Source organism: Ochotona princeps, chromosome 18, assembly GCF_030435755.1.
Source record: "Ochotona princeps isolate mOchPri1 chromosome 18, mOchPri1.hap1, whole genome shotgun sequence".
Classification (NCBI taxonomy): Eukaryota; Metazoa; Chordata; class Mammalia; order Lagomorpha; family Ochotonidae; genus Ochotona; species Ochotona princeps.
In genome coordinates, this window is record NC_080849.1 from 37,929,543 (window position 1) to 38,062,811 (window position 133,269).

At 38.3% G+C, this 133,269-nt stretch overlaps 1 protein-coding gene and 1 pseudogene across 1 annotated transcript; both read left to right on the forward strand.

Annotated features, from left to right (window-relative positions):
* The first annotated feature begins 20,360 nt into the window (after nucleotides 1–20,360).
* DSG1 (desmoglein 1) lies at nucleotides 20,361–112,380 on the forward strand. The gene is made up of 15 exons (XM_058676773.1): nucleotides 20,361–20,483; nucleotides 90,400–90,435; nucleotides 91,000–91,131; nucleotides 93,945–94,100; nucleotides 95,880–96,024; nucleotides 98,386–98,552; nucleotides 98,805–98,939; nucleotides 99,219–99,404; nucleotides 102,061–102,320; nucleotides 103,631–103,770; nucleotides 104,647–105,009; nucleotides 107,598–107,731; nucleotides 108,099–108,171; nucleotides 108,936–109,141; nucleotides 111,203–112,380. The coding sequence occupies exons 1-15, from the start codon at nucleotides 20,361–20,363 to the stop codon at nucleotides 112,292–112,294; spliced, it is 3,348 nt and encodes a 1,115-aa protein (XP_058532756.1). The 3' UTR covers nucleotides 112,295–112,380.
* An 11,917-nt stretch (nucleotides 112,381–124,297) lies between these two features.
* LOC118758091 (RNA transcription, translation and transport factor protein-like) lies at nucleotides 124,298–125,159 on the forward strand (annotated as a pseudogene).
* The last annotated feature ends 8,110 nt before the right edge of the window (nucleotides 125,160–133,269 follow it).

Below are 133,269 nucleotides of genomic sequence, written 5' to 3' on the forward strand. Positions count from 1 at the left end.
CTAATCTTTCTGTGGATTTTATGAGTGATACTTGTCAACTTGTATTCATCACATAATTTAGAAAACTTGATTTTTATAATTCACAGTATTAGTAGAAAAGACTGAATTTTGCCATGGTGATTGTATGATACTGATCAAATCCGATCAAATACATGAGGTGCATAAAACAAAATGTTTAGGTAAGATTATTTTTAAAGTTTCAATAGGTCATAAATTTATTTAACCTATTTAATTCCTTAAATCTGATATGAAAATGGAATGTAAGTAGAAATGTTTATTATCATTTTCACTAAAAATATGAGTTGCATAAATAAGCACATATGTTCATGCATTGATCAAAAGAGAGTGCATCAAAAGGCCTTGAATAAAACATTTTCATTCTTGGGATGGACACTGGCCTAGCAGGTAACACACTGCTTGGAGCATCTGCATCAGAGTGCCTTCATTTGAGCAACAGCTCTACTCTGCACCCCAGTTCCTACTGACATGTACCCTGAAAAGCAGCAGGTCATTGCTCAATTAGTTGGAATTCCTAATACCCAACTGAGAAACCTGAGAAACTCAGATCGAATTCCAGACTTCAGGCATCCTCTTGGCTCAGCCCCGGCTGATGCAGGCTTTTGGGGAGGGAACAGTAGAGAAGAAATTTTTGTCTACTACTGTGTCCATCTGTTCATTTCTCTCTTTTTTTCTGTCTCTCTCTCTTCCTCTCTGTGTGTGTCTACACATACACGTTCACATCAATACTCAGAAACTTGTCAATAAATCCAATTCCTGCCTTGGTCAGCATTTTCATGTAACTCCCTCACCAACTCAAAATTTCTACGGTGACAGATCTAGAAGGTAGTTTCCAGTCTGCTGAGCTTAGGCAAAGAACAGTTTCCAGGGTGGGTGGAGTGGACTCTGTGTGTGTGTGTGAGTTGTCACGCCCCTGTGATTAGGACGCTATGAGTCACTGTGTGTTTGGCATACTTTCAACTGAAACATACCTTTTCTTTTCTCTCATTGGTCTCTCATCGCTTATCATCATGGGAAAAGATAAAAGTTACAAACTATAGATTAAGGCATTACTTCTCAAAGGAAGCTCCTGCTTGGAAGCACTAACTTCCCAGTGCTTTACTTTGGTTGAAATATTGTCAACCTAAAAATATTGTCTGTGGTATAGCTGTCCAGATTTTTTGCATTGTTCCAGATTTTACTATTCTTAAACTTTACCTGGTGTGAATTCATTTTTGTCCTGGTTCAGCATGACTGTTAATTAGTGATTCACCTAGAATTTGAGGTGGCAAAAATTATTTCTTAATATTTTGAGGTTGTCTTCATTTTTAATCTCTCTAGTACCCTGAAAAATCCACAGCAATACTATATTTCCAATTCATCTCCTACTTAATGTTAAAATGCAAATATGTTTACTGAACCTATGATGGAGAATAAAGGGAAGAAATATTCAAATGTTTCCTTTAGGTTAAAAAGAGTCATCAAAAGAAATTCTAAGAGGCACTGATAATGTCTCCAACATTCATCTACTCAAATGAGAGTTTAAGTCAGCTTCTTGTGAATCACCCAGCAAAACTCTGAGTCCTCATTGCAAACTTAACTCTGGACTTTAGCACTAAACTGCCTTCAGTAAGACAATCATATTGAAGTTGTTCTCTCCCACCCACTGATGTCCTCACGTGAAACCAGAGCCACTCTGCTCTCACCACCTCCTCTGAAGAGCTCAGAGATCCGCCACTGATTTTTCAGGTTGATTTTTTGTGTTTACAAAGCAAGCAACACTTGCTTTTCTTCCAGGGCTGCAACCAGCTTCCTATTCGCTTGTCATCCATGGTCACCAGCACAATAAAACCTGCAAAGAGCTGACAATGCCAAGGCTGTTCTTGTCTCAGCCACAGATCACTTCTCTGACCTACAAGAAATACTTTGGCACATGTAAACCCACATTAGCTATACCGTTTAGGGCATTTTGGCCAAACATAAAAGGCTTGTGGGGGTCTGGCATGTTGGTATATCAGGCTAATCTTCCACTTGCAGCATTGGTATACTACATAGCAGATGGTTCGCATTTCAGCTACTCCACTTCTGATCCAGCACCCTGCTAATGTGCCTGGGGAAACAGTGAAGGATTGCCCAAATGCTATATCCATGTGGGGGACCTGGAGGAAGCACCTCTTTCCCAGCTTCAGATGCCCCAGCTCTGGTTGTTGCAGCCATTTGGGAAAAAAAAAAAAAAAACCAACAGATGGAAGATCTCTCCCTACATATAACTCTTTCAAGTAAAATAAGTAATTCCTCCAAAAAAAATTTGAAAGCACTTTACTAAATTGTTTCAAATTACAAAAACCTTTCCCCAAAGGAAAGTTTCAGACCATATGACATGAGGTGACCATTAAGTAAAGGACATAATGTAGGTGTCTGATGACTATTAAATTTTGTGGTGGATATATGCTATATTCCTGGCCCACAGCCAAGACACACTTTCTGAAGAGCGACACAGCCATCCTGCTGCCACAGTCATCTTGACATTGCTCCCAGGTGTCTTTCTGGTGGTGGCTTCCAGGTACCAACCATGTAAAATTCAACACACTGACACCCAAGCCCACAGCTCCTCCTTGTTGAGACTTGCCCAGCTAGCTTTCTGAGGTCAGGCAAACCTAGGCGAAAGTCTTGATGGCTAGCTCAAGCAATCAAGAATAACTTGATCACATTTTGCAACTTCTCAGCTGGATAATGGAGGGGGTTTAATCATTATAATTGAGGGATTCCAACATGTTTTCCTAGAGATTGGTATACACATCAAAAACATTTATGTGTTCTCTACCACTATTAACTTTGTCTTGAACGTATAAACCCTCACCCCCTCAGGAAGTCCCTCATTGTGAGGGTTTGTTTATTCTATCTGAGCCATTCTTAGGCAGAAACATAAACTTCTCCTTGGCCTCTTTGAGGAAACAAACTTTCTATGAGAATGTTTGATGTTATTAAAATGCAAAATACATAGGAACAGAAGCTAATGCTACTAAAGTTATCTCTACTAATGAGTATTTCACTATTTAAATAAATTTCTGGATCATTTGTCTGTGTGCTCTGGGTGATAGAAAGTAAGTATCCTATCAGGGACATAAATAATATATAAACTTTTAAGATTTAAAATAAAATTTAAAAATAAATTGCATAATTTAACAAATGTTTCCTTGTTCTTACTTGGAATTTATAAAGTCCCACTATGTTCATGGAAAAACTTTTTTAAGATCTATTTTATTGGACAGGCAGATTTACATAGAGAAGCAGAGGCAGAGAGAAAGATCTTCCATCCGTTGTTTCACTCTCCAAGTGACTGCAACGTGGATCTGAGTTGAGCTGAAGTGAGGAACCAGGAGCTTCTTCCTGGTCTCCCACACAGGTGCACATTCCTAAGGACTTGGGCCATCTTCAATTGCTTTCCCAGGCCACAAGCAGGAAGCTAGATGGGAAGTAGAGCAGCAAAGATGCCCATATGGGATCCCAGCACTTGCAAGGTGAGGATTCAAACACTGAGCCACCACGCCATGCCCATGTAAAAATAAAGTTACTCTTAAATTCTGTTTTTTCTCACTTCCTAGAATGCATGTATCCATTATACAATTTATCTATGAGAATATCTACCTATCTATATATATGCTTACCTATGTATCTATTTGCTGTGTATTTTGCATGAATGCTGCCTTATAGCAGAGAGAACATAATATCTGTTCTTTTGAGATTGGCTTATTTTGCTGACATAATGCTCTCTGGTCCATGCTTTTCAAATTACACATTTTCTGTATTCATTCATCCTCCTTTGCACATTTAGGTTGATTTCATTTTCTGGCTCTTCTGAACAGTACCATGACAAACAAGCAGAAACAGACACCTCCTTAACATACCAACCTCATACACTAGTGGAAGTGCTGAATCACAATAGCTTTACTTTGAGATTTTTGAAAAATCTCCATGCCGTCCTCTATAATAGCTATACTAATTTGCCTTACCACCAACAGTGTGAAAGGTTCCTTTTTTTCTAGGTCTTCACCAACCGTTGTCCACATTTGTGCTTTTTCTACCAAGTGTAAGGTGTTACCTCATTGTAGTATTAATTTGTGTTCCCCTGATCATCAGTGATGCTGAGCTTTTCTTACATGCTTGCTGACTGTTTCTATGCCTCATTTTTTAAAAACACCTGTTTGGATCCTTTGCAACTTTTAATAAAACTGATTATTTTTCTATGTATTTCAGTTCCTTCAAATTTTTCAACATTAACCCCTTATCAGATACAGGATGTGCAAATATATTCCTCTGCCCCCGAGATTGTTTTTTATTCTCTTAATTGCTTTCTTTTCTATCCAGAATCTTGTCCGTTTTAAGCAATCTCATTTACTAGTTTTTCCTTTTGTTGCCTATGTTACCCCGGTCGTAACCAAAAATTCTTCACTCAGGCTGATGTCACAAAGCCTTTTCTTTACAATTCCTGCTGGCAGATGTACAGGTGCAAGTCTTGCATGTTTAATCCATGTTGAGTTGTTTTGATAGACGCTGTGTGATGAAGGTTTTTAAACGCATCCTTCTGTGTGTAGACCTTCAGTTTTTCCAGTACAATTTATTGAAGAAGCAATTCCTTTTCTATCATGGGTTCTTGGCATCTTTATTGAAAATTATTTGACTATAAATAGGTAGGACTTACTGTGAGTTTCCTATTCTGTTTCATTGATCTAAGGGACATTCATTCTTTTTTTTTATTTTAAATTAATATTTAGCATTATGTGACAGTTTCATAGGCTTTGGGAATCCCCCTCCCCCCCTCCCCTCCCCCCTGGTGGATTCCTCCACCTTGATGCAGCATTACAGTTCAAATTCAATCAAGATTCTTTCCTTGCAAACATATATTAAGCATGGAGTCCAGCTACTTATTGTCCGGATGGGTTGAACAGTTTCTTGGGGAGACCATTTCTGGTCCGAAGTCAGAGCTGGTATAATATCATCACAGTCAATTAAGAGAGGGACATTCATTCTTTAACTTGCATCAAACGCAAAACATCAGAATCTGAAAATATGGTTTACAAAGAACTGGCATAATTTAGTTTTAAAAGCATAACACTGTCTTACTTTACTGGGAGTTAAAAAGAAGCATTAAATTATAGACATGTGCCTTGCTTAAAATTTGAATCAGAATACAATTCCTTAAAAACTTCTAAGTTAGGCACGGCGTGGTAACCTAGCAGCTAAAGTCTTCACCTTGCCTTGCATGTGCCAGAATCCCATATGAGCCCCAGTTCTAAACCCAATTGCCCCACTTCCCATCCAGCACCCTGCCTGTGGCCTGGGAAAGCAATCAAGAATGGCCCAAAGCCTTGGATCCTGCACCCGGAAGAATCTCCTGGCTCTGGATCAGCTCAGTTTTGGCCATTGCGGCCACTTGGGGAGTGAACCAGTGAACAGAAGATCTTTCTTTCGGTATCTCCTTCTCTATATATATTTGCCTTTCCAATTAAAAAAAAAACATAAAAATAAAATAAATCTTTAAAAAAGTTTCACTCTCCTAAAAATATTGAGTTTTGCAGATACCATGAGACAGAAGGAAAACTCTGTGTTCATTCACCTTTTATTTTTGTGTCCAACCATAAAATACAGTTTCTTTGAATGAAGCTAGGTTCTAAAAATATTATATGTAGAATTCAGTCGAGAGAGATGAAAAAGTTAATGGGCTAATTTTTACCTGTAATTTTCCTAAAGAAAAACATGACACATCAGGGAGTTATTGATAAACCTGCAGACAAGTTAATAGCTACATGTCTTAATAGAAAATTGGAGATTGTCGAGGCTTGAATAATTAAATGCCAAATACCGCAAGGAAAATGAGATGCAATTAATTTGTACTTATTTTCATTTTCTGTAAAAGAAATCAAAGATGAAAAGTCTGCAGGGAGGTAAAATAAATAGAATCCTATTGTTGCATCCTTTTGTTAAATTTCAAGTGAAAGTGGTATATGAAGATAGCAAACATAATTTTGTATAATTTGCAGATGGCAAACTATTAGTAAGCAACGATTCTGAATCCAGGAGTTAAATGTTTCACAACTATATGTCATGGAATTTTCTAAGTTGATCCCATGTGTAACCTAAGTTCTTACTTTTGAGTAAAATACTGCTTTACCGCACATTACGTTAAGCTACCAATCATAGAAAAGTAAATCATAAATCACCTAGCTTAATACTACAAGTGTCTGATTGGAGAGTACTTTTCCCATGTTTGCAATACTGAGTTAAGCAGTTTGATATTACATCATGACATATAATTGCAGAGGATCACAATAAGTTGGTTCACATTACTTAATACAAGAAACCTGAAATACACAAGAGAGAGAAATAACTTCCATAGTTCACATAGCTCATTAAAGAAAAAGTCAAAATTCCAACCTAGACCTTCTGTTTTATGTAGTTACAAATTTTGATAACATCACTTATATTGCTGATAACCTGCCTTTCTTGGAAACCCAGTAATACTCATTTGAGTAATGCAGGCACAGTTTGCTGTGTGGAATATTAAGCTGGGCTCAGATACATGGGCTCAGTTAACAGAAAGACATTTGCTGTAAACGTGGCGTGTTAGAAACATCAGTAGTGTTTTAGCCACTCTGACGGCCACTAAAGCTGAAATTAGGCTCAGCTGCATACCTGTTCTGTGCCTTAACCTTCCTTCTGTAAACCAAAAATGGGACAAAAGACCCTGTAATTTTGATTCCATCAATTCTTACATTTCCCTTTTCTGATATCCCAAAGGTTTCGGCTTGCTGACTTGTAAGACAGAAATTATGGACCTCAGACATTGCAAAATTTAATATTTTGTATATATTGATGTAAGATATTTTTTCAAATTGAATTATCAGCAAATAAAAAATTATGGGAACAAAAACATTCTTTAGTCATAAAAGTCATTTTTTGCAGTGTTAGAATAATTTGTCTTGAACAATATTTCCAAATGTAATCATATGTAAGACAAATGCAATGATCACTTAATTCATGCTTGGTTAACAACTATTTTCTTTCTCTTTTTGAAAATAAGATGATCTTTATTTCTCATATTTTATTGTTTTCCAAATATACATGCCTGAACTATTTAATTCTAGAATGCGATTACCATAATGTATAAACAGGAGCCATGCACAGTCCCATTTAGAATTGGTCATAGTTCTTAAATTGACACAAGTAGAACATGCAAAAATAATTATCAATCAAAAATAAGAAATGTAGAGCTAATATAGAGATAATGACTTGCATATTTATAGTATTATAACTAATTACAATTTATAGCCAAGTTTTGCTCATAAACTCCAATTTCTTTCTAGTCAACTGTCTCAATGAATTCTAGAAAGGTATTGTTATGCATGCATTTACTCGTTATGCATGTGGTTTTTGACATCCTGTTCTGCTGTGTACCAGTCAATGCTAGGGACTGGGAATAGTGAACAAGAGATCAGGGATCCCTGCCTTTAGAAACTGAGTCTTGCAAAGGAGGGCAGACAAGTACGGTATACTGAGAACATGGCAGGGAATAGGAGTGTGGCTTGACAACACACAACCGGAACAAAGGAACCCCACCACACGGTGCTGCGTAAGGAAGTCGGGATGTTGGGTGTGATCATCAAGGTACTTCTGGAGGATAAGGGTTGCCAAGTAAAGTGAATATTGGACTAGTTAACAAACCAGAGAATGTTTTGAAACACAAAAACAGCCGCATGAAGGTCTGCAGGAGGAAGAGCCGGGTGCTTAGAGGACACTTAAAGTCTTGAACATCACCCCTAATACTTCCTCCTTTTGTCACACACCTTTTGCTCTGTGTGATGCAGACCCATTTCCTGAATCATTCTTCTTTCTGCAAGTAAAGCAGAACTGTCTTGAAAATTCAGTGCTACATTGTTCAATGCTACACCATTTCATAGAGTAGAGCACGTGATGCTTTTCACACACTGCGGATGAGAGCAGGAGCCTGTACAAAAGCTGAGGAATGGATTCTATAACATCTTTTTCTGTTTGTGTGTTTGTAAAAGACAAAAGGCTTATACTTCTTCATTAATTGTGCTACCTGCAAGCTCAGTGAGCCCAGCAAGTCACTTCAGCACTGCAGCCTCTTTCCCATCCCATCTTTATATTGAAGCATGAGTGTGAAACTGAAATCACACTCAAGCTTCAATATAAAGATACAAGGATAAGGGCATAACTGTGTAAGAAAAACACCTGATATGAAGCATAGTACGCAATACCAGCTATCCTTTATTAAATAACTATGTGTAGACCAGGCTGCATATTAATATCCTTGACACTCCTTTGACAGATACTAATTTATTTCATATGTCAGAAAACTAAGTACTAAAAAGACTAAACAACATACTGAAAACCCCACATATAAGGGGCAGAGCTGGGATTTGAACTCAGTTCTAACTCATACCAAGACCACAAATGCTCTTTGCGCAATGATCCTATTTCCCCTTCCTTTTCGTTCCTTACATGTCAATCACAGAGCATTAAAGGTTATAATTTAACATCATGAAGCAAAACATACTTTTATCAGAAAAACCCAAATACATATTTATGAATGTATCATGACAACATTTCATGAGTAACACATTTTTGCAATATAATTAATTCAAGTAATAATCTGTCCCACCCTGATATTATGTTTGTCCCATTCCTGATACCATCTCTGTCTTGCAAAGATATGCAGTCTTGCTTGTGCTTGCTCAAGTAAAACAGAGCCAGTTACTCCTTACCACTCACTCCTCCTGCAGCACAAAGCCATTCAGCGGCCTGTGGTGAGTAATGGAGTGACTAAAGCCAACTTCGAAAGGCAGTAGGGCCCTTTTAATAGAGCTACCATAAAAAGGAAGGCACTCAAGCCAGTTCCAGCAACTGTAAATGTTTTACTAGGTGAACCACACCCCACCTGGCCCAGCAATTTCCCATTTGTCCCTTCCCATTCCTGCCCATCCCATGTCTCCACCCTTCTGCCGCCTGCCCTTCCCAGACACCTCCCTCTTTTTATGATGATTGTACCCTTCCAGCTAACTCCTCACACACCACACCCAATCTACTGTGCTAGCTTCTGGCTCCAGTTGATGCTCCTGTCCCAGTGCTCAAAACTTCGCCATGTTTCTTAATAGAGTTTTTCATTAATGTGCCCTGCTTGACTCCCCTACAGGCAAATCCCACTTGGACTCCTTCGCCTGTTGTCTTGCATTTCCCTTTGCAATTTATGAATCCTTTTCAAGTCATTTCAACTGACAACCAAGTTGGTGACCTGTAAACTAAGCTGAATAAACTTGAATGGTGACCTGTAAACTAAGCTGAATAAACTTCTTGAAAGATCTTTCTAAAAGGCAAGTTGCCTTCAGGATGATTACTCTACAATGGACTGCCAGACTCTCAGTTACTCAGGTGAACTTCCTAAGTCAGCAGGGAACGCCTTGTGGAAATACTGCATGATGTCTATCCAAGTGAAGACAGTTGCCAATTAGTGATTAACAATTAGGATGTGCTTATTTCTTTATAGTAGTTGGAATAATGATTATAATAGCCTCTATTAATTGTTCTAGAATCTTCTGTGTGGCAGATGCCTTTCAGGCAGTAACTCTGAATCCGCATGAAAGTCCTCTGTAGGAATGTGATATGGAATGTGGGTGTCTTAGTCACTATGGGTCTTAGTGACTGGGCTAAATGCCCACCCTGGTTTATTATCATATGAAGTTAAGTACCAGAGAATGATCACAAATCCAATCTCCTTGTGGAAAATTATCCCATGCCTCCTGATGCCTCCAACACCTGATTTTCTATCTGTTCCTAGAACTTTCATGCTTATATTACAAAGGCTGGAAACTTAGTAGATGTTTGGGGGTTCTTCATTATAAATAATTTCTAACTATAAGTCCAGATTCTACCTCTGTCACACTTTCCATTCCTCTTTTCTTTCCTCTAGTGCCAACACCCAGGCTGAACCTTCTTTACCTTCCACCTAAACCATCACGCTTTCTGACCTGTCACACTCTTTCACCTTTCTTCAACTCCAGTCTTCACATTGTTTTATTTCATCTGCTTTAAAAATACTTCAGGTTTCCTCTGTCAGTTGAGGAAGGGAAACTTCCCACTGCAGCTTTCAAAAAAGCCTTTATGAAATAAGCCATTACGGAAGTCAACATGGGGAGTGCTCAGACAACTGAAATTGATCTATGATCCTGGTGGACCTATGATCCAGGTGGACCTATGATCCAGGTGGACCTGTGATCCAGCTATCCACTCCTGGGAAAACATCCAAAGGAAGTAAAGTCTGCATTTGATAAAGTGACCTGCAGTTCTCTATTTATAACAGCAAAAACCACAATGGCAAAGATATGGAAACAACCCAGAAATCCATGGAAATAGGAATAGAGAAAGTACATCGATCGATTCTGTTGAATATTGCACAGCAATTAAAAAGGATAAAATCCTGTCATTTGCATCAAGATGCTCCCAACTAGAGAGCATTATGCTCAGTGAAATAAGCCAGTCCCCAAGCTACAAATATCACATATTCTCTCTGATATAAGATAGCATTCATGCAAAAATCCAAAAAAATACATAAGTGAACAATTATATACATATATTCTCATAGATGAGCTATATAACACTAGTACACTGGCATGGGAAGATATTTCACAATAGGCATGTACATCCCCTCATAAAAGGATGACTCCAAGTGAAACAATTAAATATGCCTTAACAATATGATTCTAGATTTTCTATCTTTGTCTACACCTACAATTTCGTGGTGTGCTTAAACAGTAGAATGTTAAATTTTTAACTGTTCCTAAAGGATTATACTACTCTAATAGTATGGGGGATGGGAAGGGAGAAAAAGAGGGCAAGGAGAAAATTTCTATACCTACAAAAATGTATCATGGAGAATAATAAAAACAACTTAAAACATGAGACCTAATGTATAAGTCATCATTTTGAGTGGCCATGAAGAGGTCTGAGAACAGTCACGAGCAACAAAACCATATTCAAGATTGGGGTTAAAATACTCAGAAGGGCCTTGAGGAGGTACTGGGCAGGATACTAAGGCAGAGCTTTTTGAAGAGGATGAGAAGTGTGGACGGTCAGAAATATTGTAGACACTTCAAGAAGTACAAGAATAGATTCACTCAGCAGATTCTCATACTGCAGTTGAGGACTGATAAGAACAGCAAATAGGGCAACAGTGACAGAAGTGAAAGCTGGCTTGGAATCTGAGTGAACTAGGATATAATTTAGCATAAAGAGGATGTAGTTAAAACAATCTTTCATCCAGAAAAACAGAAATTCTGGTTTGGACATAACTGAAATCCAATTTATTCTTTGAAAAAATAAACTGATTTTATTTATTTTTAATTGATTTTTAATTTTTATAATATAGTTAATCTTGAGATGACAATCTTTTGGTGGTGCTTATATGACTTGGTTTTCTATGAAAATAGATTAGACATAATTTTTTTGCCATAGTCATCCAAAGATTACCTCATTTTTATAAGTGCATTTTGTTTCAATATATTAAGTTTTGGATTCTGTAGAAAAAGAAATGCAGCTATCCTTTCAACAGTAAAAACTTCCTTGGCATATTTATAACCCCTTTGTATAGTTTATTTCTATGCGCTCCTTTGACTGTAATAGCCAAATCCTCTTCCCCCTCACTTTAAACCTATTAATGATGTTAATATAAGCAGAGATTTGAATTTCACCCCAGAGTCCTACAGTTAATATTCTATGCATTTAAATAGAAAATATCCAATAATATCTGTACATTGGTTTAACTTAATTTAGTGACTACAAGTATTTCAAGATAATTATTCAATGACAGTAGAGGAACTCTTTTCATAAGTAATAAATCCTAAAATAAATACTTTTGCAAGCGAGTCCAACAGTGCTTAAAATTTCCATTGTTTTGTACCTTATCCTTGTGCACGTACATAGTCCAAATAGTTGAGGAAATGCGTCAAGGATGTTTAGAAATATGTTTAGAAATATGATGATGTACATGATACATTACCATGATTATTCCCTTGCAGAGCAAGGCACTATGAAGTGAACAGTCTGACCATGTAATTATAACAACGATTTAGTTGGAGATAGTTGCTTGGGTCATTTTAATGAAAGGCCAGTATGTCACCAGCTTTGTTTTTGGTTCCTTGGCACATCTGAAAGCATTCTTTAATAAGTGAACAATCTGATGCTTACCGATGTGATGGGGAGAGAGTGACAAGGAGTATTGATGAAGAAGAAGGAAGGGATTAAGTTAACACTTGTTAACTAGTGAAGAAATAACTATGTTTACATTATTAAATATTATACTGCATAGTATTTTGAATCCGGCTGAGTCATAAAATGAGAGAAACTCACATTGTTTTAATGTATTCGTCTCTATAATGAATCTACCACGTAACGCAAAAGTCAGGAAACTCAGGAGTTACTTTGCAGTTTCAATTCAAATACATGGGGTGTGTTGATTTCCTATACTTCAGGATTCTCATACAAGAAGCAAAAAATAATTTAGAATAAAAATGAAAGCTATGACTTAAAGTTTTTCCAAAACATTGGCTAGAAATCAAGATAGAGACATGCTGCTCTCTGATTGAAGACAGAAGCAGAGGAAGATTAACATTTATACATGTTCTCCTTGAAGCTTGCCACATCTAGGACAATGAAGAAAAAGCAAGACCACACTGTCATATCAAACATTCGCAAAAGAACTGCACAGGCCAAGACATGGTGTGTTGACCTTTATGTTAAAGGATCAGTAATCTAAGGTTCCTGTTCTAAAGAAAAGTGGCCAAGAGTCCCAAATGGTGTCTGAATTTTTCTCATCTTCATGTCTCATTTAATTTTTTTTTTCTGAAGAGAGTGTTTGTTTCTTCTTGATAAAGTATGTTTCATGCTGACTGTAAAATTAGCAATCAAGTTGAGAAAATTGAAAAGGAGTGAAATTGGTTAATCTTGACCAATTTGAAAATTAGCATATAATTGAAAAGAAAATAATATTTTTAAATGTATCATATTGTGTTTTTAACTTATTTTTACAGGCAAAAAGGAAAAAAAAGTGTGTATTTCATCTACACAGTATTTAGAGCACCATGGCACTTCCAAGCCTACTCTGTCCTCCCTTCATTCCCACATTTACTCCAACGATGTAGTTTCAGTTTTCTTTATAATCACAGGTTTAGCCTTCCAAAAATACTTTAACAAGCAATAAATATAAGAACCGCTGTTCCTCAAGAATATGGACAAGGATGGCAAACAATGATCAAATATCAAAATGTCAGCTTCACTGACTCATTTCCCAAAAGCACGCAGTGACTCAAACTGAGCCAATTAGAAGGCAGAAACTGGGGACTCAGTCCTCGTCCCCAGGGAGGTGGCAAGGACACAACTAAAGGAACCATCTACCTGCGGCCACTTAGGGTGTGCATTCACAAAAACTGGAATTGGGAATAGAGCGAGAATTAAAAGAACCCAGGCATTCAGATGTAGAATATAAGTGTTCCCATAAACAGCGTAATAGCTGCACCAAATATCTGCCCGTCTTAACTTTTTAATAACATTGAACAAAATGCTCCTGGCTTTTTTGGTTTTATTGATTTTTGGTTTGTTTGTTTGGTTGTACAATTTCTTCTAGAGAGTTCATATATTCTTTTGGAGATTCATCACAGATCCTGTCTCACAAGATATCCTTACTCATTTTATCAAGCAGGCCCAAGAAAGATGCATTTTAGCACACGCCCTAGCATTCAAATTTTGGAAAGTGTTGCTGTTTGAGGACCATGTACCATGCTTAAAAACTAATTTAGCTAGCCTTGAAAATGCATATGATTGGCCATTAAAGAGTTGAGACTAATGGGTATAGCACTCATAGAAAATCCTAAATCTCAACACAATGAAATATGGAGAAAGCTATAGAGAAAACTTGGGTTGTTTGTGTTAGGTTCTGGATGAATCTAGGCTCTCCTGTCCTCTCTTCATAGGCCTTGACCTGCACTCCAGCCAATTCTTAACACTCCAAGACAGCAATACTTTCCCATCTGCAATGGTGAGCTTAACTTTCAGCTGGGGTTCTGACCATAACTTCCGCTTTTGACCCAGTGTCCAAGCAAAAGACATGTGCCCCAGTCTGCTTAGACTAGGCAACTTGGCCTTGTACGTATTTGCTAGCTTCTTTCTCAGGCTAGGTATTCAAGAATCCAAACTGAACCCAAGCCAGTGCCTGGCAAATCCTTGATGCAATCTCACTGAAACTGGCAGCCAGCATCTCTACACGCTCTTTCCATCACTGCCTGCTGACAACCATATGATAGAGCTTAACAGTCTAATAAACCGATTTAACTCTCAGTCTCCACATTTACAAACACGATTCTGGCAAAAGTTACTTCAACCTTCTGAAATTCAGGTTGGTCATCTCTAAAATGTTTTTTAAGTGTTAACAATAATTACAAACAAAACAAAGACTAAATATGATCATATATTAAAGGAAAGTCTATGCCCAGTAGTAAATGCTCAATTAATACGAATTCTTCCTCTAATAGACAGCATGCTTTGAAACACTGTACTTCCTTAATGAGTAACTTCCTGTACTGTCCTCCAATTCAATCTCCTTTCTTCAAGCTATTTGACTAAAATACTAAAATCTTAGCCTTTAGATTTGTGTGTTCTCATCTGTTTCATTTAATGGCATATATCTAACGTGATCAAATTTCAGCAGAAAATAGAGAATGTGGATAACATTGCTGGGGAAGATACAAAATCAACATAGAACTGGCCTTCTGAAGCCTGACTTTCATGCCCTGGGTGTTCATCATTCACCAGTTGGAAAGTATTGCTTTGATGGATCTGTTCTGCCAATAATGTTTCTTTCAGCACGTACAGCTTTCTTTTCCTTTATTCCATTCATTTCAAATCAAAATTACTGGAGTTTTTGGAGAAGGGGTTCATTAGACACATCAGTTCTCCTCCAGTCTCTTCACTAGATGCACCACAGTGTTCTTTGCAAAGTGTTGTTGCAAAAAAGGAAAATGATCAATGATAGGAAAATGCCAGCAAGTAAATGGCAAGTGTGGAAATTCTCTCCCCAACAAGCACCCAATTCAACATTTCGACCATTTCCTTCTTCCAGAAATCCACAAACCAGCTGAGGAGTTACTGCATGCCAGGCAAGTGTATAAACAGCTGCATTGAAACTAGCAGTAAGATTAAAGGAAGGCTCTAGAGCACTGTAATCATTTTACCAGGTACACTGCCACAAGCCAGGATAAAATCTCCAACTTCTAGCTCTCCCTGGGGAGGATGTTCAAAGTTAGGATTTCAGAGGAGCTACCCAAGACATCATCATCTAACTTGTTTATCTCAGAGTATTGATCGGACCAGCACACATTACATACCCAAGGGCAGCTCAGCACAGGGACAGCAGTGAGAACTAGCATGCACACATGCCATTTTCCCTTCTCCAGCTCAGCACAGAAGATTCAGACAAAAATAAGCCAGCCATGAGGTCAGTATGCTTGGGTCCCTGCCTTGCATGCAGAAGCCCAGTTGGAATTCTAGGTTCCTGGCTTCATCTTGACCCAGATTTGACCATTGAAGCCATCTCAAGAGCAAACAAGTGTGTAACATTTCTCTGTATCTTCCTATGTTTCTTCAGTGCTGCTTTTCAAATAAATAAATCTTCTTCAAAAATCTTCTGATTTCTCTGGCCTTCAAATTGTTTAAAACAGAAGGAAGGAAGGAAGGAAGGAAGGAAGGAAGGAAGGAAGGAAGGAAGGAAGGAAAGGAAAGGAAAGGAAAGGGAAAGAAAGAAAGAAAGAAAGAAAGAAAGAAAGAAAGAAAGAAAGAAAGAAAGAAAGAAAGAAAAGAAAAGAAAAGAAAAGAAAAGAAAAGAAAAGAAAAGAAAAGAAAAGAAAAGAAAAGAAAAGAAAAGAAAAGAAAGAAAAAGGAAGAAATCCCAACTTTTCACTGCAAGGTAAATAATAAAACTATACACCAAACACATCAGCTTTTCTGATAGTGAAGCCAGAGGACACCACAAGAAAGGAAATTACAAGGCGTGGTTGTGTGATATTGTGAGTTAAACTGCTGCTTGCAATGCTAGGTTCCAGTAGCAGCTATGCCTCTTCCAATCCAGTCCCTGCTAAAGCATCTGGAAAGGCAAGAGGAGATGGTCCAAGTTCTTTGGCAGCTGCACTGTTGTCGGAGACCCAGAAGAGGCTCCTGGTTCCTAGCTTTCACTGGGCCCAGCCACAGCAGTTGTGGCCAAGCGGAATGTGAATCAGCACGTGCATGCACACACACACACACACACACACACACACATAGTCCTCTGACGTGCCATTTTCTTGTGTGTGGTGTTTGCAAGTTTTGTAAGGGGTGTGGGAAGACTATGCAAGCATAACTTAAAGTGAAAGATACACTTTTTATAATTATTTTGTTTTTAAAACCTGTGAAATGATCTCAGATTCATATTTTAGTATGGGAGGCAGATTACACAGCCACCAAAAAAAAGTGCTGTGTACAATTTGGGCCAATGATAGAACCGTGTATTTTATTTTATTTTATTTTACAATAAAGACTTCATCTGAACCAGCAGATAGATTTCTCTTTTCCTCTCTCTCTCCCTCCCTCTCTCTCTCTCTCTCTCTCTCTCTCTCTCTCTCTCTCTCTCTCTTTCTCTCTCCCCCTTGTAATTCTGCTTTTCAAATAAATAAAGAAATCTTCAAGAAATTAAAAAAACTTTTCAGGCATATATCCTTGATGAACATAAAAAAAAAAACTTCCACAAAATACCAGCCAATTAGAGCAGGATTTCAGCAGTAAAGACACCCCCGTTCCATATCAGCGTACTTGGGCTTGAGTCTAGAATCTGACTCATTTTTGTGTTTTTATTGTCATTATTATTCTCCATGGTTTAGGGATTTCCCCCTCCACTTTCCCACCTCCACCATTTCCCCAATATGGTTAAAAGAGCAACAATCACAAGTCCCACATTTTGTTTAAGTGTATCATAGAATTGTGCACATTGTCAATGGTGGAAAATAATGTCATATTTGTTAAGGTATATGTAACAGTTTCACTGGGAGTCTTGCTGTTAATTCAGGAGTCGCGATGCATACTACAATATATCTTCACTTCCAAGTATGCTAGCCTCCATCATGCAGCTAATCTAGGAGAATATATGGATATACATTTTTCATCTATGTATCTGTTTTGTATTTTGCATAAATGTTGCCTCATATGAAATAACACATATATAGTATTTATCCTTCGAAGTATGGCTTAATTAACTAAGCTTAATGCTCTCCAGTTGTCAATGGTAGAATTTCTTTGTTCTTTTTCAATGGGCATCTAGGTTGTTTCCATTTGTTTGCTATTGTGGTTTGTGCTGCTGTAAATGGAGGGTTGCAAGTCACTTTCTCATACACAGCTTTCAGTTTGTTTGGATGCATTCCTAAACATGGATAGCTGAGTAACATGGTAGATTCATTTTTAGTTGCCTGAGCATTATAGTGGCTACACGAGCTTGCATCCCCACCAGCAGTGGAGTAGGGCACCTTTACCCCACATCCACATTAAAAGATATTTTTAGTAGATTTCCAAATACAGGCGAATTTCATTGGAGTTAAGTGTAACCTAAATGTGGTTTTTGTTTATATTGCCCTAATAGCTTAGGAGCCTGAGCATTTTTTTTTCATGTGTCTATTAGTCACTTGAATTTGTCCTTTTGAAATGTCTGTTTATTTCCTTCACCCATTTCTTCACAGGGTTGTTTGTTTTGCTGCCATTGGGTTTCTGAAGTTCTTTGCAAATCCTGGATATTAGTCCCTTATCTATTGTGTAGTATGCAAAGGTTTTCTCCCATTCTATTAGCTTTCTCTGCCTTGACCATTTCCTTTGCTGTGCAAAAGCTTCTTAATGTGATGTGGTCCCATTGGTTTGTTTTGACTTCAAATTCCTTTGCTTTTGGTGACCTAAGACTTTTTACTAATACCTATATCTTATTGAGTGCTCCCAATGTTTTTCTCTAATAGTTCGAAGATTTCTAAGTACAGATTTAGGTCCTTGATCTGTTTAGAGCTGACTTTTACATAAGGTAAGAGGTGAAAGTTTCTCATTTCTTCAGGCTGCTATCCAATTGTCCCAACAACATTTGTTGAAAAGATCAAATTATTTTCCTAGAATTTTTTTCAGTTCTGTTTTTGAAGATTATTTGTCTATATATGCGTGGGCTCTCTTCTGTGGTTTCTATTCTGTTCCATTGATCTTCTCTGTTTCTCTGTTTGATTTTCACTGCCGTGTAGTATGCCTTAAGGTCTTGAATTATGATTCCTCTAGCTTTATTTTTATTCTTCTGGATAGCGTTAACTATTCGTGGTCCCCTGTTATGCCAGATGAATTTCTGCATCACCTTTTCTATTTCTGAGACTTTGAACTCTTGATTTCAGTTTCTCATCAATGTACATCCTGAGAGGCAATGCCGTTAGCTCAAGTAGTTGGGTTCCTTTCAGTAATGTGGGAAACCTGGATTAAGTTCCCAACTTCCAACTTCAGTCTAGCACAATGCTGGCTGTTGCAGGCATTTGGAGAGGAAACCAATGGATTAGGGCTCTTGCATTCTCACTCTTCTCCTCTCTGCCTCACAAATAAATGTTTTAGAAGTACTAACAAGCTACTTCAACAGCACATGTAAAGGATCATACACCACAATCAAAGATAACTTATTCCAAGAATGCAAGGGGATTCAACATACACAACTTTATAATATCATATCAACAAAATGAAGAATAACCATAGCATACAACCGTCTCTATAGATGAAGCAATAGCATTTACCAGTATGTATCACCCTTTCATATTAAGACTGTCACCAAATTAGAAAGAATGTACTCAACTAGAGTCATCAGCCAGAAGATAAAGGAAAGATATGTGATATGAGCACAGGTGCCTATCACCCTGTTCAGGATGTCCTTCTATGAAGACATTCAGTTATTTTCCACTTTCAATCAAATTAGCCAAATAGTTTATATGCCATACATTTTCCATTGTACATATGTAATTCAATGATTTACTGAGTTAATTTATAGACTGTTCAAGCATTACCTCCATCCAGTTGAATAATATTTCCCATCACCTACAAAATTCCATTCATAATAACTTGTCATCAAGTGCTGCTCCAAATCCCAGCCTCAGGCAACTGCTGATCTTCTTTCTATCTTTGTAAATATTCCTTCCTTGGCAATTTCACATAAATAGTATTATACAATTCTTTAGGTCTAGCTTCTTTCATTTGGAATAACATTTCTTGTTGCCAAACAACACCCCAAAGTGGTTGGAGGCATAGAGCACAAGCAAGCAAGAGCAAGCACGAAGCAAGGAGCTGGGCAGCCATTGCTTAATTCTGGTGCTCTCCAAGGAGTTGGGGTGAAGATTTCTATAGACAAAAAAAACTAGGACTGAGGGGTGTGTGTGTGTGTGTGTGTGTGTGAAAGAGAATGAGTGTGTGTGTGAGAGAGAGACTGTGTGTGAGAGTGTGTGTGTGTGTGAGAAAGAGAATGAGTGTGTGTGTGTGAGAGAGAGAGAGAGAGAGAGACTGTGAGAGAGAGAGAGAGTGAGTGTGTGTGTGGTTCCTGATTGTTCAGCTATGACTTGATCTTTCAGGAATTCATGATGGTTTGGTGATCATCCCATCTCCAGGGTTACAAGAATGTAGTTACATTTTCTCCAGGACTTTCCTCAGATGATGCCCTCCAGAAAATACTGGCCATTAAGGTTCCTATCTATTGGAGAAGCAAATAATTTCTGGAATCTTGTGATTAGAAGCCTGTAAGACCAGCTGGGTCACTCCCTTAAGTCAGTGAACTTCTTTGATAAGAGGCAGGCCAGGACACCTGGTGCTCAGGGAAACAGGAGGCTGGGTTTTGTTCTTACATTATGGAGTCCAGCTTCACTATGTTAACAAAGTGCTTCAGAATTTTGTTCCTTTCGTTGCTGAATAATCTGTATTTGTATGAAAATACCACTTTTGTGTATTCAGCATTGAAGATAAACTGAATTGCTTCCAGATTTTTGGCTGTTGGAAGGTGATTGCCTGAAGAAGTGTGTATTTGTCAACTCTAGATGTTCCATGTGGTCCTTTCCAATATTTTTGCCCTACTACTCTTCACCATTTTGAGCCATTGACTCCATTATTTTCCTTCAAACATGAATGTAATATCTGAGTTGAAGTATTTTATTTATGTGTTTTTCTGCTGAGACTCATAACAGAGCACTTCTGTCCACTGGGTCACTCCCCGGATGCCCATAATGGCTGTGGGCTGGACTGGGGCTACAGGTGCTAAGAGCCAAGGCCTCGTTCAGATCGTCCATGAGGGTGGAAGAAACCCAGTTATTGTCACCATTACTTGCAATTTAACAGAGCCTGCAGGAGTAAGAAACCAGACCAGAGATTCGAAACTAGGCACCCTATTACAGCTAAATTCCTGCTTTCACTGCCGAATCAAATATTCAATCCCAGTCGGTTTCCATAAGGTGGTTTTATCTGGCATATGAGATTTTTTCTCACGTTTTATAATTTTTTAATGGCAAAATGAGAATTTTGGTCATATATCCTGATACAGCAGCTCTGATCTAGACCTTTCCCTTTGTTCTCCTTTGTTCTTGCTGTTTGCTTCTGCTGTTTGGCTGCTTGTTTGTTGTGGTAACTAACATACCTGCGTGTAATCTGAGGAATTTACAGCTCCTGTGCTATGTAGCTCTACAGGACTCTTCTTAGCTCTTGCATTAGCTTTATTCTTCACCAGCCTTATCTGCTGGTGGATCTGTGCTTGATTGGAGAAACAGATTCAGTTTGGACAGTTTTTGAGTCATCCTGGCTTTCTCCTTTTGTGGGTCCCTCTGTGATCACCCCCGGACATCAATGCAAGTTCCCAGACAGCCACAGTTGTATGAAATGTTCAGCAAATCCCTCAATTGCTGTCTTCCTTTTAAATACATTACAAGTCTGTTCTATTACTTGCCCCAACCAGGACTGCAACCTCAGGCTGAAGAGCTGTAGGCTTTCCCATTCACTGTTGTGGCAGCTGTTGACATCACCATTCCATAGAGAGCCAGCCTCTCCCAGCAGGGAGTGTGCTGGTTTTCCTGGCTAGCCATCTCTGGTCAACCTATCACATCCTCTAAGCAAGAAGTGAAGCAAGAGGCTAGCCCTATACAAGAACATCAGACTCCTACTATTATACGCCAAGTTCTGCTGTTGTTCCTGGATATGTCACTCACTTTGCTATTTAGATTATTTTCAGAACTCTTAAATAATATTTGCTCAGACTCATAGCTGTCTCGGGGAAAGATACATCTTATTGACCTCTTTAATCTTGTGTAGTTAGAGATTCTGCCTCTTTTTTTTAATTTCTTAAATATTTGTTTAAGAAATTTATTTGAGAGATTCACAGAGAAAGAGAAGGAGATACAGAGAGAGATCTTCCATTCTCTGACTCACTCCCCAAATGGTCACAACTGTCAGGATTGTGCCAAGCCACAGCCAGAAGCCAAGACCTTCTTCCAGGTCTTCCATATTGGGACGGGGCCACATTCTTGGGCCATTTTCCTCTGCTTTCTAAAATGTATTAGCAGGGAGATGAATTGGAATTCGAGTTGCGTAGACTCAAGCTGATGCCAGTATAGGATGGTCTGTATCACTTTAACTTGATACACCACAAAGCCAGCGCCTGATTTTTTTTATACTGATCAATTCAACTCTCAACAACACTCCATTGCAAAAACATATAGCCAAATCTTTCAGGACACTCAGCAAGATAAGGATTCTTTACTTAGAAAAATCCAAGTTCCATGGGTAATTGGAAATTTTAAACAGCATTATTTTTCTCTACCAAAAATAGACCTAAGTGTATTTCTATTAGTAAAACGGTTTTAAATAATAAAATATCAAAATGACATACAACATTCAGATGCACAGTAGAATTTAACAGAATTCTTTATTGTCTTCCTGCAGAAATACTCTCTAGTTTTCAGAATATTTCCTCTGTCTATCTTCCTGACCCCTGAATTCTGTGGACCCCAGAGTTAAAGACTTGATTTTCTTCTAATCATTTGATTCGCTTGGGGGTCTCATTAAGTCTCTGAGGTTTATATCATTTTTAAGTTACTAAGGCCAAGATGCGTGGCTTCCTACTTGACATGTCTACTTGATGTCTCATGGGTGCTTGAAATTTAACCCATCTGAAACAAAACTCTTCCGTTTGGGACCACATCCCAAACTTGCTCCCCCTGAGTCTTTCCATTCGCTAAAGTTTCCTGACCACATACTCTGTCCCATTCATTTGATGTATTATCAGTAAGCACATCCTCTGCTACTCATAATTAAAAATATATACACAGTATAACTTGATCACCTATTCTTCCTGTTATTGTTTGAGAATGATCCAAAATTTTAGTCTTCTTTATGACTTAGGCTCTTGCAGAAAGCATAAATGATTTCCCTGCTTCTAAATGGCCAAATATCACTGTTTTTAAGATTTATTTATTTTTTATTGGAAAGGGGGATATACAGAGAGGAGGAGAGACAGAGAGGAAGATCTTCTGTCGGATGGTTCACTTCCCAAGTGGCCGCAATGGCTGGAGCTGAGCCAATCCGAAGCTCTTCCGGGTCTCCCAGGCAGGTTCAAGGTCCCAAAGCTTTGGGCAGTCCTCGACTGCTTCCTCAGGTCACAAGCAGGGAGCTGGATGGGAAGCAGGGCTGCCAGGATTAGAACTTGGGAACATACGGGATTCTGGAGTGCAAGGCGAGGACTTTAACCACTATGCTATTGAGCCAGGCCCCAAATATCACTTTAAAAAGTAAATTAAGGGGCCTGTCATGACTGCTTAAAATCCTCGCCTTGCATGTGCCAGGATCCCATATGGGCACCCATTTGTATCCCAGGGGCTCTGCTTCCCATCCAGCTCCCTACTTGTGGCCTGGGAAAGCAGTGGAGGATGGCCCAAAGTGTTGGAACCCTACACCTGTGTGGGAGACCTGGAAGAAGCTCCTGGTTCCTGGCTATTGATCAGCTCAGCTCCAGCCCTTGCAGCCGCTTTGGGGGGTGAGTCAGCAGATGGAAAGTTTCCTCTCTGTCTCTGCTCCTTTCTGTACATCTGCCTTTCCAATAAAAATAAATGAATCTTTAAAAAAGAATAAGCAAATTAAGTCTGCTCATTACTCAACTTCATTGTTTCTTGTAGAACAAAATGTGAGTTTTGCAACACACACTGGTCTGGCCTCCCCCACTTCCAGTTACCCTGCCATTCTGTCTCTTATGCATCTTTCTAACGTCAGAGCCTTTGGTTGTGATTTATCCATAAACAAGCGAGGCAGAAAGTACACCTAGCAATTTATCTCGCATTGCACTGGCAAGAACAGAGTTTTATCTCATTACTAGCTGCAAAGGACTCTGGGAAATGGTATCTCGGCCAGGGGAGGCACCTGAACTCTATTACTACAGAAGAAAGGGGCGGTGGAATCAACCTCTGTCACAATCACTGGTTCTAGTCACCCAATAACTTAGATTCAATGCTCTTTCCATTGACAACACATGCCTGTTTCTTTGCAAAGACAGACAACACAAAGTCTGATTCAAACGTTTCATGAAACTCACAAATTAGATTCACTGGTTGAAGTATTTTTTTTTTTCATCAAATCCAACATGTGATGTCTTTTTACCTGTGCCTACCAAAGAAATGATGCCAGAACAGGACAGGACATATGCAATATCAACTGGAATTTAGGAAAGGACAGTGTGAGAAACACAGTGGAGAGAATAACCTAGAGCATTTGCCGTTGTGCTAGATAGGAATTCTTCCTCTACCTGCTTTGGAAACAGGGTACATCCCTGGGTGGCCATTCTGCCAGTCCGTGATTTTGCTTTATGAGTGGAGCTCCTTTTTCCATAGTACTTGCTTTCTGGGAGATTGTTTTTTTCTTTTATACTTCATGCAATTATTACGTGAATTTTGAGGACTAATCATTCTTTGAAGAATACTTTGAACTCAACAATTTTGCTTTTGCAGGCTATCTTGATATCAACCTTGATAATATGATCATTTAAAACATAGTGATCTCACACTTATTTTCTTTATAAAATGTTTGTTTCTTTGAATGTCAGAAAGAGATGGAGAGATGGTTCAATCACTCTGCTCAGCCTGGCCCCATAAAGCCCCGTAAGTCAGAGCAGACCAGGCTGAAATCAGAAGCCAGAAGCTCCTTCTGGATCTCCCATGTGAGTAAAGGATCTGGGTCATCCTCCACTGATATTCCAAGCAAGGAAATGGATCTAGGTGGAGTAGCTGGGACTTCAACCCAGCGGCATCCATAGGTGATGCTGGCACCGTAGGCAGCAGCTTTACTGGCTATGCCACAGCACCTGCCCAGGTTGTTATTTAAACAATTTCACATTCTAATAACTCTATTCAAATGTGTGTGTGTGTGTATGTGTGCAATTTTTACCTTAAGCTTATCTGATTTCTGACTTGCCATGATATTCTTCTGGAAATTTCCAGGCAATAGGAAATCTGTCTTGAAAATGATCACATGATGCTATATTGGTGCCAAATATTTTCAACGCATGAAGGGAGGTACCCATATTTCCAGTGTATTGCATCTTGTCTTCGTGTATGTTAATGTGATCCTCAAGCCAATTTTACATATTCTCAGTGTCTGTAATGTCTATATTTAATTCCAGTAACATTATGGCAAAGTGTAAACTAAAATAACAAAAAGATTCCCCAAATACTACCACCTTATTCAAATAAAAGTTATCTTTTTTCCATGAATAACATGGTTCCTAAATGAGCAGTTCGCATTTCTAGAGGCAGCAGCAATGGTTCCAGTAATGGAGTTCCTGCCACACATATGGGAGACCTGGATCAGGTTTCAGATACCTAGCTTTGGTCCCCTCCATTGCAGGAATTTAGATAGATAGAGAGATAGATAGATAGATAGATAGATAGATAGATAGATAGATAGATAGAGCTAGAGATGATATTTTAAAATAAATTATGCCATAGCACATTAACATTTCAGCATACTTTTCTCATCTCAAGCAGTTGCTTCTCCATAGCCACCATGCTAGCAATGTTCTCAACATCATTTTTTCCTTCTGGAAACAAATTTTCTTCAACATTTTTATATTGAATAAAATTTTATATCATAATAAGCATCCATCTTTAAACATTGAGGAGAGAAAAAAACTTTGGGGAGGAAGTATATTTCCATTTCTGACAGACGTCCCCTTTAAACAATGCTGAAAATATGAGGGAACTTGGAAAAGTTCATGTAACAGTTCAACTAAAAGATATTTGAGGCTGATGCCATGGTGTAGCATTCTAAATTTCCACCTGCAGTGCCAGCATCCGACATGGTGCTGGTTGGAGTCCTGGCTGTTCCACTTCAAATCCAGCTCCCTGAATATGGCCTGGGAAGCAGCAGCAGATGAGGTTTGAAAGTTATTGGTTGTCTTAGTAATTTGTCACATACATCAATGTTTCTGGCTAGCTGTTATTTTAAGTTTGGATATCATGGATGATAACATTATCACTTTAAGAATTACTGTTGTAAAAACATATTTTTGTCATTGTAAAATTATTGGCAAGTCTACTGTCCCTTATTTTGTATTTACTTTTTACATTTTTGGTTGCACAACACCATAAGTATGATGCCCAGACATGAATGCCTAGCTTAGAATAATAGCAGAATAATCACCCTGGTAGCTCTTATTTGCACTAAATAGGATTAACAATGTTCTGTTTCAACAAGTCTTCTTTTCAGTAGTAAACGATGGTCTTTTCTGTGCGGTGAATCATTGCTAACCAAAGGCATGCCAGGAGACGCTACAGTGAATAGATGGGGATAATACCGCCTCTGTGTTACTTCTCTGGGAAGAAAAAGGCAACTTCTGTTCATGAGCTAAGTAAGTTGCTCATTAAGTGCTACATTTAACTGTCAAATACATAAAGGTGTCTTTAAAATACACTTAGTAGTTCATTTTCTCCTCACATACATGGTCATGACCTGGTGGATCCAATCGGATAGAACATCAGATTGCACTGAGACACAGACACATTGAGTAAGGCCGTTCTACAAATCCAGGGAACAGACAGTTATCTCTCCTGGTGGATAAGACTAGCTGAGAAGTCTTTATCAGCCTCAGCTTGTTCATCCACATCTTGACTTCAGCTTCCTGCCAGTGCAGACCCTGGGCTGGGTTCCTGCCTCTGAAAACAAAAACCTACAGTGGATTCCTAGCTCGTGCTTTCCTCACTCTGGCTGCCAACCACAGCTGTCATGTGGGAAGGGGGCCAGTGAAGGGGAGCTTTTTCTCCTTATCTCTTTGTGTCTCTAAAATGAACAACTTTTACAATTTGGGGCGGTAACACACTCTATGAAAAACTAAATCTACTAATTCCTGTAGAGAGTAAGTTTACAAAGTTTCCCCTATGTTATCTAATCTTTTTTTTCCATCTCCACATAGCAGAATTGGCACAAAGATCAATAAGGGAACAAATGATCTCTGAGCTGATAAATATATGTCACAATATCAGGGGAAAAACGTCATGCAATTTATGCTTTGAAAGATCCTTTGTATTCTCCCTCAGAAGCCATTTCCTTTCACTTTACACATTTTAAGTAAATCCCATTAACTCACTTTCAGATCCTATGACAAACAGCCACAGGAAGAGGGGGCTAACACTGTACAAATGGAAAAATAATCCTTAACAATCTGTAATATTAATCCTGAATTATTGGCAAAAGGAGAAATGATATTACAGAGAGAAAAACTACAATTTCAAGATTTCCATGCTTTAATTTTTTTATGTTTATTGGATAACTGGTCTCACTAAAACTTGCTCTTTTCATTTACTGTATGTCTACATGTCAAACAATTCCCTGTTTCAAATAATCAAATTGTCAAAAACACACGAATGAAAACAAAATAAAATTTGCCGAAACCATATTCATGCAATAAATTCAAGCACCATAACCTAGAATGTTAGCCTGTAGACTTACAGCTGTATAAATAAATTATCCCCTTATGGAACAAAAGTGTGCGTATAGTAAAACTGGTTAACAATGGCTCTTACAGCCATTGTATTGACATCAATCATAGTCATTCTGTTTCATTGTTGTTTCCACAAGGTGCCGTGAGCCAATGAAATTCTCATCTCCACTAGACAAAAAAAAAAAAAAATTACAACAGAGAACAAAGGTCCTCAGGGAACTACCTGCTCCCCACCCACCTTCCCAAGTTACAACAGCAGTGCAAGGAGTCATGAGAAAAGGCCCGCCTGGCTTACAGCTGTGGTGTTCCCACTTCAGCGTGTGTTGCAATCATCTGGTGAGTTAATTACAACACAGCCTGCAAGCCTCACCTGCACAGCTGCCGATTCCCATGCTGGGAGACTGCACCGGAGCTGAGACACCCCACGCTTAGCACAGTGTCTCAAGATGAGCAGCAGAGCTCTCCAGAACCTGGGACAGTGCTCCCTACTCGCAGGCTCCCCAGCATGATCTGAGACCAAAAGCCTCCAGCCAGCCAGCCAGCCCCAACTTCCCCTGTCACCACCCATGTCAAATGAGCGGCTAAGTAGTTCTTCATTTTATCTCATAAGAGTTTCAAATATACAAAACAAAGATTATGAAATGTAGCCCCATACTCCACTTCCACATGTTCATATCATTGTATTTGTCACAACGGATGAATTGTGTCTTTTTCCTTCAAACGTGTTATTTTGTTTTTTGTTTTTTTGTTTTTTTGGTCTAAACTGTTGTCCTTCACACCCTTCCCAGCATCTGGTTTATCATTTCTGATTCTGTCTCTGAGTAATTCAAGAGAGAAGCCCATGAAACTTAACAACATTCTGGCAAAGAAAGAAAACATACCTCCTGGGGGCAAGACAATCGCCTACAAATTTTGGGGGAGCGGCTGAGAATTTATATCAAAGAAGTCTAATAAAAATCCAGCATGAGTGCAATGTCTGCTGCTTATGGACACTAACTCAAGCCACCTCAAATAAACAGTGAAAGTGCAATTATTACTATTATCTAAATCCCTTAGGCCTACCTGCCCATCAGCTGGTTACACCTTGCCTCCGTCCATCCAGGCTGTCAGGGAGGACAGCCCCAGATGAAGGGCACAAAGTCCACTCTATGGAAACTGTCATCACAAATTTCTCCCTTTCATTCACACAATCCCCTGAAATATATCCATGAAGCGAAGTAACATGACATGGTGATGCTATTTTAGATTGCACTGATTGAGATGTGCATTTTGAGGGCTTATCTGAAAGTGGCATGATAGTGTTTCTGCTTTCAATTGGAATATGAACCCGAGACTGAAATGACAAGACAGTGCCTCTATCGCTGCAGTAATTTTCACACTGATATATATATGTATATATATCAGTCTGGATATGACCAAGACCACCACATGATGAGTAGATTTGAGGGGATGAGTCAGGCAGAATTCAAGGATAGGACGACTGGCAGACGGATGCAGGTAATAAGTGTAATGTAGCCTACATAGTCGAGATAGAGGTGGTGGAAATAAAGACAAAGTTTTATGTAAGGAAAACACTGAAGCTTGAAGAGTGCAAAATATAAATAAATAAGACTAAAATAATTAGAAGTTCCATGCATGCTTAGCTGGGAGAAACATGAGGTCATTGAAGTTCTAATGGAGTCTGAAATGCCTGTCAGAAGCCATCCTCCCTGAAGGGGCAGGACGTGGGAGGAGGGAGGCAGTGTTTTGTGCTTTGTTTTTCCTTTTGAGCGTAGCTGAGTCTGTGTTATGGCCGAATGTGTTAGGGATGACAGCATCACATCAGTAGAAACATGGAAACACAAGAATAGCAGTGAGATAAGCAGAGGATAGGGAATGTCTGTGAATCTTTGGCACAGAAGTGAGAGTTGACACCAAGCTTGGGCGAGGAGGAGAGCAGGAGGGCAGGGGCTGAGTCAAAGTGCTCCTCTTAGAAGTGTGACAAAACTGAATTTGGTTTCCATCACTGTCAAATTCCAAATGGATTTACAAGGAATAAATTGTTTTCAATCAAAGAGATACAATAGTATTTCCAAATACAGGCTTCAAAATTTCAAGGCAATTTTACTGGCAATACAGTACAAACATGAGTGAATGCTGAAACCTCTACCTGCTTACTGCAGGATCACTGGTCACTATGTTGTCCCCGCTGCTTCCCTGTGTCCACGGGTCTCTAGGTACCCTGTGCTCTTGGAATATCCTCTCCTGTTTTATAGAATCTGCCATCTCCGCTTCACTCTGGCTAATGATACTTTTAGAATTTTAATAAGTGCTTTGATAGAGTTCTTGAAAGTATTGAATATCAATAGCATGTGATGTTGGAATTAATAAAGGCCATGTATATTTGGATAATTTAAATTCTGGGGAGTATGTTAATTACTACAGGAAAATATTTGAAAAAGAAGCAGATCCTTTTACTTTGTTCTGTATTCCAGACATTTTCATGATTTGATCTATCTGTACTTAAATTTTCTGATTCACCTAACAAATATTGCTACAAATTATCCCTCGATAATGGATAAACTTCAGAAAGCAGTGTTTGGAAATTACCTGGTGTACAGACTAGGCCCTCCTTAACCATGGTTCCAGAATTCATAAGTAAATGAATGAGTCACTGATTATACAGGCACAGATCGAGCTATTTGTAAAAGCAAAGAACAAGTTAACATCAAGCTAGAATTGCAAGGGTTACTTTTTTACTTTTTTGTTAGCTATGATTTAGTGCAGCTAGAAGCAGTTCTAACATCCAGTAGAGGTTTCAGCATTCACTCGTGTTTGTACTGTATTGCCAGTAAAAATATTTCAGGTCTCACACATGAGTGATAGGTGCCCAAACACTTGGGCCATCTTCCAATGCTTTTCCCAGACCATTACCAGAGAGCTAGATTGGAAGTGGAGCAGCTGAGACTCAACCCAGTGTCCATAGGAGATGTCGATATGACAGGCAGTGGCTTAACGCACTACAGAACAACATGAGCTCCAATTCTCTTCCTTTTCCTCAAAACCCCCATTTCTCAAAGCACCTATGTTAGAAGTAGTAGGAATTGAATTTTAAAAAATAATTGATGCTTAAATGTGAATGACAAAAAATGCCGTTAGGTATGTGTAAAGGGCACTATCTGTGATATCAGACAGTCCCAAGTTTTAACTCTGACTTTTTCTTTCATTTACCAACCAGAAAGTTTCTTTGGACCTGTTTCTTCATCTCATAATGGAGAAAAATAACACCTTGTAGGTTCCTTGTGAACATTAAATGTGCTAACATTTACACAAAGCATAGTGCCTGAACATGGTGAATTACAAACACATGTTAACCATCTTTCTACCTGAGTTCATAAAAATATTTCAGCATGCTGAAGAAATTTGCACATTAATCCAAAATTGGGTCTCTTTAATGTGACATCCCTGCTGGGTTACTCCAATTGTTCTACTTCTGTCTCAACCAGAGGTTCCACAGCTATATTTGGAGGAATGGATATTAATATGATGCATACGAGCATGAAACTATTCATAATCCAACCCAACTCATGTTTTGGCACAGCTCATTAAGCGACTCATTAAAACACTGGCATTGCTTATCACAGAGCTAGTTCAAGCCCTGGCTACACTACTTTTGATCAGTCTCCCTTATAACACCTGGGAAGACAGTGTGTGATGTCCCAACTGCTTGGGCCCCTGCCACCTAGGTGGGAGACTCACATGGAGTCCCTGGCTCCTGGCTATAGCTGGTCTAGCACTAGCTACTGCAGCCATAGGGAGTGAACCAGTTGAAAGATGATCTCCCTTTATTCTATATCTTCCTTTATATCTTGTCTCGGCCTTATCAAATAAATACTTCCAAAAAGAAGACAGAAAATGGAGGCAAGTTCTTGTTCTAGCCATTAATCTGCCAATTGGAACCTTTCTTCCCACATCGAAGTACCTGGGGTCAAGCTCCCATGCTGCTCCCAAGTTCAGCTTCCTACAAGTGTGTGTCCTGGGAGCTAGACATGATAGCTCAAGTTACGGGCTCGCTACAGCCCACGTAGGAAACCTGTGCTACGTTTCTAGCTCCAAGATTCTGCCAAGGGCTGCAGTGGATATCTGATGAGTGAACCACAGATGGGAGAATTCTCCCCCTCCACCTCTTTCCATCTCTGTCTCTCTTATTTCTCAGTATTCTAATATTTAGCAAAAGAAGGTAAATATCCTTAGGTATAACTGGCAACTAATTGAAAACACCTTCCCTAGCCAGTCTAGCTCAGACACCACAAAGCCTTAACACAGATAAAGAAGATGCTATGGACTATAGTGACCTATAAAGGTGGCATTCAACACAAATATGTCACAGAAGGATGGAGCCAAATGACTAGCTTGTTTCTGTGGGTCTTTTGGATGCCACTCTCCTTTGAAGATTTGGGAGACATACATTGGGGCACAGAATCCTTGTCAAATCAAAATTCCCAGAAAACTATGTTAAAACCTGCCTATGAAGAGATTTCTTTCTTAGCTCTCTTGTTGTCTAAACAAATGTCATTGAAGAAAAATAAATAAATAAGGACTCAAGTATATGTATTGGGTTTTTACAACATAAGAAAGGTTTATTTATGTTACATATGTGCAAACATGCATGTCTAGATCTGCAAACCAAGCTTTAACAAGCAATATTTTCACATTTTTTCCCAAAGCAATTTATGGCATATTTTCAACTTTACTCCACTCATTCATAGCCTTACACCACTACACACAAAGTCACTTCAAATCTGCCTTTTAATAGGATGTCTAATGAATAGCTGTTGGTACAAGCAAGAGCACTCATGATTTTAGCTCATACTTAAGTATAGTTTCTAGGTAAGAAAATTCAAAAGAAGTCCCACTTATTATCTCATAGAATTTGTTTTTCACAGTTCTCTTGGTAGGTGATTTTTAGGCCAAACAAAAGTCTCTGTTCAAATATGGCAATGTCTCTTTAAAAGTGTCTACCACACAGCCAGCAAACCAGCTTAGCAACTTTCCTGGGTGGATTCTCATATGAATAATTAGCCCTGAGCAATGAAACCACCCAGCAAAACCAACTCTCAAAATCTTTGATCTGGTTCAAGCTTCAGGGATTGAAAAGGAAACATTTATTTCACCTGCATCAGAATCTTAACAATGAAAATGAATTTCTTCTTTTGTATAAATGACCCAGAGGTGAGCACCTAGTGGTGGTCTCCTGTTCCCACACTCCCGTGAGATGGCTGCTGTCCCACTGCCTAACAGGTGTGAACGCTTGTCTGGTTTCCCAAACCCCACCTTTAGAAGCTGAAATTATGTGACTCACATTTATTTTGATAACATCAAAGTTTTGCTGACAACGTGGGATTTTTGCCTGCCTGAATGAACAATTGTACTTCTCAAGTCGTCAGATGAATTACAGGTCTTAGTTAAAAGCTTAGGCACGAAAGTTTAACTCACTGTTTCAGTCCCTTGTAGCCCTTCTGCAATGTGGCCATTAGGAGATCTCAAAATTAAATGTGGTGCGGAGACCTAAAAGTCACAGTCCAACAACTTGACCAAAAGAACCCTAGTCTGTTGAACCATTTACTCAGTGTTTGTAACAGCAGCTTAGGTAACAAACACACAGGTGCATGAATTTATTAATACTGTGCAGTACACATGACTCTACCAAACTGGGTGTGCCAAACTTCTGTGTCATTGGTGAATCTGTCGAAGATTCAATGGTTTCATTCACATTAGAAGAGTAATCATTTGGGGGAGTAGTTTCAGTGGATATATTTCATTGTCCCTAGCAGATAGTAAGTTCCTTGAGACATGAAGAGTGCCACTGTATGTCTTGTATTCATTATAATGCCTAATGAGATAACTGACATATTGGCAATTAATCCTAACTGGATGAATGTACTTGAGCAGGTGACCACATGAAAGTAACCAACACTAGAGCTTCATAGAAACCCAGGTTCTTAGTCACTCATTGTTGTGCTGGGCATTTTTTAATCATTTAACATACTGAGTCTTGATGTTTTAATGTGTAAAAACAATAGGGTGGATAAAGAATCTTCCTGAAGTTACATTTATTCATCCAACAATGTTTCTATCATTGTGAAATACATAGTTTCTGAAAAGGATGGGAATAAACAAATAGTAGATACGGTCATTTCTAATAGCGATACCTCACACCCTGAGTCTATGTGTATTTTTAATTTCTCATTTTTCCCATTTACAAATCAGTAGATTTTCTTAAAAATTGGACTCATCAGCTGTGGAGTATTTCAAAAACACAGATTTTAACATGAGTCAGGTAAATACTAAGGATGGGTGAAGCTCTGAAAATTCTAATGTCTTCCCAACGTCCCTGTTGAAATGCTGGTGCCTTGGGGGAAATTAACCACAGCTTACATACATACAATTTATACTTTGGTTGTCTCTAAGTGTGAGATTGTGTAAGCCACTCATTGTGAAACCATCTGAAGATTTCTTACTGTCTCTCTTCAACCAATATAAGCAATGGACTCATTACACTAAGGTGAATTCCTTTAACAAATTCAAAGTATCAGAACTCATTGATTCAAAGAACCATTCTCCAGTGAAATCTAGCAAATTGGAAATTAGAATTTTGGGGCTGTAATTTAGGGAGGTATGGGCACTAGAGACAGATCATTGTGTTTGCCTAGACAAGTCACAAACTAAGACTTCCTTATTTAAACATATGAACACACAGCATGGTCATGAATGGCAGATGAGATCATTTATTATCTTTAGCAATCTATACTTGCTGCAGCAAGACAGGATACAGGAAACCCCACACACAAAGCCTAATTTCGCACCAGATGCAGTGCTGTAGGTACCCAACCTCGGGGCAGTATAAGTTGAGGTCACACTGCCCCTTCTGTGGTGCAGTCCAGCAAGCTTTCTCCCCCCACATCCAGCAGATTTGCCATGTGAAGGAAGTTTTCATAGAACAGGAATGTCCTCTAGGAATGCTCCTAAAAGAAATGCCCATTGCATTTTCAATTCAACTGTGCCTCACATGATCAGTGCTTTAAGTTAGTCATTTATCAAGAAAGCCTCTTTTCTTCTACTTCCAACAATTTTTCCTGACCTCTGAGAAGTGTGACATATTTAAGAAACCTTAAAAAGCAAACAAAACAACACATAGAGTCTGAAAAAAAATGTGAGTTTGAAGTCTCTCCAATCTTCCCCACCTTTAGATTGGATAAGTCTCTACAATATGGGCATCATATCTAACGTGTAGCAGTTTTATTTAGCTCAAAGAAGAAACAATTAAGAAAAAAGAAATGCCCCCATAGGGTTTTTAAAATCTGCACAAAACTTAGAAACGTGTAGATTTTTTTTTTCACACTGCACAGTCAAGTACGGGACAGGTCTAATCACAGGTGCACTGAAGTCTGTGCACTGACTCCTGGCATGTACCGGTCAGAAAGGAATTGGAAACAGGGTGGTAACATCATATGACCTCTGTGCAAAAGTCATTCCAATTAAGAAAAGCAAGACCACACCATGCTTTGTGGGCTTACACAAGTTTTTGGCTACTCTCACTGAAGCAACTCAGAGAACAGGGAGCAATTAACCCTGATACTGATGAACCAGGAACTACGTTCCTGAGGGCCAACACCCTGGGCCCTTTGCCTAGAAGTGGAGTTTGAAGAGGCCACCTTAGCTGTTCCTAAAACAAACGTTAACTATCAAGTGGAACAGTTTGGGTAATAGTCCCTCTACCAATAGAGTCCTTAGGAACAATTAGGGAGTCTCTCTAAAAAACACTTAAATTCTCACACAAATCTCTCATCTCTTCATGGTGTGTATTTTAATTGTGAAAGAAACTGCTGAATCTCAGCTTGTACTTTGTCAAATGATGAAGAGTCTTCACTTGCAAAAAGCAGTACACTCCCCTTATTAATCTACTTGGCCAGATCAAGCACAGTATTTTCTGCAGCCTTCTGAGCCCCTAAGAGAGTGTTCCAACTACAAACACCAAAAGTAAATGTTTGCAGTGAAATGAACTGTGGGCTAATCAGGAATGCCTTCAGTCAATGTCAAAATAAGAGTTCATCAATAGCAGGTTGCTAAGAAAGTTACGTTAATAAGGTCAAAAATAGCTTCCATCTTGTCTTTTTCTTTTAGCTTTCAGACTTTTAATTATTATAATTTTAATAAGTATATTTAAAAATTGGAGAGGAGTGACATTAGTACATGTTAAGGCACTGGTAGGAGCACCTGTACTCCATGTCACAGTGTCTGGCGTTGAGCTACCGCATTGCACACTCATGCTAATGCACAGTGTGGAAGGCAGCAGGCATAGTTCAAGAGGTAGCGCCCTTGCCACCCACGACTCAGATCAAATTCCAGTTTCTTGTTTCCAGCTTGATCCAGTTGAAGCTGCTGCAGCAGGCATCTGGGGAGTGACCTCATTCTGTCTCTGCCTTTCAAACAAAAAAAGATAAATCTAAACTTTTTGATGAATAATAATCGTGCAAATTTTTTGGGTACAATGTGGCATTTCGGCACACACATGAGTGTGTACTGATCAAATGAGAGTAATTAAGGTTCCTATCTGTGTCATTGCTTTATGCTTGAAGGCTTGGATATCCTATCTCCTATTTGCTCAATTATTCTGAAGTGTAGGCACCCCACTGTGCTGTGTAACACCAGGGACTTATTCTTTTCCTAATTGTGTGTCAATGCCCTTTATCCAACCTTCCTCTCCTCACTCACTCCATCCCAGACTCTACAAAACACTCCAGATATAAATTGACTAGTTCTACCTTCCATATTTGAGAAAGAGCATATGGAACTTTTAAAAATTATGTATTTACAAATTTATTTCAAAGGCAGACTTGCAGAGAGGGAGCGAGAGAGAAAATCTTCCATCCACTAGTTCACTCCCCAAATGATTGCATCAGCTAAGGCCAGGCGGGTCTGAAGCCAGGAGGCAAGAGCTTTACCCAGGTTTCCCACATGGATGCAGAGGCCCAACGACTCCTTTTCCACTGCCTTCCCAAGCACATTAACAGGGAATGGAACAGGAAGTAGAGGAGTTGACAACGGAATCAACACTAATTGAGGTGGTGGTGCTCTGGAAAAGCAGTGTGATTCGCTGTGCCGTAGCTCTGGTCCCGATTTCTAGAGGTCACTATTCTGCTTTTATCTTGTAGCTTTCAATTTAAACTAGTTTCTTACCATTTTGCCACATTCGCTTGAAATGTAGACATCAAATACATACATGTGCACATTACTTTTTCTTGAAAATGCGTATGTTGCTATCTTACAGTGGGAGAGTCATGATTCATACTATTGTGACGAAAGAAGGCTATATTGTCATTTTCATCAAATTATGAGAGGAAAACATAGGAGGAACACTGTAAAACATCGATACAGGCAGAGACTGTGGATAGGATTTCAGAAGCACAGGTAATAAAAAACAAAACAGCCACTTGGACTACATCAGGCTAAGGAGGTTTTCCACAGTCAAGAAAACAACTAACAAAGTGAAAAGTCAACTAATAGAGTGATAGATAATGTCTTGGAAACTATGTATCTGATGAAATATCAATACCCAGAAACCAAGAGTCTCTTCCAGGACTGCCAGGTGGGTGCAGAGCACCAAGACTTTGGGCCTCCTTGACTGCTTTCCCAGGTCACAAGCAGGGAGCTGGATGGGAAGTGGAGCAGTCAGGACATGAACCGGCACATGCAAGGTGAGGATTTAGCCACTAAGTTACTGCACCAGACCCATAAATGCAATTTTTAAATTTACTTTTCTTTCAGGAAATTTATTATTGATATAAAAAAATCACTTTATTTTTATGTTGAATTTGTATTCTGTACATGTACTAGGTTTGTGTATCAAATACTTTGCAGTTTTCAATACTTTGTAGAATTCAAGTGTAGGTTGTAAAGTCATCAGGTTCTCAACATTTATTTAATGGCAGACTTCTAATTGCTGATTCAGTGTTATCACTGTTATCTATCAGTTAAAATTTTTATGTCTGGGCCTAGGGCAACAGCTAAGTGGCTATATCCTTGCCTTGCATGAGCTAGGATTCCGTATGGGTACCAGTTCTTACCCTGGTCACCTACTTCCTGTCCAGCTTCCTGCTTGTGGCCTGGGAAAGCAGTTAAAGATTGCCCAAAGTCTTTAGACCCTGCACCCACATGGGAGACCCAGAAGAGTCTCCTGGCTCATGGCTTCAGATCAATTCAGCTCCGTTGGGGCCACTTGGGGGGCACATCAGCAGGTAAAATACCTTTCTATCTCTCTATGAATCTGCCTTTCCAATAAAAATAAATCTCTAAAAATTTTCCATGTCTTCATGATTTAAGATTGGTACTATGCACGTGTCTAGACATGTTTTCCATTTCCTCACGGTTTTCATGATAGTTGCCTGTGATTCTTTGTGTTACTCTGATGTCAGTTTTAATGCCTGCTCAGCTCCTTCACCCTTTTCTTCACTGAGTTGCTTTGCTATCATTGAGTTTCTGAAGCTCTTTTAAATCCTGAATATTTGTCTCTATCTGATTTATAGTGTGCAAAGATTTTTCTCCCATTCTGTTGGTTGCTTCTTCACTTTGCTGGTGGCTTCCTTTGTTGTACAGAAGCTTCCTAGTTTGATGTAATCCCATTTATTTATTTTGGCTTGAACTGCTTGAGTTTTTGGTGATCTTTCTAAAAAATCTTCACCAATGCCTATATTTTATGGAGTGTTTCCTAAATTTTCCTATAATAGTTTAACAGTTTCTGTGTGTAGTTTTAAGTCTTTTAATCATTTAGAGTTGATTTTTGTATAAAATCACAGGTAGGATCTTATTTTTTACTTCTGCAGGCTGCCATTCAATTGTCCCAACAACATTTGTTGAAGAGACAAAAATTTTTCTCCTGGATTATTTTCAGTTTTTTTGTTGAAGATTAGTTGGCTGTACATGCATAGGCTAAATTCTGGAATTTCTATTCTGTTTCTTTGATCTACTCTGTTTCTCTATTTGATTACCACTACCCTGAAGTATGTCTTAAGGTCTTCAGTTGTGATTCCTCCAGGTTTAGTTTTATTCTTCAGGATAGCTTTGGCTATTCATGGTCTCTTGTTTCCAGATGAATTTCCTATCATCTTTTCTATTTTTGAGAAGCATGCTGTTGGGAATTTTAATTGGTATTGCATGGAATCTGTATATTACTTTCAGTAATATGGATATTTTTATTGTGTTGAGTCTACTGACCCAGGAACAAGGTAAATTTCTCCATCTTTTAATGTTTTCTTTTATTTCTTTCTTTAATGTTTTGTAATTTTCCTCATAGAGATCCACATCTTTGGTTGGTTAATCATTCTTACAAGTTCCTCCTCAGCCATGGAGTTTTGTATATACTGGAGCCATAGACTTTTGATTTTGTACCTTACTACCTTGCAAACTCTTTTATGAGTTCCACTAATCTCTTTATTATAGGGACTTTTGCTTTTCCTGTGTGTAGAATCCTGTCATTTCCAAAAAGGGATCATTAGATTTCTTCATTTTCAATTTGAATTCCTTGATTTATTTTCTTGCCTAATAGCTCCAGCAAGAACTTCCAATACTATGTTAAAGTTAAGAAATGAAGAAGACTTACGAAGATGTGAGGCTTTGGGATTTCTTCTCTTTAGGAGAATAATAGGAAGCTATTTCTCAGAGACATCAGATGTTTATAGTTTCTGTGGCTGATTTTCTTTTTTTGTTTCATTCAGGTTTGGTGTTGCGCTTTTTTGGTCTTGGTGAATATTTAGCTTATCTTAAGTAAGGGGGGTAGGGTTTGTATTTTATTTGTTTTTAGATACAGCAAACAGAATTCCCATATGCTGGTACAGTCCCCAAATGTCAACAATAGCCAGGTCTAGACTGGGACTGAAACTGGGAGCCGAGAACTCAATCCAGAACTCCCACGCAGGTTACAGGATTCAATTACTGCATCCATAATCATTGCCTCTCATCAATGAGCAGAAAGCAGCAATCAGGAGACAGCCAGATACCGAACTCAGGTCCTCTAATGTGGAACATGAGTGTTTTAATCACCAGGCTAGATGCCTAACTCTCATACGTTTCACTAATGCAGCTACCGAATTTTTGTCTTGGAAGTTTAAACCCTATCATTTCTTTCAAAATTCTTTCCATTTCCAAAAAATAATTTCTCCTTAAGTATTAAAAGCTACTTTCTTTATTTGTACTTAAAAATATATATATTTTGTTCATTTAAAAGGCAGTGTCACAGAGAGAAAGGAAGAGACAAAGAAAGTAAGAGCTCCAATTGCTAGCTTGCTTCCCAGCTACAACCACAGCAATGAGGGCTAGGCCACACAAAGCAAAATCTCGGAACTTTGTGCAGAACTCTCACACAGGTGTGGGAACCCAACCATTTGGACCACATTAGCACATTAGCAGCCAGTACTCAATATAGCATGCCAGTATCATAGGCAGCCGTTGAGTGTTCCGCACCACACAAGCAGCCTCTACTCTTATTTAACACTTTGAGTTTGACTTCACTTGGTACTTTCAAAGATGTATTATTTTCTACCAATTTTGGAATCAAAACTTTCACTCCGAAATGAAACCTATCACTGTTATCAGCAAATGTCTTACCATCAAACGTTTTCCACTTCTGTCTTCACTGTGGGATATCTTGAAGACTACCTCCCTGGTCCTGTTCACTTATTATCTAAAGGCAAGTTGGAGCCATTAATCAAGCAGCCACACAGTTGTAAAATAGACTTGGGAAATGACACATGATTTAAATGTTCAGAGGACTGGATGAGTACAGAGGAACTGAGTGAGCGGAAGTCAGATGATCTACTAAAAACAGGTCTAATTAAAGTAGAGAAAACAGAAAGTAGAGATAATATGGACAAGCCCCAGGAAATAGCAATGACTGCGAGGTGGTGAGTTTGGCTGATAGCAATGGCCAATCAGCAGCTGCTGTATTTTGGCTAATGCTTCCAGCAAACAGGAAGTAAAGATGCTCTGACCACAGCAGCCAGAGGCAAAACCAGCACCAATGAAGAGAGGGGTGCTTATTAAACTCGGAGCTTAGCTGAGAGGATTTTCACCATGACTCATACAGAAATAAGCCTTACTTAGTAGCTCCAGAAACGAATTATGAGCCAAAGTGTTATGCAAAAAAAAAAATCTATTGTATAGGCTAGCTCATATATAAAGTACACATCTTTGCAGTCCTAATAATACATAAGCTTTGAAGTTCATTAAGATTTTAAATATTTTTTGGAACTATTATTTGGCCATGCATGCCTTAAAGAGGAGTGAAAAAGACAATTAAGTGATTTGGAGATATTCTATGAAATTAATCCTCCTCTCCAAGAAAATTTACGAACTTTGGAATAGGAAAAGACACAAACCGCATTCACAATGTAACTCATCATTGCTCTCTTGGCTGAGAGAGAAAGCTGCATTCTAAATTAATAGTTAATTTGACTGTCTCTAAGACAAGTAAACTCAGGAACACTTCTAGTTTTTCCTTTTATTTTCTCATGATAGAAAAAGATTCTAAAGAAGCAAGCATGAGTACCCAGTTCTGAAGTGCCCAGGTACTGGTAAAACTAGGACCACAAGTCAGAGCTAATCACCTTCCCTTAAGTACCAGAACCTCCTCCCTTGTGAAGTGTTAATGGCATGGGTCCAGCTCTTGGCAGACATCTGTCTACATCACACACAAAATAAATTTAAATTGGTAGTGTCAGCAGAGAAAATGGGGTTTCATGGGTGTGGAGACAAACCAACCCTTTAGGTAAGAAATGACCTCAGATACAAGACACAGTTTCTTCAGGAGGAGCTCTGGGAAACCACACACTTCAAATTCCTTTCTCACTGTTTCCTGCCCTGTAAAGTGCTGGCACAACAAATGATGTCCTCAGACCTCCAGTGCATTCATGTCTGTGAGTCAGTAGTGGTGAAGCACTTTTCTAAACTGATTCCCACTTATGTTCCACCCCAGGAAAAGCACTTATTTATTCTCAGAATGATTATGTGACAGTGTGTTAGTGTCAACTATTGTGATGGTTTCCTGACTGTTAGGCAGATATGTAGCACTCTTCACTGCCTAAGAAAACATGCATAATCAAAATGTTAAATAATTGGGTTAGTACTTTGTAAGGTTCTCCATATGTCCTAGCAGTATGTCCAATGTGTTGCATACAAGCAGCTAGTTCTAAAAAATGTCAACCACAATCTCCAAAATGGGTAACTTCCATTAACTGGGTCTAATGGCTTTATTTCTCTTTCAAATCACATCACCTGAGTTATAAATACCTGAGTTATAGTAATAATAATAATAAACACCAGTGGACTGTTTGTATAATATCCCATTTAAGTTTTCTCTGGGACATTATCAACAGTAGAATAGGTATTTAAAAAACCTTTAGAAGGGAAAACTCTTAAATATGTAAGATTTTTTAAGAGAAATTAATGGATTAGCTGGCAGCTGTTTGTTTTATAAGATACCCACATTTTTTATCAGATGCGTGGATTTGATTCATAACCACAACTCCAGATTCCAGTGGGGGCTGCAGATGAGGGCTGAAATGATTGGGTGCCTGTCACTGACCCAATAGACTTGACTTGGCTTACTGGCACGTAGTTTCATCGTGAGCCTTACCAAGACACATGATAATCAAGCTCTTTTCAATCGAACATAAGGAAAAGATCCTAAAAGGTACATGTGAAAAAAATCAGCTGACTTATAAAGGAATGCCAATTAAGCAAACAGCTGACCTCTCACAGGAAATTCTACAGGCAAGAAGAGAATAGAGTGACATATTCCAGATTCTAAAAGCAAAAAAATTGTTGGCCCAGGATAACATATCCAGCAAAGCTTTCCTTTGTCTTTGAAGATGAAATAAAATTCTTCCACAGTAAAGAGAAGTTAAAAGAATATGCCTCTTCCAAATGTGCCCTCAAAGAATGCTTAAAGATGTTCTCCTGACAGAGAAAAGGAATAGCACCCACCAAAACACAAAGGCAAATGTGAAGAACATCCCAGTAAAGTAACAACAGAAGACTAAATCAATAAACAACTCATTGCTAAAATGACAGAACCAAATTAATACCTATATATATTAACCCTGCATGTAAATGGCTCAAACTCATCAATCAAATGTCATAGATTAGTAGAAAAAAAAAAAAACCACCCACCGAAGACACATCTCACCAACAAAGATCACCAGAAACTATATCTCATGGATTTTGATGCTTTTGTTTTTACTTTATTTCTTCAAAGCACTTTTTTTTCTCATATTAAATTCTTCACTGACTCATAGATCATACAATAGCATCATTTTCTTCAAGAAGGTTTTTGATTTTCTTTTTCATTTCTTCAGCAACACACTAGTCATCAGTAGCAGGTTATTTAACTTCATGGCATTGTTAATTTCTTTTTTCTTCTTGTTGATTTTGTATTGTGGCTTTTCATTTAAGGGGATGTGCAATAACTGTGTAATGGAGACTGTCATATCCAAATGTGAGGATACAATGCAGTATGCATCTCTACTTCCAGACAAAGATGGACTCCCAATGAAACTGTTAACTATTTCTTGACAATAGGATGTTGGACTCTCTGCCATTATCCATGCCCACAAAGATGGACATATGACTGTTTATGAAGAACTATACTTTAGTAATAATATAGGGGAACTCAGTGCAGGCGAGGAGACTTGGGGAGGGGGTAAGGGAAATTCTAGGACCTATGGAACTGTATCATAAAATAATAATAATGAATGAAAAATTAAAAATTTGAAAATGATAAAACCTAGACTATGCTTAAAATTTTTTTTCAGAGGTCAACATTGTGGCATTTCAGGATAAAGCTACCACTTGTGATGCTGGCATCCCTCATGGGAGACGGTTCAATTCCTGGCCGCTCCACTGTATTCAATTCCCTGCTGATAGCCTAAGTGAAGCAACAGATCACTCAACTACTCTCTGTGGTCTACTGATTCAAATTCCACCTGTCCATCTGATTTTTAAAAAGATTTCATTTATGTATTTGTTTGAAAGGTAGAATGACTGAGAGATAAAGGAAGAGAGAAAGAAAGAGAGATCTTCCATCCCCTGGCTCTCTTCCCCAGATGGCCAGGGCTACGGCAAGACAAAGCCAGGAGCCAGGTGCTTCATCTGGGTCTGCCATGTGAGTGACAGTTGCTCAAACACTTGCTTCATCCTTCACTGCTTTTCCTAGGTCATTGGCAGGGAGCTGGACCAGAAGTAGAGCAATTAGGACATGAAACAGTCCCCATACCAGTTGTTAGCATTTCAGGCAGTAGTTTTACCTGCTGTGCCAAAACTCCAGCTCTGCGCATTTGATGTCTACCTTTCAAGATACAGTTATAACTGTGACTTTTCTATCTTTGCACTTTTACATTAAAAATTGATTTAAAAAATTTTTGCAATACTTTACTTTTTAAATATATTTGTGTTCAGCATGGCGCAATGGTTCGGTGGCTAAATCATTGCCTTACAAGTGCCAGGATCCAATATGGGTACCCGTTCATATCCTGGCTGCTCCAGTTGCCTCCCAGCTCCCTGCCTGTGCCCTGGGAAAGCAATCAAGGATGGGTCAAAGTCTTGGGACCCTGTACCTGTGTGGGAGACCCAGAAGAGGCTCCTGGTTTCCAATCAACTCTGCTCCAGCCTTTGTGACCACTTGGGGAGCAAACCAGCAGGTGGAAGATCTCTCTATCCCTCCTTCTCTCTGTAAATCTGTCTTTCCAATAAAAATAAATAAATCATAAAAACACCCACAATTTTACTTGTCTTATTTATGTGTGTGTGAGAGAAAGAGAATTAGTTACTAGAGATGAAATGCAAAGATGTACTGTCTCCGACCCAAATGCCACCAAATGGCCAGATTTTTAACGGCAATAATGATCATTAGAATATGATTAATCATATGTTTTGAGTACTGAAAGAAATTAATTTCTAACTTAAGATTTGATACCTATTTGTACAATAAGTTGGGAAAGTAAAATAAAAATACATTACTATCAGTCAAGCAAAATGAATCCTTTCTCAGATGTTGCTATGGTGAACGAATCAAGAAACAGTAATCGGGGGTGGGGGGTGGCTGGGAAGCAAGAGTTTAAAAATTGACAGAATCCTAGAAAATACCAAAGGCCCAAATGAAAGGGAATAAAACAACTGATCTGATAAGACAACACACATACTGCCCAGGAACTGAGCAATAGGCCATTCCAGGAGGGAAGCTGAAGAAAATAGAGCAAGCAAATCCGCAATTCAAAAAGAAGCCCAAGTGAATAATTCCATAAACTCTCCGAGTTCTTATGAAGTGTTCCCCAGCACTGACTTGTTGCTTAAGAATCTAAGCAACAGAATAACTGTTCACTGATTCCAGGAGAAACTGAAACTTTCACATCATTTGCTTTATGAGTAGTTCCTATGTGTTTCAGTTGTCAACAACGTAAACAATAATTTTTTGTCCTATCAAAAAGCATGAAAGAGATGAGAAATATTTAAGTGAAATACGATTTTTTTCTCCATCTGTTCCCAAAGAGGAAATTTAATAGATTATGTCTCAAACTTCAAACTGAAGGAAAGACAAAATATTTATAAGATGGAAGAAATCCACAGGGAACAGATGTGATCAATGAATTACCTGCAGTGAGAAACAGAGTTGTTAGGCATGAGATTCTAGTCTTTCTCATATATCTTCTCTTGTGATTTGGCAAACTGATTTTTAATGTATTTGAGCTAGCAATTGGGACAGAAATATTTAAATTTGGTCTAGTTATTTAGTTGCCAAAAAAGATTTATGAAATCTCTCGAACTGTCACTCAAATTCCAGAGTAGTTTGTAAAACAAAACAGGGAACTCCCAAATATTTCTACCAATGCAAAAGTTGACACTTAGGCATGCTTGGAGCATGTTTAAAAACCCACAAGCCCCACATTCTTGACAATGGTAAGACTATATTTCCTCTCTCCGCATTCCAGCTGTGCGCCCCCCCCTTCTCCCAGCCCCTTGTCAAATTCGTTGTGTAGAGACTCAGGAGTTGTAACACCCAAACTCACCCCACCCACCACCTTTAATGGGTTTCTGAGACAAGATCTGAAATTGCCAAGGCATCTGTGGATTTTCTGGGCTTTTAAAGACTCAAGTATCAGATTTCAGGGTTGAGTCCTCAGATGATTTGGAATGACCAATACAAGGAAGAATGTACATGTCCAAAGCCAAAGGGCAAGATGATCATCTTCCTTATCACACTGTGCTCACTGGGGTAAAGAGAGCGGTCTGTGGTTCATTTTACATTCAAATTTACCTCTGTATTTAACAAGTATTTTCACAAGAATTATTAAAATCTCATAATTGAAAGGACTGAACAAATCTTTATTTGTAATACCTATCCACAAAGCTGAAACTTTAAAAGAATGAATAAGATAGAAATAGAAGATAGTTTGAAGCAATCGGTGCCTGGCTTTGGGTCTGTTTTCTTTCTGCTGCATCTGGGTTGCTATTTACAAAGCCAACTGCACCTCATTAACATTTCTCACTTGGGAAAACATACCCACATTCCTCTTTTATCAGAGTCTGGTGCCTAGAGTTCAACTTAATGTTTAACTAAAGTAACTCACACTTCTGTTACTTATTTGACATGCTTTACTTTCCCTGAGAAACTCATTGGCACACTGAGTGACACTTACCAACCATAGGTAGATTTTTAGATTTCTACACATAGATAATTTTTGTCATTTTCCACTGAAGTTATTTATAAATGTTAAAACAACTGCCTGCATTCCGTGTCACAATTGTAAAGTAAGGGTGTAAGCAATCTATCAATATCAATTTTTAAAAAGAGGCTTTAAATAGCAATATATGGTAAGTCCTAAATTTAAAAGCTTAAATTATACTTCTCATTCTCAACACCTTGATTTCAAATTAAAAGGGCTCAACCCCAATAAAGGTGATCATTTCTGCCTCTTCTGCTGACTGCTGGGGCTTTAACTACCTAACAGCTTTATTACAGCAGCCTTCAAGGACTTTTGTGGTTTACGGTTTATGTCTCTGTCTCCAATGACACAAGGACACAGGCCAGCCTGAGCAAAAACAGAACTTTGTGGGAGGCTCTGAGGCACTGTTTGCTATTCTGTGACCTCCCCCCATTCAGAAACAACAATAACAAAAAAAAAACAAAATAAACAACAACAACAATAAGGCAACAAGAGGAGAATATATAAGTCTTCGGTTGTACCACTTAATGGCTTTGAGAGACGCAAATCACAAGAAAACTGTGTTCAGGTCCTGCTAGATCCCACGACCGATACGTCAGAAAACTCTGCCTCCTTTGCCAAAACCCTCCCTTCCCCAGAAGCGTGAGGTCTTCCAGGGTATCTATCACTGCAAAATAATTCTGAATATTTTTCTTCTTTAAAAAATTACTTACACACACACACACACACACACGTAGGGTAGGGGTGGAGAATAGTTTGCCCCTGCATGTTCACTCAGCACCTGGGACTCGGTCAGGGCAAAACCTGGAGCCAGGAGCTGCTTCTGGGTCTCACATCTCCACACAAGGGCCCAAGGGCTTAGGTCATCTTCTGCTGTTTTTTCAGGGGGCAACTACACTAGCATGCAACTGTTTTGGAAGGAGTCAACCAGCGCCTGTGTAGGATGCGGGCACTGCAGGCAGTGGCTTAACCACTGCACCAACTACAAGTTTACATATTTTTCTGCATGAGATTTAGACCAATAAAATTATTATTAACTCTATATTCTTTAATGCCTGTGTTCTTGTGTTTAATGCATGCTTTTAAAATAACATGATGGCCTAAATTATGGAGTGCAAGGAAGTAAAATGGCCTATCTTCGAAAAGGTATTGTTTCCCTACATATGTCAGTGTTCTCCATTCCCTATTGATTGTTATCTAAGTGCAGGAGTAAATTATTACATGTAGGTAAAGGTTCCTAAGTATCAAATTTGGATTGAGTACTCAAAGCATTTAAGGGTAATGTGAGGAGCAATGTGTGCAGACACTAATTTCTAATAAAAGACTGTATAATAATTGAAACAAAAAAGTGGCATAGTTCAGCAAAAAGAATGTACCTTTATATGTTTAGCAAATATTGATCTCCCCCTAGTATTTTTACATATGATTGCACATACACATCACAACAACTCCATGAAAAATAGCTCCCAAACAAAAAAAATCACAAAGGAACAAACTTGCCTCAGAGACAGGCGGTTTCTATTCAACACCACAACAGCAGCCAGTACTTCACTGTTCACCAGTGCACAGAGCTCTGACGCATTCAGGAAGTGAGCAGAATTTGCCCAAAAAGGCAAATGGTCAATAAAAAGGTTAAAATCCTCAACATCACTAAGATCAAAGAAAATTCATGTTATGGAGTCAGTGCTGCAGAACAGAAGACTAAACCACTGCTTATGACAACAGCAACAAACACTGGAGTGCTCATTTGAGCTTCAGCTGCTCCACTTCGGGTCCTGCTTTCTTCTAATGTTCCTGGGAAGGCAGAAGAGGAACAGCCAAGTATTTGGCCCCTGTCACCCACACAGAAGGCTGGGTGCAGTTCCTGGCATCTGGCATCAACTAGCCCAGCTGTGACCACTACGGCAGTTTAGGGATTGAACCAGAGAATGGCATACTCTCTCTCTCACATTCTCTCTCCTATTCTTTCGAACATACAAATTAGTTAATATTTTGAAAATTTCACATCCTGTATCTTAATAATTTTTACCTTAATAGAAGAGCATAGTTCATTTCAAATGCTTTTCATAATAGATTTTTTCAATGTCAACAATTTTGTTCAACTTTTTGTTATGATTAAGAAATCGTAATCTGAGACTTTTTAATTTTTTACTTTATTATTTTATGATACAGTTACATAGGCTCTGGGATTTCTCTTCTCCCTCCCCCCAATTTAATGTCACTTAATGTCACTTATGATATTTTTAAATATTTAAAATTTTATTTAGTTTTTTAAAATTCATAAAGTAATAAAATGTTAACCCTTCACCCCCCAAGTATAAATGTTTTCCTCACTATCACAGGCAAAAACCACCATAAACTGAAGTACCTGAAGGTGGCAGCATCCTAAGCAGATCTGTCCTCAACTGGAGCAGCAGCAAATTGATTTGTTTATGTCCTGATTATGTTTGCCAATAAAAGTGGCTAACACAATGGTGAAACAAAATTCACCATAATGATATGATTCTAAAAGTATAGTTTTACCTATGAACTTACATTAACTGCCTCTGATACTCATTTGATTTCTGTTGATTCTCTGGCTGACCATATTAATTTTCTTATTCAGCAGCATTATGTAAGTGAGAAAGTGGCAGCTTTCCAATTTCCAACTTGAGTTACTTTTTAGAAGCAAATAATGTAGTCTGGTACAAGGCTTCAATTGGCTAATCCTCAGCCTATAAGCGCCTATAAGCACCAGTATCACACATGGGCACCAGTTCATGTCCCAACTGTTCAAATTCCCATCCAGCTCCTTGCTTGTGGCCTGGGAAAGCAGTAGAGAATGACGCAAAACCTTGGGACCTTGCACCAATGTGGGTGTTTCAGGCTTCAGATCAGCTCCAGCCATTGTGGCCACTTGGAAAGTGAACCAGCAGAAGGAAGATTTTCTCTCTGCTTCTCTTTCTCTTTGAAAATCTATCATTTTTTTAAAAAATTAATTGTAGTGCTAATTATTTTTATTTATTTCTTGAAATAGTAGAAAAACAACAATAATGAATATCAAGACTGCACTTTCTGAAACTAAAACTGGCCCCATAAATCAGGAAAAAAATCCTAATTAAATGCAAGTTTTTAAAGTATCTAATAAATTTTCACACTTATTGTCAAAAAAAGAAAGTTTTGCTATCTGCTAATAAATATTGTTACTGATGCACCTTTGAAACTATAATGCACTATTTATATTAGGTATGACTGTTACAATTTTTATACTATTTGTTTTATTTTTGTTTGAAAGAAAGGCAGAGCTATAGGGAAGAAAGACAGAAGTCCTCCATCTGGTTCACTCCCCAAAGTCTGCACTGTATGGAGCCAAGGCAATCTGAAGCCAGGAGGAAAGAGCCTCATTCTGGTCTAGCATGCAGGACGAGGGCCCAAAGACTTGAGCCATGTTCTGCTCTTCTAGGCCCCTAGTAGGGAGCTGGAGCACAAGTATAGCCAGGCAGGATATGAGGCAGTGCCCATATGGGATTCCACCACCGCAGGTCCAGCCTACTATGCCACAAGGCCTGCCTCTGTGACTATTATTGCTTTTAAAGGCAAGCTTTCTATTATTCACTTCTGTGATTAGGGACTGTTATGCAGAGACATAGTTTACAGCTTGAACAAGTGCCATTGTTGATTGAATATCCCATCAGAGATGAACATCACCTTAGAGAAACAGTAAAATTGACTCATAAGGTCACTGATCACTGTAATATTGTGCACAGATCTTCTCATGCCTCCTCAATTTGCCTTTAAGTTGTTCCATTCATACAATTTCTGGAGAGGGATCCACCTTTGTTTTAACTGACAATTGTATTTGAAAGGTGTAGAGACAAAGAAATCTTCTACCTGCTAGTTTGCTCTCCAAATGCTTGTAACAGCCCTATCTGAGTCCCTAGCTGAAGCTAGGAGCCTGGAACTCAATCCAGGTTTCACGGGTAAGTGCAAGGCCCCTGATGTTTGAACCATTACTTGCTGTTGCTGTGCTGCGTCAGAACCCCAAGGTATCTGAGGTGGGAATGTGGGCATCCCAAGCAGCAGCCTGGCACCTGTGCCAAATGCCTGTCCTGAATTTTCTTCTTTCTTCACTTCTTTCTTCCCTCTGTAATGGTTGACTTGGAGAATATGGTGAAAAATAAGACTTTTCTTGAGATATGATCCATCAGTTGAGGGAAAAAGCCAGGAGTGGGACTTGGAGTCACAGAAAGCAAGAGAACTGACTCTGGGTGGGGGATCAAAAATTGGAGTCAAGTCTTATACAGGTGCACCAAGTACAGGAAAAATAAAACCTAGGAGCTAGGAGAGGCTAGACTGGTGCAATGGCTCAGTGAATAAATCCTCGCCTTGCAAATGCCAGGATCCCATATTGGCACCAGTTCATGTCCCAGCTGCTCCAAGTCTCATCCAGCTCCCCGCTTACGACCCGAGAAAGCAGTAGAGGATGACCTAAAGCCTTGGGACCCTGCACCCATATAGGTGACCTGGAAGAAGCTCCTGGCTCCTATCTTCACATCAACCCAGCTTTGGCCATTGTGGTGGTCCTCTGGGGAGTGAACCAGTAGATGAAAGATCTTTCCTTTATCTCTCCTTCTCTTTGTAAATCTGATCTGACTTTCCAATACAAATAACTTAATCTTTAAAAAAATAAGACATGGGGATAGAAAAAGTTCTGTGTAGTTTATTTATAGATTAAAAACACAATTTCTGGCATACTGACCAAAGAAGCCTAACCTGTTTTATACTTGGGACTGGTAAATCAAAGATTTGCTCTATATTCCTCAGCTAGTGGGACTCACAGACAAGGTACGAAAACCAGGAAAGCACATCATACACTCAAATAAGGAAATGTAGAGAGAAAAATTGAGCTTCTCCATTCAATGTTTTGCTAAATATGGCTTAAAGGAGAAGAGACTTAAGAAAAATAAAGCAGGGTTGGGGCTGTAGCATAAGTGAAAAAGCCACAAAGGTCAGGAAAACATTCTTTTTGATTGAAGCAATGAGGAGTAAAAAAAGTTGACAAATACCACAGGAAGTAGCAGTAAGATTTTGTTTGGATAGGAAGAAAGTTGACTGAGATCATCTGCATGACAAAGGTTTGACGTCAGCGATGTGTTCTTGTCTTTGGTTTGCTTTGTGAATACAGATGGCCCCTGACTTACACTATTTCAGGGTATTATTTCCTTTATTTTCCTTTTCTCATTAATAATTGTTTTTTATTTTGTTGGAAAGAGTTATAGGTTAAGAAGGAGAAACAAAAAGAGATTTTTCATTCTCTAGCCCACCAAATGGCTGCAACAGCCAGGGCTGGGCCAGGCCAATGCCAGGAGCCCAAAACCTCTTCTGGGTCTCCCACATAGGTGGCAGGACTCCAGGCAGTTAGGCCATCCTTCACTGCTTTCTTAGGCACATTAGCAGGGAGCTGAATGAGAAGCAGAGCAGCCATAAATGAGGAAAATAAAGGAAGCTAAAACACAATAAACAATGCCAGGATTCATATAAATAATGAGATATGACTGAGAGAAGATCAGTGAATGTCGAGTGAGAAGTAGGAACTTTGCCACGAATTAAGTGAAAACCCCAATGCTAGCCAGTAGAGTGATCGCCACATCAAGCATGAAGAAGCAAAAGCATGATTTGATTATTGTTGAGTGCAGAGATGATACCAACCACATTTTAAACGCTTCCTAATCTCTGGGGTGTGATGATAAGTAAACGAAGCATTAAGTTCGTTTCTGGTGTTCAACTGGAGCAATGCAAAACAAAAAATGAAGTTCACAGGCAGGAACCTGTGTTCTTACTTAGTGTTGTCCACTTGGGACATTTGAGGTAGCAATTTGATAGACATTTGGCTTAGCACATGGTATTTGCGATGCATACACTTGCTTCCTGGTTCCTCCTTCAAAACAAGGACATGTGTGTAGTTGCTTGCCAGCGTGAACAGTGAAGTAAGACAGGGCAGAGTCACCCTGGCACACCTCTCTCCTTGACCCATGGGTAAAACCAGCAACTTACATGAAAGGTTGACTTCCAAAGCTCCCACAAAATGCAGGCTCAAATTCAGCTCGCTTCTGAGGACTTTCGGTACAATGGGATCAGGCGACAAGCATTTAATATGAACTCTTAGCATCTCCAACTGGCAGATAATAATCTATATTTGATTTTCCCAGACGATGGGTTGTTTTAAAAATACATAGGATCAGAGCAATTCCATTTACGTAAAGGCATCTGAGTCCAGCAGGAGATAGGATGGCTAACCTTTGGAGCTGCTCTTCAGGTTATCTTGCAATCAAAGATTTGGAGAAAGGACTACTCGTTGCCCTTTAAACTCTAGAAATATCTCCTTGGAATAAGCCTTTCAGACAGCAGAGAAACTGCAGATACCTCTGGACACAGGAAAGCCACATCTAGGGTTTAAAGACAGCACTTTGCAGGCCTGCTTCCCTAGAGCAGTTTTCTGTTTTGTGTTTTGTTTTATAAATATTTATTTTTATTGGAAAGGCAGATACAAAGAGAGAAAGAAAGAGAGAGAGGAAGAGAGAGAGAAGCAGAGAAAGAGAGAGATCTTCCATCCACTGGTTTACTCCCCAAATGGCCACAATGGCAGCAGCTGAGCAGATCCAAATCCAGGAACCAGGAGCTTTTTCCGGGTCTCCCACGTGGACAGAGGATCCCAGGGTTTGGGGCCATCTTTCACTGCTTTCCCAGGCCACAAGCAGGGAGCACCAGTTTGTGTCCTTTGAGCAATTCCAAAGGCCTTCTGTAAGTTATTTCTAAAAGAAAATTTGGGATCTGAGAAAGGCTTCCCAGATGTGCACCAGTTGGTATCACAGCTGCACCATTTCCGATGCAGCTTTTAGCTAAAATGCCTGGGAAAGCACTTAAAATGGCCCAACTGCTTGGGTCCCTGCAACCACATGCAAGACCCAGATGTGGTTCCAGCCTTTTGGCTCCAGCCTGGCCCAGACCGGACCATTGCAGCTCTCTCTAGAGTGAACCAGAACATGGAATGTAATTCTGTCATTCAAACTAAATAGAATGTTATGAATAAAACATAAATAAAACAAGATTTCTAAGAAGGCATGTCTGGACTCATGTAGAAGTTTAATTACTTTTCAATTGACATATGCTATACATAGGGGAACGTACACTTGTAAGTCTATGTATCACTGGTTCTTACCTGCTTACTATGCCTGTGTAACCAGCTTTTTATTGTAATCTAGAGCAATATCATTACCAAAAAGTTGTCTACACCAACTCTTCAAATGTGATCACTTTCGAAACAATCCTGACTCAGTTGTCTTTGGAGGCTTTATTTATTTGACTATTTTATCTTATTTAATTTAAATAAATGAAATAAGGTTACAGGTTTTTCGTTCTGCCTGGCTTCTTCCACCCAATATTGCTATGTAATAGCTCACATACATACGTATTTTGAGGATTTTATGGGTTGGTGTACATTATTACATTGTCTGAATATGGTTTAATGTGCTAGCCACATAGATGGACATTTGAGTAGTTTCTAGTTTGCAGATATTATGAATAGTACTACTGTAGACATTCTTACATGTATCTTTCAGTACAGAAATTCATTTAATTATGATATCATATATCAAGGAAGTGAAACTGCTGGCCCCTAGGAGATGTATAATTTCCTGTGTTTTAGTGAACAATCTCTACTATGGTTTGAATGTGTCACCCCGCAAAAAAAACATGTTTAGAAAGCTTAATTCCCAACACAACAGTGTTAAGCAGTAGGATACAGAGGAAGCGACTGCACTTTGCAGAAAAGGGTTTAAAAGCTATTATCATGGGAGGGGGAACTGACTTTGCCTTCCCCTCCCGTGTTAGGGTGACATCTCTCAAAAGCCATGGACAGTGTGGCACCTTGATCTTGAACATACTGGCCTAGAGAAATATAAGAAATAAATCTCAGGTCCAGCATCATAGAGTAGTAGGTTAAGCCTACTGCATTGCCAGCACCCCATATGGGTGCCAGCTGTTCCTATTACAGTCTAGCTTGCTGCTAATGATTCTGCAGAAGCAGCAGAAGATGGCCCAAGTGCTTGTGCCCCTGCAACCATGTGGGAGACCTGGAAGAAGCTCCAGGCTGCTGGCTTCAGATGGAAAAATAAAAAGAAATATCTGTTTCTTGCAAATCACTTCATATCTCATATTGTTGTATTTGTAATGGCAATACCAAATATTCTTTAAGATATTATTGACCTACTGTGCGTTTTTATCTACATTTCTCACAATCCATCACATTTCCCATCCTTTTATTTGAGACCTTTCTTGTCTAGTGAGCTTTAAAATTATATTTCAGCAATACTGAGGAGTTTGGGGCCAGAAATTGATAATTTTTGTTGCAAATTATATATTTGTATCTCACATACACTATAACATGTGATTTGGGTAATTAAAACCACGTCGATTATTTAAAAAAACTACCCAGCAAGTCAACTTTACTCATTAACAATTTACTCATTTCTTATCCAAGAGAGTGCTAATGAGAACTCATTTTGGGGCCTATAATATAAATATTAGCAGCACAATCCCTGTCCTTCTTGAAATTAATACACAAATTGAGATTTTGAGACAAAAGACTACCATTTGGGTTAATAATAGCTTCTTCAAGATCTATTTGGCATGAGAAAAATAAATTGAAAAATACTTTATCTTTAGGAAAGCATTTTAATCAGCAAACAGATTCATGGAACACTCCCAGCAACAAAACAGAATAAAAGAAAAAGGTATTTGAACCTTCAGAATACATTAAAGGCAATAGCTTAAAACCATCTAATAAGATAGGAAGATTACAACAACACTTTAAAAATTGAAAAACTGGGCATGGCGGCGTGGCCTAGCAGCTAAGGTCCTCACCTTGATCGCCCCGGGATCTCATGTGGGCGCCGGTTCTAATCCCGGCAGCTCCACTTCCCATCCAGCTCCCTGCTTGTGGCCTGGGAAAACAGTTGAGGACGGCCCAAGGACTTGGGACCCTGCACCTGCATGGGAGACCTGGAGGAGGTTCCTGGTTCCTGGCTTCGGATTGGCGCGCACCGGCCGCTGCGGCTCACTTGGGGAGTGAATCATCGGACGGAAGATCTTTCTCTCTGTCTCTCCTCCTCTCTGTATATCTGACTGTAATAAAGTGAATAAATCTTTAAAAAAAATTGAAAAACTATATTCAATAAAAACATTATTTACAGAATGGTACATATAAAACTGCTACAAGTGTGTCAAAACATACAGATGTAAGACAAGATATAAAAATTGACCAATTCAAGCGCAAGAAGTACTATAGGAAACAGCCAGAACAGGCCATGGAAAGTTTCCCACTGGCATACATTTGGCATGAGTCAGGGGCAGACCAGGCTGAATCAGTTCATGTCATCCACTGGCAAATCCGAGCACCAAGTGTGTGTCGAGCCAGGTTTGGTCGCGACAAAAGCAGTGCACACTACTGAAAGCCAGGGTGAGGTTGCCTGTGCCAGATGTGACCACAGCGCCCAACAGCACACATGAGAACCAGGAAGGGAGGGGGTGGAGCCGGCAGGGGGAATAAGGGGGGATTCCCTTGCTGGGCAGCTACTCCCATTGGAGAGCATGAGCTGGGATGGGGTCAGGCAAGACTAAGCAAGGCTACAACACCTGTGGGCCTCATGTGGACTACATCAGGGATAAGCCAGGCTGGGCTGATTGTTTCTACTGGTGCAAACAAAATTAGAGTGGGTGAGAGTTGTTTGGGCTTAGCCACAGCATCAGCTGGCAGAAGCTGGCACTGAGGGCTAATTCTGTTGAGTCAAACCACAAAACCACCTGGAGAGTGCATAATCCGGGAGTGGGAGTGGCCTGGGAGGGAAATAGTGTGCTCCTCCCTCTTGGGTTACCACTTCCACAGGGTATGAAAACTAGGACAGGGGCTGGGGTGGCTACACAGAGAGGCACCCAACAACAACCATGAGGGCTGGATAGTTGAGCTGGTTAGATGGAACAGGTTTTAATACCCATTGACATGCATGAGAGCCGAAGGGGATGTGGGCCAGACTGGACTAGCCTGTTGCACATGCTGGCAAACCAGGGTAGGGGTCGCACCTGGTAGGGGTTAATTGTGGGTCGCCCCAACTAGGCTGCAGCTCCCACTGATTTATGTGAGGGCCAAGTGTGTGCTGAGCAGAACCAGACTGGACTGCAACACCCATTGGTTCCAGTGGAAGTCGGGGCTGAAAACAGAACCAACCCAGCTAATTGCAACCAACAACTGATCAGGGCGATGGACTGTGCCGGGCCCTGTACTCGTTAGTACATACAAGAATCTGGTCTGGGAACACCTTAGACAAAGTTTCTTTGAGGATATCCCCAATCGAATTGCTGGACTCAGAATCCTAACCATGAAAAGACAGAGGACAGAACAAGTCAATCAACCACCTCAGCTATATATTGGCAGTGAAAAACTGGGCAAATGGAGACTCTATGATGGACTATGTCAATCAGTGGATTCTTCAACGACCTTATTGTGTTTGGAGTGGTGAGAATGGCAGCAATTCAGAACTGTGGAACTATCAAAACCAGTTGAGCAAGAATATCGCAGCATGCCCCACATCTGAGACCTGGGGTGGGTGGGAGACTGGGTGGGGCTTCTCCCTTAATATCCCCCTTTACCTCAGATACATGAAGGAAACAATACGGAACTAATAGTCTTACCCACTTTCCTGTAGCCCTTGAGCCTTTTTACCCTAATTAACTATGTAAAGATTGTCAAAAATATAATAAAAATGGAAAAAATTAAAAAAACTGACCAATTCTACTAAAGCAACATTTTATCAAGAATAGCATTTAATGCTTTGCTTTTTTCTAGTAAAAACCATTAACTTGATCTTAATAGAAAATTAAAGAGAAAGTTATCTAAATTATAGAACAGTACAGATTATAACTACATTGAGCTAACACCTCTATTATATTGAAAAGAATAGTAGCCTCTATTCAAAACTTTAAAAAGTTATCATTTCATTACCTGAACATGGTGTTTTTTGTCCACCAAAGACTATTTTATAATAGTATAAAATCATTCTGGAAGCCTAATACTGCTTTGTATAAAGTTGAGATCTACAAATTTCAGAATAAATTTGAGCTAGTAAAGCCTTTCCCAAGAAAATGAAATCTCATGAGGCTATTCCAATATAGGCTCACAAAATCTTTTCACAGTCAAGGAAAAGATGGTTACAAGAAAAACAGCTTTGAGGATTATGCAGTAATCCAATCTACTTTTCAGCATTTACCTTTGCTGCTATTAACTGGCATGATACGCTAAGAATTTAAGGATGATAAGTGGAAGCACTTGCATCTAATTGCACCTGTGAATTAAGTTGAACTGCTTGGCCAGGGCCTTTTTCCCCCAAAGCTATTGTACTTACACGAACAGCCTAATGGGTAGGATTTGACCTCTTGTTCACAATTTTGAAAACCAATGGCTCATGCATATGTTACACAGTACTTACAACTTACGTCGAAAAAAAATCTTATGTTGGTCCCAACTTTTAAGCAGGCGTTTTCAAAAAGAAAACTAGTATATAGCCTAATGTTTCCAGAGACCCCTTATCACTAAAGATAAAAAGAAAGTTGTAATTCCAAACCTAAGTATTTTTAATTCTTCAAAGAAAACTACCTCATGTGGTTCTTTACTTAGCACAAGTCCTGAGTAAAACGTGAAAGAAGTCTGTATTTAGAAAAACGGACCCATCAATTCCAGATATTGAGTAGATTAAATGTACTAGAATTATATCTATACATGTTTTCTCAAAGCCAAGTTGTTAAGGTAATTTATCATCTTAATATTGTTCTCATGGGGCCCAGGGTGGTACCCTAGCAGCTAAAGTCCTCATCTTGCATGCACCAGGATCCTATTTGGGCACCAGTTCCTATCCCGGCTGCTGTTTCCCTTCCAGTTCCCTGCCTGTGTCCTGGAAATGCAGTCGAGGACAGCCCAAAGCCTTGCAACCCTGCACCCAAGTGGGAGAAGCTCCTGGTTCCTGACTTTGGATCAGCTCAGCTCCAGCTGTTGTGGTCACTTGGGAAGTGAACCAGCCAGTGGATAGATGATCTTCCTCTCTGTCTCTTCTCGGTATATCTGACTTTCCAATGAAAATAAATAAATCTTTTTAAAAATACCTTGCTCATTCTCTTAAGATGAATAAGAAAGTTAATAAAATGGGCGGTCAATTCTATTTCCTCCTGACATGCTCATGTTCTCAGAACTTGTAAACATTTCATTGGCCTGATGGAGGCTTCTTCTCCTGGCCTGCTTATTTATCTATGCCTAGAGTTCTATAACTTAAGCAATTTCAATTAGGACAGATTAAAAAAGCACCAGCCTATTCATGGGAACCCACTGATTCAGAATGAATCGCTCCTAATTGTTTTGCGTGCACATGGGTGTTCACTCTGGCTCCTTCCCAGGCTTCCAGCAAGTACAGAAAACTCTGTCCACACCCAACTAACAGTAGAGTCAGAGAATAATTCCTTGGATGAGCAGCGTCCCTGAATAAGCAATTTTGTTTGGCATGTGTACACTTTTAAGTGAAGACCTGTTTGTACATTAAGCCAATAAAGCAGTTTTCACATTGAAGAATATGAGATCTTGTTGCCTTTTTTTTTCTAAACACAATATTCTGAAACTTGTATGTATTATCAAGTTTTTAAAATCTGAAGTGACGTTGTTTATTTCATGAATGACACAATTTTCTTCAAAAGTGGATTATAATTTTTTTCTCAGTCCGCTGGTACATCTTTCATTTCTTACGTTCCATGGGGGGATTTTTTCCTTCTCATGTCACCATCTTATATGTTGTTCTGAGCATACATGTTTGAATTAGCTCTTTTTCCTTACCCAGACTAAATATGAGTGCCTGTATGTCAAATAAATAAATAAATAAAATTAAATAACTCACAAGAATTCTGTGCACAGTACTTCTTTCATAGTATTAAGCCCTTTGGAAAATGGAAATGTAGGATTATTATTATCTGATTTTACCTTATAGACACTCTCTGACCCCATAGAAGCCTGGTTAAATCTTCCATTATTGCTTTAGGACAAGAGAATCCATTAGGTGCTCATAAACAGAAAACACACACACGCGCGCGCGCGCACGCCCAAGAGGTGAGTTGATACCTTAAAGAAAGCTGGAGAGATTTTCACTGGATGTGAGGATACACTGGTGGTCTGTAAGAACCTCCTTCCCTTTGCAGACTTCCAAGGAGAGCACCCTGCTGCTTTCTAAGGCGAAGCCTCACACTACCTGCACACTAGGCAGAGTTCTACAGCAGTGGCAGAAACCCAGGCAACGACAGACGGAGTAGACTTATCTCCCTCACATTGTGAGAGAAGAAAGTTTTAGTAGAATTTTTGTCTTTATTTTTCTTTATATGAGACAAAAGGACAGAGAAAGACAGAGCACCCATCTGATGCTTCATTCTTCAAATGTCAACAGTGCCTACACAGAGCTAGGAAAGGATGCAACCGGAAACCAGGAATTCAATCCAAAGCAGCCAGAGAGTGACAGCGACCCATCTCCTGGGGCTCCCAGGGTTTTTATTATCAGCAGGAAGTTAGAATTAGGGACATAGCTGGACCTCTAACAGCATCTTAACCAATATGCCAATACATAACCAATATTGCATGCAGGATTCTAGCAGGAAGATTTTTAGATGACTGCCAGTGGGAGTGAAAAAAGAAAAATTAAGTCAGTCACACTAGTGGTATTAAGAACAAAATAAAAATTTGAAGACATTTCTGTTTTTAACAGCATCACTAATAATTTATTTTTAATCCAGAAAATGGATGACTCTTTCTTAGTTGCAGTATCATATCAACTTAGTTACAATTTAGTTACAGTTACATATCAATAAAAATGACTGTCATGTGTACTTTTCAGTGTTGGAAAGAGGCACACAGACCTGCAACATGAGTGTCCTGGTGGTTTTTACCAGCTACCTTATGCTTTGGAAACATTAAAAAATTATTTGGTCATTTGTTTTACGAGAATTCCTCCTATCTCAAAAATTTTAGCCCGATGAGAAAACTATGTCTCTTAAACCTTTCTTGGAGAGTAACAAGATTTCAATAAAACTGGGTAAGTGTCTGTCTTCTTTTTTCTATTTATTTATTTATTTTTACAGACAACAGGCAGCTCCAGCTTGCATATTGTCAAATCTCAGGCACCACATCCTGTTTATGAATGAATCTCAGGAGACAGTAGATCTTTCCATTTCATGTAGTTGTTGATCCCTTTTTGATTAAAAATTAAAGGATATAGGGTCCGGTGCAGTGATTCAAAATGGCTAAATCCTCACCTCACAAGTCCTGGGATCCCATATGGGTGCCAGTTCATGTCCCAGCGGCCCCACTTCCCATCCAGCTCCCTGCTTATGGAATAAGAAAGCAATAGAGGATGATCCAAAGCCTTGGGACACTGCACCTGGGAGGGAGACCTGGAAAAAGCTCTTGGCTCCTGGCTCCTGGCTTTGGATCTGCTCAGTTCTGGCCCAGGTCCTGGCTTCAGAATAGCTGAAGTCTGGCCATTGTGGCCATTTGGGGAGCAAATCAGTGGATGAAGATCTTTCTCTCTGTATCTATAAATCTGATCTGCCTTTCCAATTTACAAAAAAAAGGACATAGTAGTATTATGTTCTAAAGATCCTCAGTTCAACACCAAATAAATGGTGATACGAATCTCACTTGCAATATATAGTAAGCTGGGTTCCAAAGTTACCATGTTTCTTTTATTATTATTATTTCTTCCTTTGTGTGTGTGTGTGTGTGTGTGTGTGTGTGTGCTCGTGCGCTGTTATCATCTATTCAGGAAATAATCTCCTAGCATTTTCTAAGCATCTTCCATGTATTCAAGTGTTGGTTTCTTTTTTTCCTGAACATTGTTACAATGTGAAAGGCTCTATGACAGATGAGTAGGCTCTCTTCCTTTTCTTCTAGGAGCTTACACTTGAGAGAGAGAGAGAGAGAGAGAGAGAGAGGAGCTCACACCTGTGTGTAAGAACATGATACGTAGGTGGGAACATACAACGATCAACTGCGATTCTACACAGAATGAGACAGTGGCAGAAGATTTGTAGAAGTGCTGCATCTGGTTGGGATAACTCATCCCAAAGGTTCATGAAATGAGCTGTGTCAGCACTGTGAAGTGGACACAGGATGGTGGAAAATGAGGCCGACACCAATGAACTCTCAGGCAGCAGCATAAGCAAAGGCAGGGGACTGGCCAGTAACTTGCCTGGGGGAACTGAGTGACCTTGATAGGTGAGTTAATACACTCTTGTTTGCCGTTATATATGGGAATTAAATGTCTCCAAGGGATAACCTTAAGAACCACATCATGTTAGCATACTGTAAAAGACACATTGTTCTGAATGCCTTGGATCTCATTCAGAAAGTTCCCTTTTATTCAAATTTACTTTTATACCTCAAAGTATTCAATTTACTTTAGTACTAGGAAGTTAATGTTTTAGACCTAGTTTGAGTCCAGTTTATGTGTTTAAATCCTTGGATTGTTTTTAAAGGAACTTATCCAAAAAATATGGAATGAATTTCCAGGATTGCTTTGGGGGCAGGGGTGAGCTGAAAGACAGCTACCTAAACCTCGAAGGATGATTGTAATATCACTTGAGAATGTCCTGATTTATTCAGCATTTATGATACAATATTGAGTTCCAAACACTGTACAAGAACTCACTGAGTTTCAAGCTGAACTTCACTGAGTTTTTTGGTGATAGTGATAGTGGTGGTAATGGTAGTTTTTTTTTTGGTTTGTTTTTCAGGTCAACCCTAAAAAGAAAGTGGAATAAAATCATGCCAGGGGAAATCCCAAGCATTCTGGGAGTTTGTAGAAAGAGTGCTTTCTGCTTATCTAGAGAGGAGATGAAGGACTCCAGAACTCTTAACCACGCATAGAACAGAAAAGATAAATTTACAACGGCAGGAAAGAATGTCACTCAGGGTGACTGAAAGGTGTAAATGAAAAGACTGGTGATGCCACTGAGGCACAGAAAGAATGTTTAGAATTAAAGAGGCTGAGTTCAAGATGCAGGGGGCCATCCCTCATCTGTTCCGGTTTTATCATGTCCTGGACTAACTCTTCTTGAACACGGTGACAGGTCCCTGTGTGTGAGACCAACACCAATCTCCATATGGAGCTGAAAGCCATACAATTGTGTCTCCAGCAACAACCATCAGTCTAACCTCCCCCACTGCTGATCTCCCTGGGTCTCAAACTGACAAAATCTGAGTCTTTACTTTTCAAGATGCTGCTGGACTTCACTCTACCCGGTTAAGCCTGAGTCAGTTGACAGATTTCCATCTAAATATGTCTTCTATGTACAGCATTCTGGTCCCTCTAAATCAACAGGTGTCTTCTATGCTGTTGGGATGCTTTCATATAACTTCCATTAAATGAGCACTTACAACAGTGGGCTAATGCATAGCTAGAAACAACCCTTGCTAAGTATATGGCATTTTAGCTGCATTAGCTCATTTAATTTGCATAACTTACACATGAGGTACATTCTATTTCTACCTCATTTTACAAAGATGCAAACAGAATTAGTTACCTGCCCAAGGCCAGACAGCTAATAAGTACAAAGAATTCAACTCCCAACCAATCTCCTATAATAAAATTCTGAAAACTAAAAACTGAATTTTATTCATGTTTCTATTTCTATAGCCATTTGCTATATTATTATGTATATTCATATTTTTAGATATCAGAGACCAACTTTTAATAAGGGCCTGGGCTAATATGTTCAATTTTCACTACAATGTGATCAGAAAACTTTTTTTCTCATATCTTTATCTTTAATCTCCCTTAAGATAGTCAAAATGCAGCCTTTCAGATTCAGTCTTCAGTGGACACAAAGACAGCAGACTACAATTAAGCTCTCTTCATCACATCTTTACCATCAACAAATAAGCATACTTTTGTTTCTCCCATCTTAAAAAATTAAGCAACACCCCCTCAAAAAAAAAAAAAAAAAAAACAGTGCCCAAATCCACTTACTTTGTTGTCTTTTCTAGCCAAATTCCTGGCACAAGTTGTCCATACTCACTGTAACTATTTCATCTCCTCGCTTTCTCTCTTAAATACATTTCAATGAGTCTTTCATTCTATTGCTCAGAAAGTACGTATCCCATTACCGTTGGAATACTGTTTGATTTCTGACATTCTTATGAAAACTAAAAACAAATTTGTCCTAGAAGACACAAGAAATCTCAGTTCTTTTTTCAGTGACATGTGTGGCCTCTGGTAGCCAAATGACTTAAATGGCTCATTATTTGATTCACTGGCATGGTATCTCTCTGACCTCTCCTTGGACCCTTACTTGCTATTGTCCATTGGTTTCATATACCATTCCACATTCTTCTTTCTTTATCATTTTTTTATTACAAAGTCAGATATATAGAGAGGAGTAGAGACAGAGAGGAAGATCTTCTGCCTGCTGATTTACTCCCAAAATGGCAGCAATGACCAAAGCCTAGCCGATCTGAAGCCAGGAGCCAGGAGCTTCCTCTGGATCATTCACATGGGTGCAGGGTCCCAAGGCTTTGGGCCATCCTCAATTGCTTTCCCAGGCCACTAGCCGGGAGCTGGAAGGGAAGCAGGGCCACCCAGGCATGAACCGGCACCCATATGGGATCTCAACGCATGCAAGATGAGGACTTCAGCAGCTGGACTACTGCACCAGGCCCACCATTCCATATTCTTAGGCTGTCTAGTCCAAAAATCGCAAGTGACTCAATTTTTTATTCATCAATTACACCCAGCAACAGTTAAATTACTTTGGGACACTCAAGATGTTTATTTTATTATGTGAAGGCAATTATATTTCCAATGCTCCAAAAGGAACTGAACGTGACAAAAATTTAGCCTTGAGTTTAGCATGATTTTTACTTTGATATCATCTATCGAAGACTTGGAGTGTTCTTAGCATTCATTTCTTCCTTCTTAAAAAGGATTATTAAACGTTTTAAAGAACTAGCCTCATTAGGAATTTCTATATCTCTCTAGAATGTTCTTTTCAGATGTGAGATTTTCTTCTAGGTCCCTCATGCATTTAACGTTCTAATAGGCCCAGCCAATACAAACTACACATAGAAGCACTTAGTTGAGTTGGGAAAAGGGAGCTTTGCTTTTCATGAAATTGACATTTCTTGCAATTTGGCAGTCCTTACATTTTAGAAGGACTCCCAGAATAAGATGATGCAGTTTATATTCATTCATTCCATGTGCTCTATGGCACAGAGAGTAGAGCTCCTGCTTCCTGAAGACACCAGCATTCCATAACAGAAGGCTGGTTCAAGTCCCAGATACTCCACTTTCTATTCAGCTTCCTGCTAACACATCTGGCAAAGCAATGGAACATGATCTGAGTACCTGAGAGCCTGCCACCAGGTGACGGACTGGGGTTTAGTTTTGGGCTCCTGGCTTCAGACTGTTCCCGGTGCAATTACTGCAGATGCTTAGTGAGTGAAACAGAAAATAAAAGATTCTTTCTCTTACTCTTCACCCCTCTCTTTCCCCAATCCTTATTCTCTGTCATTCCTTGAAATAAATAAATCTTTAAAAACATTCATTCTAATTAAGAAATGCAAAATCATATGTCTGTGGAAAGAGGCAATGGAAGAATTGACTTTATTTTCCTTTAACATTCTTGAAATATTTTTGTGTATAATAAAGTGAAATCATTTTGAAAAGGTGCACTGATGACACATGATCATGAAGGGAAGCAGAGACTTCATGCTAACATCAGCAATGGGCGTGGTTCAGCTTAGAGGCACAGCCCTGGTTCTGGGAGAGCGGAGCTCACTTGAGGATTGTACCAATTGTGTCAAAAGAGTTTCCTGGCCCGCCCAGGCCTTGGATTTAGGTGACAGTAAAACCTTCAGTTTGGGAAGATTGTATAATGCATTAGTGATTTAACTTCTTTAATTAAAGATGGTATCATCTACAGACATTACAGTCTACATGCTGGCATCCTGTTCTCCCAGGGAAGGATGGAACTACATATGGCATCTGGCAAAATCCACTCATAAGCAGTTGCTCATGAACCTCCCCCAAGAAATTGACAGAAATGCCTGACATCTAAGAGGGTGGTCTGTTTAGTGATCACGGTGTGTTAGCAGTCTGTGTTTGATCAGTTACAATTAAAAGTGTCGATCCTACTTCCCCACCCACTTCCACAGTCCATCCATCATGGCTTTTCTGCACATGGCCGATCTGAGTGGATAAGGGTGTCCTTTGGCAAGTCTTTTTGCTTCCTCAATTCCTTGGGAACACACAGTCTGATGAAAGCACACACCCAGTTACAGAAGCCAAACTGTGGGCTTACTAATGTAGCAGCAGCATTTTATTCTTACATTCTGCACCCCAGAACAAACTGCAAATATCAATATCACTTTGTTCGTTGTTGTACAATTTCGCTGCTATGAGCACCATCTAATACACTATTTTGAGTCATAGCGAGTCTAATGTGTCCAAATCCTATCAATCAATACCCGTCTTTTTCAGTCTCTTACACCCAACCTTTCCCATTCATCCTTTCTCTGTTTTCCATGTAGAACTCTCAACAATGCTCTCATGCTCTGCAAGTTTCAGCACATGTTAGCATTTGCTTTCCCTTCTCTCAACCTGCACACCATCCTTTCCAGGGTCAGGCATGGTAATCTCAGTGAAGCCTGCCTCGTCCCCAGTACCCAGCCCAGAGACTGAGCACAGGTTAGTGCTTGTTCTGGGACTTTGTGCTCCACCCTGCTCTACCTCTCCACCCACCACCTCTGCTCCTCACCCAGTCTGCTCCTTAAGGCAGCCTGCTCTCCTAAGCTGGTTATACCATTATCGTCACTCCCCATCCCTGGAGCAAGTTTTACTGCTTGTTGTTCACTAGAGAGAGGGAAACAACTAGGACAGCACATTAGTAATTTTTAGGGAGCACCTGGGGAGCAACTGGATATTCTAGAATACTCAACGCAAATTTTACACACACACACACTTTATACTGTCACAGAAATTTTTTATACTCTGACCTAGTGCATACACAACTACATTGAAGAAAATATAAGACAATACAACACATAAGAGGAAAAAGTGAATGTGTCAATATATCTGGAATAAAACAACTTCTAAGAATTCAATCACACATTAAAAAATAATGAAAATTAAGACTTAGTGTGTGCTTTTTATTATTTTCATATGGTAATATGGTGATAATAGCTAGCATCTATTCATCACTTGCTGTGTGCCTGGCACATTGGTTAAGTCATATAATTCCTCTAACAACGTGATATAAGTGCTGATATTAACCTTATTTTACTACTATAAAAGAAATGGAAGCACAGAGAAGTTAAATAACTTTCCCAGGGGGCAAGTGTTGCAATGCATCAGATTTAGCTGCCACTTGGGATGCCAGTATACTATACTGGTTTAATTCTGGGATTTCAATTCAGCTTCCTGTTAATGCAACTGGGAAAGTTAGAGATAATGAAGAAAATGCTTGGACGTGCTACCCATGTGGGAGACTGATGGAGTTCCCAAAACCTCTTTTTGGGCTTGCCCACTCCAGCAGCTATGGGTATTTGGGGAGTGAAGTATGTGGGAAATGAACCAGCAAATAGATCGATCTCTTTCTCTCTCTCTCTCTCTCTTTTCTTCTCCCTTCCCCCCTGCCTCTTTATCTCTCCATTGCTGATAGAGTGAAAATAAATTATTTTGTTTTAAGAAATGAATGGTAGTGAAATTTGTATGAAGCAATCGCAAATATTTCAAATAACATCAATGCAAATTATTTATCTTATTATAAACTCATTTTTAATATCACAAACTGAAGACTTCTAAGAATTAGTTTATCTTACTGATGTTTCTATATCCTTGAAGTATTTGATGTGCTTTGTCTTCAAAACTATATTCTATGTGAGTAACCTCGGCCAGCACAGAGAAATAACACGTACAGTGCGAAGTTACTGAGGTAGGCACACCTGCTCAGGAAAAAAACAAGCCAAACGAGTTCTGGCTGAGATCACACATTTACTAGACCTATTAATTTAACAAAATAATAGTAATATTAATATAATGAAACTGTGGCAGCTACTGGGATAATAAGATAGCTGTGGGTGCAAGACAAAGGATAAATCCTGCCTGAGTTTCACAGGTTTTGTTTCAATCCATCCAGTTCCATGTGAGGGAACACCCACAAGTCATGGCAGTATCTGGGAGGTATTCTTTCCTTTTTAAAAAAGATTTATTTATTTTATTTTTATTGCAAAGTCAGATATACAGAGAGTTGGAAAGACAGAGAAGAAGATCCTCTGTCTGATGACTCACCCACCAAGTGACTGCAAAGGCCAGAGTTGAGCCGATCCGAAGCCAGGAGCCATGAGCCTCCTCTGGGACTCCCATGTGGATGCAGGGTTCCAAAGTCTTGGGCCGTCCTTGACTGCTTTCCCAGGCTGCAAGCAGCGAGCTGGATGGGAAGTAGAGCAGCCGGGATTAGAACTGGCACCCATAATGGATCCTGTGCACACCAGGCGAGGACCATAGCCTCCAGGCTACCATGCCAGGCCCAGGAGGTATTCCTAAAAGAATAAATATATAGTTAGGCAGCAAGAGAAAATCCACTCAGCTTCTAACAGAGTCTCTAATTCCAGTTTAAAATTGTGAGTTTACTATTTAAATCAAATGTTCATCCCAACTTAAAGAATCTGGCAACCACACATCACAACCTGGTCCCGACACTGCTGACCAACTCCAGCTTGTGTCACCCTCATAGTTTTTCCACTGCCCACCATTCAGGAAAGTTAGTACCTGGTTTCCATTCCCAGCAAATTCCATTCTGATGTGTTAATAGCCCCTAGAAAGCAATAAATTCTTACTAGGTTAAAAAGATGAAAGGGATCGTCACATTCTACTCATTTGTACATTATTGTCAAGATTTGGCTGGTTCTAGACAGGGTTCAGAACAATAAAGTAACTTGTCTTTAAGTGCTCAGGTCCTTGTGCCCAAATCGGCGACCTGGATGAATTGCCTGACTCCTAGCTTCATCCTGGCCCAGCCCTGGCCAGGGAAGCCATTTAGGGAGTGATTCAGTAGATGGAAGATCTCTGTCTCTCTCTATATATATATATCTCTGTCTCTCTCTTTTTCTCTCTCTGCCTGTCATTGTGTATAAATCTGCTTTTCAAATAAAACAAAATACATTTTAGGCCAGGTACACTAGCCTAGTGGCTAGAGTTCTCACCTTGCACACACTGGGATGCCACATGGGTGCCGGTTCTAATGCCGGCAGCCCCACTTCCCATCCAGCTCCCTGCTTGTGGCCTGGGAAAGCAGTCAAGGACAGCCAAAGGCCTTGGGACCCTGCACCTGCGTAGAGACCCAGAAGAGGCTCTGGGTTCCTAGCTTCAGATCAGCTCAGCTCCAGCCACTGTGGCCCCTTGGGGAGTGAATCAGCAGACAAAAGATCTCTCTGTCTCTCCTCCTCTCTGTATATCTGACTTTGCAATTAAAAATAAAAAAAATAGGATACATTATTTAAAAAATGAAAAATTCTTAAAAGGTGATTTATTTAAAAGGAGATTGTAACCAGGACCTTCCCCCTGCTGAATGTGAAAATCCTTACATATTGATTCCCCCTGCATATTTGAATATAATCTAAACACATCCTCTCATGTATTTCAGCTCATCTCTAGATTATTTGCATTACCTAATACTATGTAAAATATCTAATATTTTATACCTTATATTTAATACTAGATATTTAATACTATGTAAAACATTGTTGTATTTAGGGGATGATGACAATGGCAAATAAGTCTGTGGAAGTTTAGTGTGCAGCTGCAGGGATTTTTTTAAATGCACTTTTGATCTGGATTTGGTTGCACCACAGGTGCAGAACTCAAGGATACAGAGGTTCTATCATACTGGTTTTTTTTATTCATGGGAAAACACATCTGCAGTCTTGACAGTTTTATGTACTTATTTATTTGAAAGGTACAGTGAGACATGGACAGAGAAAGAGCTCTCAACTACTGCCTCATTCCCAAAGGACAGTAACAGCTGAGTCTGGGTCAGGCTGAAGTCAAACAAGAACTCAATCCAAGTCTCCCACTTTGGTAGCAGGAACCCAACAACATGAACCATGCATGACCTGTTGTCTCAAAGGTCTGCATTTGTAGGAAGCTGGAATCAGGAATGAAATTAGAACTCAAACTCTGACACTCTGAAATGGGATGCAAGCATTTACACTATCAAACCCACTAGACTACATGCCCAGCTCTGGGTACTTCTTATGGTACTTTTAAACTTCAGAATTAGGAAAGTCTTCAACTATTCCAATTAACTTTGAAAATCTTATGGTCTTCTATCTCTTTTACAGTTAAATGTATGTAGCCTATCAGAAATTTTTTGTTCTTATATAACAATTTCTTTTACATAAATATATATAGCCTATCAGAAATTTTTGTTCTTACAATTTCTTTTACAGTAATTATATCACGTGCTTACTTTGAATATAAAACAAGAAACTTCCATGGGAACTTTCCCAAATTCAAAGCTCTTGATAATAAAGGCAATCAGAAAAGGTGAATCTTCAGCATATTGTTAGGGGTTTGCAGCAAGTACATATATGCACAACAACATGCACTATTGCAACAACAATGAGCACACACACACACACACACACACACAAATAAACTGAGTATATCCCCTGGAAACAAGTAATATGTCAAAAAAGCAACAATAGTACATTGTTAAGAAAATGATTGGCCTGGAAGACCTAGCATTTGAGAATGTTGTGTTGGATACTGGTCTTGTATATAAAATGGATATCATAGGTTATGACTCTCATTTCCAACTTATGCTGAGGAAAAAAAAACTTATTATAGGGCATCCTAAGATGTACTGCATATGAGTAATACAAATCAACTGTTGAACAAACACCAGGGAAGTAGCATTTGCCCTTCAGAAAAAGTAATTCAGATGTGGGCTGATGTGAGCAAATGAGTGCTGATAGCACTGCCACCTGCTAGGGTGTGTCTGGTAAGGAAATGATGGAGGGAAAAGAATGACAACCCACATAACATACCATCTCCATGAGGCCCTTTACAACCTACTCTATAGCTGAAGAGAGAAACTCACAAGTCTACTACAAGAATAGAAGGAGGCAGAGCTAGTTACAGCAAAGCTAATCCCAAGAACAATCACTTGCTGAAATGTTCAACTACGGTTAATGCTCATTGTGGTCTTTTGCAATCTGCTTCCTCTCAGATGGATTCCTTTCTCCCTGTGTCCTACCCCAGCTGCAGAAATCTGCATCCAATGTAGAACCATCCCAAATCATCTGACATCATTTAAAGCAAATTAGTGTTGTATTTTTGCTTCTCCTACAGAATTTTGTACAATTTTTTTTATTACAGAAGTTATCACTTAACAGTTTAATTCACTTTATATGCATGTGTTACTCTAAGAAACAGTATTATTTAGCCCATATAAATCTCACTTATATTCATATCCTCAGATTCTGGCACACCGTGTACCCAATAAATAAGACCTGATGCACGCAGCTTCAGAGGCAGTAAGTACAACAATATCCACCTCCATGACAGCCTTCACTGATAACACCTAAGTCCTCACCTGCAACCTTTCCTGCTGACGTGCAGACTAGCGCAACCTCCTCCCAACTGCATTTCCAAAGCAATGCTCCTGTCTTTCTGTTCAGGGTTGAGACTTGACTTGAATGAGACTGAGATTTTTCCAAGAACAGAAGCGCTCCTTGGGTAGCTCTGATTATATAAAGATCATGGGACTGTGTCCTGGGATTTGGAGAACTATATCACAGGACTCAAATGGCTGCCGCTGGCTTTGAGGCCTTACCTAATCGGTTCTCTGTCTTGACTCTCATCACTTCCCCTATCATGATTCATCTCAGTTGATCTACCTGATGTTCTACAGATACCTATGATTTCCATACTCCTCACTTTATTCTTGTAAATACTTTCTTGCCTATTAAGCGTATCATTATCTTCATTGTTTTAAATGAAAAGGCATTGTTGATATTGAGTGATTTGTCAAAAATCACTCAGAAAAAAAGAGCAGAATTTCATCTCAGGTTTGATCCCAAACATTTTCTTCTTTTCGTGCATGCCAAGTAATTTTCTCCAATGAGTTCAGATTATTCCCCATTGCTGACACTGTCAGAAGCTTCCAATAACAGCTTATATGAGAGAATGCTCTCAGAATCATTGTCCCTCTAACACAATTATCTACCAGTCATGATGTATGCTGGAACAGACATAGAATCTTACTAACAAGTTTCTATGTCGGTTCTTTTCTTTTTTTAAAGATTTATTTTTATTACAAAGTCAGATATACAGAGAGGAGGAGAGACAGAGAGGAAGATCTTCCATCCGATGATTCACTCCCCAAGTGAGCCGCAACGGGCCGGTGCACGCCGATCCGAAGCCGGGAACCAGGAACCTCTTTCGGGTCTCCCACGCAGGTGCAGTGTCCCAATACATTAGGCCGTCCTCAACTGCTTTCCCAGGCCACAGGCAGGGAGCTGGATGGGAAGTGGAGCTGTCAGGATTAGAACCGGCGCCCATATGGGATCCCGGGGCGTTCAAGGTGAGGACTTAAGCCGCTAGGCCACGCCGCCGGGCCTTCTATGTCGGTTCTTACACTTAAGGTATTTCCAACTCACTTTGGGCATTCAATGCAATATGGTTTCCATAGCTCTCAGTCTCAAGAAATGTGGATTTATGCATGTAAGATAAGATCCAATAATATAGATTTTAAGCACATTTTGAGAAATAATTTTCTATATATTCTATTATAGAAGTTATTTATTAACATTTATTTTAATGCTTCTAAATAGAAATAAATAATTTGATGATAAATGCATTAATATCCATAGTTATTCTTTAATGTTATTTATCTCAAGTTGGATTAGTTTGTTACTACACTTACAATCAGTTTGAGTTAGTAGTGTTGCTATAATATTGACCTAGACTACTAATACAAATGAGCATTACTCTTATTCTCAATACATATCTCTGACTGCATGCATATTTCCTTGGGTGTGCTTCTCACTGACTCTAACTCCACAATTCTGTGACTCACAATATACCAGTCTGACTACTTGCATGTGCAGTTCCAGAGGTTAGTCATTTGTGCTTCATATTAGCTATCTGATTCTATCACAGAATTTTGATGATGCTTGCAGTAGTTGGAGTTGAAAAGCCCTCCCAGGATCAGAAGCATGTTTTTAAAAACCTATTTCAAATTGTCTTGCAAGTCTTGTCCAAATGGCCAAAACATACTCACTGCTTACTGCCTACAACTGCAGTTTAATTATTGACATCCCCAGTGATAGAGAGGAAATGCAAGATCCAGTGACGACCCAATTGAGAAGCAGAGAGACACATTCCCCCAATTCTCAGGGAACGTGTATATAGGGTCTAAAGCATAACCCGTGCCACCATCAATATCAGTTTCCATGGCTACATCCTCATGCTTTAAGAAAGGATTCCAATCCTAAGCATGCAACTTCTAACATGGAAATGTTAGGACCACAATCTACTATGCCCTAGGAAATCCTAGTCCTTTGTTCCTAATACATGTTTCTGTCGACATTATTGAGACCCTAACACGCTTTGCCTGCATTTTTTTTTCCGTTTTAGTCACTTAAATTTATTTCTCACTTCATTTCCTTTCTAGTACATACTTCACAGCCTAGATGTTGGATAGTCCTAACTGCCCACCATCATGTGTATTTCTGAAATTTACCAAAAAAAATCACCTATTACTCAAATGTGTTGACTTCAAAGCTAAAGAAAATAATAGACCTTTTCTCCTTGAAATTCCATTTTCATTTCATTTAGACATTTATATACATATGTCCTAAAATATTTATTGACCGGTATCATGTGTCCAGGAGTATACTTTGGATCAAAACCAGCAATGCTCCTACTGCCATGGACATAACTATCTAGTTGTGAATGCAGAGTAATAATCACACAAACACAGGTAAATGTGCAACTTGTCAGTTGCAAAGGAGAACACATATAGGGTCTTGGGAGCTCTCAGTGGATAAAATGAGGCATAAGATCAGCCTGAAGGCAGGCAAGTGCTAAACAACTCTGGATCTTATAAGACTAAGGATGTCTGTAATTCCATGATACTTTCATTGGCTCTGGGATTTCCCGTCCCCTCTCAAATCCCCTTTCCCTACTGACTTCGCTTATATTATTACAATAATATATTCCTTCAAAAACAGTCTTAAGTACACCATTCTGCTATGTAAGTTTATCCTTGCATTGTAGGCATGGACAATGGCAGAGAGCCCAGCATCCTATTGTCAAGATACAGTCAAAAAAAAAAAAAAAAAAGATACACTCAACTGTTTCTTTGGGACTCCATCTTTGATCTCTCTAGTTAGGACTATTTGGTTGCCAATGGTAGAATTTCATTCTTTTTAATGGTTGTGTAGAATTCCATGGAATAGATGTACCACTATTTCTTTATCCACTCCTTTTTGACAGACATCTGGATTGTTTCCATATCTCTGTTATTGTAGATTGTGTTGCTGTAAGTAAAATACTACAGATCTCTTTCTCATATGCAGATTTCATTTTCTTTAGATATATTCCCAGAAGGGGATAGCTGAGTCATATGGCAGGTCCATTTTCAGTTCTCTTAGCACTCTCCATACTGACTTCCATTGTGGTTGTACTAACCTTCACTCCCACTAGGAGTAAGGGAAGATACCTTTCTCCCCATATCCACAACAGCAGGTGTTGTTAGTAGAGGTCTGAGTCTAAGCCAATCTCACTGGGGATTCATGGAAAATCAATGTGATATGTTCAAGCTTGTTCTCCAAGAGAATTTTTCTTCCACTAGTATAGTAAACAGATTAGTGACAGGCATATATTTTTACTTCCTCTGTGAAATTGCAACCACAATTCTGCAGAGGTACAAAAAAAATCTCTTGGCTAATATGGTCAAGATGCAGCAAAGGGAATGAACTTGAGAGATTACTTTGGAGGTAAAATTAAGAGGTTTTGAAGATGGATTAGAAATGGCAGAGTAAGGGTAAAGAATATTGACAATATCTCTTGGGCTTCGGTCTTCCACAACTGGCTAAATTGTGATGGCTTTTCTTATGAAGTACCAGTGAATAAAAGAACATAAATTCTCAGCATATTGAGTTTGGATTGTTTCTGAAGTTTCCAAAAGAAACATGAAGCAGACTTTTAGATGCCTAGTCTGGCAACTCAGGGGAAAGGTTGAAGCAGACACTGCTACCTGTAAGCTGTTATCACAAGAGATCACTCACGATGGGTTATCACAGAGGGGCTTGTAAATAAACCTCCAAAGGAGAGAATGTGCCAGGAATGACACAGAAAAGCAACAGTCAGAGAGTGGATAAAACAAAACAAAACTAAACAAACAAACAAAAAAAAACCAGGAGACTATTTCACTCTTACTGTCTCCCCCTATTTTTGGTTGCTTCTGAAAACTTTGATCTTGAAGCCCTCTCATTTTTGGATTAACTTACACTGGACTGAACCAGTGTTACCTCCACTGTGAAACAGCTTTTTGGTTTTCTATGTTGATTCTTCTTCTATCCACATATCAACACCCAAAGTTTCCTTTCAGATACTTTCATGTCTTCCTCTCCAAGCTCCCCTTAAGTGACTTCTTCTTTGAAGTTACTTTATTTTTTCATTGTCATTATTATTTTCCATGATATAATTTTGTAGATATAGGGATTGCTCCCTCCCCCTTCCCTTCCTCCCTCCAAATTTTCCCTACCGTCATATTATTGCAGTAGCATAGTCCTTTAGTAACAGTTAGATATTTGACATTCTGCTATTTAAAAAGATCATGGTATTTAAGGTAAAGGCAGAGGTAGAAAATCTAGTATCATACTGTCAAGGTATACTTAACTGATTCATTGAGAGTCTTCCCTTTATTCAGGAGTAGAGATATGTCCTGCAATTTATCTTCACTTTCAGGTATGCTAGTCTCCATTACACAGTTCATATTGACATCTTTAAACTGATACATTTCATGTATGCATTTCCAGTGCTTAGCTCTCTGCCCTCAGTTGAACCTTTAAGATGGTCTCACCTTATTTACTGTGCCTACACTGTATAATTTCAACATTAGGAAGTTAGTTATAAAAACTAGAATATACACATTTTTATATAAAATAAAGATATTTAAATGTTAACTTATAAAATGGATTAGAAGCAGGCCAGTATTGTAGGTAGTTGTCACTTGTGACACTTGAGCTCCATACTCAAAGGACTGAGTTGACTCCTGTGTACATGCCGATATAATCTGGGAACCTAGCACAACATGGCCAAGTATTTGGACTCCCATCATCTTGTGGGAGCCCAAGATAGACTTCCTGACTCCTCATTTGGCCTGGCACAGATCTGGCTCTGTATTTCCATGGGAGACCTGGAAGAAGCTCCAGGCTCCCAGCTTTGGACTGGTCCATTTCTGACCGTTGAGGCCATTTGGGGAATGATCCAGAAGATGGAAGATCTCTATCTCTCCCTCTGTCTCTGGAGTACTGTCTTTCACGTAAGATAAAATAAATTAAAACTCAAGTAAAATAAAATAAAATCCAAGTAAAATAAAGTTAAATAGATATAAAAAACTGAAGAGATTACAAAATTAAATAAGTAAAGATTTTAATTTATTATAAACAAATTTTGTGAAGAATTTCAAAAACTTTATGAACAAATATAAAAATATGTATACACAGACAAACTTCTATTTTTATACAAAACTGTTCATGATTTGCACATTATTCTATACCCTGGTCATCTCACTGCAACTTTGAAATTTCTCAGTTTCAAACTTTAGAGATCTGCATCTTTATTTAAAGTTAAAAAGTGATTGTATGTAATTGGTCTGCTGTGTTCTGATGACATTTGTGTTGCGTTCAATTTTACACACTTGTGACAATGCAGTGAATGTCCTTGTATATATTTTTTAATCACTTGTATTAATGAACCTGAGGTTAAACTCAGAACAAAAATTGTGGCATCAAAATGTATGAATTTTTATATTTTTATATTTTTTTATGGTTGTGCATGACAGATTGTCATGCAAAAATATTATACTAACTTATTCTCCCATTTTTGTTTAGTCAAATAAGTTCCTGTTTCGCCATTTCCTGTAAGTACTACTAATGCTAATTAGTAATTAATGATTACTAATTGATTTTGTAATCATATACCAATCTGACAGGTGAAATGCTTTTACTTGTTTTACTGGTGTTATTATCTATATTATATATATATGTGAAAAATATGAAAAAACTGGAAAGATTTGAAAACTTTACAGTAAAATAAACGTATCTTTTAATGTCATTTTTCTTGCTTTTTCCTAAGATTTATGTATGTATGTATGTACGTATGTTGAAAATCACTGATGGAAAAACAGAGAGCTTTTCCATCCATTAGTTCACTCCCCAGAGGACCACAATGGCTGGCTTTGGACCAGTCCTAGCCAGGAGCGAAGAACGCCAGATACGGTTCTCAAAAATGGGTGTCAGGCGACCAAGCTCTTAGCTGTCCTCTTCTGCTTTTCCCAGGCCATTAGCAGGAAGCTGTACCAAGAGCAGAGTATGCAGGACACTCACCCTTGCTCATAGGAAATATCTGCATCACTGGCAGCAGCTTAACCTGATACACCACAACACCCGTCCTTGAACGTGGTTTTTCTACAAAATTTTGAAATTCTCTCATTATCATAGATGAGTGACAGGTACTTGCAACTTATTTTCAATCTACTCACCTAAAACACAATTTGTGTGCAAATAGAAAATATTCTGAATAAATCTCAACCATCACTGTAACCTAGAGGCATGCTTGGCGTTATCACTTTAAAACTCCAATGTCATAAATGCATGGTCTTTAACAGCACGAGATTTCAGCTCCAGCAAAACTTGTCTAAATTTTCCAAACACCTTGTGCATGCTTTTGTTTGGCAAACTGGGATGAGGCTTGGGAAAACCTATTGCCTTTCTCATGCCAGCTAGTCTGGAGTCACTTGTAGGTTAGGGCCATGTTACACCCATCTTTGTAACCCCAGTTTCTATTAAAGAAGGCACATATTAGGCCAAAGGAAAAACTTCTAAATATGAGCTGATGACAATTCATTATGAGACAGGATGAATGGAACTGAAATGTGCAATTCAAACGCTGCATGTGGCAATAACTAGTGTATATCAGTGTGCTAACAGGACAGTATTCTAGTAAGGAGTACCAATATTTTTGTTACAGTATACTTGCAGCTATATTATAACTTCCTTATGGAAATAATAGTCTTACCCACTTTCCTATAACCCTTGTACCTTTTTACCCTAACTATGTAAAGACTGTCAAAAATATAATTAAAAAGTTAAAAGAAAACCAAAAAAAGCAAAAACAAAAACAAAAAATAAAAATTAAAAAAGGATCATGCTCAAAAGTATTGTGAATACTCTGGTGCCCCATAGAGTAATGAACTTGTAGTGATGTTCAGTTGAAATGTTACTGTTATCTTCTAAAGAAACATTATGAATGCTAAGGCATACATTTGAAAATGTAAAGAAAATTCTTCTCTCATGGATTACCAAAAGCAGCTGGGTGATTGGTTTGTCTTTGCGTTTTAAAGAAATATCACTATTTGATTTTAATGCACAAGAAATTAAAGTTTAATCTGCTTTCCCAGTCTTATTTTTTCATAAAAATACTGAAATATTTAGATAGAATCTGAAGTTCTCAAAATCACTTGCTAGTTACCCCTACTCATAATATTGGACTTACTCATAATCATAAAAATCATAGAAAGCTTTTTCACAGAAAGTTTATAAAAATACAGTGTCCTAGAACTGTCTTGGTAGAATTACTAGAGAAAATTAAACTAGGGTCTTATTTACATTTGATTTTTTTTAGGTTGATTTTTTTTTTATTAATTATTTTGCACTATGTGACAGTTTCATAGGCTCTGATAATTTCCCCACCCCTTCCCACTCCCCTCCCCCTTGGTGGATTCCTCCACCTTGATGCACTATTACAGTTCAAATTCAATCAAGATTCTTTCCTTGCAAACGTACACCAAGCATAGAGTCCAGCTACTTATTGTCCAGATGGGTTAAACAGTTTCTTGGGGAGACCATTTCTGGTCCGAAGTTAGAGCTGGTAGAATATCATCCCAGTCAATTAAGAGTCCCAATATAACATCAACAGCAATTTGCAACATTATGGAATTGACATGGTTTTGAGTAACCAGTATGTTAAAAAAAAGAAAAAGAAAGGAAGAAGAGTGAGGCTGTGGATGACTGCGCTCAACACACCCAAATCTTTCCGAACATGGAAACCAAAATCAATATTTTATCCTAAAGATATATTTCCCCTCAGTGATTAATGAATTTTAGTGATATTTTCAATCAACCTAATTTGTGTTTATAATTTTGTAAATTTAATCTTGTGAATTCACCTCAAGTCAACTCATTTAGTAATGAGTCACATTTTGTATTACAATCTGTGATCTATTTGTCAAGTGTGTGTGTTGGCCAACTTTTCCTGCTAGAAGCCTGCAAAGTAGTTATTTAAGCTCTTCAGATCATAGCCTCTCAACGCCACTGGAGTACAGTGAAAGTAGTCACACAAGTGAACACAGCTCTGTCCCAATTATAAACAAGAGCAGGCAATGTTCACAGTTTGGCTCATGTTCACAATTTCCAATATCTGATCCATTATTTTGGTTTTTATTATGAAAATTATCAAACAAGCAGAAAAAAACACAGAAAATTTTAAATACGCTAGAGTTGATATCTAATAGTTAACATTTTACCATGTTTACTTTGTCTTATTGTTGTATCATCAGAAAGAGAATTCTCATCATGGCAGGGTTTTATCGCTCTGTAAAGTATCACATTATCTGTAAAAATGAAGACATGATACTACAAAGCCTAATCAAATTTATAACAATTTCCAAATAGCTCCTATTGAGATTTCCCCAAAATATTCAAAATTACTTCTAAAGCTGTTTTGGCTCAAACCAGACTAAAAATTACAATTAAGCATTGCTTTTGAGAGGTGGAAATTGCACTACCAAGGGTCAAGCCTCACTTGGGACATCTACATCCCATTTTTGAATGCCTGGTTGAATCCCAGATACTCTGCCTTTGTTATGGGGGATTCCTGATAACACACATTGGAGGTAGCCACCGTGGCTCAAAAGCACCTGCATTCCCACCCCCTAGTAGCAGACCACATGGAGTTCCTGGCTCCTGGTTTCGGCCTGGTCAAGTCCCTACTGAGGTGGATATTTAGGGAGTGAGCCTGCAAAGATCCATCTGACTGTCCATCTCTCTCTCTGTCACTCTGTCTTTCAAATAAGTAAAAATTTTAAAGTTGCATTTGATTATTATATATTAAACGTCTTTTAATGTAACACAACAGCCCTCGCATCCTAGACATTTCTCCATGTGATGTTGACTCATCAAGAAATATTCTGATTTTAAATCTGTAAATAAGCCTGTGATTCAATCACTGTTAAAAAAATTAATATAGAAGTGATTGCAGAATGATCTGTGCATGTTATCTTTAACTTGTTTGCTTCAGTTTATCATTTCTTAGAATTATTTTTATGTTTCACTTATTTACAGTAATTTATAGGGCTTATTGGAGTAACTTAAGATTCATACTATAACATAAAAAACATGCTTTGAAGGATTTCTCTGAAATGTATGAGTCCATGATATTGGTGTAAGCTAAAGAATATGAACTGAATGGCTACTATAATTAGGATTAAGAAATTCTAGGTCACTAAAAATCTATCACTTCAGTTCAAAAATGTTGATTATTCTGTTTTTTTTTTTCAGGACTCAAACTGAGAACAAACATAGAAATGCAGACTTTAAGATTATATTGTGAACTCTGTGATCAGGAAAGAAAAATTATCTCCCAAGAATTTTGAACATATGAGAAATTTGGTCAGCTCACTAGGGAAATTCCAGACAGGAAAATCATCCCAAATTCCATAAAATTCTCATGAAATGAGTACTATTGATATGCATAAGAAAATACACATGCTAACTAATGTTCAGAGTAGAAATTGGGTGCATTGACACCACTGAAGAAGCAACTGACACATCATGGTCATGCAGAACTGTGCACAAAGTTACATTACTGACAAAGCACCTAGAAAAATACGGAGGAAAACTTGAATATTAAAATGAGACAGGCTTTATGTTGCCTTTGTTTTAAAATATCTTGACTCACTGGCATTAGGAAAAACAATCAAGTACTCAGGAAGAGAGACTATTAGATCAACAGATAATAGGATTGAATTGAAAGAAAGGGAATTGAAAGTGATAACTGGAAACTGAAGCAGAGGAAGATTTCCCCAAGATAAGAAAAGACATAGGTTATACTTAATTAAGAGGAATTGAGTTTATAAACATAGTAGTAGGTTAGGCTTGGATTAAGAATATAATAAAAGCAATCATTTTTAACTCCTCTGCACTGTCAATGTGTGTTAGTAAGCTTCAATTAACCTCAACTAAATAAAAGTAATTGGGGAGGGGATAAGGAAAATTCCAGGGCCTATGGAGCTGTATCATAAAATGATAATAATTAAAAAGTATTTTTTTAAAGTAAAAATTCCACTCTCAGTCATAATGAAAATGCTCAACACTCACACATGGTAAGCAGCCACCACACTGGACAGAGAGAAACAGAACATGCCTACATTGCAGAATTTCCATTAAGTATCTTCTTTCCTTCCTCCCTACATTCCTTCCTTCCTTCCTCTTTCCTTCTTTTCTAGCTTCATCGACTTAAAAAGCAGTTTTACCAGAAAAGAAGGAGAAACAGAAATGTTTCACTCCCCTAATGGGTACAACAGCTGGAACTGGGCAGATCCAAGCCAGCAGCCAGAAGCTGGTTCCAGGTCTCACATGTGGGTGCAGGATCTCAGGCACTTGAGTTGTCTCTTGCTGCTGTCACAGGCATATTAATAAGGAGTTGGATCAGAAGGAAGCAACCGGGCTTGAACTGGTGTAAGAGGTGCCAGCACTGCAAGTCTGGGGTTTTACCCATTAGATAATAGTGCCAGCCACTGAACACCACTGTTCTAAGGACATTAATATGAGTAAAAAAGAGAAAAATACAAAGAGAGAAGCAGAAGATGAGGGACAGGGATTTATGATCTTCCTATCCCATAGTGCTTAAGGTCACCAGCCGCCAGGAGGCTGTCAAGAGAGCAGTGCTCGGCAACACTGGGGTTCGGTCACACCCCCTCTCCATAAAAGGCGCTATTTCGTGGATCCTCTGGTTTAGTGAGATTGTTAGAACACGGTATGAGTTAGGGTGGATCTAGGGTTGGGTTGAGGCACACCCAAGCATTGTGCCCAAAATTCAAGGTGGACAGTATATTCACTTACTACCAGAATGCTTCAAAAGTAGGCCTTTTCATCTTTGCTGCCCATTGTGGTCACACCATCCTCATACTAACAGGTTTCCCAGACTAAGTCATTCTGCTTTACTTGACTAGTGAAAAATTTGGCCTGCCCATCTACTTTGCTCAAGTCTATTCACCTCAGCCAATTTCTACCATGAGAATTCCTATTTAATGCAAGTTAGTGAAGTAGCTGTCTTCTACCCTTTATGTTGCATGGTGAAGAGGATGAAATTAAGAGCCATGGTCAAGTGAACTCTGCTACACAGAGGTAGCAAATATTATGGCATTTTGCAGACTCTGACCCTCAGAGATATTCTTCCACTGGGGGATATGCTTAGCATCCTTTAGACCAATAGTGAACTCTTATCACTTAGGTCTCTTGCTCTAGACTGTCATTTCAAATTCTGAAGGCATGCAACAGCCATAGGCTTCCTGCCATTCATGGACAGGTGAAGAGAGCATGTTGAAACAGTTCCTTGTGAGGGTCACTGTTTCCACAAACCTCAAGACCGTGTTCATGTTCCCATTTGCATGTGTGGGCAGCCATTTCTTCAGCGTCTTCCCATGTACTAATTGGCTCACTCTACGAATTCGTGGCTCTTGTTTGGCAACCTTCATTGCCTTTTAACCCACCTCACCTGAAGAGCAGCTTTTCTGTGTCTACATTAGTATTTCAGGCACGGAACCTTATTTTTTAAATTATCAACAGGATTTAAATGGTAGTTTTCATTGTTTACTTTTAATCTAGCTTGGAGATATTTTCAATTTTGTTTTACTGCATTTGAAATCTTAACAAGAGAGACATAATAGAAGAGAAAATATTCATTTAGAAAGAAAATTAAGGTTCCATGGATTAGGCTGCTCACCTAAAGATAAGTGACTTAGGCAAAAGACCTAATAATTGTAAGTATCCCAGTTTCACCTTTTTTGAATTAATGTCAAAATGCAGCTTTTTACTCTCCACACTAGCAAACGTTTAGTCTCTTAACAGCTTAACAATAACCAAATCATTCCCAATATCTACTGAAAACAAATTTATAATTTTCTCCTAAGACTTGAGGGTTTAGTTATGAACATTTCCGTAATATTTGCAACCTGTGTGTCTGCGCTTTTAACGTGAGGGAAAGCCACAGAATCTAGAAATAATGTAACAGAAGCTTTCACCCCTTTGTTAACCCTCCCAAATTGTGTTCCTTTTAAGTGCCTGCCACTGAATCCCTCCCTGCCACATGCAGTGTTGCCTTTCAGCTGGAAGAAGGGTGTGTCCCTGCGCTTTTACCTGGGAGCAATGATGATCTTGTCAAGCCTTTCAGTGAGACCAGCCCAAGTTTTTAGGGTGGGGATTCGGACTGGTTATACGTACCTTCACTCCTTCTCCCAGAGGAAGGCAGAAACACCTCAAAGCCTGCATGTAAGAACATCTACTGAGAAATTATTTTAATCAGACGCTGAGCAGGGAAAAGAAAAGGAACAGAGAAGAACAAACAAAACTCCCTTGGTCTTGGATGTAAGAGAACCCGGCAGCAATGAACTGGCGCTCCCTCCTAACAGCTGCAGTGCTGTTGATCTTTCTGGTGAGTGGATTCCCCTAAAAATCCTTCACAGTCATTCTCAGTGTAAACAAGGCAATGCTTTGTAGAGTGCTGTTTAGTAATATTTCAGATCTAAGCCTATTAAAAGTTTGTTAACGACAAGATGATCCATGAGCTAGATTTTTAAAAGCGGTTCTTTCTTTAATTGAATACTCTAAGTCATATAGTGTTTCGGTGTCAACTCATCATCTCACATCTCTGACATTGAAGTCATTGCTAAGTCATTCTGGGGAAACCCTGGATTCAGGAAATCCATATCACTGCTCAGTAATACCTTGTTGTTTAAATTTGCTTTCAAAAGGAAATATTACAGATAATGTCCTGATTTTTAGCCTAAACGTTTTCCCAATTGCTTTGGTGTCACTGTTGGTAGACTCATCATAGTTTTGAAATATAACATCAGGATCCATATAAGTAAAAATATTAGTAGTTTGTGATTGGACTCCTGAGTCAATGAATGTCATGGGTTCCGTATGTGGCTAGGATCCATCGTCTGATCAGAAGTCCATACTGCAAAACAATGATTTCTGCCTAAAATGATATTTTTAATTACAAAGAAAAAAGAGAAAATGGGGATATAGGAGATTTTTAAATGACATAGTAAGTGAAAGAATGGCTATAATTAATGAGTGCGTATAATTATCACTGTACTTGTCCTTACTACGGGAAAGTCAGTAATAATGGTGACATAAAAGTTGATGGCAGGAGAATGTAATAAAATGCTTTCTCATTCCCTTCCCTCTATATGGCATTGGTGTTCTCTTTTAAAGAATGCAGCATCAGGATCTGTCCATTTCTGTCAATTTCACTTTTGGCAAATATTTTAAAATCAAAGTCTCTCTCACAGGTTAATGCAGTTCAGACGAGCAGGTAGCAGGTAAATCAACCTCCGCCTTGGCAGAATGTAATGTTATGACTCGTATTTGTTTCTACTTGCTTAATTTTTGAACTGGAATGTTGAGCTTGTGTAATAGCAAGTCAGATCTTAATTTGAGGTATGCTGGTTAGTTTGAATTCAACAAAGAAAGGTCATAACCAATGAATTTAGTCACTGGTGAACATTCATAAGTTTTACATTTAGTTCCAAGTATGCTTCAAACATTAGTGCTTTTTCATGTATTTTTTACGGAATTTGTGTAGTCAGTTGAGATCTTGATTTCTGATAAAGCAAGGATCAATGACCTGGTGTATTATTTGAATGTAAGATAGTTTGAATATTATCAAATAATCACTTTTATTTGCGTTTTTACACATTTAAACCATTAGGGCATCTTATAGGCCCAGTTGATTAAAATTGTGTCAGATGTCTGTGCACTGTCATTGAGTCTCTGAGACATGCTTTCCTTCTTGATTTATGTGATTACTTCTAATTAACTATACCCTATAAAGTTCTATGAAATAGTAACTTAATTAGTCATTCTTCCATAAAATGTATCATTTTATCAAAATCATATTACTTCACTGAACTTCCTCTTTTTAAAAAGAAGTTCCTGGATAGTTTCTACTTTATTTTTTGAAACAGATTTTTGTTTGCCAGGGGATTTTGGGGGAAGAACTAGTTACCCATATTTTACTTTAGGATCACTAACAGGTTTCTCACACATTATAAAAATTATTTCCTCAAAGGACTTATATGATCATGAATTTAAGTGCCTCATTTTCAATTGACTTACTCTTTCTAAAATGCACTTTGTATGGTTTGAGAAGATTGTAATTTGTTTTTTAGTACCAATTTTACCAGATAATTGTGGTAATTGTGCATTGGAGTTATCTAATCTGGCTTTGGCCTTAAATTTTTATTTCCTAAACACAGCAAACACTATATACAACTGTTCTAATTTCCTTTCTCTTAGTCCACTGTGACTGTTTACCATTATCAAAAATTATATAAAACATTATATTCTCTGCTTTAAATTGATCAGTAAAAACCCAGGAAGTATATTTGGGCAAATATGAAGACACCTAAGACATTTAAACCAGTAGTATTTTTAATAAGAATCCATTTGAAAGTGAGCAGTTGTGTATAATCATATTGTGATCTGTTCCACATATGTAGAAATTTTATACCTTACTCAAATAAGTTAGCTAGATCAGGGAGAAGTAAGTGGAGATGTAGTTCTTTAAAGTGATCAATAGTCAGTAAGTTTAGACAATAGTTTATACCAGCTATGTGTCTGCAAGCCAAATACACTTTAGGGACTCTGCACTTTTGTTTTTTGCTCCCATGAAACCGGTGTATGAAATGGACTTAGAATGTATTTTCTATAGGACGGAGAAACTATATTATCTCTGTAACATACGTTAGAAATTCATGTGGATGAGGTTAAAATGGTGAGCAGTGTAGCAGGGACAATGCGGGGACAGGGAGTGGGGGAATGGGAAACACAATTTCTATAGTTCCAATGACTTATACAAATTACTTGCAACTTTTCCAGATACAATTAGTCCATTAATCAATTCCATTATGTTTCCTTGTGCATATAATATAATGATATGGATTACAGATTTTTAGTATTTCAGTAAAATGTTTTTAAATAAATGGAGGCAGTATTCCTGTTCAGCTATTCAGGGTAAGCATAATAGTTTTCACTAACATGGTGCTTATAAAAGCTTTGTTGGCTCATTGCAGATTTGGGGTCAAATCTTCTCTCACCCTTTAGAAACAGAGAGCACAATTTATTATCACTCTGTCACTTGAGTTGACACAAAATGCAAACATTTTTCCCACCCTATTGTGTGTAATAAGAAAAACTACAATATTGGTAAATGCGATCTTGATGAATCTGAGGGCTTAGCACTATGGCGTAACATTTGCCCAATTAATAAGTCTTAGAAATTTAGAAAAATGACATTCTTGTCTATACCCAGAGCTGTTAATTTCTGATCACTCTTTCCACTCAACATTTGTGGCAGACACTGTTGCTAAGGACCCCTGTGTCCTCACAGGCCTTTCTTCAGGTGTGATCAGGAAGCCTGTTCTGCTTGATAATGCAGTTCCATTTATTGCACTCCCTCAACTGAGGAAACACCCTGGCAGAGCGCTGGGTCATGCCACCCTCACTGGTTATGCTTGGCATGTGCTTGTTTAGTGGAGTTAGGCAGGTCAGATTGTTTTAAAGTCATTGGCTGCTGATCCAGGCTCTTAATTGGCTCACTAGAGTCAAGTCCAGTTGCCCAATGAGAAATTGTATTTTCAGAAATTAACAACTGCCTATTGCTAATGAAACTCCTTGATTGTAAGTTATCTGAAGGCAAGTTCTATGTCTGACTCACTTCTGTATTCCTCATAGCTCTTTGTACCAGTCCAAGGTTACTCAATAGATTAATCATGCAAAACAGAAAAGCCAGAAGAGAATTTTCAGAAAATTTGTACTTCTTTCTTTTCTCCTATACACTCCAAATTATCACCAAGATATTTAATATGCAAGTAGTCATATTGAGTCTATTTCACATTTCAGCTAATTTTCATATTACTTTTAGAGTTTTGGCCTGTTAAATTCTTAATTCAGCTTGGATCCACATAATATACATTCAATATATACCAAGGGAAACAACCCCAAACTGACACCCTTTGTTAAGGCAGAACAGAAAAGAAATGATTTTTCAGAGAAGCAATTTACTATATCTTAGCTGAAGTCCAGAGCATTCTATAATATGCATATCAATTAATACATTAGAACTTAATACCCAAGAAAAACTTTTAAACAACTGTGGAAGTCACATCATGATTGTTAAATGAATGAGGTTTTCATTATTAAAATTATTTGCTACCCTCAAATTGTTATATATTAACAAGTGTAAGCATGGCTTTCATCTTTAAAAAAAGCACTAAAACCAGATGTAGGTTAGCAAATTATTAAAATCGGCATGTAATTTCATATCCTGATGCCTTAATAAAAATGATATATGGGATCCTAAAACAAAGACGAAAGGAAGACTTACTGAGGATGCACTGTAGGTGAGTTAGTCACTGCTTTGGAATTGGAAAAGGCTTTAGTCTCACACGCAGAGGAACAAACTCAAGCACAGACTGGCTGAGTAACTTGCTCAGATGCCCATGTCCATTGGACTAAGAGCTCAGACATACCAGACGTACTCACCTTGATAACCTGTGTTCACCTCTGTGAATCTCACAGCTCCCATAGCATGGACCCCATTCATTCATATACTCAAAGTATTCCTCTAATAGTTGGAAAACAACCTCACTCTTCTCTAGGGACAAGGCTTGGTCATTCAGGACAAAGTCCTTCAACTTCCTTTTCCTAATTGGTTGATTTTTATCTCTAACTTTCTCTTGTCTTTATCTTCTGTCTTCTAAGTCCTTTTCGTTTTTTGTCCTTCCCTTCTGTTCTCTCCATTACAACATCTCTCTTAAGCATCTGGTTTCTTTTTTTCTAAATGATTTATTTATTCACTTGAAGGTCAGAGTTGGAGAGATAAAGAGATATTCTATCCAGGGGTTCATGAGCAGAAGGCCCCAGTGGCTAGGGTCATTCCAGGCCAATGCCAGGAAACAGGAGTTTCATCCAGGTCTACCATGCAGTTGGTAGAGGCCAAACACTTGACACATTAGCATGGATCTGGGTTGGAAGTAGAGCAGCCAGGACATCAAACAGCAGCTGATAGGACGGTGTTTGCACAGGAGGTAGCTCTTACCACCACGCCACAACCCCAGCATCTGATTTATGAACCTGTTTTAGATAAAAATCTCTGCCTCTGTTCTTTCTCACATATCAAGAATCTTCCCTTCCCAGAAGATGTCTCTGAGTAGTACAGCTGGTTCTATCCTGTCTTTTTTTGATGTGGCCAACTTATGTCCTACCTCCCTCCATCGTAATTGCTAATAGCATTCTGTCATAGAAGTACTTGTTTGATTTACTTAAAACAGTTCTATTACAAGTGACTGAAAATCCAGGGCTTCCTCATGGTTCACTGTGCTCAAATTTATTAGTACCGGGCCCAGCATGGTGGCCTAGCAGCTAAAGTCCTCGCCTTGAACTCGGCCCGGGATCCCATATGGGCGCCGGTTCTAATCCCGGCAGCTCCACTTCCCATCCAGCTCCCTGCTTGTGGCCTGGGAAAGCAGTCGAGGATGGCCCAAGGCTTTGGGACCCTGCATCCATGTGGGAGACCCGAAAGAGGTTCCTGGTTCCTGGCTTCGGATTGGTGCAGCACCGGCCCGTTGCGGCTCACTTGAATCATTGGACGGAAGATCTTCCTCTCTTTCTCCTCCTCTCTGTATATCTGACTTTGTAATAAAAAGAAATAAATCTTTTAAAAAATTTATTAGTACCATCTGACGCTCTTGTATTTCCATCTATCTCAATTTCTCCTTCCTTTGACATCCACTAAAATGAGTTATATTTTCTTCTTCTTCTTTTTTTTTCGGCTAGTTGTCTGCTGCTTTCTTGATTTCTTATTCATTGTCCTTGTTCCCAGTTATATAAACGTAGGAATTCCCCTGGTTTCATCCTTAGCCACTGGCTATACCCTCTATTTTAGCAACCTCAGCTTCTCCCATGACTTGGACTAATCTGTCTGAACAAATCTCACATCCCAAATCTATGTATCCAGGCTATTCAGAATGCCTGTTGCATATTTCAAATTGCTAAGCGCTTTTACCAAGGCATTTTTTTCTCTGGCATTTGAAACATAATGTGTTCTAACATGCTAAAATCTACTTCTGCCGTACTGCTAATCCCACATTTTAAACTGCTATCGCCAGAGATTTCTTCCTCTCTTGACTCTCCCATCCTGCCCGTTCCAAGTCCCTGCACTATCTCTCAATCTTTCCCACTGCCTCTTCTCTAGCTCCTCCGATTAGCACCTCCTCCTTGTAACCTTATTTAGCCCGGAAGATTCTCAGTTGCTCATGGTCTGTGATTGCTGTGTCTTCTCACTACTTCTTCCAAAGATTGTCGGAGAGATCCTTTAAACCCAAAATTTTATAAGATATTTCTCATTCTCAAAATGCCTCAATATTTTCCTAGTGCATATGGAAATTTGATTTGAGAACTAGTAAAGTGTCTGCCAATCACGTAATCAACTCCTGTTCTCCAGGAGACTTAGACAATACATTCAAAATGTTCTCATTTACCCAATCCCCTTACTGTTCCATTAGTTTGCCTTTGACGATCTAAGAGCAACTTTGTTTCAGGGTTTACTCCAGACTCCTAACAAAGAAAAATAAGCTTAGATCAACCCACCACATTTTTAAGCAGACTTGGCAGTTTTGTAATTACTCATCCAAATTGAGAGTCTGACACTATGCTGAAACCTACCTGAGCTACTGCCTAAGTTGCCTCTCATGGGAAAAAGAATGACCCAGCTTCATAAAGCTAGAGTGGCTTCTTAGTCATCAGCATCATTATCCAAAACAAACAGCAGGTACTGGCAGTCCACTGGGCTAAGGGAAGTGCAGCAGGAGATAACAGATGCATACACAAGGCTGGAGCTGTGAAGGAATAACTTCCAAGCACACAAATAAGGTTTCCCCACATTCCCCAGCCCAATGCCACAAGTAAAAGGGAAAAGTACTCATATCTGCACAGGAGGCAAGTGTGCCTTCCCAGACACACCGTGTCATGCTGCATCGGAGATGGATTCCATAAGCAACATTTCACTTCTATTTCCTAAACATTTGAACCATTTCAATTCTTTTTTCTTGCTTTACTGTTGTTTTTAATATAACATTACTAACCTCAAGGATAATAGGAGCTTAGATTAAAACCAGAGAAAATACCAAAGTTCAATTCACTGCAGCACATTTTAATTATTGATTTTTTTGGCAGACTCTCCTATACTTTCTCATAGAACTCACAGCGCAAGCACAAGTTTAGGCTTTATAATTGCATTAGATTGAACTCAATCATATAGGAATAGCCAAGCTTCAATTTCCTCCCTCCACTCTAGTGAAATGGAGTTAATAATATTAGTGGTCAGATGTATCTATTGTGATGAATAAATGTATAGATTTTTCTCAACATGTTGCTTAGTATCATTTAGTGAATTTTCACAGCAATAACCATGATTAATTTTATATCTTGAATAAATGATTTTTAATACATTTCCTTTTGATGCATTCCTGGCTTCAGATCTGCTCAGCTCTGGTCATTTTGGCCATTTCGGGGAGTGAACCAGTGGATGAAAGATCTTTCTCTCTCTTTCCTTTTCTCTGTAAATCTGCCTTTCAAATAAAAATAAATACATAAATATGTTTAAAAAGAAACATACAGAAGATGAGTAAAATGAAATAGGAAAAATCATCAGATCTCAGAAGCAATTCAGATCTATCTGATCTCTTCAGAAAATAGCGATTGACAAGATGATTGGTTTTTTTGAATTGAAAAATACGAATTTTTAATAATTCTATTTAAAATTAACTTGCACCATTTTATTTTTACAGGTTGTAGTGGAAGTTAATTGTGAATTTCGAATACAGGTAATACATAACAAATCCATTTCTTCCTGTTCTAAAAATAAATAAAATAATTTGGGAGGAATCACATATTTGTGTAAAGTTAGTGTAATGTTAAAATTAATAGGTTAATAAAATTTCAGCTTTCCTGATAAAACATCATTTCTTTCTGACACTTCCCATGGTATATTGATTATGAATGAAAGTAAACAGATGGGGCTGGCACTTTGGCATAACTGGTGAAGCCAATGCCTGCTGCACCAGCAACCCATTAAAGCCACCAGTTCAAGACCCAGCTGTTCTGCTTCTGATTCAGCTCCCTGCTAGTGTGCCAAGGAAAGCAGCAGAAGATGGCCCCCTTCACCCACCTAGGAGATTCTGAACTTCCTAGCTCCTGGCTGCTGATCTACCCAGTTTCAGCCACTGTGGTCACCTGGGGAGTAAATGAGTGGTTAGAGGGCCTCTGTGTCTCTTCCTCTCTTTCTCTCTCTCTCCTTCTCTGTAACTCTACCTTTTAAATATATAAATTTTAAAAGATATAAAATCCTCAAGAAAAAGTAAATAGACACTTTGTCCTGCCTACTCAAGGTGAGGGATTACAACACTCAAAATGGCACTGTCAAGTGGCATTCAATCAGAAGGCAGAAGCGAGAGTGGATCAAGTTTGCAGCAGCCTGTCGAGAAGGCGAGGACAACTCAAAGAGAAACCCAATTGCGAAAGTGAGTATGCCAAGGCAGAACATAAAGTAAGAACTACATTTCCTCAACTGTGTTAACTAAAATACAGAGTACAAAAAAAAATGCTGGGTATGAGCAAACTGACACATCAAGATTTGGTTAATTTTTATATATAAATCTAATCTATACTTTTGACAAACAGTGGTTTTTGCACTTATTACTATTGGGTGGAGGGTTAAGCTTGTGATTCCAAAGTAAATTAAAAGTATGTCATTGTAAAAATGTAAAAGAAAAACTGAAAAAAAGAAGGAACAGGGAGAAGGAAGAAGGTATGCTGGGATGGGAAGCATCATTATGCTCTTAAAACTGTATTTGGACATTGTTGTGGTTTAGAAAGTTAAGCTGCTTCCTGAGACGTCAGCAACCATTATGAGCATCATTTTGTGTCTTGGCTACTCCATTTTTTATCCAGATCTCTGCTAATGGCCAGGGAAAGCAAGCAGAAAAGAAACTCTTAAGTAGCACATGACCATATATCACCAGTTTTTATGATATCAAATAGGACATGATGCTTATACAGTAACCTAGACTATGAAAACTGCAGCTCCTAAAAAGTTAAACTAAAACATTTAAAGCCAATGTTTTGTGCACCAGTTAAAATGCTACTTGGAGCATCCACACCCTTTTTTTGAAGCACCTGGATTCAAACCCCAGTTTCAATTGCAATTGCAGGTTCTTGTTTATGCACATCCAGGGAGTTAGCAATGGATAGCTGAAGTACTTAAGTTGGTGCCCAAGCACTTGGGTACCTGCCACCCACATGGGACAGCCAAATCGAGTTTTAGGTTTCTATCTTCAGTGTGGCCATGTTCTAGTTGTTGCAGGCATTTGGGGAGTGAACCGGTACACCAGAGGTCACTCAGCATCTTTTTGCCTTTCAAATACAAATAAATTAATAAATGCAATTTTTATTTTTTTTTAATTTATTTTATTTTTATTACAAAGTCTGATATACTGAGAGGAGGAGAGATAGAGAGGAAGTGGAGCTGCCAGGATCAGAACCAGCGGCCATATGGGACCAAGGCGAGGACCTCAGCCACCAGGCCGCGCTGCCGAGCCCATAAATGCAATTTTTAAAAAGTAGCAGGAACTGATCTTCCTCTCTGTCTCTCCTCCTCTCTGTATATCCGGCTTTTCAGTAATAATAAAATCTTGAAAAAAAAAAAAGTAGCAGGAACTGAGCCCTTTGGCATTCATGCATCTCCTTGGTGGGATCAATGCACACCATCATGTGGTTCTTAGAACTCTGCCTGAAATGAAGAGTCCAGTGATTTAAATAACGACCTTGACATTCAGAAGATTCAGAGGATCTCCTTAACTCACTGTTCCTTCTGCCTGAAAGCTGTTAAAATCGAATCCTTGCTTTGTACTTGTTCATGAAATTCACACAGTATCTCTTTTGTGTTCCTTTTCCGTTATCTTTCTTTTTGCAGACACATACACTCAGCAACATACCTCCACACAGAGATTTATTTACACAAGTACACACAGAGACAACCACAAATCCACTTAGACACACATGGATTTGCTTGCAGTATGTTACTTCAAAGAGATGGCCGCGGTTGCTATAAGTCATTTATTTGCAGGGTCTCCTTCCATTTTCTGCTAATACATCCTGCCCATTTTTAATTAATAGCTTCTACAGTAAGAGCATTTTTGTTATCTGTACAAATTCATGTACACTTTCTGATAAAAATTTATTTGGAAATTCTTGAATCTAAATATCAAAGTTGTAGTATATCAACATTAGTAAATTCCACATGAAGACAAGGTACTTTTTACTCTGGACCCAATGTTAGCACAGAATTTGTGAATCGTAAAAAATGAAATTATAGGGCCCAGCACCGTGGCTTAGCGGCTAAAGTCCTAGCCTTCAACTCCCCCGGGATCCCATATGGGCGCCGGTTCTAATCCCGGCAGCTCCACTTCCCATCCAGCTCCCTGCTTGTGGCCTGGGAAAGCAGTCGAGGACGGCCCAAAGCTTTGGGACCCTGCACCCGCGTGGGAGACCCGGAAGAGGTTCCAGGTTCCCAGCTTCTGATCGGCACAGCACCGGCCCGTTGCGGCTCACTTGGAGAGTGAATCATTGGACGGAAGATCTTCCTCTCTGTCTCTCCTCCTCTGTGTATATCTGGCTGTAATAAAATGAATAAATCTTTAAAAACATGAAATTATAAATGGTGAATGAATGGATGATGACTGCACATACTTAAATTTCTGAGGGTGATATTTTTCCTTTGGTGGAAACAGAAATTTATGCTTGATACATCATTTATTACCATTGAAAACACTACAATGTCATACAATTACTATAATTGGGCCCGGCACGGTAGCCTAGGGGTTAAAGTCCTAGCCTTGCAAGCGCCTAGAACCCATATGGGCGCCAGTTCTAGTCCTGGCAGCCCTGCTTCCCATCCAGCTCCCTGCTTGTAGCCTGGGAAAGCAGTCAAGGACTCTGCACCTGCATGGGAGACCCAGAAGAGTGGTTCCAGGCTCCTGGCTTTGATAGGCACAGCTCTGACCGTTGCGGTCACTTAGGGAGTGAATCAGCAGATGGAAGATCTTCCTATCTGTCTCCTCCTCTCTGTATATCTAACTTTCCAATAAAAATAAATTTTTATTAAAAAAAGAAATACTATAATTATTATTCTTATCTAGGTAAATAATTTTCAACATTTGACAAGTAAAAATAGCTACGCACATTTAACAGTTTTCAAGAAAGACAGCCATCATGCTTCAACCACAGGACACTGTATCTGCTCCCTGTGATGTCTGCAATTATGTTTTTTCTACAGATTCACTCGGACTGTGCTGCAAACCAGCAAGTAACATACCGCATCTCTGGAGTAGGAATTGATCAGCCACCTTACGGAATCTTCATTATTAATCAAAAAACCGGTGAAATTAACATAACATCCATAGTTGATCGAGAAGTCACTCCTTTCTTCATTGTAAGTAAGCTTAATGTCTGTTTATTTCCAGGTCTAAACTATTCTTGAAGGCCTGAAACTTGGAAAAGCCTTGATTTGACATCAAAGGTCTCAATACTAGACATTTTTAATGTCTCTTAATACACAAACAGCCATAACTAAACAGAAACAAGGAGAAAATTGTAGAGAAAATAGTATTTTGCTTTTGTGTCTTAGCAAAACGTCAAGCCTCTAATCTCTCCTCCATAGAAACTTGGATATTTTTAGAAAGAATAGGTATCTAATTCTGATTGTATTCTAACTGCATTGAAATTATTTCTTAAATTTGGTACCAATAAAACAATTCTAGAGTTAAGCAATCATGTTGCTTAAGTTCATCTGAGCTCTGAATATATTTTGGAGATTAATTCATTCTTAACTGAATCTCACTCCATTATCCACAGGAGTCATCTCAGGGCTCAACAATTCTTTCCCTTTCAACTCTCAAGCTCATTTCATTTTAAGCAGATGGACTTGGCTTCAAAAATATTTAAAAGGCTTAGACTATCCATTACAAATTTCCACAATTAACTGTCCTTAGCTCAGGGTGTTTCTTACTAAATCCAAATGCAGAATCAATTTTCAATCTCCCTGCCCCCACAGACACACACACACACACAGCAGGTTACTCTGAACCATTTCCATTATTTTCAATGGTTTTATCAACTTAGTGTTTCCCTTTTTGCTTGCACTATTTCTATCTCCATTTTCATCTGTCTTAATACTTAAGATCAAAAAAAGAAAGTCCTTCTTTGATCTTGCAACATCTTCCAGCAAAAAAAAAAAAAATGCCTCCATCTTTAGTTTAAAATACCTTCAAATAATAATGTACACTCACTGCTTACCTGTGTTCCTGGGCCTACCTTAATTCATTTACCTTCAATCCCATTTCCTTATTGTTGTCTTGTCTTTCACAGTGTTTGCCCACAAACTATCCTAATACATTTTTATCATGCATTTTAATTATGCAGTGTGTAGGGATAGGGATTCCCCCCTTTCTGTTTCTCCTTCCTTATTTTCTCCTACCATTGCCCCCCGATATCATTACAGTAAAGTCCCTTAGAAACAGTTGCATGTTTAATATTCTGCTATTTAAGTGTATCATAGCATTGTAGGCATACACAAAGGTGGAAAATCTAGTATCATATTGTCAAGGCATATTTAACTGTTTTACTATTAGGCATCTCTGCTCTCAAATAAAAGGTCTCCTAGTGTAACCCAATACATAAAGCATACTACATCCAAAAAAAATAGATGCAGTTGCATTCAATTCAACCATAAACAACAATAACAGAATATCCATATAGCAGCTATCCAGCTCAAGAATGCTACACTTCTTTTTCACTCGCAAGAGACAGTCCTTTACCCATTTTCAAACCCTCCCATCAGTTCCTGTTTATACTTCCGAATTTTGTTTGCAGAACTTTTTCTTTCCTTATATGTAACTCTTTGATACACTTCACAAATTTCTACCCCTGCTTGTTGAAATTCCATCTTGAGACCCCCTCCAATCATGACATCCTGCTACAAAGTTGTATCTTTTGTCTTTTCCCTCTTTTCAACTTAGGCTACCATTTCTTAAAGTATTTGTATTTTCTTAAAGGATTTGTGTTTTCCATCCCTTACTGATTATAGAAACAGTTTTTTATCACAATAAATAAAATAAATAACAATGTGCTTCTTTTCATTTCCCACATGGACTAGCAGAGTAAGACCTTGAAATGCGTTTCAACATCTGATCATGCCCCTTTTCTCTCCTAGATCTATTGCCGGGCTCTAAATTCACAAGGTCAGGATTTGGAGCGGCCTCTTGAGCTAAGAGTAAGAGTTTTGGATATAAATGATAACCCTCCAGTGTTTTCAATGACTACATTTATAGGACAAGTTGAAGAAAATTCTAATGCAAGTAAGTAACCAATCTATTTTAGCAAATAGATTTCCAAACAATCAGGAAATTACAGGCCAAATAATGTCAGTCTTTAAACATGACAAATGTGAAGACAACTTACAGAACAGTATGTAATACAGAAATGCTTCCTCTCTCATTAAAAAAAAAAGCTTCTAGATTATGAAAGAGTGCATGAAAGAGTACAGAATGTGAGAGAGAGGAAGAAACAGAGAGAGAGGGTGATCTTCCATGCCCTGGTTCACTGCCCAGATAGCCGTAACAGCCAGCTCTGGGCTAGGCTGGAGCCAGGAACCAGGAGATGGATATGGATCTCCCACACAGGTGGCAAAGGTCCAGATACTTGGGCCATTTTCTGATTCCTTTCCCAAGCCATTAGCAGGGAGCAGGATGGGAAAGCAAAACAGCCAGGACATAAACTTACATGGGGTACTGGCATTGGCAACAGCTTGACACACTACACAATGCTAGCCCCAGAAGGTTTCTCTTCAGCTTTGAGAGCAGCTTCAGTCTGTCATACACAAGGACCAACTCCAAACAATAAGGAGATTTTTCTGATGCAGTTCACATTCTACTACTACGCGAGATTCCCAACAACACATTCCCAGAGTAGTTTACACAGAGGGGCAGGGGCACTCAATGAGGATTTAGCTTCCCAGCCTGATTGCTGAACAATCTCACCTTCTTCTGCCGCTACCCATTTTTAAAAAACTATTTTGAAGTCACTCAGTCAGATAAATCACTTCCATGCAATGCATTTTTGTTGTCAAAGCTTTTGCAAAACAAACAATATTTTCCCCTTATATATGACTTAATACAGTCATCCTTTGACATTCACAGAACATTGGTCCCAACACCTCCAGCAAACATCACAGAGACTGGAAACTCAAATTCCTTATGTAAAATGGCTCAGTATTTGCCTACAGTTTTTAGATCATCTCTAGATGACTTCTAATATCTAATACAGTGTAAATGCTGTACAAGTAGGCACTGTATTTTATCGTTTAGAGAATAATGACCACACAGGTACATGTGCGGCACACAATTTCAACCTAAACCACAGTTTGGTTAAATTTGGGGATGCAAAAACAGAAGGTATTGAAAGCAAACTGTTTAGGGTTTGCTTGGTTTTTACTCATCCTTGATTTTATGTATTTTGAATCAATATACATCCAAGTCTGTTTGGCTTAGTGGGAATATTTAAGATCAGTTGTCCCAAATGGTGCTAGCAGAAGGACTCCAGAAAACTTATACATTGAAAGTCTCTTTCGGCAGAGACTTTGACACTCCTAAAATGCAGCTGTCTACTGGATTGTTTTAATCAACATCTGCCAAATACTTAGCCACCTGGGGAGGATAGTACATTAACAGCCTAGCCCACCACTAAAGATTGCCTTGAATATATTAAAGTAGAAGAAGCAATCCCTACTTTGAAGACAAACTTTATTTGTTTGTAATTTTAACCATCAAGCAGTTGTTTTTTTACACATTTCAAAACTCCTTCTTTTTTTACTCATTAAATTAACTATACTTTAAACATTTAAAAACATCGTTAGACAAAAAAATGCCCAGTGATAAACACAAGAAACACAACAGCAACAAAACAAGCAAACTAGTTTTGAAGTGGGCTAAGAGAATAGACAGGTGTTTTTCAAAGGATGAAATGCAACTGACCAACAGATAAAAAATACTTGAGTTCACTAGCCAATAAAAGCCACAGCTGTCATCCAAAAGTCAAAACATATCAAATGCTACTGAAGATGTGGCAATAAAGTACCCCAGAACAATGTTGATTAGTATGTAAACCAGTAAACAGTTATGGAAAATAGTATGAAGATTCCTCAGAAATCTAAAAATGGTTCTACCACATGACCTAGCCTTTACACTCCTGTGAATTTACTCAAATGAAATCAGTAGATGAAAGAAAAAGAAATTAGTATATCTGTACTCCATGTTTACAGTAGCTCAACTCACAATAGTTAAGGTATATAATCAGCCCAAATGTCCATCTACTCATGACTGGGTGAAGAAACTATGAGATATATATATATAAACACATGATGTATATATATATACACACACGATGGCCTTTATGTCATTGTACCTCAGTATAGTATCCTTAAAAGTTTATAAAAGAAGGAATTATACTGTAATAAGACATAAAACCAGAATAACATACTTTTATTATGAAAAATATACAAACTAGCCAAGAGATTGGCAAGTAGAAAAATAGAAAGGGACATTAGTAAAATGCACATTACATGGACTAGCTAACTCTAGCATGTTTCTAGGAAAGTGATATGCTATACTGTCATTAAAATGGAAATTGTCCCTTTTCAATCAGTTGTCTTGGATTTCTAGATACCTTGGTGATGAGACTCAATGCTACTGATGCTGATGAACCAAACAATTTGAATTCAAAAATAGCCTTCAAGATCATAAGTCAGCAACCTTCTGATTCACCAATGTTTATCATCAACAGATACACGGGAGAAATTCGAACAATGAATAATTTTCTAGACAGAGAGGTAATTTTTTTTCTTTAAATAGATTTTTAAGTCTTGAAGAAATTGATTCTAAAAGCAAAAGTACCTAAGAGAGAATGATGATAACCATACTTCACTTCCTCCTTCTCTCCCTCCATCAATCGCCCTCCTCCAATATTCTGTGTTACTCTTCTCTCTTACATTTATATAGAGGTTGAGCCAACATTTCTAAAGAATTTTGCATGAGATAGTAAAAGCTTTTTATGCCAATGGTGGTGTTGCTTCTGTCTTTAGCAATATGGCCAGTATTCTCTTGCTGTGAGAGGTTCCGACAGAGACGGTGGGGCAGACGGCATGTCAGCGGAGTGTGAGTGCAACATTAAAATCCTGGACGTCAATGACAACATCCCCTACATGGAACAGTCTTCGGTAAGTGTTTGTGCTAACAGTCATGACTGCAAATTCATTACATCCTAAAATGCATGTGAACAACTCTGTCCAGTCCTGCACATGTTACATTTAGTACCATGAAATCAAAATATCTATAGCTTTTTCTTATATTGGATTGTTATGGAAAAAATCAATGAAAAGTGAGACTATAAACGTATGTATGTATTAAACAATAAGCATTTGTAAACATGCTTGTGTACATCCAGTTATTTCTTCCTTTTACAGTTTGTGTTAAAGGTTTTTTACTTCTTTTTTCAGTATGCTATCAAGATTGAAGAAAATGCTCTATATTCAGATTTGCTGCAGATTAGAGTAATTGATTTGGATGAAGAGTACACAGCTAATTGGGTGGCAGTCATTTTCTTTATCTCTGGAAATGAAGGAAATTGGTTTGACATAGAAATGAATGAAAGAACAAATGTGGGAACTCTAAAAGTTATTAAGGTAGGACATACTTTTCCTAAATGTTTTTCTTGTTATTTTTCATTTTTTTATTGTATCTTATTTATTTGGAAAGCAGAGTGACACAGAGAGGAAGAAACAAGAGAAATAGGTCTATACCCACTAGTTCATTCCCCAAGTGGCTACAATGGCCAGGACTGCTCTAGGCTGAACTTGACCTGGGCCTCCTCCAAGGTGACAGAGCTCCAAAGCCAGGGGACCATTTTGTAACTTTCCCTGCTGTATTAGCACAGAACCGAGTTGAAAGAGAGCCATCCCACACACAAATCAGCATTCTAATACAAATGCTGGCATTGCAAGTGGCAACGTAACACACTGCATCACAATGCCAGTCCTGCTCCTTATTATTTTATCAGAACACATATGTGCTCGCATTAAATTGTCATGGCATATCCCATAAATGTGCATGACTATTGATAGTCAGGATGCTTTTAATGTTTTAGTAATATGGCAAATACAACATAGTTAAAAATAAACATGATAAAAATATTAAAATTTCATAAACTTGAATCAAAAAAGAATCAATTATTTTGCATTTTTATATGACATACAGCACTGCTTATATCATTTCATAAAAAAGGATACTGAATTTTAACTTGAAACTCTTTTTCATTAATACAGTACTTCCAAACAGATGAAAATATTATATAAATTGAAAGCACTTTAGCAAGAACCTTATTTTATGCTTTAACGCAAGTATGCTTGATCCTTAAGGTTAATGTTTTAAGAATACTTAAAAACATATTTAACATAGGATCCAATGATGTGTTCATATCAATATGGTAGGTCAATTATTACGAATCAAAAATATTCATCATTTAACTTAAAAGTTGTTATTCCCATGTGTTTTTAAAATTAAACTCAGGTTACTATTAAGTAGAGAACTATCAGATTCCCATGTCACCATGACTGATGACAACAACTTACTAGGAGTGCAAATAAAACACTGATTTAGTGCAAGTCAATATGTCTACTCTATTAATCAGAAGCTACATTTATCTGCAGTAGAATTTCTTCATATGTGGGAACAGACTGACTCCTACTGAGCTGTTAACAAAGGTTTTCCCCTGTGCTACAAGACTTGTGGAGTCAACTTTCAAAATATGGAATGATTGTGTGATTATACATGGTTGTACATAACTAGTTTGCTTCATAGTAACATGTAATCCTTGTTGAAATACTTTCATTCCCAATCAGAATATGTAGTCTTTTCCCTCCATGGTAGCATGCCTATAGTTTGTATTTACTAAATTTAGCTGTGCCCCAAAGATAAATACATAACTTATAGAGAGGCACTCAGAACTCCCATCTGCTGGTTTATTTCTCAAATGCCTAGCCATCCAGAAAATCTAAGACTCCCATGTGGATGGTAGGTAACTCCTTATCAGTGTTGCCTCCAGTAGTTCATGTTAGCAGGAAACCAGAATCGGGACAGGAACCAGGGCCCTAACTAGGCACTCTGGTACGGGTTAGGGACATCTTATCCACTAGACCAATACCTGTTCCAGCCCACACTTTAAACAGCAGCAAATACTTTTGCTTATTTCTCCCTGCAAGGCAAGTTATATTGGGCCCATAATGCAGACACAGGCACTGAGGCTCCAAGAGAGTTCATAACCAGCTCATGTCCTAGTGGCTAGTAAGTTACACAACCAAAGTTAAAACTAGGTTTCCTTAGCTACAAAGCTCACAATCTTTCTGTTATAATGCATAGGATTCCACACTAGGAAAACTGGATCCTAATCTACTTCACTATAAATAATTCTATCACTTTAGGAAATCATTCATCCCATCTGTCTCAAAACCTCTTTCTTTAGAATGCAGATGAGGACTTTTTTTTCTTTCAGACATGACATTGCACAGCAAATACTTTATATACAATATAAGTGTGTGATGCAAATGATTTGGTAGCAATTCTTGGAACTACAAAAGAAATCAACATTAGAACAAGGTTCAAAATTTTAGCTAAATAGGAGAGTTCAATATGTGGATATCTGTTTTTACTAAATTACTCCCACAAGAAAATTTGGAAAATGTGGTACAGATGGGCATATCATGGTAGTGTTTGTGGATTTTATGAATATCAGACGTTGGTATCATCTCATAATAAAATCACTGCTTGGTTATTTTATAATGTGAAACAAATTATTCCTAGATTATGTTAGAGCAAGTAAACATTTCTTTATATTATGTATGTATTACATCATTTTATTTGATTTATTCAAATAAAGAAGTTAAATTTCTTTATGGATAAAACCTTTAAAATAATTGAACTGCCAATAGATTTGGAACATATATTAAACAGAGCTACTTTCTGAGAAATATAAAATAATTAAAGTGAATGTAAGCTATCCTGTATTTCAAAATGTAATAATTTGACTATTAGAAGCACTTTAAGTTTTTAAAACCTGCTGAGTAGATACTTATAGCTCCTGTAACACATTTTCAACAGTCTCAATAATGGATCTAGAACATTCGGATGTCTTCACACACTGACTTAAAATCAGTTTGTGTGTTTATATGCATTTATATTTAAGTAAAAAAAAGGATAAATTGTAGTTATTCTGAAAGAACCTCTCTTCCATCCAGAATGCTTTTCTCTTCTTAAAGTAAAACTATTTCACTCTCTATTTTCTAGCCCCTGGATTATGAAGCCATGAAGAACCTGCAGCTTAGTCTTGGAGTTAGAAATAAAGCTGAATTTCACCAGTCAATTCAGTCTCAATATAAAATCATTGCTACTGCAGTCTCCGTGACTATCTTGAATGTAGTTGAAGGCCCCGTATTCCGTCCAGGTTCAAAGACATATGTGGTAACCAGTAACATGGGATCAAATTACAAGGTGGGAGAATTCGTGGCTACTGACCTAGACACAGGTTTACCTTCAACAAATGTTAGGTGAGAATAATATTTTAATGCATTTTACCCCATATTAAATTATGTATATTATTTTTAGACATTTTAAAATAATAATTTTATTAGTTTTGAATTTCATTTTAAAAAGTAGTAACTACTGAACTTGTTTGCGTATCTAGCATAAGAAAACACTGAAGATTCTTTGAAATATACAAGATGTTAAATTGTTAAGAGGTTAAAAAAAGCACACAAAAATGCGACACGCATGTGCTTATATATATTATTGTTAATTAGTTGATTACTAATTTACAGTTGCAGTTATTCTCCTCAGAGAGATTTCGGAAACTGATTTTCCCATTGCAGATTTGCTTAGCTGGAAATCCAGTGAACTTAGCTGGTTCATTTTAGTTACTTCGTTCACAGTCATCAGCACTTAGTAGGTCAGTAGCTTTGGTATGAAAGTCACATGTAAGAAGAAAAAAAGAGCACTGTGTCGCTTCTGAAAACTCAGTCTCCAGACATTTCTGATGAATCGTGAAGGGATTGCATATGTATGTGTACAGGTGCTTGCCCAGGTGACTGGTGAAGAAAACGAGGTGCCATGCCTCAGAAGTGCGCTTTGCAAGTTTTCATAGTGCCCATGGTGGCAGTGGGAGTGGATCCTTTCTCCTCACACTGCAGGAGACTGCAGAGGTCCAGTCATGACAGGCAGCTCCTCCGGACCCCAAGTCTTCTCAAAGTTCAGTTCTCACAGTTTAGCAAAACATCTAAGATAAAGAGTTATCTAAGTGGTGTCTGTCTCACCAGTATGAAAATGAAAGGGAAAACACAGAAGACAAAGATGATGAGAGAAGGAGACAGAGGAATTAGGCAAGGACATAGTTTGCACTTCAAAAGCCTTATGAAGTCACAAGGAATTTTGGAGCAGGAGTGCCCTAGAGGAGGATGTGCAAGCCAAGCTGATGAAGATGAGGTCACCCTTCTTCTTAGAATCATTCAGAATTAGGAGAAGTCAAGATAGTTCTACTGATCAAGTCCAATACGACTACAAGCACCGAGGGAATATTCTGACACAAAGTGAGCATAGCAAGCCATTTTATCAGAAACCGCTGCTCAGCAATTTTTTAAAATTTAGATTTGCATTGTTTGTGTTTTTTATTCTATCCTTTTAAGTGGTTCTAATACAGCTAGGACTATCCTTGGGGTGGGGGGGAAATCTCTCATAATTGAAAACTCTCTCCAAGCGTTCTAAGTATTGACTGAAAAACAAAAAAACACACACACTTAATATTAAAATGTTTCTCGTTTTTTGATGACTGACATTAGTATGCATTGTTTTCTTTCAAATACAGATATGTAATGGGAAATAATCCAGCCGACTTGCTGTCTGTTGACTCAAGAACAGGTGTCATCACTTTGAGAAACAGAGTTACAATGGAACAGTATCAAATGCTCAGGGGAAAATATCAAGGAACAATTCTATCTATAGATGGTAAGAAATCAACTTCCTTCCTTTACACAGGAAACTATAAACATTCGCACTTGCGTACTTTTTAGAGTAACCCATTTTCTAGCAGCAGATGTAATATGGGACATTACAGAGTCAAATCTTTAATGATTCGGGGCAGCATAATTTAGGCCAGGTTGTTGAGTTATAACAATGAGCGAACTCACAGTATTAATCTTGACTTTATCTCAGTGCTCACAAAATTTATCTCAATGTATCTTATATTTTTACATTATAACTCATTTCCAATCATCTTAGGAAAAACACTAAATAGAAAATGCCAATTGCATACATATATTAATAATAGCACTATAGGTGTAATTAAATATTGAAAGCAATAGACAAATAAGTCATGGTCTACTTCAAACAAAATTATATAGTCCTCAGAAACGATGTTAGTGAAACTTATATTAAGAAATGAAAGAGTGTTTTTCAGTTGAAGGTAAGGAAAAAAAGTATAAAATGGAATGAATCACACAACCACATCACAGTAACATTAACAATGAGTAACCCTCAGGCATTATAACTAAAAGCAAAAGATCTTCAGAAATATTAGTTGTCCTTATGCACTGCTCCTGTGAGTTTCTATTTTTGTGTCTTTTTAATTCTATGGTTTAAAATTATGTGTAACATCTTCTGTTTATCATATGCAGAAATAATTCACCAAATAGAATTGCTGCTACTCACAAGAATAATTATATAATTACATAATTACATAATAAATTGATCTAAAAGCTGAGTAACAGACAAGGCATGATTGGGAATAATTGAAATAGGTATTGATGAAAAAAATAATTTTATATTATCCAAAAGCTATTACACTAAATGTATAATATTTTTATGTTTTGAAACTTTTTACAGATTCACTTCAAAGAACTTGTACTGGTACAGTTATCATCAACCTTGAAGGGTCTGGCTGGGAAACCAGGGAAACTAACACAGGTGGCAGCACAGGTGGAGGAACAAGCGGAGGATCAGGGACAAATGCTGGCACCGAAACAAGTGGTGTGGAAACCAACACCAATGATGAAAGTAATCAAAGTGGCACCAGTGAAACGCAAAGTGGCACCAATGAGAACAATTCCAACAATGGAGAGACTAGTACCAGCGAAAATGCCAATGGTGGTGAAACAGGTGACTACCAAGGTGGAAGGCTCTCAGATAACGTACATTTTGGTCCTGCTGGCATTGGATTGCTCGTCATGGGATTCTTGATCTTAGGATGTAAGTATTGTAATGCTTCTATCTGTATATGCACCCCACCAAAAATGATCAATAAGGAAATACATCTTCTGAGTATTTCATCAAATATGTTTTACAAAATCTTTTTTTTGCGCAGTTATCAAGAAATATCCATGTTTCATGCTAGGTGTATAAGATGTAAAGATAAATACTTGCTTTTAGTAAAATGCAATGTAATAGAAAGGTGCCATAATTAACAAGTTAAAGTAGCTATCTGAAAGACAACTTTGATCAGAAATAATTTGTCGACACAAGCAGAAAGACTACACATAGAAAACAAAGTGAGTTGAGTTTTCACAAGTGACTGACTAGATGCTAGCCTGATGGACAAGAGAAAAAAAATACAATGTAAGGGAAGAGACTACATGTAAAATCCCCTGGGATGATATGTAAGGGACTAAAATGAAGAATTCTGAAGTGGAAGAGACCGAGGGTAGGCCTGACAGTGTGGTTGAGAGTTGGAGACCAACACAGCCTAGATCTCAAAGGGATTTTATGTTATATTGAGATGTTTCATTTGATAAGAGTCCTAAAGGAATTAGGATTAGACTGTAGTGTTTAACCCTAATTGCATGAGTTTTTCATAGGTTACCTACCCTTTAATTAAGGACATTGTTTTTGTCATTTGTGAAGCAAGAAAATTTAATCCACAATATTATTGTGGTTCTGAAAAAGTAATCCACACGTGAAACATTCAGTAAATCCTGTGAAAAAGAGAGTAGCCCTACTCTAGTCAGGGTGGTCTTTTGCATTTCCTCAGCTACGATATTAATTACGATGGAAATTAGGCACTTGCTACAATCCCTAAGGAAGCAGCACAGGAGATGTGGAATGAGCAGGCTGAAATCTCCACATTACAATTAAACTGATGCAAAAAATTCTGTCATCTTCAAGCATGACATCACAAATAGTGTTAGAAACCATCTCAGATAATGGACACAAACACATGAGTAAAGAAAGAGCACATAGATAAAATATTCTACATTCATTTCTCCTACTACATGACAGATACAATTGGATGCTTTTAATTATTTATTTGTAAACTGGAGTTTCTTTCATTTTTAAGTTCCTCTGAGCCACCATATGAGCCAGCTATCCCACTCCCGAGAATATATCCAAACAAAATGAAAGTGGCGTAGGAGATCGCTACCCACACTGCCAGGGTTATAGTAGCTCATTCACAATAGCAAAGATATGGAAGTAACCTACATAGCAATCAGCTGATGACTGCATAAAAGAAAATGTGGTATACATACATGATGGACTGTTACTTAGCCATAAAAAGAGTGAAATTCTGATATTGAAAATGGATGTAACTGAAGATAACAAAATAAACCACGAAAAAAAGATCACGTTTTCACTGATTGTACTTTATCCAGGTGTAACCGGAATTCAGGGAACCACAAAGCAGATGGCTGATCTCTACTGATGTCTTCCCTTCTCTGTGCTGCTCTCTCATATCAGTAAAAACCAAAACTTAAAATGTGAAAAAAAATCATAATTTTAAATTACACTTTTCAATCTCCTACAATTCATCGAAGCAGCAGTTTAAACATGCTAATCACACAGCTTTGAGTTGAAACTTTCCCATCATTTATACATTAAAAATAAGATTTCTTTACTTAAAATAGAAAATTTTCCTATTGGCTTATCATAAATTAAATTCATAACTGGGAAAAGTTCCATGAAAAGGAGAAAAAATGTGTTTTTAAGCAGTCTCACTAAAAAAATGAACTAAAACAACAAAACTGTAAAAATTCCAGCAAATTTTCAGAATGAAACATGAAATACATGTGTAAGAAAATTCCAACTTTTCAGTCATACTGATTATCAGCCAATATGATAAAACTTAAAAATATACTGCTTTATAAAATTAATTGCCCAGATGCTGATTGTTAATTCCAACACTTTTAAATATATCTCAAGCATTTACTCAATTCATGTCACTTTGAATGTATTTTTTTATTATGTTGAGAACTACTTTTCTATAGTTTGGCTGCGAAAAGATTGTAGATCTATATATAGGTCTTAGAGTAATGTCTCTAGATGGAAAGTGTTCTGTCAATCTAGTGTTTTCCAAAAAGCAAAGCATACAAGATTTTTTAAACCTATATTTTCTTCTTTTATCCTTCTCCTTCCTTCCTTCTTTCCTCACATTTTCACTTATACATCACTTCTTTTATCCATCCATTCATTCTAAATTGAAGATCAAGATTATATTGTGTAGAAGACTGACAATAAATAGACGGCTGAGAAAACTTCAGTTTTCATGTGGGCTCTCCAATTTCTGTTCTTTTCTTTTTACCTTTTCCTAAGTCATGACAGGGTAAGTTGCCTATTATAAAAATAATACTATTTGTAATAGTAAAAACAAATGAAAAATAACTATAATATAGCAATGCTTTCCTAATATTCAGACATTTATTCAGCTTGTTTTCTTGAGTATTCATACTAACGTTGGAATTGCATGATTATATAGAAGGTATCCAGATTTAACCATTTTCAAAAGGTTGTTTTGCTTTACCATGAGCCAGCTGGTAACTTGAGTATTCCAATATTTCTACCACCAGTGGTTCCATTTTTGTTGCTCTGTTGTGACTGTGGAGGTACCTCAGGTGGTGGAGCTGGCTTTGAGCCTGTTCCTGAATGTTCAGATGGAGCAATTCATGCATGGGCAGTGGAAGGACCCCAGCCTCAACCCACTGTAAGTGTACCCCTGGAAGCACTGACCTTTGGGACACAACTAAACTCAGTCTGCACACATGAACCAGGGGATGGGAAAACACCCACTATCCAAGACATTCTTTGAGCCAAGTTAGTAATGGGAAATTCAAGGAGAAATCAACAGTATCTCACAGTTCTATGGAAATACCAGCATTTACTCAAGGATATTTCTTAAGCAAATGGTCAGTAATTTGAGCATAAAGTAAATGTATGACTATTATATATATATACATATACATAATATGATTATATATGACTATATATAATGTTGACTATATGAATATATATATATATATATATATATATATATATATATATATATATAATACATGTTGCTTATTTTTTAGGACTTGGGCACTATCTCTGTACCACAAATACCACCTGATAATGCAAATATAATAGAATGCATTGACAATTCAGGTAAGGAAAAATATATTAACAGCTCAAATGACTAAGAGGGAATTCTGTTCCTTCCCTTTGCATACCTGCTTACTCATGATCTTTTTGCTTTTCAGAGTCTGTAACATTTCTTTTTGTTAATTATTAATTTTTAAATTTAATGAGAAAGCCCATAATTGTTTCCTTATATGCTGTATTCTTTCTAAATTTTCCTCAATCATCAGAGAGTATTTAGAAGATGACTTAATATCTCTATAAATGTAAGTACTGAACTGTAATCAGGAGTCCAATTTGGATCAAGATTTTTTTATCCCATAGAGTAAACATAATTTGTCATCTGCCAAATGCACATAGACAATTAAAATTAATGCATGACCTGATTAAAATAGATTCATGCTCATTTACTGAGGCTTGACCCTTTATGATTGGTTCAATCATTAAAACAGTTCTTTTTAAAATTTTTATTATTATTTTCTATGATATGGTTTGTATGTATAGGAATCTCCCCATTCAACACCCCTTCCTTCCTCCTCAGTTTCTTTCCATATTATCACAATAGTATAGTCTTTCAACAACAGTCACCGGGACAAAATTCTGCTATTTAAGTGTATCATGGCTTTGTAGATATAGGCAATATCAAAAACTTTATTTATAATGAAAAAAACTACACTCTTCAGTTTCTTTGTTCACAAATGCATATTTAAATGAAAAAATGTATATTACAAGTTGCTAATTTTCAGTTCAGGGAACGTAATAAAAATTCAATTTAATTTGATCAATTTTAGGGGTTTATACAAATGACATCGGTGGCAGGGAAATGCATGATCTGGGAGGAGGAGAAAGAACAACAGGATGGGAACTCATGGATGGAGTTAGATCATCAGGAGCAGCTGACGTAAGTCAAGAATATCCTGGAACATTAAGAAGTCCCATGAGGGAATGCAGAGAAGGAGGTCTGAATATGAACTTTATGGAAAGTTACTTTTGTCAGGTAAGACCCTAGGCTACACACCTTGGCATCCTCATACTCGAAGCTCTCATTGATTTCCCAACAGGAAAATTAAACCTGACGGGCGGCAGGTCCTCATCCTCTTATCTGCAGGTCCAGCATTTCATATTATTCCCTAGCAATATTTGTAAAGCCATAATCTCAACACTGTATTTCTACACTTAAAATAGGAAATAGTTTTCTGCTCTTATTTTATCTGTGCCATCAAGTCTAAACTCTTTAACATGACAAGTAAGATTATTCACAAATCAACCCCCTCTCCTATGCCTCCTTACCATCGAGCCACTGGCAAATACCTCTGCTTTTTTCAAAGCCAATCCTTCCTCCACACTTTTGGAATGCTTTGTTGTCCTCATGTAACATAAAACTCTTACCCATCTTTCAAAATTCATTTTAAATATCAGTGTCACCCTGAAGTTTCTACAGCTAACCTTTCACCCAAACGAGACTACTATTTTCTCATCTACAGTTCTGTAGGATTTTATTCATACATTTCATGTAACTATCGTGGCTAAAATCTGGTTATTTTTATATATACACCACAATGTCTGATATTTCATCCATCTCTACATTATGTTGCCAGTACCAACCTCAGCTTCAGATACGTATGTAAGAGTAGGCTTAAAATCTGGTATACTTCTAGAATTTTCTAAGAACCAACTGAAAGCAATAGAAATAGTGTGACCACTGAGAAAGTAACAGAAAAAGAATTAGGTTTCCCAGGCAGAGACACAAGTGCCCATGGTTTCACCTGCTGCAATACCCAACCTTCAGAAAGTTCCTCTCTCTGATACTGATTTGACTTCAATTTCTATCCTTCTATATTCTGGCTTAAAATATCTTCATCAACCGCTCTAATGACTTGGAAAGCAATTAATATTCTAACTAAAATATTAGTAAAACCCTTCTAAGTAGCAATAACTGTTAATGAAGTTTGTGGAAACACTTTTGGAATACTTTCTCTTTCCTTGCAAGTGAATAATATTCTCATGGAAGCTAAAATTCTGCCTCAGGAGGTTTGTACTTACAGTTTCCTCTTCCCAGAACACGATCCACTTTACTCCTCTAACATTTTTTTTTTCAATTTCTAGTCAAACATGTGCTTATCAAAGATACTATCCTTCAACTCCCTATTTAAAAGAACACTCCAATACTTTCTATTCTCTGGCCCTGACAACACCCTTGATAAATACGCACATTGCCTTTCTCAAATGACTGAAATGTAAGTCCTATTAGGTATTGTCCACTACTCCATAGTCAAGTTCCTAATGGAATATTTGGCAAATGGTGAGGGGTCACTGAACATCTTTAAATAAAGCGGCACAATTTCTTGGTTTGCTATAAACAATCTGACACTTTATCTGACAAGTTGCAATCCACTACTGTGAATTGCAAAGATGAAATAAAATTCCAAGTGTGTGAACTTTGAATTGAACAAGATGCTATTTCTACAAATTATCTCTGGTCTTCAATTTTAAATTCAATGCTTGCACAGACTCAAATTTTCTCGTGCTAAAAAAAATCACATTGAAATACGTTTATCATAAGCCATAATCATATTTTGAAGAAAACCAAGTGCAGTTTTGATTGAGTCCATCAATTATGAACTTTTTTAAATCAAAAAAGTACACTCTTCCACGTACGTAAAGTTCACAATTTTTCTGTACTTCCTTCTAACTTGGTTATAAGAGAACTCATGTAATGTGTGTGTGTGTGTGTGAGAGAGAGAGAGAGAAAGAGAGAGAGAGAGAGAAACTTTGTGTTCAAGAAGCATAATTATAAACAAGTCCATATAACAAAATTTCTATTAAAATTATAGTTTAAAATCATTTTTAACAAAACTCAAACCATTATCAAATAATCTCAAGCCAAAGTTTAAGCAATTATAAAATTATTTTCAAAGCCTCTGTGGTAAATACTACAATTTTGTTTTAGATTTTTCTCGTTGGTAACACGCTATGAAGAAATAATAATGGCACAGACTCTTCTGGTATTGTTGAATATGTAGTCATAATTTCACTTCTTTTTCTTCCACACATTCAGAAAGCATATGCTTACGCAGATGAAGATGAGGGGCGGCCATCCAATGATTGTTTGCTCATCTATGACATTGAAGGTGTAGGTTCCCCCGCTGGCTCCGTGGGTTGCTGTAGCTTTATTGGAGAAGACTTGGATGACAGCTTCTTGGATACACTGGGGCCTAAATTTAAGAAGTTGGCAGACATCAGCCTGGGGAAAGAAACGGAATCCTACCCGGACCCTGATCCTTCTTGGCCACCGCAGAGCACTGAACCTATGTTCCCGCAGCAGGGGACAGAGCCCGTGGTCAATGGCCATCCACCAATCTCTCCGCATTTCGGCACCACCACAGTCATCTCTGAGAGTACCTATCCCTCAGGACCTGGTGTACAGCATCCGATGCCCATTTCTGATCCTTTAGGCTACGGGAATGTTACTGTAACCGAGTCTTACACTACCTCTGGCACTCTGAAACCCTCTGTGCACCTTCACGATAACCGACATGCATCAAACGTGGTGGTAACCGAGAGAGTAGTCGGCCCAATCTCTGGAGCTGATTTGCATGGAATGTTAGAGATGCCTGACTTGAGAGAGGGATCAAATGTTATAGTGACAGAAAGGGTTATAGCACCAGGGTCAAGCCTCCCCACTTCTCTGACTATCTCTAATCCTAGAGAATCTTCAAATGTGGTAGTGACAGAAAGAGTCATCCAACCTACTTCTGGCATGATGGGGAGCCTAAGTATGCATCCTGAGTTAGCAAATGCTCACAATGTTATTGTGACAGAGAGAGTTGTTTCCGGGGCAGGTCTAAGTGGAATTAGTGGAACAACTGGAATGAGTGGAGGTGGTAGTGTAGGCAGCAGTGGCTTTGTTGCCTCCACAATGGCAGCTGGTGGTGGGACCATGGGTGGAACTGGGATAAATGGTGGTGGTATAGGGATGAGCAGTCTTGGTGGAGGTGGGGGCCTGAGCAGCAGCATGGGGGGATCAGCCACCATTAGTCATATGAGGAGTTCTTCTGACCATCACTTTAGCCAGACCCTTGGATCTGCCTCCCCTAGCACAACTCGAAGTCGAATCACCAAGTACAGTACAGTACAATACACCAAGTAGTCAGGAATGCAGCATATTTTTTTATAATATTTGTGATTTAGAAATTTTCATCATCAGAAAACCAACAATTTTGGTGCACAATTAGGTGCTAAGATAATTGGGGAGTAAGTTGAGAAATCACAATAGAAAGATAAATGGACATGTTGCCATGAGGGAAACACTCTCCTTAGCATTTGAAACCCTCCTTCTTCTATGAGTCCTAAGGAAATCATGACAGTGAACTGAAACTTGCAGCCAGGCCTTCTTTGTCTCTGGGACCTACAGTGTCTGCTTTCATATGGCCTGTAGTAGATCTCCGCATGTGGAGTAAATAAAACGTGGTCTTCTGAAAGCACTGGCTGTGACTATTGGCATGCTGTTCGCTCTTCCAGGATTTGCCACATAGCCTAGCAACACTCAAAGAGAACTGAAAATGCAATACATGCCCATGCTTGTGGGACAAATCTGAAATACGCAACAGTCAGTCTCACAAAGGTAATATTCGTGAAAATTCAACCACAGATTCAGGCCAGGAATAACCATTTAAACAAACAAACAAAAATTGATGACATAGTCAAGCCATAAGCCACCAAGTACTTTTACCTTAATAATTGTGTAAGACAATATGAGTTTTTTACATTGGAAAACGTTTCCCAGCAGTGAAATTCCAGCACAGTGGCAACAGGGTGAGATTTGTTTCTGGTAAACCCACAGTGTCTGAGCCTGAATCTTAACATGAAGCTCCCTTCCTGTGTGTTAGTGTGTATTTAACAGTAGATGGGTTCTTGAGGAATACTTCTTACTGGTGAGGTTGTGGGATATCATACCCATCTTTCCCTTGACCAACGGGTCTGACTTTAAAAGGAAGAACTTGCATATTTATTTCCTAGACAGAAACAAGTGGTCGCTGACATGGTTATCAACATGAGTGGTAAGCTGCTTCCCATGTCAGCATGTGGGAACTCCATGGCATTTTTCAAATGTTGTTTTTAGTACACCTTGCCCATTCACATACAGTGTTCTATCACATCACTCCTCCATTAAAGTGATTTGCTTAAGCTGAGTTGTGAAAAAGAAAAAGCTTGCAATGTGGTTAAACTTCGGGGGATTTTTTTAAAGGATCTAAAAAAATGCTTTTAGGAAATGCAAACCATTTAATGAGGAAAAGAAAAGAATTGTTTGATAAAATAATACCATACTTAGAGTTTTAATAAAATTTAGAACTTGTTGTAACAACCCTCTGCTAAAAGAGATCAACAGAAAACCTGTCAGAGTTGATAATATTGTGTTGACAAGAATGCAATAGTACATACTAGACAAATCCACATTTTTACTCTAAACCACCCCACCCCACTAGTATAAATCTTAAATTTCTGATTTGATTCATCAAAAGTATTCCCTGATTTCCATAAGTCCTGAATTATAACCTCCAAAATTTATCTAGCTTCAAAATTTAATAGAGTTCTATTGGTGATATATTATTTCTGTATTTCCTATATAGTATTGCCTGATTTAAAATCTCTACAAAGGAATCAAAGCATTCTAAGAGATATGCAAGTTTGCTATTGGAGGAGTTCTCTTTTCTTTTTTAAGTTCAGTGTGAACATAAACTTACTAAAGTGATAGGACAAAACAAAATTAGGAAAAAAATTTTGCCCTGAAGCCATGAATTATATGCACTTAGAAAGTTTTTCCTGAATACTCCAACTTCCTAGAGTATTACAAGATCAAAGAATATTCAATGTCCAATAATTGTCAAAAACAGCTAAGAATGAATTATTTTTATTCAGAGCTATTTTGCTCTATATAATAGCAGATAAGGTTTATATTTTGAAAGTTGCAATATATATCTTATTTTGACTCTGTAGAATTCGTAAAATTTTGACAGTCTGTATTATGTTAAATTGCAGAGGTGTGAATAAAGTCATTCAAAGGGAGTCTTTCTTTTATCTCTTGCTGTTATTTAGGGGGCTACTAATGTAGGAATGGCAATTTTTCCAGAAATAAAGTTTTAAAGTATTTGCTCAACTATACTTGAGTATACCTGGATCCTGGAGTTTCAAAGCCATAGAAATAATTACTAAATGATTAATATAAATATAATGGTATCCATCTATTGCAAGCTTATTTCTTGTTTGATATGACATATCATCACAAATCTTTTTTTTAAAAAATAACTGATGCCTTGTAGAGATACTTCTTAGGCTATTTAATAAAAGACAGAGTGGCCAACACTAGAGCTGTTGTTTCTAAGATCCAACAGTGACACAAAAATCCTGAGAAGAAGAGAGGAAAAATAGGCAGTATTGGTCATCTATTCTTCCAGAAAGATAATTTCAAATATTTTTTTTCTTTTTTAGGATTTCACCCTGATGTTATGTTTAATTTAAAATCTTACAATAACCTTTTTAAAAACAGCAAACATTTGTTTAAAGGCATGATATTTTTCAATGAAAAGCCTTTGAATCAAATTTCATTCTTGTCTTTAAATGCTTTACTCTAACTCATGTATACCATTGCAATGAATGGAAATCAGTTTATAAGAGAATAAACATAATTCAGATCCATGTTGCTAGCTCAATTCATAGCAACTTTCTATCATAAGAGAGAGAAAGAAGAGAGAGTAACTGAATATTATACATACATGACTTGAAGATCAAGCCTAGTATCTTAACAACTATTTTCTAAAGTGCTATTCCTAGGGATAAAAATTAATGTATCATACTTTACCATTTATATCAACCAATATCATCTCAAGCAAATTTTGACATTGAATTCTATCTGCTACACAGTATTTACCTTCATGCATATTGTTTGATATTCTTGTTTTGCACTAGAAAAATTGATACAAAGAAGAGTATTTGAGGTTATTTATATGCCTTCATCTATATATCTGTTCTACATTTCTATTTAGAGATATTTACATCATAATTTCCATTCAATATAATATTTTGACAGTTTTTCAAATCATGTATCCTTAAAGATTACATTTTATATTGAGTGAATTTTTAAGTAGCTACACAATTTATTTTTAGTTTTATACCAAAATGTGTTTCTCCTCCAAGATATAATATACATGGCACCATCTGACTTTATTAGGAGATGAAAAGTGTTATAAAACACTACAAAAAAAGCTTATGTCCACATTGGAAAGACATTTAAAACAAACTTTCAAAAATACTTGCCACATACCTCTATGCCTATTTAATCAATTCCACTGTATGGTGCTATCTCTGGTATCTTTAGGATTTATTTCACGTTACACTAGAACACACTGACCCATCATGGGTCTAGTGGCCATGCAATTAAATCTGTCTTCCAGTTCCAGACTATTTATATAATTTGTACAAACACTGAAAAAAAAGAATCTATTATCCAACAAATAATCTTTTTAAAAAGAAATAATTTATTGTTCATTTGTCTGCATTGTATTCCATTTTATTATTTAGAATTATTACATGCTTGATGCTCAAACTGTGCTAAGTCAACCTTAGTTTTTTCTGCTGTCTGTCTTATAAGCATTCTTAAAGTCAAATAATCACTTTTGGTGATGTTCAAAAAACACTTTCCTTCAAACTTCAGTATAAAAGCATTTGGGTTCAATAGGTACTGGTTCTTTATTTGGTATTCTGTTGGTTATTCCAAGTCACTTCGCAATTGTCAAGGAGTTGTGTTTATAGCAATAAAATTATTGATATGAATCTATTATCTTTTCTGAATCATAAAAATAAAATTGAAAGAAGGTTTAAGACTGTAAGGAATAACTAGAAGTCACCAGATCTAGTTATTATTTTCATCCCATAGTAGAGGAAATAATGTTTATTTTCCAAGAATGAAAATACATTTCTTTTTTTTTTAAAGTTGTATTTATTTGAAGGACAGAGAGACAGACACGGATCTTCCCACTGTTGATTTTCTCTCCCAAATGCCTATGACATCCAGATTTGACTCAGGCCTGAATTAGACAGGGATCAACCAACCCTACCACCATGTGTGTTAGCAAGAGGTTAGAAACAGAGCTGATATTTGAAGCTACGCGTGCATGCCAAATATGAATGTGCCATCATGGCCACTGCACCAAATACCTACCTGTAAAACATTTGTTTTATTTCCTAGTTTCCCTCTTTCATGCTTACTACAGAGTCTGCTCTCAAGTGTATGCCTTAATGATGCCAAGGAACAGCAATGGCCAGGTGCTTAGAATAGCACATGTATGCAGGGGCTAAAAAGCCTGCATATCAAATTGTTAAAATATACCATTAGAATTGCTATACTTTTACCTTTCCCTCTTTCTAGAGTATTTTGTCTGTCCCCAGAATTGTACTTCTAAAATCATTTTTTTTATTTGTTTTACTACCATATCCCTATCTTGATGATATTCATCTGGCTTTCTGAGCCCAGAACATTTCAGGCAGAGAGGTGTGCAAGAAAGGATAGGAGACTTGTGTATCCAGAAAGAATAAAAGAAGGAAAGCTGTAGGAGATGAGCTCATGGAGGCAAGTAAATGCTATTGTTTTTTTTCTCTTCAGAATACATTGCCAAGTAACCCTGAAGCTTAAGTGAGAAGAACATTTAAAACTTTCCATTCATAACCAATAAGTAAGTTTTGGACTGCTGTCCAAATTGCTATGGCAGGTACAAGACATCCTTTGCAGAAAGAATGTGAACACAGATATCTATCTCCATGGGAAGAGTAATTACTCTTGGGAAATTAATAGAGATTCTGTTTTGTACATCATCTTCTACAGACTTTGCTATTGATAATTCATGACCAAGAAAACCAATCTACTTCCAATTTAAGGGCAAATATAAATGTGACACTGGAAAACAGGAAATCCAAGCCATGTGAGGTAATTAATGATTCCCATTAATTGAGCTCAGTGATCCCCGGGAAAACCCTAGGAAACTTCCATTGGACTTTTTTAGTGACATTAGTATCATAAACAGCCTAAAACCTGCCAAATACAACAGCACTACACTTGTGAAAAAAGGATAATGGAAAAAAAGGATAGGAAAGAAAGAAACCTTATTTAATTATTATCACTAAAAATTACATTTATTTTAAAAACTTACATGCACATTTAATACCATGATTTAATAAAAATCAGGTATGTTCAAGCTGTAAATGCTGAGAATTTGGAAAGAAAGCATACCCAAAGTGAATACATTATACATCATTTTCTTCGTATCAACACATCTAATTTAACTCTTCAAATATGAGAAGGAGAAATAGTTGATAAAATTGTGATTTAGAGAACTAAAGTAACTCATAGAAACAGAGTGCCACTTGTACAAACTGAACCAGACCTAAATCTTAATATGGTTCAATATAACACACAAGCAGAGCATATTTATCTGTTGAAAATAGGGATATAATTGCATGACTTTTGATAACAAACACGCCATAATTAAAGTTTATTAACGGATAAACTGAATAACATATAATAACTTATATACAATAAATACTGACAAAGATGATAATCCATTCGGGATTTTCAAGGAATAAGACAGTCAAGACATTTTATTCTACTTGACTCTATGAAATCAAAGCAAAATAATAAATATAAAATAATCCAGGGGCAAGCATTTAGTGCAGTAGTTAAATTGCTACTTACAACACTAGAGTGCCTGGGATTGGGTCCCAGTTCTCCTTCTGATTCAGGCTTCCTGCAAAGTGTTCTTTTGGCAGCAGTAGGAGATGGCTTAAGAAGTTGTGCCCTGATATGGGAGAACCCTGATATGGCCTGGTATGGGAGAATGGATGGAGTTATGGCTCTTGGTTCAACCCAGGCCAGCTCTACCCGGTGAGGGTATTTTGGGGTGGGCGGGAAGAATCAACAGATGCAAGATTTCTCTTTCACTCATTCTTTTTATCCTGTTTCGAAACTGTTCAAATAAGACTAGATAGAGGCTCTCACCAGATCCTGAATTTGCCAAAGTTTTGATCTTAGATTTTGCAGCCTCTGGTACTTGAGAAATAAATTTCTGTTTTTCATAAATTACCCAGCCTTTGACATTTTGTTAAAACAAACCAGAAAAAGACAAGTGTGAAGATTTCTCTAAAAGTGACATAATCCTTCAGAATCTAGGAATGAGTCAAATTACAAAATTGTCAGAGAACATGCTTTACTGGAACCTAATCCATTCCACTGATTAACAGAGGAAAGAAAACTGAAGGTTAAACTTCCTAAAAATCTTACCTTCATTTTCTTTAACTATGTTAATATAACAAATGCAGTAAAACAACTGGAAAAAAAAGGAAAGTAAACTGTTCTCATAAGAAGGTACACATATGCTCTATGCCCCACCTCCAAGAAGAGGTGCTGATCTCGCATAAGAAAAATGCCCTTTTTCAGCTGGTACTGCTTGTCCTAGAACCACTCACAGGATTCGGAGTCCAACTCAATAGTTCTTAAACTTCAGCCTAAAAACCCAGAATTACCTGAAGAACACGTTAAGAAAACAGTTCTAAGTCTCATCCTCAGAGAATCTGATTCAGTTGATATAACCCAAGAAACTTTCATTTTCTGCCCGCTAACCCAAAAACAAGATTTTCACAAAGCACTTCCTGCCTTTTGACCTCCCTGTTCCTGGATTTCTTTCTCCAACAATCTGAGCTTTCCAGATCACATGCCATTACATGACTGACAGCATCAAAGGTGAACTACATCCACATTACAGCTTTACCCAAGAGCAACACTTGCCCATGTTGTCAAAGTTACCTGAGGGGCCTCTCTGTAATTACTATCCTGTGGAATGCCTGCCACTGTCATGATGGCAAGTCAGAAGCAAACCATGATAAAATGTTCCAGGATAAGTATGTATCAAGTATGTAATAAGCATGTTGGTGCTGTACTTTAATTAATACAGGAGTAGAAGCCAAGCTATTTCTCTGCCCACATATTCGGGCTACATCCCTCACTGATGACGTAAAGTCAGAGAAAATCAACAAGGCTCCTCTGCTAGGGTGTATGTATGATTTTAGGGTGTAAGTACATACCACCCCTATGGTATTAGCGTAATGCCTTAGGAAACTGGCATTTAATCTCCATGATTCTTAATACCTACTAACTAACCTTATTGGTTGGTCCCTTGTTGCTGTACATAAATTGGCTTTAATGAGGAGACAGGATATTTGTCTTCAGCTCTCTGAATGAAGAGCCAGACATGTATTCACAGAAATCACACTAGGTCAAGGCCAAGGCAAGCCCTCTACATCAAAACCAAGACAAGCCTTGTTTATCTTTTGCCCATCTTCCCACGCGCTAGTTAATGAAAACCTTTTTTCTTGTGTCAACTCTAGAAAAATATTTTTATTTCACTTGACAAACACACTACACAACCATAAATATTTTTAATATTCTTTACTATTCTTCTAATACCTGCTTTTAAGAATTAGAACTGCTACTTGGACACTGAAATAACACCCACAAGTAACTCCACACTATAATAATTTGATGGAAAACATAGCCCTGACATCTTTCTGTGATGTATTTGCCCACACAGATTCCTCTTTTTTTTTTCTATTTGAAAAAGGAGCTGTGCTGGCATATATTGAATCAGCTGCTTTCAGAAGCACTGCTTTGAAAAATATCAAGTGTTGAAGCTCTTGCTGTGCTCTACATGGATGCAGCATCCTGAATTACAGTGTCCTGCTATGGGCCCAGCGTGGTAGCCTAGCTTCTAAAGTCCTCACCTTACACTCGCCAGGATCCCATATGGGCACCAGTTCGTGTCCTGGCAGCCCCGCTTCCCATCCAGCTCCTTGCTTGTGGCCTGGGAAAGCAGTCGAGGACAGCCCAAGGCCTTGGAACCCTACACTCGCATGGGAGACCCAGAAGAAGTTCCTGACTCCTGGCTTTGGATCAGCTTGGCGTGGCCATTGCAGCCACTTGGAGAGTGAATCAGCGGACAGATCTCCTCTCTGTCTCTCCTTCTTTGTATATCTGACTTTACAATAAAAAGAAATAAATCTTTTTTAAAAAGTTCTGCTATTTCAGACATTATTACTGAAGCACAAGAATAATTAAATATCAAGAGCTTTCCTAAAATTTAAGTTATCTTAGCTAATAAGACTCACTCATCAACAATTTCACTTTCGCGGATATAGTTAATACCAAAAGAAGCATGGTGTTTACATAAATACACGATGAAACATGAGACAGAACACCTGCTCTCACATTGGCACCTCTGGGATAAGGTTAAACATGAGTAGGAGACAAGAAGAGAAGACTGTTGGCTTAAGTCATCTTTCAAACCTCTTTAAGCTTTGTTTCTATAATGAACAGGATCCCCCAACAGCGACAGGAGTGCTTACTCTCACCTGCCTAAGCTCAGAACCACAAACTTTATTTTTGGAGGACTCGTCCAAAAGATTATCCCCCAAATCTCCTACAGAGTAAATACAATGACACATTTAAAAAAATCAAGAGGAAAGATGTAATAAAATACATTAATGGGGGCCCGGCGGCGTGGCCTAGCAGCTAACGTCCTCGCCTTGAAAGCCCCGGGATCCCATATGGGCGCCAGTTCTGATCCCGGCAGCTCCACTTCCCATCCAGCTCCCTGCTTGTGGCCTGAGAAAGCAGTTGAGGACGGCCCAAAGCTTTGGGACCCTGCACCCGTGTGGGAGACCTGGAAGAGGTTCCTGGTTCCCAGCATTGGATCGGTGCGCACCGGCCCGTTGCGGCTCACTTGGAGAGTGAATCATTGGACGGAAGATCTTCCTCTCTGTCTCTCCTCCTCTCTGTATATCCGGCTTTCCAATAACAATAAATCTTAAAAAAAAAATTAATGGGAAAACATTCAGCCTGGAGGCAAGATTCCATTCGGGACATTTGTGCCCAGAGTGCCTCGGTCTGATTCCCAACTCTGACAGCTGACTACAGCTTTCTACCAAAGTAGACCCTGAGAAGCACTGGTGTTGGTAATGAGCTTGCTCTCACCAGATGGCGGGGCCAGGGTTGAGTTTCTGCTCCCAGCTGGAGCCCGGGTCCAGCTCCAGCTTTTGCAGGCATTTGGGGGAGTAATGCAGCAAATGGAAGTTCTCCCTCTTTTTCTATGCCTCTTTGACCCTCGAATAAATACAATACATTTTAATAGATTGAATGGTTTTCTTTTAAAGAAATGTTTATTTCTTTAATTGGTATTAAAAAAAAATTCAACGTAATTTTCCATGATGTGCATTTTTTTTCAACTTTTTGAAGTCGACTCTTAAGCACAGATTTCAAAACTCTTGGGCAAAACTAGATTTGTCTTTGAATTTCACTTTCCATGAGTTTTTTTGAAGTAGCCTCAAACAGATGTGGTGTGGGGGCTTCCAGTGGTCTCCTGTGGCTTATTTCAAAGTCTCTTAAATCTGCTTTCTGCAGTCTGGATACTTTGAGTATAAGCCTCTGAGTTTCATGTACTGAAGCCTGCATTACATATTGACAATGCTACTGTGAAACCTTTAAGAGGTGGGTCCTTGTGGAAGGGGGTTAGGTCATTAGAGATGCCAACTTAAAAAGGGACTTTAGGGACTTAAGGGACTTTAGTCCCCACAACGATGGGTTATTATAAAAAAAAGCAAGTTACTCCCCACCTGCCCATGTGGCTGTTTTCTTCCTTTCTCATGTGTTCCTAAAATGATGCCATTTGCCATGTTTCAGTCTAGCCAGAAGGCCTCCCCAGTCATCGAGTTGATGGGACTACACTGTCTTAGACTTGAAGCCTCCGAAAGTGTGAATTATATAAACTACATTTCTTCCCACAAGGAAGGGGGCTTCAAACAATTTTGGGAAAATGAAATAAGTGTTATTTTAAATTTTCCATAAACACTTTAAAATTCTTTCCCTTGGTTAATAAAAGAGTGAGAACTAATTTAATCCCCAATGCCCATAACAGCTTTGACTGGAGTCAAAGTCAGGAACCAGAAAACCAACCCAGGTTTTTCACTTGGTTCTCAACATTGTCTCCCAGGATTTACATGAACAGGAAGTTGGAGTCAGGAGCCAGATCCAGGATACCAAACCCAGGTGCTCCAATGTGGGACACGGGCATCTTGACCCACAGCTTGCATGGGAGGCTAAACACCTGCCTTCCACAAACTTTCTGTAGCTCCCTCATATATGACCCAGCCCCAGGTATCTTTGTAAAGCAACAGAAAACAAATGTATACTCTGTTCATGATAATCTTCATGTTCAAACTGTTGGTATAACTGAAATCAGGAATCACAAATAGGAAAAGCTGGAGAAAAGCACCCAAGCACTTTATTACCTCTATCTTTTGCTTGTTGTTACTATAGTAACAACAGCTTTACCTATAAATGACTTCAGGGAGATAGAAAAATCTTATATATCAGGAGAAATTACGACTCAGTACAAAGAATGACAATTCACACAAAATATCTCTATCGGGTCCAGCGTGGCGGGCTAGCAGCTAAAGTCCTTGCCTTGAACGTGCCAGAATCCCATATGATTGCCAGTTCTAATCCCAGCAGCCCCGCTTCCTATCCAGTTCCCTGCTTGTGGCCTGGGAAGGCAGTCGAGAACAGCCCGGAGCCTTGGGACCCTGCACCCACATGGGAGACCCGGAAGAGCTCCTGGCTCCCAGCTGCAGATCAGGGCAGCACCGGTCATTGCGGTCCCTTGGGGAGTGAATCATCCGATGGAAGACCTTCCTCTCTGTCTCTCCTTCTCTCTGTATGTCTGACTTTGCAATAAAAATAACTAAATCTTAAAAAAAATCTCTATCAGACACAACAGAGAGGAAAGATATTCTTTCCTTATGAAAACAGTGTCATATAGAGATCTCAACTTGTTTCAGTAACTCTTTTAGGCATATAAATCATTTGAATTAAATGTTACCTGAAATGAAACAAAATTAAATTTTGTTTGCTGGTTAAATGTTGGTCAACTTTCCCTATGATGCATATTAATGTAATACACTGTGATAGGTTGCCTCTGAACCTACTTGGAAGTAGTTACAGAAGTAAAATCACAGTGAGACATTGATTTCTCCCTGATTCCTTAGTTATTTCTTAAACTCTGACCCACCCTTTTTGTAAATCCACCAAAGCATTCCTGAGGGCTTCTTCCACTCTCTATTCTACCGTATTTTCCATGGCGACTAAAGGTCTTCCACTGTTAATTAGTTTGGGTTGGCACTCTCAGGGTACAGTAGTGGAAATGCCGAAGATTTTACAGGTTCTTTAATATCATTCCAATTTTCCTTTAGACACAGACACCAAAAATTACTGTTTATACAGAAGCCATGTCAACCTAGCCAATAAATAGAGGGTTTCATTTTCGTAAGCCCGAAAGTCTGTTGGATTCAGAAATCTTATCTTTCCCTCCTGTATTTCTATGATTCAAAGCAGAAGTAGCACTACAAATTAAACTTGTGCAAAATGTAAACCATTCCCATAGATGTTTGTGGCACATCTGTATGGACAGAAATATACATCAAGTTATTAGTCAAGGAACATCCCAACCACTGTTAGAACCAGAGTCTGGTGTGCTGTGATTCCTTCTTTAATTTAAAAGAAGATTTTTTAAAACTTTGTTTAAAGGGATGGCAGGCCTTAGTTAGCGGTTGAAACACTAATTGGGATTCCTGCACTCCACACCTTAGTACCTGGGTTTAAATCTCAGCTCCACTTCAGATTCAGCTTCCTGCTCCCACAGTCCTGGGGGCAGCAGATACTGATCCAAGGTCTTGAGTCCCTGCCACTGTATGGGAAACTGAGATTGAGTTCCTAGGTTGCACCTTCAGTCTGGCTTCAACTGACCCATTGTGCACTTTTGAGATTTGAATCAGTGAATGGGAGTTTCTCTTTTTAATTAATTTAACTATTTAATTTAAAAGCAAGATTCTAATAAGGTTACAGCCATGAAAAAGCCTTAATAGGCTGGGTTAGGGAGAAAAGCATCACACTACCCTGCACACATTCGCACTCCCCACACATGGAGAAGCAAAGGACATTTTGGCTGTGTCCCAAGAGCTTGCTGTTCATTACTAGTTTTACTACAGAATACATCTCATGAGGAAAATTAATGACTGCGAGTCTGGTCTAAATATAGAAGAAAACATTCCTCCAGGGGCAGGCATTAATGCAGTTGGTAGGACACCACTAGAGCCCCCTCAACCTGTCATCAGTGTCTGCTCCACCTCCTTCACCTGGCTACTCCTCTCTGCTGGAGACCAGAAGGAGACCAGAGCAAGAAGCAGGAACCATGGCCAATGCAAGTGGAGCATTCTCAACTATCATAGTTCCGCAGACTTCAACTGCAAAGACGATGCTAAATTTACAGACTTTAATGTATGCATTGACATTCAGAAAATCAGACACTGTTAGTGGCTGCCATCCCTTTAACATGTCTAAAATAGTTTAGAGATGTTAACTGTCTTTTCAAGAGTCAAGATTGGCAGGAAGTTATTGATTGGCTTCTTGGTTTAGCTGTTAGACACACTTAGTACCTGATAATGCAAGAAGATGCTGGAGATGCAACTAAGAATGCAGAGTCACAGATCAACTTGGATGTAAACAATGCTGATTTCAAGGCTGGCGTGGTGGCTTTGGCTAAACTTCTTCAGACTCAATGTCAAGATTAGCGGGTGTTGCTTCAGGCAATTGGCACCGGAGTTCAGGAGTGCCTGTCACAGGATGCAATTGCTAAAGTGAACAAAAACAGATGAGGGCCTGCCTGTTGCTTTAGACAAACACATCCTAGGTTTTCGGCACAGGAGATCCAGTTCCTAATGAAGCTGCTCAAAATCTGTGATTGCTGCAGATAGAATAGTATAGAGAGCTTTGGATACAAATTAATGCTGCCCTAGTGGCTGCTCAGGTAATTACTGCTGACCCAAAGACTGACCACAAACTGGGGAAAGTAGGAAGGTGAAACTCAAGTTCAACTTCTCCCTTCCTTACAATTGCAGAACCACGTACATTTCTAGCACATGTTTGAAAATCTGATACGTATTTAAATAAGATGAATTCCAAGAAATTCTGTTCTAGAGATTTACTACACTTCTTCGTTCTTTAATAAAGTTTGGGAAATGGAGAAAAACAAACAAACAAAAAAGACACCAGTAGGGATGCAAACATGCCACACTGGACTGTCTGGCCTTAACTCCCAGCTCTCCCCCGGTCGCAAAACCCTGCCAATGTGCACATGGGGAGATAGCAGCAGATAAATCAGGCACAAAGGTCTCTGCCACCCAAATGGGAGATCCAGACCGAGCTCCTGCATCCTGACTTAACCCGGGCCCACCTCCAGCTGTTGCAGGTTTTAGGGTGTAAACCACAGAAAGAAGACTTCTGTCTCTATTCTCTGCCTTTCAAATAAAATGTTAAAAATCTCTACAGTAGAAATAATTGTCATTCCAACCTCCAGATAAGAAAAAATCGTGAAAATGAAATGTGATGAAAGCTCATGGGATATAAAAGATTTATAAACAAATTTATTTCAGAGATTAATTATCCAGGCCCTGGTGCAGTAGCCTACTGGCCAAAGTCCTCGCCTTGCACGTACCAGGATCCCATATCTGCACCAGTTCGTGTACTAGCTGCTCCACTTCCCATTTAGTTCCCTGTTTATGGCCTGGGAAAGCAATAGAGTATGGCCCAAACCTTGGGAAACCTTCACCCATGTGGGAGACCCAGAAGAAGCTCCTGGCTCCTGGCTTTGGATCAGCTCAGCTCTAGCCACTGAAGTCACTTAATCAACTTTTTTAAAGATTTATTTATTTATTTATTTATTATTGGAAAGTCAGATATACAGGGAAGTAGAGAGACAGAGAGAAAGATCTTCTGTCTGCTGGTTCACACCCCAAGTGGCCACAATGGCTGGAGCTGAGCCAATCCAAAGCCAGGAGCCAGGAGCTTCCTCCAGGTCTCCCAGGCAGGTTCAAGGTCCCAAGGCTTTGGGCCATCCTTGACTACTTTCCCAGGCTACAAGCAGGGAGCTGGATGGGAAGTGGGCCCGTTGAGATTAGAACCAGCACACATATGGGATCCCAATACATGCAAGGTGAGGACTCCAGCCGCTAGGCTACCACATATTTTTAAGCAGGTAAATATCCCCTAAGATTGTCTTTACCAAATACCTTCCAATTTCGCGTTTTTGTTTCAATTCATTTTTGCCATTGCTGAAGTATAATTTGTTTCTGCTTTTCTTATAAATATGTATAACGTGTAATTCCTTCTTCTTCTTCATTATGTGCTACTGTGCTAGCCCTCTAATTGCCTGAACTCTTTTCTATGATTCCAAAACGTATTACACAAAGTCTCTGAAGAGTCCAATACAGCCCCATCACTAGAGTCCATCTTGATTCTGAATTATAGTGCAAAGATTGTGATGACTAGGTACATTTCCCTTTGAAATTCTCCAATCAACGTGTGCTAGCAATTAAAAGAGATTTACCTGCATTTTCTTTTTATGTTTGTTGATGTTGCAGCCAGCCTACAATCTTGTCAAGAGGAGACTCTACATCCTATTCTAAACCCACACTAGCAAAGGAGAAGAAAGAAATGGGAAAATGCTACTTGGGACTTCTGAATGCTGCTCTGGTCTTTTTTTTTCCCTTGCTTTTTCACACAGCCAAGTTTAGCTTTTCCAGAATAAGTATTGTGATGCTTTAAGAGTGTTCCTCTCACACACTGTGAACTTCTTATCAAATTAGAATGCAATATGAAGTGAGAACACTGAATTGTGCTTATTTTTCTTAAAAACTCCATAAATAACACTATGTGTCCTGGAAGTTCAATTGTTTAATCAGGAGAGAATCTATCAACATCTGGAAGCAACTAGATCCAGGCATTTGTTAAATCAGACTTTCCTAACATTAACTTTGTTATTTCAGAAATTTAAAATTGAGAAAATGGTACAACCATAGAGCTTCTTAAAGCGGAAAGGGGTAATCACCTGGTTTAAGCAGAATTTCATTGCTCTGTCCTTCTCCCTATACCATACGTTAGAACTGAGCCTTTCAATTCCTTCAACTAAAGATGCCATTCCTTGAAGTTGTTCTGTAGTGGACATGTGTGTGTATGTGTTGTCGGTATATGTAATTTTGCTTTTACAATGTTGGCAATAAGAAGGAACCTTCTAATTTTATTCAGCATGATGATAGGTCCTAACATTTTAATTATTTTTCATGTTGTGAGTAATTTATTATTCATTGGGTATCTTCCCTATAAATCTTGTCCCTGCTCTATAAGGTTTTTCTTTGGTGTCCAACAAAGGGTTTCATTGCAATAAGAATCAAGGTGTGTCTAAGTTCTTACCCAGAGCCCAAACAATGCCAGCCTTCCAGACCAGCCCAGGAGTTTGGGGTGGGGAAACAGAGTCATTATAGGATATCTTCATCCCTCTGCCCAGAGAGGACCAGAGTTAGCACCCATGCCTTCCTAAAAGGGTGTCTTGAGGCACATCCTGCTGCAGAGCCAAGTTCAGACCCCAGAAGCTAGGACTACAATTACATCTCATTGGGGTCGTGTGCAAGAGAACCCAAGGGAATGGACTGGCTCCTTTTCAGGAACATTGGCCTGCTGATCATTCTAATGGTAAGTGAATCTGAAATCCATGGGAAAAACATGCAGCCGTGGGATTCTTTCTCTTCTGTCAACTCTTGGCTTTTCCGCCTAGAGTTGCTTTCATTTATAATGCCCTTCCTGATAGGAGAGTTGTGGGAGTTCAGCCACCATTTATTCCAGAAGATTCTCTTGCCTGGAGATGTCAAATGCCATAGATAAGTAGGGTGAAACTCTGGCAGAATTCGGCTTAAATGGTCTCAGAAACACACTAGAACTCTGATTATGTGCCAAGAGAGTTGTAAAACTTAAATTGGAAATAGAATGCTGTTTCTTTATCCTCTAGTTATGCTCAATTTGTTGTAAGAATCCTTAGCGCAAATGAGTTTGAAATTTGTAGGGCAATAAAGGTGACTGAGCTCGCTTTTTTTTTTCAAATAGTTATTTTCCTCTGAAACTCTTTCAAAGTGGAGGAATGTTAGCTTTGTGAAGACTGAATTTCAACTAATTGTTTGAATTAAGTCATATGAGACTTTTTTCAGATCAGAAATGGCAAAACGCCTACAGTCCAGGAAACAAAAGCATTCAAATGGATGCCTTTTTAAAGTAGACTTGGCATTTTGTTATTTGGTCCTTTCCTCCAATCCTTGCTTACCCTGGATGCAAGGGCTTTCCAGAAAGGTCCCAAGCACAGCTAGCACCCACTGAAAAAGATCATGTAGATTCTACTTCTAAGTTCTAAAGGAAACAGAAATCAGGTTGGTCTATTCAATTCTGTTATCTTAAGGATTGTCAACTGAAGAAGCAAAATTGAAGGTGAGATTTTTAGCCTAGTAATTACAAATTGCAGATATTTGAGTATGTATGTTTGTTTCCTGGCTCTGCCTCCTGCTTCTACCTTGCCATCAATACAGACCCTGGGAAGCAGAGGGGGTAAAAAGGCTCAAATGATTAGATTGCTGTTGCTCACGGGAAAGAGCTAGATAGGGCTCTTGGTTTTCAGCAGTCCCAGCCTATCTTTGCTGTTACAAGCATTTTGAGAGTGAGCTAACAGATCATTGTCTCTCTCTCTGTCTGTCTCTCTCCATCTCCTCATCTCTCCCTCTGTCTCCCTCTCTCCCCCTCTCTCTTTCTCCTTCCCTTTCTCCCTCCCTCTCTTACATTAATAAAGGAAAAATTTATTTAAAGAATCAATTAAGATGGTTTATATTCACTTAGATTTAAGCCTACTCATGATCAGATGATAGAAAAATTCCATTGGAACAATTGAGAAAAAATATATATATAAAACAAAATACCAAATAGAAGTATAAAGCCATGTTCTAATAAGAACTATTTATTTGTTACATTAAATAAAATCTATAAAAGGAAGCAAGATTGATTCAATATTTGGAAGAACTGGTAAATGGTCCTTGTATAGCTCTTGTTATACTTCTGTGAAGAATCTTTATGCTTTCACTGCCTTCTTGAATGTTTGGGTTTCTATAAAGAAAACTCATGTGTCCAGAAATCCAAGGCAACTTCTAAGCACTAGATTTTGCCTCCTAATATTTTGTGCACAAGCATGTTTTATAATATTTTGTTGGTGAGTGAATTATTATTCATGATCTTGAAAGAGCGTTGTATTTTAGTTTCTCAGAGTCTGTTCTTAGTCACGTTGATTTATATTCCTTGATAAACTTAGTAGTTTTGATACTTAATTTCTTCCTGTTTCTCACTGACACTATAGTAGTTGTGTTTGACATTTCATGGTCATTTTGATACACTTATGTTCTTTGCATTTCTTAAATATCCCTTAAGATATCAGTTAACAATGCCTGGAAGTGGGAAATCGATTATTTCCAGATTGGAGTAAATATGAGAATTACTTTAGAAGGATGAATATGATATTTTAGGTGTTACAGGAAAATATGCATAGGCACGCTGACTTGTCTTTAATTTTCTGAACTCTGCCCTCTTTTTCATTAACTAAATCAAAGACTGTCTGGGGCATCACTGCAGCATGTACTAATGAGGGCGTGGCGACCTCTTAGAGACTTACGGGTCCTTTGTGTCAGCTATGTTTTAACCACAAAGAGCGCTTCGAACAAAGCTTTGACTTAACCAATAAAAGGTAAGCAAAATCCTGAGCTGCAGTAAGGTGTTTCATTCATTTTATCCCAGGAATCTTTAGCATCTTCTTGCTAAGATGCCCATCATGTTCTTCTGCTGTAAAACAGAGGTGAGTGGTAAGGGACAGTCAGTACTGAAGTGAGACTTGGATGTCCGAGGTTTGAGTCACAGCTCCACTTCAAAGTACCCGTGTGACTCTAGCAAAAGCACACGACTTTCCTGGATTTTATTATAACGTAGCAGAGTGTGTACTTAGACATGATGTCACTCTATTTTTCTCACTGTAGGAATTCTATAATTATTCAGTTTACCCATTAGAAGCTCATGCTTGACTACTACTTTCATAACTTTGACTGGTAAATAATTATTTCAGTGGGGTTATAGATTGATAGAAGGGATTCATTTACATAATAGTTATTAACTGAATAAGACCTGTACTTTATTCAGCTGATAAGATCATAAAAAACACTTAACAGATAATTTTTGTCCACATTCATGACCTTTTTAACCACACAGGAAATGTAAACACTTCAATGAAGTATTCTAAGTCTTGGAAAGTAAAGAACATAGATGGCAGAGTCTGAGGGTTATATCTCATTGGAAGTTGAAAACAAGCATCAAATTTAAAAACATTTAGAGTGAATCTAGCCACTCACCAATCTAGCTCTCAGATAAAACTTCACATAGCAACTTTCAGTACCTTGTTGGAACCTGTAACTTTATAACAGTATGTTGCAGTTCTTGAGATTTGTGATGTCTTTCCTTTTCTATAAAAGATACTTTTCTTTCTTAGAAAACAGCTGGACTCTGTATTCCTAGTCCAATACCTCCTTTCTCATTTTGAAGCATCTAGGGATGAGTCCCTTACTGAGAGATGAAACCGTTGTTTGAGCTGCTTCAGGGAAGCTGCCCTCCCTCTCGCAATGGGAATTTCCTTACTGAGGAACAGCAGCTCTGATGACAGGGTGTGTTACAAGGGTGACAAGAGTGAAGCACTCACTTATTACTTATATGAGAAATGTTTGCCCTTCCTTTCTACACAGAAAATTACATGCCTTACTAACTGAAATTCCATTACTTAATATACCCTCAAATATAAACAAAAGTGGCATAATCAGGCTTAAACCTGGCATCTCCACCAGATCCCTGGGAGAATAGCAACTGCTTTACGCGATAATTTTAGTAAGTATTATTCAGAGGAGAACCACTTATTAATTAGTTTGTGCTATGTGTGCAAATGGCTTCAAAACTTCTTTCAGAAAGTCCTGGAGATGAAGAAACCTTATTCAGTAATTACTGCTTTAAATACACTCAATATATGAGAAGATAATATGTGTTCTAATACTGCAGGAAGCAAAGGTAATGGCTTAAATTACACACATGTTATTAAAATCATCATTTTATGAGTAGAAGCAAGCATCAAAGTAGGGATAGAAGGCCCAGAAAATTTTCTATCATTTGCTAAATCTTAGCTTCACCCTGGAATACAGATATCATAACTGGCTAGAATTTGCCTTGCACACAGAAAACATTGCCTGCTATATAGCTTTTCAATGAGAACTTTTCCATGAATAAATGGATTTGATTTCCATGCCATCCTGCATTATGCCATTTTACCTATTTTTCAAGTGCATGGTGAATGGGCTTCAACATGAACTTGAGTCTTTCCAACACAGCAAATGAGCTTATTCTCCAGATTAGGATTGTCAGTGAGTGCACTTCATCACCTTACACTAACATAATATTTTATAGTTGGTAAGTTATTTCAACATATTTTTTAATCATGAAAGGTAAATAGAAGGAATCCCATTTTGCAAATAAAAGGAATTCATGGGAGAAATAAATCAGTCTGTAATTGGATAGTTAGGATTTGAATCTAATACAAGACAAAAATTCTTTCAACTTAAGCAGAATTAATCTCCTTCCCCCTTCCAACCAACCCCTCTTCCTTCACATGTTTCTATTACAATGTCTAATTAATTCCAGTATCTTTTCATTCACCTGCCTGCTTCCTCTTTTAATATGTCTTTTGTGTTCCAGGCAGAAACTCAATAAGTGTGATTAGCACATACACAAGAGCTTCAGAAAGTTCATGGGGAAAATGGAATTAAAACATAAGACAAATGTCCCAAGTAATATCCTGATGAGGTTATATCTGTTACGCTATCTTATTATTAGGACATTGAAGGAAAAGGGAAGATAGGCAACTATCAGCCTCTCAGCCAGGGTCACAAAAACAATAACAGAGGATGCCACACACCTCTCCAGGTTATCACTGCTCTCTTAATAGCAGGTGCTTGCAACTCCCTTTCTTAGAGCTCCATCATAGTGGCAACTGGCTCAGTCAATGTGGGAATTCCTTGGCCAGCCTCACAGACCAGGTCCTAACAAAAGATGATGCCTGGCCTGCACACGCTCAGAAAGGTGACTTGCATACACAAGAACTCTCCACAGTCACCCAGGAGCCTACAATGATTTTTCACAATTACTTGAGGCCCAGGCAGTGAGATTACTCTGTGCACTGTAAGAAGATGATGTAATTTCCTTCTTCCAAAACATCCATTTACAGGTGTTTCCTGAAAAGCAGGGAATCCTGGCAGAACCCATGATTTCCTGGAGTCTGATAATCATACCAAATGAGCATATTCATGGAGATCTGCACATAGAGCAATACGATCTAAACACTTGGCCACTCTTTTTAGTTGGGCCCACTGACCAGGAGCCAGAACTACCAGAGGGCCACCAGAGAGGCCCACACCACACCCAACATAAATTCTTCCAGATTAGAGGGTACAGCTGGCATTTCAACAGCCTTGACCTAAAATATAAAAATGTCAGGGACAGCGGAAAAGCAAAAAGGTCTCCAGGGCTGCCTTGGATCCATGCTACCTTTAGTTCAGCTAAGCTCTGTGGAGAAAGGAAAATTACAGTAAAATGATCTCAGAACACCTTCTTCATCCCTTTAAAGATGAATCTGATTGATGTGGCTCATTTTAAGTACTTAAAAATGACTGACTAGTATTATGAATTGTTCCTCTCATCTAAAGCCCAAAAACATGTCTTTCATTTTTCTGCCCTCTTGATGAATCTACTGAACATCTGTTATGCCTGTCCCTTTCATATGGATTTCAACATATCTCAGAGTTAAATGCGGGCACAAACTTAGCAAGAGGGGGGGTGTAAGGGTGGTTGTCCAAAATCATACTACTTACTGGCAAACAACCAGGCTAAAACTCACTTAATTTTTCTGCTCCCGAGTCTGGAGAAGTTATCTCTAATTCACACTATTTTATCATAAAGTCAAACTGCACAATGTTGCACATCTGCTATGGAGTGTGAGTTATTATAAAGTGATATGTACACTG

Coding starts and splice junctions, on each gene's coding strand:
- DSG1 (XM_058676773.1), top strand. CDS start 20,361: ATGGCTGTGGGCTGGACTGGGGCTACAGGTGCTAAGAGCCAAGGCCTC. Junction 99,405..102,060: donor GAACTCTAAAAGTTATTAAG/GTAGGACATACT, acceptor TCTATTTTCTAG/CCCCTGGATTATGAAGCCAT. Junction 109,142..111,202: donor TGGAAAGTTACTTTTGTCAG/GTAAGACCCTAG, acceptor CCACACATTCAG/AAAGCATATGCTTACGCAGA.